General features: G+C 50.3%; 27 protein-coding genes across 27 annotated transcripts; 18 read left to right on the forward strand and 9 right to left on the reverse strand.

Annotated features, from left to right (window-relative positions):
- Nucleotides 1-2,126: 2,126 nt before the first annotated feature.
- ETH_00006820 (golgi SNARE protein, putative) lies at nucleotides 2,127-2,990 on the forward strand (the record flags this gene model as incomplete). Its single annotated transcript, XM_013377890.1, has 1 exon — nucleotides 2,127-2,990. One exon carries the CDS (start codon nucleotides 2,127-2,129, stop codon nucleotides 2,988-2,990), a length of 864 nt encoding a protein of 287 aa, XP_013233344.1.
- Nucleotides 2,991-4,659: 1,669 nt separating this feature from the next.
- Nucleotides 4,660-8,856, forward strand: ETH_00006825 (Whole genome shotgun assembly, reference scaffold old set, scaffold scaffold_12, related; the record flags this gene model as incomplete). Its single annotated transcript, XM_013377891.1, has 6 exons — nucleotides 4,660-6,064; nucleotides 6,198-6,358; nucleotides 6,513-6,862; nucleotides 7,022-7,326; nucleotides 7,548-8,027; nucleotides 8,255-8,856. 6 exons carry the CDS (start codon nucleotides 4,660-4,662, stop codon nucleotides 8,854-8,856), a joined length of 3,303 nt encoding a protein of 1,100 aa, XP_013233345.1.
- A 2,908-nt stretch (nucleotides 8,857-11,764) lies between these two features.
- ETH_00006830 (uncharacterized protein) lies at nucleotides 11,765-14,140 on the forward strand (the record flags this gene model as incomplete). The annotated part of the gene is made up of 5 exons (XM_013377892.1): nucleotides 11,765-11,815; nucleotides 11,972-12,075; nucleotides 12,222-12,656; nucleotides 12,799-13,141; nucleotides 13,250-14,140. 5 exons carry the CDS (start codon nucleotides 11,765-11,767, stop codon nucleotides 14,138-14,140), a joined length of 1,824 nt encoding a protein of 607 aa, XP_013233346.1.
- A 558-nt stretch (nucleotides 14,141-14,698) lies between these two features.
- Nucleotides 14,699-15,425, forward strand: ETH_00006835 (uncharacterized protein; the record flags this gene model as incomplete). Its single annotated transcript, XM_013377893.1, has 3 exons — nucleotides 14,699-14,803; nucleotides 15,014-15,307; nucleotides 15,381-15,425. The coding sequence occupies 3 exons, from the start codon at nucleotides 14,699-14,701 to the stop codon at nucleotides 15,423-15,425; spliced, it is 444 nt and encodes a 147-aa protein (XP_013233347.1).
- A 571-nt stretch (nucleotides 15,426-15,996) lies between these two features.
- Nucleotides 15,997-16,686, forward strand: ETH_00006840 (uncharacterized protein; the record flags this gene model as incomplete). Its single annotated transcript, XM_013377894.1, has 1 exon — nucleotides 15,997-16,686. One exon carries the CDS (start codon nucleotides 15,997-15,999, stop codon nucleotides 16,684-16,686), a length of 690 nt encoding a protein of 229 aa, XP_013233348.1.
- A 634-nt stretch (nucleotides 16,687-17,320) lies between these two features.
- ETH_00006845 (subtilisin-like protease, putative) lies at nucleotides 17,321-20,651 on the forward strand (the record flags this gene model as incomplete). Its single annotated transcript, XM_013377895.1, has 4 exons — nucleotides 17,321-18,241; nucleotides 18,463-19,149; nucleotides 19,287-19,862; nucleotides 19,998-20,651. The coding sequence occupies 4 exons, from the start codon at nucleotides 17,321-17,323 to the stop codon at nucleotides 20,649-20,651; spliced, it is 2,838 nt and encodes a 945-aa protein (XP_013233349.1).
- A 536-nt stretch (nucleotides 20,652-21,187) lies between these two features.
- On the forward strand, nucleotides 21,188-22,721 carry ETH_00006850 (uncharacterized protein; the record flags this gene model as incomplete). The annotated part of the gene is made up of 3 exons (XM_013377896.1): nucleotides 21,188-21,992; nucleotides 22,145-22,259; nucleotides 22,451-22,721. 3 exons carry the CDS (start codon nucleotides 21,188-21,190, stop codon nucleotides 22,719-22,721), a joined length of 1,191 nt encoding a protein of 396 aa, XP_013233350.1.
- An 8,395-nt stretch (nucleotides 22,722-31,116) lies between these two features.
- ETH_00006855 (SF-assemblin, putative) lies at nucleotides 31,117-35,238 on the forward strand (the record flags this gene model as incomplete). Its single annotated transcript, XM_013377897.1, has 7 exons — nucleotides 31,117-31,701; nucleotides 31,896-32,060; nucleotides 33,440-33,874; nucleotides 34,063-34,149; nucleotides 34,403-34,608; nucleotides 34,808-34,925; nucleotides 35,179-35,238. The coding sequence occupies 7 exons, from the start codon at nucleotides 31,117-31,119 to the stop codon at nucleotides 35,236-35,238; spliced, it is 1,656 nt and encodes a 551-aa protein (XP_013233351.1).
- Nucleotides 35,239-36,443: 1,205 nt separating this feature from the next.
- On the forward strand, nucleotides 36,444-37,254 carry ETH_00006860 (uncharacterized protein; the record flags this gene model as incomplete). Its single annotated transcript, XM_013377898.1, has 2 exons — nucleotides 36,444-36,519; nucleotides 36,821-37,254. 2 exons carry the CDS (start codon nucleotides 36,444-36,446, stop codon nucleotides 37,252-37,254), a joined length of 510 nt encoding a protein of 169 aa, XP_013233352.1.
- An 819-nt stretch (nucleotides 37,255-38,073) lies between these two features.
- ETH_00006865 (sedoheptulose-1,7 bisphosphatase, putative) lies at nucleotides 38,074-39,880 on the reverse strand (the record flags this gene model as incomplete). Its single annotated transcript, XM_013377899.1, has 6 exons — nucleotides 38,074-38,160; nucleotides 38,319-38,497; nucleotides 38,638-38,895; nucleotides 39,086-39,245; nucleotides 39,427-39,599; nucleotides 39,769-39,880. The coding sequence occupies 6 exons, from the start codon at nucleotides 39,878-39,880 to the stop codon at nucleotides 38,074-38,076; spliced, it is 969 nt and encodes a 322-aa protein (XP_013233353.1).
- A 524-nt stretch (nucleotides 39,881-40,404) lies between these two features.
- On the forward strand, nucleotides 40,405-44,144 carry ETH_00006870 (prolidase, putative; the record flags this gene model as incomplete). Its single annotated transcript, XM_013377900.1, has 12 exons — nucleotides 40,405-40,593; nucleotides 40,825-40,930; nucleotides 41,149-41,293; nucleotides 41,390-41,492; nucleotides 41,705-41,857; nucleotides 42,143-42,318; nucleotides 42,523-42,616; nucleotides 42,811-43,005; nucleotides 43,274-43,487; nucleotides 43,647-43,704; nucleotides 43,829-43,928; nucleotides 44,091-44,144. 12 exons carry the CDS (start codon nucleotides 40,405-40,407, stop codon nucleotides 44,142-44,144), a joined length of 1,587 nt encoding a protein of 528 aa, XP_013233354.1.
- A 567-nt stretch (nucleotides 44,145-44,711) lies between these two features.
- Nucleotides 44,712-45,659, reverse strand: ETH_00006875 (uncharacterized protein; the record flags this gene model as incomplete). The annotated part of the gene is made up of 4 exons (XM_013377901.1): nucleotides 44,712-44,798; nucleotides 44,896-44,931; nucleotides 45,201-45,334; nucleotides 45,506-45,659. The coding sequence occupies 4 exons, from the start codon at nucleotides 45,657-45,659 to the stop codon at nucleotides 44,712-44,714; spliced, it is 411 nt and encodes a 136-aa protein (XP_013233355.1).
- Nucleotides 45,660-45,689: 30 nt separating this feature from the next.
- On the reverse strand, nucleotides 45,690-46,478 carry ETH_00006880 (ankyrin repeat-containing protein, putative; the record flags this gene model as incomplete). The annotated part of the gene is made up of 3 exons (XM_013377902.1): nucleotides 45,690-45,879; nucleotides 46,065-46,134; nucleotides 46,442-46,478. The coding sequence occupies 3 exons, from the start codon at nucleotides 46,476-46,478 to the stop codon at nucleotides 45,690-45,692; spliced, it is 297 nt and encodes a 98-aa protein (XP_013233356.1).
- A 5,066-nt stretch (nucleotides 46,479-51,544) lies between these two features.
- On the forward strand, nucleotides 51,545-52,411 carry ETH_00006885 (uncharacterized protein; the record flags this gene model as incomplete). Its single annotated transcript, XM_013377903.1, has 1 exon — nucleotides 51,545-52,411. One exon carries the CDS (start codon nucleotides 51,545-51,547, stop codon nucleotides 52,409-52,411), a length of 867 nt encoding a protein of 288 aa, XP_013233357.1.
- A 6,417-nt stretch (nucleotides 52,412-58,828) lies between these two features.
- Nucleotides 58,829-60,962, forward strand: ETH_00006890 (uncharacterized protein; the record flags this gene model as incomplete). The annotated part of the gene is made up of 5 exons (XM_013377904.1): nucleotides 58,829-58,872; nucleotides 59,915-59,983; nucleotides 60,293-60,341; nucleotides 60,458-60,544; nucleotides 60,771-60,962. 5 exons carry the CDS (start codon nucleotides 58,829-58,831, stop codon nucleotides 60,960-60,962), a joined length of 441 nt encoding a protein of 146 aa, XP_013233358.1.
- A 337-nt stretch (nucleotides 60,963-61,299) lies between these two features.
- Nucleotides 61,300-62,688, forward strand: ETH_00006895 (uncharacterized protein; the record flags this gene model as incomplete). Its single annotated transcript, XM_013377905.1, has 1 exon — nucleotides 61,300-62,688. The coding sequence occupies one exon, from the start codon at nucleotides 61,300-61,302 to the stop codon at nucleotides 62,686-62,688; it is 1,389 nt and encodes a 462-aa protein (XP_013233359.1).
- A 377-nt stretch (nucleotides 62,689-63,065) lies between these two features.
- ETH_00006900 (ulp1 protease family, C-terminal catalytic domain-containing protein, putative) lies at nucleotides 63,066-64,878 on the reverse strand (the record flags this gene model as incomplete). Its single annotated transcript, XM_013377906.1, has 3 exons — nucleotides 63,066-63,186; nucleotides 63,301-64,166; nucleotides 64,366-64,878. The coding sequence occupies 3 exons, from the start codon at nucleotides 64,876-64,878 to the stop codon at nucleotides 63,066-63,068; spliced, it is 1,500 nt and encodes a 499-aa protein (XP_013233360.1).
- A 362-nt stretch (nucleotides 64,879-65,240) lies between these two features.
- On the reverse strand, nucleotides 65,241-69,995 carry ETH_00006905 (uncharacterized protein; the record flags this gene model as incomplete). Its single annotated transcript, XM_013377907.1, has 1 exon — nucleotides 65,241-69,995. The coding sequence occupies one exon, from the start codon at nucleotides 69,993-69,995 to the stop codon at nucleotides 65,241-65,243; it is 4,755 nt and encodes a 1,584-aa protein (XP_013233361.1).
- Nucleotides 69,996-72,831: 2,836 nt separating this feature from the next.
- On the reverse strand, nucleotides 72,832-79,380 carry ETH_00006910 (DNA repair protein, putative; the record flags this gene model as incomplete). The annotated part of the gene is made up of 10 exons (XM_013377908.1): nucleotides 72,832-72,895; nucleotides 73,609-74,864; nucleotides 75,081-75,323; nucleotides 75,471-75,640; nucleotides 75,731-75,861; nucleotides 75,979-77,562; nucleotides 77,734-77,858; nucleotides 77,989-78,408; nucleotides 78,583-78,755; nucleotides 78,924-79,380. 10 exons carry the CDS (start codon nucleotides 79,378-79,380, stop codon nucleotides 72,832-72,834), a joined length of 4,623 nt encoding a protein of 1,540 aa, XP_013233362.1.
- A 2,866-nt stretch (nucleotides 79,381-82,246) lies between these two features.
- On the forward strand, nucleotides 82,247-86,642 carry ETH_00006915 (SCY kinase (incomplete catalytic triad), putative; the record flags this gene model as incomplete). Its single annotated transcript, XM_013377909.1, has 10 exons — nucleotides 82,247-82,961; nucleotides 83,155-83,308; nucleotides 83,541-83,797; nucleotides 84,128-84,488; nucleotides 84,573-84,747; nucleotides 84,894-84,962; nucleotides 85,227-85,419; nucleotides 85,532-85,621; nucleotides 85,743-85,970; nucleotides 86,170-86,642. 10 exons carry the CDS (start codon nucleotides 82,247-82,249, stop codon nucleotides 86,640-86,642), a joined length of 2,715 nt encoding a protein of 904 aa, XP_013233363.1.
- A 444-nt stretch (nucleotides 86,643-87,086) lies between these two features.
- Nucleotides 87,087-87,488, reverse strand: ETH_00006920 (uncharacterized protein; the record flags this gene model as incomplete). Its single annotated transcript, XM_013377910.1, has 1 exon — nucleotides 87,087-87,488. One exon carries the CDS (start codon nucleotides 87,486-87,488, stop codon nucleotides 87,087-87,089), a length of 402 nt encoding a protein of 133 aa, XP_013233364.1.
- A 5,316-nt stretch (nucleotides 87,489-92,804) lies between these two features.
- Nucleotides 92,805-96,212, forward strand: ETH_00006925 (uncharacterized protein; the record flags this gene model as incomplete). Its single annotated transcript, XM_013377911.1, has 10 exons — nucleotides 92,805-93,593; nucleotides 93,860-93,929; nucleotides 94,085-94,201; nucleotides 94,366-94,493; nucleotides 94,616-94,741; nucleotides 94,839-94,915; nucleotides 95,061-95,175; nucleotides 95,333-95,641; nucleotides 95,868-95,995; nucleotides 96,122-96,212. 10 exons carry the CDS (start codon nucleotides 92,805-92,807, stop codon nucleotides 96,210-96,212), a joined length of 1,950 nt encoding a protein of 649 aa, XP_013233365.1.
- A 2,594-nt stretch (nucleotides 96,213-98,806) lies between these two features.
- ETH_00006930 (Microneme protein Etmic-2) lies at nucleotides 98,807-100,453 on the forward strand (the record flags this gene model as incomplete). Its single annotated transcript, XM_013377912.1, has 4 exons — nucleotides 98,807-98,888; nucleotides 99,272-99,337; nucleotides 99,449-99,944; nucleotides 100,069-100,453. 4 exons carry the CDS (start codon nucleotides 98,807-98,809, stop codon nucleotides 100,451-100,453), a joined length of 1,029 nt encoding a protein of 342 aa, XP_013233366.1.
- Nucleotides 100,454-103,249: 2,796 nt separating this feature from the next.
- ETH_00006935 (uncharacterized protein) lies at nucleotides 103,250-106,520 on the forward strand (the record flags this gene model as incomplete). The annotated part of the gene is made up of 2 exons (XM_013377913.1): nucleotides 103,250-103,822; nucleotides 103,938-106,520. The coding sequence occupies 2 exons, from the start codon at nucleotides 103,250-103,252 to the stop codon at nucleotides 106,518-106,520; spliced, it is 3,156 nt and encodes a 1,051-aa protein (XP_013233367.1).
- An 8,406-nt stretch (nucleotides 106,521-114,926) lies between these two features.
- Nucleotides 114,927-117,017, forward strand: ETH_00006940 (uncharacterized protein; the record flags this gene model as incomplete). The annotated part of the gene is made up of 1 exon (XM_013377914.1): nucleotides 114,927-117,017. One exon carries the CDS (start codon nucleotides 114,927-114,929, stop codon nucleotides 117,015-117,017), a length of 2,091 nt encoding a protein of 696 aa, XP_013233368.1.
- Nucleotides 117,018-117,296: 279 nt separating this feature from the next.
- On the reverse strand, nucleotides 117,297-118,596 carry ETH_00006945 (TBPIP domain-containing protein, putative; the record flags this gene model as incomplete). The annotated part of the gene is made up of 5 exons (XM_013377915.1): nucleotides 117,297-117,658; nucleotides 117,772-117,867; nucleotides 118,045-118,120; nucleotides 118,194-118,301; nucleotides 118,366-118,596. 5 exons carry the CDS (start codon nucleotides 118,594-118,596, stop codon nucleotides 117,297-117,299), a joined length of 873 nt encoding a protein of 290 aa, XP_013233369.1.
- Nucleotides 118,597-120,339: 1,743 nt separating this feature from the next.
- Nucleotides 120,340-121,483, reverse strand: ETH_00006950 (uncharacterized protein; the record flags this gene model as incomplete). The annotated part of the gene is made up of 2 exons (XM_013377916.1): nucleotides 120,340-120,579; nucleotides 120,956-121,483. 2 exons carry the CDS (start codon nucleotides 121,481-121,483, stop codon nucleotides 120,340-120,342), a joined length of 768 nt encoding a protein of 255 aa, XP_013233370.1.
- Nucleotides 121,484-122,963: the final 1,480 nt, after the last annotated feature.

Here is a 122,963-nt window from a genome sequence, read left to right on the forward strand (position 1 = left end):
GCGCCTTACCCACTTCTTTTGCATCCCAGTTTGTATGCAGCAGCAAGTCTTACGCATTTTAAATTCAAAATGTGAGCTTTGCACTTCGCCGGCGGAATTGCATCATCATCTTTGTTGTTATGTTTTACTTTGCTAGTTCCTATTTTACGCTACAGAGTGTGGCCGCCAATGGCACCAAACGATGCATAATTGAGAATTTATCAAGCCACTAAATTAAAAATTTTTGAGTTTTCGGAGCATTAGTAGAGGTTTGTTGGTGGCGCTCGCAGTTCATTTGCCAACTTCCCACCGTTGAACAGCTAGTAAGTGCCAGGCTTTGATCTTCGTATTCTTGCGGATAAGATGCTGAGCTTGAAAATCTAATTAAGATAATACTGCGTACAACGGTCTATGTTGAATTCAATACCGCAACCTGTACAAGTGCTGAAAATTTTTACATCGTGATACTTCTGTTGTGAGTGTGAAATTTCCGTAGGTGCAAGTGAGAGTTTACCACGGCTTCTCGCGGACGATGCCTTCCACCTTCAAAACTGGACCTATCAACATAAAAAATAAATGAACAAAAACCAAGGACTAGTATGTGAATGGGAGCGAACGCTTCTTGCAAGCCAACGCTCAAGCTAGTCAGTAGCCTGTATCGAACCAAACCTTGTTTGGCGTCGATGTATCACGAGATGCTCCTCCACGCTCCTAGAAGCTCCAGCTGTTCTCAAGGCTCATGAAGAAGACAAGTTGATGGAGGAAATGTGGATAGGCACATTTTATAGCGCGGAGCTTTGAAGTGACCTAAGGGCTACGGAAAGTTAACTGAAACCAAATGGCTCATAATAATGCCATGGTCTTTGAAGCCGTGATCTGACTGTACAGATACCAAGCAAGCTAGAAGAGCAGTAACTCGCTGTCCAACTTAAAGCAGCCAACTCTATGCAAGCTCAGGACAGGACTTCAGGTCTCTGTGAAGCCCAGAGAAGATACCTGGCGAGGTCCTTAAAGAAGCTGAAACGTGAAAAGACAAGGAAAATATCAGTGTGATTCACTACCTCTTTCAAACACGCTTGGGTAGCGGAGCAGAATGCGCCGAGTCCTCTCCGAGGCTATAGTGAGGCAGCGCCGGGTACCCACTACGTTACGCTGTATTCAGCTCAGTATGCCTCCAATTATGAAGCCCGTAGCTCACATCCTGCCAAGGCGAGCCGGTTCAGCCCTTGCAGGTGTGCACCTCGTTAGCCCTAGCCTAACTTTTGTTACCTTCTAATACTACGTTGGAGCAAGCCTTCGCGCACTGTCTAAAACTTCTTTAAAAGGTGTCGCCTCTCCTGATAGTAATATTTCGTGTTCATAGAGTCACACAGCATCCAACAGCCAGCCCACCCTCGTGGTGTCGGCCAGAGCGGCAGTAACCGACGACAGAGTATACATGCAGACAAGCAATACGTTATTTCCTGCACCCTCTACCTATTTGCCTATTTGCTTAATCACTTTTGATTGAAGATATCACTTGAGTAATTGATGTCTGGGTGAAGCACCCAGGGTTTTGCTGGGGTGGTGTTGCCTTGACCGAATGCGCATGCAGGAGCTCGCCGTGCTGCTGCTGCAACTGTGACACTCTTACAAGCACACATTTGCATACCTTCTTCCGTAGTGAAAAAATGGTCAGTGAGCTTATGAATCAGGCCACGGGGTTTGCTGAAGTTGAAGTTATGCGCCTTCTCCACAACTCAGGCAACACGTTCCGACGCAAGGAGAATGCTCTTAGGAATCATTCCATAGGGAGCAAAACTGCCCGTTTTCGATGCAAGAGTGTCCCGTGCTTTTGCTAGACCCCGCTAGTGAGCGCGGTCTCATAATTCGGGAAGCAGGACACCACCTCAAGCGCTGCATGCATGGGAAGGTTGGCATGACTGCAGATAGGGGGGCATATGTGCTCACTTTCGCAAGGGAGCAGCCAGTTGCTCGACTTGCACATCGGTTCATAGATCCAGCTCACGGAAGTGCCAGCGCTGGCTGGCACGCTGCAAGTGGGATGCGCCGAGTGGTGCTATTCAAAGCAATCCTTAAGCAGGTGCATGCTGGCCAGCGTGGCACTACTACTCGAGGTAGCCTGTGATTTTCTCAGAGCTAGGACAATGGCAGGCACACAACCAGGGGAAAATATCTCAGAGTTGTACCCCCAGTGTGTGTCTTTAAGAAAGGAACTAGACTCCCTTCTTCGTACGGTGTCAACTCCTGCGGTTCCGCATGGAATGACAGCTTCATCAGCTAAGGGCGTGGAATGTAGCAGCAGCGGAGTGTCGGCATCCTTTGTTGGATGGGATGGGCGGGGAAGCTGCTGTACTTCTGTGGCAAAGCTGCAACGGTTCTCAGCACTGACGCGGCAGTTCTGCATGCTCGTCATTCGACTTCAAGATGCACTTGAGAGAGCGAAGTCGACTCAGCTGTCGCGGAATATGTGCTCCATGTGGGAAAGAAGAGTTCAAGACATGGTTGCAGATGCAGAGAGCTTCAGCAGAGAAGCTGAAAGCCGTGTGAACTTTGAGCAGCAGCGAGTTCAAGACGCTATTCGTGACCGCAAGTTGCTACTGGGTGATGCTGAAAACAAGAAGAGATGGGGTGATGTGCGCAATGCGGAGCTAATGTATGCGAAGGAGAGAGACCGCCTACAAGATTCCCGCACAGTGCTAGATTCAGTACTTAGCCAAGGCTGGGGCATAGTGGGACAACTTGTCTCTCAAAACGCGTCACTCAAAAACGCAAGAAGAAAAGTGCTCGATATGGCTAGCAGTGCGGGTGTCGCCTCCACACTGTTGGGTGCAGTTGGCCGAAGGCAGCAGGGAGACAAATGGCTCGTATATGGTGGAATGGTTGTGACTCTCATCTTTTTTTTCGTAGTGTATAGGCTATTTCATCATGGCAGCATATTCGTTTTCTCCAGCAGTGTGGGCAAGGCAGAGGACGGTACAAGTTTCGATGACTTGGCTCAGGCTGAATAGGAACTGGTCCATTTTTTTATCCCGCCGAGCTACGTATTCGGTCTTTGGGTGGTGTGAAGCCAGCAGTCACGCGTGCAAACTTTCCGGGGAGAACTTGCAATTGCATCTCCCCAGTTTTGAATTTGTTGATTTTTTAGAATGGGTCTCTATTTGTGCACCAAGAGTTGTTCGATGAGCAGTCCTGGAAGTTTATGTTAAGTAGTCAAATCCAGACACAAAAGCGGGGGCTGCACCACGTACACGGTGCTTCAAGCCTTCAAGAGGGGCAAACTTCATACGTAGAGCAACGTAATCGCAGTTGTAACGTATTTCCTGGGACGTATCCTGGGACGAACGTAAATATTGTAGTATTCTGGTTGCTACAGGAGGGGATATGTGCGATGCTTGTTCTTCCCTTTTTACTCGGGCTTGTCAGCCAAGCAGAATGCTTCGACCCGTAGAAACAGAGCGTCCAATTGCCACAAAGTAAATGCAGAGATGGCTGCCCGTTCTACGTGCCCGAGAGTTAAGCCGAAGTACTGTACTGCCGAAGCTTAACCGCCGCCGAAAGGCACAGGCGACGCTGCCTTTCCACTTGGGAAAATGCGCTTTCAAGGAAAATGCAGGAAATGGCGTTGTCTGGATTGAACATGAAGTACAAAAGGCCCCAGTGGAAGGGAACATCCGCTGTCTTCACTCACTGCTGCTGTGCTTGACCACGACTCTCATCTCCACATTGGAGGAGCCAGATCTCCCGGTGGTCTACGCAGCATGCTTATTATGTCAGGAATATATGCTGTCAGTTCCTTGTGACTCCTTAGAGACGGCTGCACAGGAAGAAAACTTGTAGAGTGTTGGGCGGCTGACCCAACATTTGATGGCAGCCAGCGAGCGAGGTGGGGCATTTCCAAGAAGCCTTCGTCTGCGCCACGCCTCTAGAGTAACGTGATTGCTTTATAATACACAGGGTTTAGCACTCATTGCCAGGATTTGCTCAGAGAGCATACGGCATTCGAGCACGCGTAGACACTGGTATGTATGTACGTGTTTCCCCTCGCTAGCGGGAGTAATGCATATTAAAGCTGCCCTTCCCGAGGAAATGAAATGCAGGTGGCCTCGAACTGCAAGCACACAATCACCTAAAGCACATGGATGCATTTTTATCTTTTCAGTTGAAGGTGTAGCTGTATGGCTCTGCCGGGTGAAATCACCAGGTCTCTTCCTATGAGCCAGTTTCTCTGCCTATAGGGAGTAGAATACAGACAAATAAGTCGTTTTCCCTAGTAAGGTATTTTGGTCATGCTGATAACCTGATAATGAGGTGTTTCACAGAACTTCCGAATTGCTGTGTCTGGCGATCACCATCAGCGCCAAGGGGCCGTTGCGGCGCGGTGACCCCACAGTACGTAGTTGCTGAACATGCATGCGTTATTCAGTGTCTAATTGTTTTTAACGAGTTTTAACGGTACGGCTAATGAGTTTTTCGGAAGTGAGTTGCGACGAAATCTCCCTCATTTCTCCCCGAATTCTCATCGTAATCCCCCGTGGGTGGTCTTCCGGTTGAGTGAATGGGTAACATCAAAGTGACTCCCCACTCAGAGAATTTTCGCAGCACCTGCTGAGCGCTGAAGTGACTGTAGAGATGGTCATGGCTTGGATAATAAGTGGCCATAGCCGACAACTGCAACGAATGGCCCCTGGCATCTGGTCGCTGACTCTCTGCTTGGCTGTTCTTGGACGGCACATGCTTAGCACGGCCCTGCAAGATGACGCACGCATAACAGAATCATTTTCATTCCATAGATTTAGCAGCAAAGATTCTTCTGGCTCTAGGCATGGCAATACAGCTCCGTATTCTGATCACGACGACCTGACCAGAAGATCCAATGGCCCTCTTCAGGACATACTTGAGGAACCTGAGCATCCACCTGGCGTCATTGTCCGTCCTGACAACAGAAACAGACATATTATGACGTTGTCATCTTTTAAAGCACCAACAACATCTCCTGAAGGCCCGCCAGCCCGGCGGAGAAATCTCCGGTTTGGTGAGCATTCAGATTTGGTGACGGCGCGCACATTATCGCAAACTGAGACGGAAAAAGGCCAGATCGAGAGACCTTTTGCAGGCTTAAAGGCTAACCATGGAAAGGGTGAAAGAGAGAACCCCAACGTATCGGTGGCTTCTCTTCGGCAAGATAAAATGGATGATCGAACGACGGCGCCTTTAAGCAGCATTTACGAGAACGAGAGCGATTTTTACGGGCCAGATGACGCTGATGTGGACGAGAATGAGAAGGAACACGAAGAACTCACTGACGAAAGCGCGGAGACGCGGATAGCACGTGAAGAGACACGCACGATCAATGAAGTCGTTGGCAGTATATCCATACCTTCTCCCTTGGCTCATAGCCTATTGTATCGGACGAGAGATATTTCTAACCCCCTGAATTTCGCAAACTTCCTTGCAGAAGGCCAGGAGTGGCTCATTCCAGGTGCAGGAAGTCTTTGGGAAGGTCTTGGGCGTCACGTAGACTCACTTTTCTCCGGACTGTTCTTAAAAACTGCCAGTATTTTACCAAATTATCAACGCAATGTGATTATATGCTACAAGGAGTACAAGCCATCAATGTGGATAGAAATGCTAGGCCAGAGGAATCGATTTCTTCGCCAGCTCGCTTCTTTGTTTCAAGGTACGCATCGCATGCAGTCCGTCTATCTCCGCAACCTCGGCATGGAAATATTTGAAGTTCCCCCTTTGTGGCGTGTTCGTGAGTTTATCTCAACCGTGCTGAAGTTGAAGAATTACGTGAGCCACGTATACACTGACCACTTGGTCAGCGACTTTGACGACGAGACCCAAGTACCTCTACCAGGAGACGCCGGAGTAGGAGAAGTAGCTGCGGAGCCTCTGGATCTTCGTCGCCTTGATGCCATCAAAAGTGGGCAGCATCGCATGGCCAGTATAAACAGGGCCCCTAGTCGCCGGCTGGAGGTCATGACAAACGATCCCTTCACTTGGCAACAGTGGGCTATCGTAGACAGTGGCCCTACGAGGTGGGGTATTGAGGCCCCGAACGCATGGGAAGTCTGGACAGGTACACTGTTCCACTTACGAAAGGCAGTCTTAGTGGTGTTTATGTAAGGGCGGTTTTACGCCATATTACGGTCACCACAAGCGAAGAGTTTGGCAGTAGAGTGTACATTTTGGGCGTATGCGGATTTTATCAGGCCAGGGACAAAAGCCAAGATTTACAGTTGCCGTAATAGATAGCGGTGTTGATTATGAACACCCGGACTTAAAGAACCAGATATGGCGGAACCCTGATGAGATCTGTGGCAACGGCATAGATGATGACTTTAATGGATTCGTGGATGATTGCATAGGCTGGGTGGGCTGCAATTTTTCCGTAGTCATATGTTTTCTTCTGCACACCGAGGCTGTGAAATTGAGGCACCAAATCATGGAAAAGTGTTTCAAGGAATCTGTGTTTCAGGGAATCTGTGAAGTGTTTAACTGTACATTGTGCTTTTGTGCTGGTCCAGGACTTTGTAAAGGGGACAAACTTACCAATGGATGACAATGGCCACGGTACTGCTTCTGCTGGAATCATTGCAGCCGAGCCGAATAATGGAATAGGTCTTACTGGGGTCTGCTGGGGGTGTGATATCTTAATACTGAAGGCACTGAATGAGGATATAAAGGGGACCATAAGCGCCTTTGCGAGGTCTTTGGACTACGCTATTGGAAAAGGGATAATGCTGTCAAATAACAGCTACGGGGGTAGGGGTAGTGGTTTCAGAGGCCTTCAAGAAGCCGTTCAACGAGCGCGACAGGCAGGAATGATTGTCGTCGCCGCTGCAGGAAACTACAATGGAAATAATGACAACGACAAGTGAAGCGATATGCATTGAAGGCAACCCTATTTATCATGCGTTGAGTCTCAGCTGCTCCTTTTGTGGAGAACTGAAGAACTGTGAAGCACAACACGCACTTTCGGGCCCCGTCCCTTGTATGAACTTGTTTGGTGTTTAGTGCGCTGGTTCTTGTGCAGGCAACCTGTATTCCCAGCGTCCTATGATCTTGATAATGTCGTTTCCGTGGCAGCAATAAGCCGCAACGGCCAGCTTGCGCCATTCAGCAGTTATGGGAAGAAGCAAGTCGACGTCGCTGCACCGGGTGCCAACATCATGACAACATCGGCCCGAAGGAGCTACAGGTCTGTCAGCGGAACAAGCTTTGCTGTACCTATGGTGACAGGCACGCTTGCACTGCTGTGGACGCGTCTTCCGCAACTAAACTACCGCCAGGTCATTCAACGGATGCTACGAAGCGTGAAGAAGAACCCTCAGCTTGAAGGTATGCCCAAAATGACATATTTCTTACAAAATCGTAGCTTTTCGACAGAGGTTTTCAGATTTTAACTTAAATCATTCACAGACTTTAAATTGATGCGAAAGGAAAACAAGGCACTTGCGCAACAAATGGAGACAGCACTACTTTTCTGTTCGATGGTGGGCAAGCGTTGGCTGACCCCAGAGAGCTCAACCACTTGATTCTTTTCTTTTGTTTGACTGCAGGGTTGATCGCAACTGGAGGCACCGTTGACGCGTGGAGCACGCTAGTGAAAGAAGACTTAATAGACCCGTACGCCGCCCCTCCCGTTCTTCCCATGACATGTGCCTCAGCTTCTTGCAGCCAATACGCGACCTGCTCCGATGCGCAGGGAACAGCGAAGTGTGTATGCAATCGTGGGTTCGAAGGAGACGGAAAATTTTGCAAGGATATCGACGAATGTATTTTTAGTCCATGTGGGCCTGCCTCCGTGTGCGTTAACACAGTCGGCAGCTATCAGTGCAAGTGCCGAAAAGGATTCCAGCAGACGCGGGAAGCATGTATAGACATCGACGAATGCAGCCTCGGGATGCAAAGATTGATTCCACCTCCATGCCCGGCACAAGCCCGATGTCACAACTTCAGCGGGACGTTTGACTGCATTTGCCCAGGGGAAACAGCATGGAACAGTATTTCAGGATCTGCGGCTCAATGCCTCAGAATAAGTAAGGTGGTTGCAAAGTCGATTCTTTTGGAAATATAAGAGAAGCCAAATAGTTCCTTGACATGTTCCACCTATGCTGGCATTTCCACTGAGTTCAAACGGTTTTTGAAGAATTTCGCTCCCTGGCATCCTTCCTAAGCACAGCGAACAAACTGTGGGAAACACTCATGTGCACTTGGCTCTTCCCTAATTCTTGTCTCTGAGGGAGTTGTGGTGCTGGTTTCTCAGACTCCCCCAGCAGGGGACCCTGCGCAAATAATGGCGGATGCGGTGCTAATGCTCTATGCCAGGCACTTTTCACGCCAGAGCTAACGCGAAAGTGCAATTGTGTCAACGGGTTCAAGCCCCTCCGCTTGGGTAGTCGGGAGATTGCAGTCGCCATGGCTAAATCCAAAATGACTTCATTTGACAATACAGTATGCATCCGTGAAGACATTCTTCCAGAAGAACAGGCGTACTACATCATAACTATGCACCGAGAGCGGCTCAACCAGATGCGGGAGTCTCCGTTAAGACAGACCACCGCAGGATACACTGCACCGACAACATTTTCCGGGGCACCACGCATGGAGCATGCCAATGGCAACGCTTTTCCCCAGCGTGCTCCTTACATTCCATATCCACCTTCATCAGGACTGATGATGCGATCGCATGCTGTCTCCCCTACTGCTCCAGTGCAGGCTCTGCCCACGGAAACACAGCCTCGCATGCCTTATCAGGCTTCTCCTCCAGGAACACTTTTTTTGGCCGACTCTGTTGAACCCCCTTCCTTAGCAAAAGAGAGGCTGTTACCAAAGAGCTCTTGCTTGCTGGGCGTGTGCTTCCGGTAGTCGATTGACTCCTGCGGCTGGCAGCATACCCCCCATAACCATCATCGTCAGCGCTGAAGATATGAATAATGGATTCTTGATCAAGATTGCCCCAATTCAAAACTTCTTGCAGGCCACAGAGTTCAAATGGTGGCAGCTTCTGGTTAGTAGTCTCCATGCAGCCAAATGCGCGTGCGGAGTTCTTTCGACTGCGAAGTGCTGCGACCTTCCGCGGAAAGGAATGTGATGCATGTGAAGCCATATCTCATGGAGGCTGCGTTATTCCTAACCAGTATGCCGTGGTAGCTTAGAACATATCCTCTAACTTCTGACTGCGCTCTGAAACCACGTAACTGAAGTGAACCCATATCGCATGTTAGGATGCAACTGAAGTAGCTCAGCAGAAATTTAGCTCTTTTCCCCCTCAACTGACAAGATGACTTCCTCCGCTGGGTCTTTCGGGTTGTCCAGCTCCCTTGCTAGACTGCTCTATGAATGGACCACCGTGAATTTTTTATGCAGCTTCAAGCCCTGGACAAGGGTGTGCTGTTTTCTAGTCTACTCATTTCAAAGCGCTTTTGATCTTATGAAGGGGTTGAGGGGCTGTTGTTTTTATGGAGCGTGGGTCAAGTTCAGTTCCTCCAGTGTTAATTCTCACGAGCAACCGCTTCCTAAAAAGAAAAATGAGTTACCTATTCACGACTTACAGTTTCGTACTCAACTGCAGAAAATATTTTCATGAAGAGGGTAACCTTAATTTTGCTAGTGACTGGACGTAAATTGTTATGGTTTGTCCCCGGGCTCCTACTTGTGTAGATGACCGCCCTGCATCCACCCAAGGTTTTTGTACACGCCTATCACCTAAAGATTTGTGCATATTTTGTTTTCTTTAATAATGATACAAGACCAAATATTGGAGCCTTCGCTGAAAGGCTTGGGCCAATAAACTTTTTTTCACGAGACGCAATCGGAGGGTCACCTCGCGGATGGCTTGCTTCTTCAACAACACCCTCCGAAAGACGATAAACCCCTCACGTACCCTCGATACTGTGATGTTAAACAGTAGGCTGAGCGCAAACAATGCTTTTAGGGGCGCTCAGTGTGACCATTAAACGGCGGTACATCTCCACGAATCAGAGACCAGTGCCTAGTCGCCTAGTCAGCACGCTCGGGCGAGTGACACCTGGATTTCCACCATCTATTCAAAGGATGATCCAAATATAAATACAGAAAATTGAAGTTGCAAATATTTTCGCCTGTAATACTCGTTTTTAGGGGAGCAGGTGCTGAGTAGAATACAGGCTTCTTGAATGGGCGCTTGAACTATTCGCTACCGATACTACATTCTACTAGCAAATAAGAAGAAAAATGTTCACAAGTTAGCCCCTCTATCTCAGTTCTACAAAGAACGTGAAGGGAAGATGGCTGCAGTACGCCTACAGCGGCTTCTACGGCTCATTGAGGAGTCCCGTCCATTTCAGCATGGATCAAAGGGGCATTTTGCCTCACAAAAACTTGAAATCGCATACCGTGAAATTAACTTGCTGGCAGATACGTCACTCATGGACCTCACTGCAGGTAAAGGCTGAGCGAATAAGGAAAATTTCGCCTGGGATTTTGCCTCAGGTTACAGATAGTGTTTCTACTGTTGGTAGACCTTGAAATAGCGTCCGCACGTGTTAGAGGCTGAGTTTGCTTGTTACTTCTGAGCTTTCGTCTTGATCCGCTTTCTTTTTCACCAGATATGATCCTTGCTTTTTGCTTAAACGCCTGCGCTCACGGGGATGAGGACAAAGCGAGTCACGTTTTTCAGGTTGGTCACGCGAAAACCGTGTCCCCTTGTCGTATATAGCACAGCAATTGTTTTCATAATGAACTTGCCGATCTTACATGGAGCAACACGCTATCCGCAAACAGCGTGGAGCCCCACATCTGTGTTCTTGCGAACTCACAAAAGCTCTTCGACAAAGTTGGAGCTGCAAGCTCGCAAACAAGAGCAAATGGACTGCTTTTTCGGTGAGATTGTGTTGGATGCATTTCGTAAAGCGGTTCTGAAGAGTTGCAACAAAAATAACGGGCCTCCAGTGCTTCATTAACGCCATCACTGCTGCAGTCTTAGTGTCCCCGTTTACAACTGGACAGCGGGAGTAGGGCGCTTCTTTGTTCTGCAGGGCATTCCTGGAAGCTAAACAGCTGCAAAAGGCTGCTGTGAAGGGTATAGTGGTACTAGAACAACATGTGGAAGCGTTCCAATTCGTAGAAAAAGCTCTTCTAATCGCCGGTGAAGAGCCACAGTCAGCGCCGTATGACACTGACTGAAATGTACCTGCTCTGTAGTCCTGTCTTGTTATAAGGATACACAGGCTCTCTAATAAAGTGTCTGTCTGAACATTCACAGCACGGACCTGCGTGGGCTGAAGATAGTATTGGCAGGAACTGGACGTGCGACACTCTTATCATGAGCGCCTATCCTTCAGATATACTCCTTCCCTAATGCGGGCACATGTGTGAACTGCTTTACCGCAGAACGGGGAGGCTCAGGCACCACGCCATCAAAGTTTTGTTGGTTCTCCTGAGGCCATTTGCTAGACCAGTTTGGGCTCGCAGCTTCTGCAACAGTTTGGAGAGGATATTACCGCTTCTACAGTGAGATGAATGGGAATGCTACAAGCGCCACCAAAGCAACTAAGTGAGGCTGCAGAGTACAGTAGTCTGATTTGACGGGCCGCTCAGCCACTCTGGGTCTTTTGCTGCAGACTTCAAGAAGCGCCTACATCAAAGGGTCTTGGAAAAAATGCCAAAAGTCTACAGGTTACAGCATCTTCAGCTTCTGTAGGCCAAGGTCAAGGAACTGTTCATAAAGCTAATGATCCGGGCGAGTTCAAACTCGTCGTATCTTTTCTTCTTTACGCAGCATTTTGTTTTGAGGATGGAAGTCGACGCCAGAAAGCTCAAAAGGTCCGGCTCTAACATTGTTGCGGTGAACAGGCCACATGTAAATATGCTCACAGCAATAAGCAAACAGGAGAGTGGACATGCCAGTATGATCAGCTATACTTTTAAATGACTGATCCCCGGGGAAAACCGAACAACTGAAACTGCTCCATTAATCTCAGAACTGTGACGTTCATTTCAGGTTATTGAAGATGCCATGCAATTATGCGCTGAAGCCAACGCTCTCCATGGGCGTCTACCGCAGTGGCGTAAGTGCCTTTACCTTTTGGAGCGCAAGCTAGCAATGTAAGTGATGATCCAACCGCCAAAATTTTTCGAGCTGTACATGCTTCTATGTAAGATTTGAAAACCACAATACTCATGGATGATGTTAAAGTGGTTTCAAAGAAGTAGACTTCGGTAGACTATCCAATTTAGTGAGCCTGCTGCAGGATTCGTGGGGGATTAGGAACGTTGGGTGATGCCGTCGGCCCAATTCCAGCAAAAGTGGAAATTCCACACTGGTCAAACGCGATAGAAGCAGCGATATCCCTTTTGCGACTTCACGGGAAGGCAGCTCACATAGCTGGATCAAACACTCTACAAAATGATCACTTAGCGGGTCCTAGAGCAGAGACCCAGTGCAGTGAGCTTTTGAGAGCTTGGGCAATTTTGGAGCCGCAGTTGCCACAAATTGTCCGGGATGAGCTTATTATCAAAGGATCAGCTCAGGCTGTTAATGCCCAGCTGCAGCAACTTCAAAAGTCCATTGAGGCTCCTCGAAATGTGGGGGAGAATGAGCATTTTGCAGGCTACTTAGTAGCCAAGGCCGCGCTCACATACAAATTTTGGGCACTTGCTAGAATAATGACGAAGGTCTTGGGCAGGTAGCGCTGCAGCACGCTGTGCATTAATGGTAGCCTTGTTCCTTTTAGCAGCAGGTGCTTCTTAGAATGATTTTGCAAGAAAGGGCATGGTGAACGGAAGGTTCTTGCATATGTGGAAGTGTATGCGGTGTTCCTGGTACAGGTGGCAGGCTGGAACTGCAAACGCCGCGGTGCTTCAACGGATGCTGGACATAGAGACAGAGTTGCGCTTGCATGAATTTCTAACAGAACTTTACAGCCAGGAAAGTACTAGTCTCTCTCGTCCAGCCAGCCTTTCTTTACTCACCGCTTCTATCCATGAACCATGCCCAATAATAGAGCTCCGAGTGCAGGCTATCAGACGCTTAGACGAGTGTCTTACATCTGTAGCGCATGGAAGCGAAACTGGGGACCTTGTGGAGACCTGCGTCGCAACGATGTGGAATATCGCGAGACCGTGCCTTGGCCCCGAATTTCGGCGGCTGGTCTACAGAAACATGCAGAAGGTTGGCACAGCTCCACAATGCATGCAGGGACGAGTGATTTTAGCTACTGCGTATCGCCAAAGTCTACACGAGTGGTGTTTTGTGTCTGCAATGCGTTTTCCTACATAGGCCTGTAATGCACTGGATCGCTACCAGTCAAGCCAAATCTCACTTCGAGTGCATCTCTCTCATCAATTAGCTCAGTGCGAGATTGAAGAAGAGCTTTTCAAAGCAGCACAAACTACAATTGACAAGGCTCTCGAAATAGAATATAGTTACTGTTCTATGCCTTCCTACAAAACTGAGCCAGCTTCAGCAGTTCAGCCTGCGACGAGTGCTATGGAAAATCCCGTCATGACGTCTACTTGCACCCAGGAAACTGCTGCAAACCAAGCCGACCTTGCATATTCACAACCTCTGACTTGGTCCTTAAGGCGGTTGGGTGAAGTAGTTAGCTTACTATCGCTGACTGCAGGAAACTGCAGCCCTGCTGAGCAGCTCCAGCACATCGCCTTTCGTACCAGGCTCGCGCAGCCGATATCAACGCTTATTGATCTTGCTGAGGGTCTTCGCAAAAAAGCATTGCGTCTTTTAGCTGATGATGAAGCGAAAAATAGTAGCCGTCAGAGTCGCGTTGATAGGCATGGCACAAGCAGGCGAGGCATCGGCTCTCCACAAGCAGTGGCATCCACCGCTCGGAGGCAAGCACTTTCCTTGAGTGGTGAACGTACAGTAAAGTGTATTATAGCATCATTTGGCCATTTAGTCACCCGCGCACGTGATGCTGGCGACGTTAATGCCACAGCACGAGCTGCAATTGCTATTCTTTCTATGGTCCACGGGACTGAGAAATGTTTGAGTTCACCCGTCCAGAATCTTGAGTCCTTCGACGCGGTTTCCCCAGTTGATCTGCGCGTACGACTAAGGCCTCCGCTTGAAACTGAGCTGGCCGTGAACGTTATCGAGGCTGCATATGAGCTGGTTTGTTTTTTGACACGGAGAAAATTAGAGCTGTATTAGCCTTCGTACAGAAGACAACATTAACTTATCTAGCCGCTGCTGTTGCTCTTCATCATGCTGGCCCCCACAGGCTGTTTGCTGGAGCAAATCAAAAGATATTGGCGCCTGCGGGAATGCCGAAGCTTCTTTCTCGTGTCGCACTACTGACGGCAGCTTTCAACCCCCAGAGCAGCCTTCAAGGAAAGGAAGTCGGAACGGATCAATTGCAAAACCATTTGATGACGAAAGGGAGAACCAGCGAGTTCACAGCTTACTTTTGTTTGGGACTAGGCTCAGGTGCGTCCTGGAGCCTCGCCCGATGCATATATCTTAGCCAGAATTTGGCCCTAAGTAAGTATAATGTAAGTAATGTACTTGTGTGTGTTTTCCAACAATGTTACGTGATGCACTGTTGATAAATTGGTAGTATCAAACATGCTTGTATAAGAGCAGGTTGGCGCTCTCAGCGAAATTTTTGGGCAAACATGGCTTGTCTTCAACGGAGCAGTTCACACGTGGAACATATATGGAAGCTTCCTCTCGAACAGCCCGGCAAGAGTAGAGGAAATCAGCAGGCTGATGCCAGTTCTAAAAGAAGTCTTCCAGCGGCTTTTGGAACAGCCACAGAATACTTGCGACGTGGTGGTGCACACCTTTACCGAGTTTTGTTCCCGCGCTGCCCTGGTAAGGCAGCTTGGCTTCCCTGAAAGCCAGCCAACAACTCTTCTTGCATATTGGGGAGCGAGTATCTGCAACGTCGTGGCGCACACTTTTTCTGAACTTTGTTTCCTCTCTGCATTGTTCAAACAATATAGCTTCCCCACAAAACTTATAAAATAATAATGCTTTCGTGGAATTAATATTAGGCTCCACGCGTCAGTGCCCGCATATCAGGCTATTCAAGACTTTGGACTAGTTCAAGAATTTTGCTCCAAGGTTCCCCTCTGGCATATCTCTAGCAGACGGGCGATTCTCGGTGCGCTGCTTCAAGACATTATGCTAGGAGACATACCTCAGCCGATCCTCCCACGGTTGCTAAAGCCACCTCTCACTGCTACCTCAGAAACCGGCGGAGGATTGGACAAGACAAACAAGGGAAAACAACCCAAGGGACAGGCTCCTGGGCTGATGGAGAACGTTTCAGTGCCCAAATTGACTCCAGATATTTTGGTTCTCCTCCAAATTGAGGTAAGTACACCAGTGTGTGCATGGCCGATCAGCATACTAATGTTTCGGAAGAATTGCCTTTCTGTCACTTCAGGATCAGGAAGGATTGAGTGACAAATCAGCTGATTCCAAAGAATAGTGACGGTATGTCTTTTCATGACGGTCGAATTCGCACTATCTGCTCGTCTACTGCTCAGAAAGCAATACTGGAAAAAGACACTTCCACTCGCGAAAACTTATTGCTTCAATGCGGGGAGCTGCTCTGGTCTGCGACTAGTGCCATGGCGACATCTGCGTCCGTTGAATTGACAGAATCAGTTGAGCGTGTGAAGACTGAATTGTGGGCGCGCCTCGCCGCTGCATCGCTTTCTCTAAATTCTACAGCCCTTCCAGGCCTATCGGCGGCATACGCACTCCAGGCTCTTGGGGAAAGGTACTGTAAAGTACCGTATAAAGTTCCTCCCGTTACTGACCATCGATTGCACCTGTGGAGGGGAGTGGCACATGTTCTTTCGGGACTGGCGCTTCTAGCTACAGACCTCACCATGTGAGGAGCATTTGTGTGCAGCTGCAACCGAAGTACTGGTGCAGGGACACTTGCTTGCAGCTGCACCTGACGTTCTGCTGCAGTGACACTTACATCGGGGCAGTCTAAAATTACCATGCAGTTGAGGAGGGTGATTGGCGTGATTGTCTACAGGCATGGGAATATGTGGGCGATTCGCCATCTACTTCAGGCCTGTGAATACGGGAAAGACTCAGATTGCTTGCCACTTCTGCTCTTTGCAGCAAAGGCGCTGTGGAACGCTGCTGCTCCAGTTGTAAACGATGAGTATTACGGAGACCAGGCTTGTCTGGCTGTGAAATCAGCATTGTACATTATACCCACCAGTTGCCGGTCTACTGAGATAAGTTTGATAACCCGCATGTGTATGGGAATTCTTTTTTCCCTTTGTTGTTGCAAGAAGTGGGATGAGCTCTTCCGCATGGCTGAAAGCGCAATGCTACTAGTTCCTAAGATGCTGCATGCTCCCTTGATGAAGCTGCAGATTATTTCTCTGACCCGTTCTGGAACACCTAATCTTCTTCCTAGAATACTCAGCATTGCTAGAAGTGAGACATCGAGTGAGGCCAATTTGCTGTTGTGCTTTGCTCGGCTTGCCCAAAAAGATCCTAGCACTGCGCCAATGGCACTGGAAGCTTATGAAGGAGCTCTTAATCTTTTTGAAGCAGGCAAAGACCCCCATGGGATCATTGTCCATCTAGAAATTGCAGAGTGGCTCCTAAGCTTAGGGCGCTCATGGACAAAGGCCAGTTCACACATTCGTGCTGCCGTGGAACTTCTTAAAGAGCTCCAGTCTCAGCAGGCGGTGAGCGGCCAAGGGGATGCCTACAACTAATTACTCACACAGCATCGAATTTCTTTGTCATTCCACGTCATAAAAATACAGGTGCAATTAATAAAGCAACCAACTCTTCACTCTGTGTAGGTTTTCCTGACCGCCCACTCCATGTTGACAATCGTTGAGTTGCGTGCAGTCGAGGCCTACAGAAAATAACTCCGAGGTAGACGCTGGCTGCCATCCGGACTCAGCAGCGTGCTTAACAAGTTTTATGACCTTTAGTGGCACCTTGCTGAGGCTCGATCACTTGTTGCTCCTGCACATGCAAGCCATGAAGATTTTTTATTCTCCAGACCCGGCAGAGGCTGCAGATTCAGTGAGGCAAATGGTTAATTTATCATCACACATTCTCGAAAATCCCGAAGTTCACAGCTCGAACCAGGGATATGATAACGAGAACTTAGTAGGAGAAGGAAGTGACGGGGTTGAGCTTGGTTTGGAACAAAAAGAGGCAAGCCTTTGCCGTTAATTCAGAGCGCGTTGCATTACTCGCGGAATTGCCTAGAGCGCAGCGAGCATCAAGATGATAATAGTTGTTGCAGTGGCAGATTAGGAGAAGATGTGAAAGCCATTTTGGCGACAGGCGGATGCTGTGTGTCTATGGACGGTTACTTTACTGTACCAGGCAACTATGCAACTGAATCCATGGGCATCTGCTAGCCTTTGTGACCCAGTTCGTTTGGCAGCATCAGGGTCAAGGCGCAGTTCTTCATCAGCCACAGAAGAGACACCACTTTGCCACCTGCGTACGCGGGCTTGCGTTGACGAAGGCGGATTGATATCCCTTCTGAAATCATACACACACAAGGGCACCCTGGCAACACGGGACATTTTGCTATGGTCTACCAGCCTGATTATAGGGTTTCGCCTTTTAACCAAGGCAGAAGCCCATTTATTTGAGCTCGGGTTAGAAAGCTGGGCATTGCAGCTCACGCGGCTTCGGGCGAAAATCACAGAAGCCTTCCTCCAGCTTTCGCTCCAATCGCAGAGATCCACTTCTGTTGAGAACAGCTTTGGAAGCGTGCATCCAGCCGTGTCCCTACTAGAGGCATCGCTTAACATACAAATATTCAGGGGAGCCATGGCATGCGGGTTTTTAAATGAAGCTCAAGAGTTGTTGCCACTTTTCTCCCCGTCGGCCATTCGATCATGGACAGAAGCGCTAGGACAGGTGACTGAGGCTTGCGGAGGACTTTCAAAAACGCTGGGGAGACAAGCTTGTTGCTTATCTGTTGTGACATTGCAACGAACATGCTCGCTTATATCTATAGGCGAGCTGCTGATTACTCTCGGAGAGCAGTGCTTACTGATTGGGGAGGTCGGCCTTAGTTCCGTGCTGGGCTGTTCAGCCTCCTCCTACTTGCCAAGCCTGCAGGACTTCAAAGACTGCAACCCCAACCTTTTTACTCGGCAGGTGACATTGTTGGCCTCGTCTCGGTTTCGCCAGGGTGATGTGAATGGTTCACTGGAGCTACTTGACACGGTCACAAGCTTGCCAAATTTCGCCGAGCTTGAAGTTCCGGTGGCCCTTAACTTTGCTGAGGCTTTATGGGTAGGCTCCATGCCGCTCCAAATACACACACACATACAACAGACTGATAGGTCTGCTACTATATTGCCGCAAGAACACATATGAATATGAGCTGAGTTATCGTGCAACTTTCTTAGTTCGACCTGTGCCTCAGTGCCTCACATGCTGCACATTGAAACCGAATTTGTAAAAATTACCATGTGTTCCTGAACTTCAATTGACATTCTGCGTGATACGTGCAGAACTTACATGCTTCCAGGGGCACTCTTCTGAAAGCTATACCAGTGCTTAAGCTTATTGAGTTGACTTTAGTGGAGCTTGCTTCAAGCACTGCAGCGGGCTTCACCTTGGACAAAAGTGGTAACATCGTAGTCCGACCTCCCGCTTCACATCCAGGATCCCAGCAATTTTCTAGTTTTGCTTCTACTCGAGGCGAAAAGGCCAGCAAAACGGGTGCATGGTCAAGCCGATTTCACCAGTCTCGGTTTGGCAGAGGGGCTGCAACTGCAGAGGTTCCTCAATGGCCACTGAGTCTTTCCGTGTGGAAACACCGTCTAAAGGGGCTCGAAGTTGATTATATATTTTCTCTGTACTGCCTCGGATGGACGGCCGAAGGAGGCAGCCTGCATTTCCATTGGAAAGAGAAATTTCTCGAGGCCGTGAATATTTTATCAAACTTGCTGGACCGAACTGAAGAGCTTGCCGTCCCACTGAAACCGTTGAGGGTGTGCGCCACCAATTGTCTTCGAGCAGTTCGTTTTCTACAGGCAGCGATGCGGTTTCTGTGGACAGACCAAGAAAACTTTACAGCTTACCATTGGGAAAGGCGCAAAAGCTCCGCTGCGGGGTTGAGCTACTGTAGCAGCGATTCACTTGTAACGCCCGTTGACTTGAAAGAATGCAGTGAAGCTCTTCACAGAGTCCTAGCAGTGAGGCTCATTTGAACGTCAATAAAGAAGCTCTAGCGCTGTTGCAGAGGTCAGGTATCTTTGTTGCCTCCTAACACCATAGTTCAGTGGTGCTATTCATTGTTACTAGGCTACTGACTGGCTAATTTGCGTGCCAGGGACTCGACTTGGAGTCAAAAGCCACGTTAAACTTCATTACATCTGGCAGCGGACAGCGCTGGACTCATCAGTCTGCTCTGGCGTGGGCTGACATGGTTACCGTGGCTGGAGTTCACTTGGTCTGTTTCCGCCATCAGCTACAGCTAGTGACTTTAGAATTTTGGAGAGCAGACCTTCACCAAGTTATCGGTGGAACACAGAACATTCGTACAAGGGGCAACAGCAATATTCTCCCCTCGGATACTGCTCAGTGCACCCTTTCAAAAGTTTGTGCCGACGAGAAGCGACGTGCCCTGCAGCAATGGCTCTACGAAAGTCAATATGAAGATGCCTTTTCTCTTAATTCGATGAAAGCTGAGCAGCAACGCCTCGCAGAAGCTGCAGAGGATCTTGGAGCCGTTAGGACTGTAGGTTTGTGCCGACGTGAGACTGGTAAGGGTAATGTCTGCAGCGACGTCTCCGGCAAGTCCCTTCTCGATGTTCAGTGGGCATGCCAGTGCTCAGTTGTGAGGCATCAACAGTCGTTCTTACAAGCTCTCCACAGATTGATTGCACAAGAAAGAGGCCTACAGGAGGTAAGATAATGTTATTGCTACAAAACTAAATAGCAATTTCCACAACTTCCGCGCGAATTTCCGTCAGCGTGAAAGTATAAGGTGAATACGCAGGCTACAGGAGAGACGCTTCTTGGCTGGACGGCTTGCATGCAGCTGTGCCCATGGGCGCAAGATGAGACACAGGACCAGGCATCACGAGATCTCTGGATTGAAGATATTCGGAGTGCTGTTGCATTTGTAAGTAATTATACGGGGAGGCGGCGCATGATGCAACATTTCCCCCTGGTGTTTGTAGATTGCAAAACATCCTGGATGATTTTGCATGCGTCACATCTAAACCAAGATTATACGGACGGACGATGCCATCTGGTGCGAATGCATTGTGTCGTTCAGGCAGACAAGGGCGCGAAAGGCCAACAGAGGTGGTTGAACTATCTAGCTGCTGTTTTATATCGAGATCCACGAGGAAATCACAGTCAACCTATTGCTTCTACTGAGGTCGAGGAAACATTTTCAGCTTGCATTGCGAGTGGCCACCTCACTGAGGCAACATTCCTAGGCGAGGAGCTTCTCAGCAGTGTTTTCGGGAATAGGAATCTAGAGCATTTAGACCGCGCATTCGCCACAATCGTCACTCTGCAGGCTGCCAAGGTTGCCCAAATCGCAAAGCTGCTGCAGTTACAACTTATGGACCCACAAATGACAGAGAGCGTCGCCATAGAGGAAGCTCGGCGGTTAAAGGAGTCTTGGAGAGATGCTGGAGCCTTGCCTAGATTTCAAGCTGTCAACAAGTGGGCGCGTAGCTGAGGAAACGCCCCTTTGCGGTTCAGAATACTCCCGTTATCCTCCAGCCTGGATATGAACAGTGTAGCCAACCCTATCTTTCAGCCACGCGTACTTATACAGGAGTGTAGTTGCAAGCCAATCCTTGCGGTACTGTGGCTTTTTCCTTATGTCTCAGGCTGCTTGATTCCCGCTCGTGTTTCACGAGCATGACAAATCTTGCAGACCTAACGCCCTCAACAGTTCTTCATGCATGGTTACCTCGCAACTGTTGCGTTTCCTGTCTCCATTGCGCACGTGGCTTCATTTTTTTCGGCGCTGCCTACCCACATGTCCAGCCAGATGGCTCTTCTGGGGCATGGCGGTTTTTTGTGCAGCGCCGCGCGCTTCCAGAATGTCTTTTGACCAGGAATAAAAGGGCTATCCAAACAGAAGAGTCACGGAGCAACAAAGAGGCATTGCGTTCATCTCTGTATACGTATCCTGACCAGGTTTACGAAGTAGTGGAGGAATTATTTGAGGCATTGGGTGCACAAATTTTGCACTGGTCCCTATCAACAATGCTTGCCCAAGGTCAATTAGCGTCTGTCAGCGAATCAAGAAGCCATCTGCTGCTCCTCCCTGACATCCGGTTGTCCCATTTTCCCTTCGAAAGCTTGCCTGTGCTAAAACGACTATTTGGTTACCGCATATCGAGAGACTTCAGTCTGCACATGTTTGCGCGTCGGATGCAACATCACGATTCAATATCTCCTGCCAATCAGCCGAAAAGGACTCTTGCCGAAATGCATTGTGGCTTCTCTCGGGAGTCCTTGCTGTTGCTGCCAGAAGCTACAGATTGCCAAAATCTTCAGAATATGGCAAAGAGTGGGAAACAAACAACAGAAGAGGAGTCCCAAGTAGCTGGCTTGCCTGTCAATGATGGAACTGCAACGGCCAAAAGCGCAGATTGCCCGCCAGCCTTCTCAACTTTTCTGCCCCCACAAAGAGAGCCCAAAAGCGACTGGCGTCCCCCAGTAGTTGCAGATCTGCTGTCAGCGAAACAAACTTCTTCAATGGATGGAACTCCTGAGTCTCCACCGTGCAGCAGCTTTATCCCAGAGTTACTATGCACAAAAGCACCACAGGCCGCGTGGGCTCTGTCCCTTAACAAGATTGTACGGGACTCTGACGATATAAATTGTGCAATTGTTGGCATGAATTTAATGCATATTTCTCTTCTTGGCTTGCTACTGATGAGAGAGAAGCCATCACACTGCGAAGCTTATCTTCGTCAAGGCCAACAACTCAGGCCTACTACTTCATATTCCCAGACACTTGAAATTTCCAAGGGAGTACAAACTCTTCTAATGCTGAGCACCAGGGGTGAGACAACTGCCTTCTTCTTGCTATGTTTGGAACCAAATTGATTTGACAAAGACAAAGCAACACTTTGCTCGCCGCTACCTTTCTAATTGCATTCAACTCGCCAACATCTGGCACTGTAGCTCCGCGCTTACGATTTTGCTTGCCTGCAGGGGTGGGGACAATTATAGCTGTAGATGACGAGCTGACAGATCAACAAAAGGCAGATTTCACGACGAAGTTTTTGATCGAGATGGCTTGTACACAGTCACAAGTTTCATGTGCACTGTAAGCCAATACATAGTTCTTTTGATTTAAAAGTGATTTCTGCAGCACAAATACAGCTTCAGTCACTCCTATCAATTTCTTTGGGGCACATTCTTCAGAATGCATTCTCCCCGACAACACAGCACGTTGCGCGAGTTAATACTAGTACGAAAATTCACACTTCTGTGCATTCGTCTGCTTGCGTTCTACAGTGAGTCGCTCTCAACGGTTCCTGAAAAAGGCGGACGGCCGCGCCTCTCGACCAAACGGCACCTTCATCACAGAGTCGAAACATCAGTGCACGACAGCCCTCTAGAAACCACCTTATCTGAGTACAGATTAGAATATGAACGATCCGAAAAGGGAGATCCAGCTACAGGTGTACGGGTCTATGGCCTGCCGTGGATTGGCCGTCTGGGCGGTCAAAAGGGCTCGTCGAAGCCAGATTCCCAGAAGCCCCTTCAGCCGAAGAATAGGAAATGATCCACTCGCAGATCATCCAATGCATGGGGGAGCCAGCGTGCCAACTCATGAATCACACGATGCTAGAAGATATGTGCCGCTACTCTACACAGCCAATGGGGAAACGAGAGAAAGTGGTACTACACGCACACATATAAGCTTTAAAAGTCCAAACCTCTTGTTTTGATGAAGCTCTACTGAGCCGTACGCTTTTCGTTTTACCCTAGGGAGCGTGAATTGTCTACTTAGCAGCAGTCTTCTCTAAATGCGTACTACGCATAGTTCCACCTTCCATTAGGAGTAAGAAACATTCAGATTTTGTTTACTAACAGCTGCAGTGCTTCCACGATTTGCCAGTAGCACTGTAATATTATTGAACTCAGCAGATGTTTTCATTGGCCGCAAAGCCACTCCAGTTGCTCTTGCTGCAACAACGCTGCTCGTTGGCTCATTCGCCTCCAACAGACGCGTAGCGCGCTAGTATCTGTCCCCTGCGTAGGTGTATCGCCCTTGTTGCTATCAAACCAGTGGATGAGTTACCAGTGGTACCTTGCACGACAGCGTTTTACAGAGTTACAAGGAGGACCCAACACGAGCACACAGCGATTCAGATCCCGCTCTTAAGTGGCGCTTAAGTGGAGTTCGAGTGGCTCTTTCTAATCGGTGATAAGTGAGTTTTTTAATCTTTGCTAGGTTCGTTTCATAGTCACGCACCTTACTAAAAGGCGTCACTGACACAATTGGCCATCGTCCGTTTCTTGCCTCCAAAGACCGCGAACATGACTCCAGTCTTTAATTCTTCAGGCAGCCGTTCACTTCGAAAGCTGCGCAGAAGTGCGCAGAAGTGAGCCTAAGTGTCCATCATCACCGACCCTTTCTCATTCTGCAATGTCTGCTTTTGAGTGAGATCCGCAGCTCGTAGTGCCTGTGTTGCGCACAAACTGAGAGCTTAGATGTTTCCACGATCGATAGTATGCCTTAATATGCGCACACAAGCCCAACTGTGCAGTTATGGATCACCAATGTCAGCGAAGTACGCTATATCAAGTACTGAGGACGCACTTTGCGCACCGAGTAGTGTTGTCACGCATATCAACAGTACGGATAGCATCCATCGTGTTTGCGACCCTCACCCTCGAAGAACAGCTTCCACCTTCTGCACCAGGCGTTTGTTCGGTTGCACTGTATAGTACCCTGTGCAACCGCGTATCTAATATATTTGCTGACCAAAAGAGGCTTGCAATAAGTCCACTCTGAGATCATAAGAATCTTTTCGATGGGTTGCTGTTAGCTTTCCTTGCTCCTTACCACGCCTCTAGGGCGACGGTAGCAGACTTAAGTATCAATTCAAGGCTCCTCAGTCCACTATAATCTGGTGTCGGCAATTTACATGTGCATCACTGAGACGTTAGTGACATCGTTTACTGGTAGTCCACACCTTGAGTTGAAATGAGCATACAGAAGGCTATAGCTCGTCTGAGGAAGCCAGACCAGCTTCTCACAGCTGCGGAAGTTCACGATTAATCAATGGCCGAGCACTTGTGACGCGAAACTGAATCTACATGAAAAGGCTGTCTGAAGTAACTTTGAGAAAAGGTGAATTGAGGCACGTGTTACTGCCAATGTGGACACTCGCACAGGCCACCAAAGTAGTGCTGCACACAGTGGAGCACAAAAATGGCCTTGAGAGGCATGCGTATTGAGTTTTGGACCTCTAGGGAAAGAATTAAGTAAAAAGAGTACAAGTAAAAAGAGTAAAACTGTGGAGCTCCGGAAGGATTTCGGCTTTGAGAGCTCTACAGCAAGCACAACCTCGGGAATACGGCGGCACGCCGAATGCACGTTCTGTCGCTGTCTCCTTTTCTCAATGAAGCTTCCTACGCCGAAGCTGAAACGTTACACCGCGACCAAAAATGTGAGGTTGCTGCGACTTCAGCTAGGCAACTGTTCACAACGTGTAAACAGAGCACGAATTCGAGAAGCAAAAGAAAGTAACAAGGCTGCTCTTCGGTAAGATTAGTGTACCAGGCAACTTAAACTATGCACTGTAATGAAGAACCTACAAAGTGAGGCTGCTGCCAACTCAGCTAGTTGCAGCTCCAGCTAGATAATATTGCCCAATGAATAAATAGAACATCCATGTGAAAAAAAAAGATAGTTAAACGTACTGAAAATTGAAGGCAAACTCCGTCGCTTTGATGGAACGTAGCGGGGCCCACCGCGTCAAAAGTCTTTGGAGCCGGCTACAAAATAAGTACAACAAAGGCAGCGGGCGAGTAACACAGAGCTAGAGGACAGCAGGCGTGGAATACTGTCCGCCACATTGGTGCCATGAGAAGCCGTGCGAAGTCCTGGCGAGCCAGTGCCAGGGCAAGCCATGCAGTGTGCGAATGAGAGCTGCTACTCGATCTGAGGCACGGGACAGCCGTGAAGCTCTGTTAGTTAACGATCCGTCACGTAGCTTTATCAGCCCACGGTCTGGAGATCAAGTGCTGTTTAGGGTGAGGCGGCTTCCTAATGACTCTCCATTGTGGGCAAAAGCGAGCTGTTGGGTCTCGAACGCGTGGTGATTAAACTAAAAATTTGGTGCGGACGTGATTGTTCTTAGGGTGGCTTCCTTGATGTGGCTTTTCTGTGCGGTCTGCTTATGAAACTAGATTACCTCATGCGACATCTAGTGCACTCTCATCATCAGCATTAGGTGTTTCTGGTGCTTTAGTAAGTACTTTATAAGCTGAGAGCCTATAAGAGTCACCGATGGTGTGGTATACGCTTGAACATGATTCAAGATAGGGAAAAAAGGAAGACCTGTTGGGCCTGACACAATTCACAACACCCTCAGCGCAGGCCTGGGACCACCTGGAAAGATTGGGGCCGGGCTTCAGAGCAGAGAAATAAGCAACACCCCTACGTCTACGCCCAAAATGGTACAAGTCACACACGAAGAAAAGGTGAAAACCCAAGCTAAGGAACTGGTATGGAAGGCGTTCATGAGCTTGATTGATGCTCGTGGCCAGTTACGAAGTAAAAGAGCGTAATCTCGAAGTGACTACCGTCCAACAGTAGAGCCAGGGGTCGCTCCTGGGCACTGTAGTGAGTGGCGTAGGATTGTAAACAACCCATAAAACTCAGAGCGTAACGTCCTCCCTAATTGCCAACTGCTCTCTAGAAGACGAAAAGTCAATAGGACCCCACATCAAGAGATACCCAACACATTAATTATGCATTACGCTGCCTTCCCCGAAGAGCTATATCGTGTGCTAAAAGCATAGCCCCAACATGGCCACAGTATTCTACTGTTGTCTGAAAAACTCCTGGAAAATCCCGTAAGTTTGCCATCCATGGTGTCGCATCATCTCAGCCATGAAAAGGAGAAATGGCTACATTATCAGCGAACGGGTGGGCCAGCGACACATTCTTAGCCACAGGCTTCGCAAAAATTGTGTTTCGGAAGCACAAAAACGGCTCCGGAGTAGGAAGGATGCGAGCTGGTGTTGACTACCAAACGTGAAATGCCCTAACAACGTACCTGACTTCCCCATGCCTTCTATTCAAACTGTTCTAGTGATATTCATGTGAGATATAGCTCTAATGTAGATTTGGAACAAGGCTTTCATCGGATATTAATGGGTGAGAAATAGCTTCAAAAGATTGCTTCCTGCTAGGCCATGGGACTCTTCGAATAAGGTGTTCGGCTTGGGGCTCGTCACCTTCTAAGAGTTCCCATTAGCCATTCTACTAGGTTTGGGTGATCCTGCATGCCTTGGTGATGTGATTATATCCAGCTCTGAGATTGCCTTTGGCACTGACGTTCTATGGCAGGCACGCCTGCAGCGTAGTTCTCTTGGCACAGGTCCCGAGTAAGCGGAAGCAGGTGGCTGGTGCATTGGCAATGCACCGCTTCCCCAAATCCAGGCAGACTGCTTTGTATCGTTGACGCTTTCCCAAAACTTCAACCTTCGCTCGAATAAGCACTTACAGACGCTCGACGCCCGGAACTCTAGCGACACCATATGCACGTCTAAGGTATGCGTATGCAGGCGCCTCTCTCACACACTAGTGCAGACGCCCCCCAGCGTATTCTCAGAAGAACCAAAATGCGACGACAGTCCTCTTCGAGAGACATTCCTTCCCGATACCAGACCCACGTAGTTCAAGCATATCACTGCCAAATAACGCATTTGAAGCATACCACCCGGATGCTCCGCAAGCTTCGATTTCAGAAGTTTTGAAGCATTCGGTGCTCCAGGAGTCTTGATCTGCTGCAGACAAGCCGGTGAAATCGTCCGACTGGTATTTTGTAGCCTGCAACTTGCCTACAACTTTGAATTCTCATGGTATCCTTGCATGTGGAACAACTGTCTCCAACAAATTCCTGAGCTTTTTGTGTCCGTGATTTGCGTCCATCACGGGCACGTCACCGTGGGCAACTGGGCCAAACTATGAATTTCTCTGCCATTTTTGCCATGCACTGCTTTGCTTGCCTGCACTGCAGCACATGGTGAGTCTCGCTTGCAATTTTTCGAACTACTGAGGCACATAAGAACCCTGCAGGTCTCCACTAGCTGCTAACCATTTGTAGATGCTGGATGATCAATTTTTTTCCGACAAAGAAAACAAGCACCGCAGCAGGCACTATCGAGGTACCTGCTGACCCCACTGTTAGCTATCACACGTGATGCAGTGGTTTCTATCCGAGGCCATCGCTTCTTGTCAAGTCCCTGCCGACATCTCTCAAAATTTTGAGCGGTCGATGCCTCCTTTCTGTCCCAACTAGACTGGCTGATAAACCGAACATGTCAACCGTAATCTGGCGCATGTTCTCCACAGTTTAATTCAGTTGGAAGGGCTGGGGCCGCGGTACATACGCCGTGCCTTCAAACTAGCATACAAAATCACTCGCTATTTCACCGACCTCACCCTTTGCCGTGATGACCAAGCAGAACCACCTCACGGTAGCGGATCTTGGTGTTTTCGCCCGTGCTGCCACAATACCCATGACCAAGCGGATCGAATAGCTCTGCGGTCAAGCTAAATGGCAACAAATGCATAGATAAACTCCACACAATGTGACGGCGATCTCTCTGCTGTGGACAAAGTATGATTCAGAAGCTACCACAACAACTGTCAGCAATTACCCCGAGCTCAAATCATTCTATAGGTGCTAATTTGCAGGAACAAAACGCATGAGCAAACCTGCGTAACGTTTGGCATACCCGTAGACTGGCTTTTGCCATGGATCTTCCGGCTTCTCCCAGTACGTTCCACGCCGCCCTGGCTCACCCTCCCTTTGACGGCAAGGAAGGTGCCGTTAGCTGGCTTCCCGTTCTGGATGCGGTTGGCAGATGGACAGACCAGTATAAGATCCACAATGTCCTGGAATGGGAGAATATCAGGAAGGGTGTTCAGTACCTGGTTAAGAGGCGAGACCTACACGAGGAATGGACCATGCCGCAGATAGCAAATAACCACAGCGGGTGATGTGCGCTCCTGCGGGCTAGGAACCGCTGGGTACGCAGCTGTTGGCGGGCCTTACCCACGCGCTCGAATCGTTTTGCGCTACCTCTGCTACCTACTATGCTCATATTTCCCACTTTCTTCGAATGTCTTTCTGCTCCATTTTCGAACTTCTGCAGCTTCCCTTTTCCCTCCTCGCTACACGTACTACTAGAGTTGCATTCAGGTGTTCGCTCTGTTTCGCGCATATTAGCGGCTCTGCAGCAAGACCAGCGAATGCCAACAAAAGAGGGAGTGTGACCGCGCATTTGCACCTCCACATGCATGCAGATCTAACAAGCAGCTATCGCTGCTACGTAGTCAATACAGCAAGCACTTATGCACATACAACTGCACAGACCAATGAAGTCAGGAACGAGATAAGAAGAAAACCCCGTAGGAATAGTGGTCAAACCAGACAAACACAAAACAAAGATTGTCTGATGGGAGGAAAACCATTAGTAGCAAATACTTCCAGTCACAGGATAAAAATATGGATTCGGACGAAAAGAGCGAACATAACATTTTAAAATAAATAATACATTCAAATAAAGTGGAACAGGCTTGCACGAAGTCATGAGTACTAAGCTATTTATGCTAGGGAGGAATTATTACACGCATACATGAATTGTGCCTGGGTGGAGCCAAATTTACGGTTCTGGACTTGGTCTTCTTAAATAGAGATGGCTGCAAGCTATTGTAGTGTGAGCAGCAGTAAGTAGTAGAAGCGGTTGCAATTAGCAGAATAGCTTAGTAATGAGCCCTAAACAGACTGGCTCACAAAGATAGGCAGTGTGGACACGTATGCACTCACCTAAGGAGGAAGCGCCCTAACAACACCAGAAGAGGAACAGCAGATGCACAAGGTAGAGCGTAGCAGCTGCGGCAACAGCGGAAATCGCGCCTTCCAGCGCAATAGTAAGAGCAAAAGCAGGAACAACAGCAAGAGCAACAGTGCAGCTGCTGCATCGGAAACGGAAGCAGCTACAACAAAAACAGCAAGCGCAGCTTCAGCTGCCAAAGCAAAAACCAGGGCCACAATAGCTACAGCAGAAAGACGAACAGTCACAGCACCAGCAACCGCAGGAGCCACAGCGGCAACAACAAAGGGAATGGCAAGTGCATCAGCAAGCAACAAACCGGCCACAGCTGTGTATGCACTATCACCGAACAGAAGCAGCACAGAAGCAGAACGGGTGGTATTTGAAGTCGCAGTCGCGATCGCAATTGCAACGTCAATCACAGGTACTAAGGCAGCACGTGCAACAGCAACAACTGCAGCCAAAATAGCGGTAGCTACGCCTCCCGGCCCACCAACAGCAATCACAGCGCGAAGCTAGATGTAGCCCTCAGTCCAATAGCGCGCAGCCATCCATAGGAAACCAAATCCAGGGCAATGGACGGAGCTTCAGAGGGGACGGTTTGCGAGTCATTTGCAGAAGGTATGGAGGAAAACGTTTACCGTGGAAGATTTAAAACGTACACAGACAGACTATATTATGAAAGGCTGAGCAAACGCGCGCCTGGCTCCAGTAGACGACATATGCTAGCGCGGCGACTGCAGCGTTAAGCAGTACTGGGACTGCGGCTGCGAGACAACAGGCCGAGACCTATCAACATGGAAGGAAGTTGAAGCTTTCTTGCAGCTGCTAAGGGCTTGGGAGGTGCCTAAGATCACGCTGGAAGGTTAGCCACGAAACAGCCGAAGCAGCCTAGCTTATTAAGGCTACTGATCCCAACGCTATTTTGCCGGCTTCAAGAAGGGAGGACGAGGTTTTTTAGCTGCAGTCACTGCTAGGAGGTGAGCCCTACAAGAGGTAGAGCAAAGCTCCGGCTCCGATAACGCCTTTATGGAATCTGTAACTGCGAACACTAATCCTATTTAGAGTGGCAATTGTAGACCCATCAATAAACAAAGTTTTTCGTTAGAAAATTATACTTTCGATAAAACAGAACGGAATCACCCATCGCAACAGTGAGGCCATAAAAGCACTACTGGCATGCCCCGTCGCAGCAGGGCAATCAGACTCTATCATGGCCTACAGTGGCCTTGAATATTAAGTAACTAGTTAAATTTCTCACGCTGTCGAATCTTGATAGGCAACAGAATGCTAAGTAAAGAACGTAGCATCAGCATTATTGCTGGTGCGGGCTGTTTTCTACTCCTTGCACAAAAAAGCCATATTATGAGTTCAATTAATTTATACAGAGATAATGATGAAGGAAGTTAACAAAAGAAAAGAATATGGTGGTCCAAAAAAGACATCTGGTTGTGGCCCTGAAGAGGCATTGCGCAGGCGGCAAGAGAATGCCGTCGATGGGATAGTCCTGAAATTATTACAAACTATAAAGGGGTCTGTTGACAACCCCGTGTTGTTCCCAGCTCCATTTTACTTACATCGGCTTGATGTGATGTAGACCAGGCGTCTACCAAAGGCCCCCCACAGACCCAACAGTGACTCTACACACTTGGTTACAAGTCCCGGAGCTAAGAGCACAATAATAATGCCAGTTAGTTGCGCGAATGCATAATTTGAGCTTATTGTTTCAGAGAATGAGCAGAGGTACTAAATGTTGAGCCCTAGTAATCCTCACGTAGGCCCAGCATCTCGAGCGGACACAAGCCACAACCCCTACTGCACCAGGACATCATTCCTATATGACGTTTTCCTTCTCTAGAACCATGATTTCTTCCTGCATTGCACTCTGAAGGCTTCGAGAGCTGAAGTTTTGGAGGACAAAAGGTCAAAATGGTTCGCTCGGCTCTCTAGATACGCTTAAGGGGGCCCCGTCCAGGGGTCCCTTGCAATGGTCTCTGTCTGAACCGTTACCTCTGCCTGCGGCTACTGCCCCATGAGCAACGCACTAGGTTGCACAGGCATCTTAGCACCAAGGTCTTGGCGGGCATGTGTTGTTCCAGATGGGGCAGCTTCTCAGGAAATGCGCTCCGCGTCAATCGCAGCAGCAAAATCTGAAGAGGCAGGAGCAGTTTATGCTGCTGCTGGTTGTCCTGTCGCCGTGCTACATCGGCGTCTCATCAGCAGTGCCAATATTTCTTCGTAATGGGATCGATGCACAGACCGCATGTGGCATCTACGCTTGCACGGGTCATGGCTTTCCGGCCGCCTTTCTGCTTACCACATTTTCATTGCCTAGTAGGATCAGTGCCAACGGAAGTTTCAGAAATTTCGTAGGTGTGCCACTGCATAATAGCCACCGTAGATCCGGGGGACGGGACGTCCAACCTTTTTCTTCCCTGACCACAGACGACCAGAGGCTTGTCAAGACCCACTGCACGCCATGGGGCAACCTGAGCTCACGGGCTCATCTAAAAGGCCGCAGAGGTACAACGACATTGCCAATGTGGGAAGATCTGCGTATAGAGGCAGTAGCCCATGGCTCTGCCATGTGTCTAGTCATGAGGGCGCACACCCATCGGTCCCGCAGCAGACTGGGAAGGCCCCAATCACATAGAAAGGCTCTTTTAAGGAACCTTGCTACTCAGGCAAGCTTATATGGAATTCATTTTTGCCCTCGTCACGGTAGCTTGTTGGTTCTCATCGCTGTAGATGTAGGCTTAGTTCCATCGTTGGTTCTTCGCGTTGCCACTGGCCAGCAGTGCATTTGTACTTTGCCTTATATTGCGTGTACATCATGGTGACGCAATGGTGATAAGTGACACGTCTGTATTACTCGCAGCTGTTAAGGCATGGTAGCATTACAACGACTGCGGCCAAGGGTCAAGAGCTGTGTCGTGTAATGGACGCGAAGCTAATTCTAGCGAAAAAAGGGGGACTTCACAATTACCGTCAGGCTCTCGGATTCTTCTACGACAAGAAACTGACGAGAGCGCTGTTCAAGCAAGTAAGCAGCTCCGTTTAAATGGAAAACTGCCACGGCCCCAGCCAACAATTATAGACACAACCGTATCACGTACATACACCGTAAAACATATTGACGCATTAGAACCTGTGCGTGTCAAGTTTGATGAATTGAATTATGGCTGGCGAACGTCCCGCACTTCAGCTTCTTTCGTCAGCAATGTGCAACATTCTTGACACAGGCCCGAGAACGCTTCGCACGTAGGAACAGCGGATTCTGTAGACGCACGCGGCTGCCGTTTCCCCGTCTGGGTGATGCTTCCAAAATTTGCAAAGTCGAACTCTTGGATTGATCCATAGCTCGTCACTATAGTGTCTTTTTCCCGTTATTTTATCTATTGGGAGGCTGATCCTGAGGGGCAAGACCCGTGGACCTGTTGGTACTCAGTCTAGATGGCTTGAAAGCGTCCGGAAATGAGGGTGACAAAGGTTTCTATAGCGTCCTCAGATGAGCAGGTTTGGTTGTGGGGTTCCTTCATGATTACTGCGTAGCGTGGAGCCTGTAGTCCACAGGTGGCCTTCCAGTACTTTCATGAGCATTCAGTTAGAGTGTCTCTTGAGATTGTGTGTATGCTGTTTCTTTCAAAAAAAACTCAGAACTGCTGTTCTAGTGTGCAGAAGCGTGCAGGTAACACTGCAGGTGGTGCGCTCACAGGGTTGCACCGGGACAGGCCTACGAGGGTTTCAGTTGCCCAGTATAGCATAGTTACAAAAGTTTTTGAGCATAGACGCAGCTGAAGGGATTTTACGCAGCTGGGCTCAGAGTCAGTGGAAAAGCCACTGGCTCATGGGGCTGTCCGTCGGCGGCGGCCTCATGGCAGCCCAGTGTCTTGCCACTGCGGCAAAGTAAACTCGGCAGTAGTCTTTTTAAAAATATTTCGCGTTCAAGTGTGCAGCATTTCACTTACTTTAAAAGCTGTACACAGATCGTTTCTTGGTCTTTCACGTGTCAGTCAACTCTAGGCGGAGCCACACTGGTTGCGGTCGCTGAGGTCTGCATATCTTCCCCGTGAAGCAACTGCAACGAAGCTCCACCCCGTGAAAAAGAATTATATTTTGGTTAAAAAGCTATTCCGAGCGTTCAAAATTGTGGAATATCGCCTAGCAGGCGCGGCGACCTGGCGCCCGTGAGTTTCCCAGGGCGATCCGTGGACATCTACGGTCGGGGAGTTGGATTGCCGTATTCTCGTAGCGTAAAATCGTGCAGCCGTGTGCTCATCAGTTTTACATTACAATATATTGAGGGGTTATCGGTGCGCCAAGCCTTCTGCAGCGTTCAAGATCTATTTGTCAGCCGCTCGACCTTTCACCGAAGATCGCTTCCCGACAGTACTGAGCCGGACTAGGGTTGCCTCGCTGTAGGTCATTAAGGGAGAGCAAATGGCGGTCCTTCCTGAGCTGAAGACTGATAGGCTACGCATGCAGCTAAGTACCGTAGGCGAAAGATTTGCAGGCTTCAAAACATCCATTGCAGATGATTCGCGCAAGAGGAAACAGGTAGACGAACAGAGATACCAGGCAAGTCCGCTAGCTAGAACCTCTGGATTGCGAGACACTGCAGTGCGACAACATGGAGATTTTATCCAGTTGAATGGCTTCCAGTACTCACCGTCTGCCCGTGATTTGTATGAGCAGGAAATTAGGGACTCAATAGTGGCCGTTGAGAAAACCCTGAATCAAGAGATAAAAAGAAGGGTCGATGCTAACAAGGCGCTGCAACAGATATCTGAGCAGATGGCAAACGAAATGCTGGACAGGCTGCAGCTGCGAATAGTAAAATACATAGAAAGCCTTACGGTGAGCCTAACTTTGAAGCTGCTGCGCTTCCAGTACGTAAATAGTGCTATACGCTCCAACAGTACCAACTACATTGCAGTATTCTGAAAATTTGTTTGTAAGGGCGTTCAGCATATTGATCAAGGCGTGGACTTCACTGTGGATGCGTTCTGGCTTTGCGAATGTAATGTGATTGCGTAAAAACTCAGGTTTCGATGGACATGCTGATAACACGATGCGAAAGCCTGGAAAAGGGGCTTGCACAGATGAAGGGAGAGCTGCCCAGCAAGCTTGCGGTAAGCAAGGTGACAGTGCCACTGTTTCTCAACGGTTGTACATGAGCTACAGTTATCTCACTTTCCCTGATGCGCCCGCTAAGCGAGAATATATCTGATGTATTGCATGGCACGCGCATGGGCACGCACCTCTATTCAAGCTGCTTAAGGTAGGGCTTGGGGCCACTCTCAACTGTAGAGCGCACGTATTCAGACTCATGTCCGCAGGCTTCAACAAGAATGAGGTTATACTGTGTACATTTTGCGTCCTCAGCAAGATTTCGCATCTCTCCAGCGTGAAGCAGCGGCACTTCGTCAAGCATTTACGACAGAGACAAGGAGCAAAAATGAGCGTGAAAGTATTGTGTGTAAAAAGTTTGGGGAAATGCAGCTTCTTGTCGACTCTAAATTTGAGGCTGAGATTGCTGTCCGACAGGAACAGCTCAATCTCATAAAGAGAGAAGTCGAGAAGCTTGTCAAGTAGGTGTATACTTCACCTCTGCTTCATCAGGTCTACACTCCCGATTTGTATTCTCTTTTGTCGAACTCGCGCTGTCGATGCATTGAAAAGTGAATTGCCATATGCAGGGGTGCTATCCCGCAGTCATCTCGGTTGAGAGCCCCGCTGCGTCGCGCTGAGGAGACGAGTAAACCGTTGTGACTTTCTTTGTCTGATTAGGGGGGACGAGGCACATGAGCAGTTTCACGCCTTTATCATGGAAGAGTTGATGGCCCTTAAGAACGGATTGGCCCTCGCCACGCAGGCAAGGGAACAGTCGGACGACGAGATCATACAGGTACGGAAACAAATCATGGTTGTCAGTATACACTTAGCAGTGTGTAGTAAAGTAGCACGTAGAATATAGTACCGAAATATGCTGTGTAGCACTTAGCCCCTGTTTGATGAAGGAATCTTCTCAGCGCATAAAACTCTGCTGATGTAGATAGGGTTCCCCATGGCACGCTACCGTGGCGAAAATTCGTCCGTTTTGGTGCCAGCCGTCACTGAATTGTTGGTTTTGTTTCACTGAAGTGTATATGTGTATTCAGGCGATCAATCAGTACACCACAGCACTCCAGAAAGGTCTACGAACCATTAATGCATTGTAGTATTCACCTGTACAGTGCAGCATCCTGTTCAGTGAAACGAGCATTCACACAAGAGCATATTTGCGCATGAATGCTTTTGCTTCGATGTGGAAGATGCTCTTGTTTACGTGATGCCTACTGAGCCTTGAGGCAGGTGCGAAATTCTGTTTGCTACCCGCTTATTGGTCCGTTTGCTATTTTTCTGTGCACTGTCAAAAGCAGCCGCGTATGACCTTGCGCTTTGCCTTCATGTAGTTGCCCGAGACGCTGCTAGGCGGGCGACGGAGTTACTGTATACGTAGTAAATCGCCGTGTATCTGGCTATACATTGTACGGCATACGTCATAAAACGCAGTGAAGGAGCTCGAGATAGCTCGTTAAATTCAGGTTCAAGATGTCGCTCGCACTGCTGGTCGTAGAGGCATTCCGAAGAGCCCTAGGCAAGGGGGCGAGTCTCGGGTCTCCGAGCTGTTGCGTGAGGGTAGATTTTGCTCATGGTTGGAGCCTTGAAGCCTATGCGTAGTCATTTAAACATGCAATATAGGTTTAATGCACAGCACTTGTAGAATACCTGATATGACAGGTTATGGATGATGAATGGTGAGTCGAGTGGTCCACGTCACGGCAGCCAGGCGCCGGTAGGATCGATATATAATGATCAGGCAAGTCTAACTTGCTGATAAATTCTGTTGAAAAGATCCCCTAGACATAAAAAGGAAGTTTAAAGCTACTGGGATCCACAAGAACTCTTGCAGCCTGCACGGGAGTACGTACGAGTAGGCGCCGCCGCCACGCGAGCCTGAATACGCGCTGGAAAGCGCTTCCCATGTTAACCAAATCTCCAGTATCCTACAAAGTTCGCGATGTCAAAATACCACTAGTATCTCCCTTCTGCAAATATTTCGCCGGATACTAAGTTTCAACAGGACAGCGTACGAGAAGAAGGGATGAAGTGGTGGTTGGTTCGTGGTTCTGCAGGGCGCGGCTGTGTGGCTCGCAGTACTGCAACGGTCTCTGGGTTTGCAAGTGTTACTCTGCCACTTGCAGCTTTACCTGATTTCAAGCCCAATTTTTCGAAAGTGAGAGGACACAGAGTAATACTTTCTAGTCCAAAGCTGGATATTCCGCCTGCACCCATTCCATCTGCCTTGTCACAACCAAGCCTGAAGCAGCTACACTCTCGAGTGGAGTGGACCAACACTGACCGGAAATCCAGACTAGATAGGATGGAGAAATCCACATATCCTTCGCCTTTCCCGGCTTACACCGAGACGTATCTGACTCCCGATGGCTACGTCCAAGGTGAGTCCTGTCGTCAGCTACTCATTCCTCCTTCGGAACAGCTGCGAAGGCGTCTGTGGGCCGGTTTTAGATGCCTTCCTGCGGTATTCTACGCCTCTTCTTTCTAAATCGCGTTCACTCAGAAGTATTCGATTGTCATATGGCCATGCACGCACTTTCAGGCTTAGTGCACCATCACTGGTTCCAGAGAGGTGGCAGTTAGGCCTTCAGTCTGCAGCTTCGCCGCTTAGGAAACCCAGTCGAGCCGAACTATGAATAAACAGAGCGGACTGTTTTGCTGCCTTTTTCCTTTGACACTCAGGTAACAGCAATGTGAACAACATGGCATACTACGCAGGCGGCCCGGATCCGACGCAGACTTGCGCCCCTTCAGCAACTCAGCACATCTTCCATAGCGACGACATCGAAGTCCATCAATTCGATCCTATGCCAGCGTACGATTATGTGCCCACTACTTCACCCCCGCTCTACCAACCCGCTGTTGGAAACTTGGGCTTCCCTTACCAGGACCCAAACATGCAGACATTCTGCCACGCATTTGGCAGTGATTTCTCGTTTTACAATACAGCTGGGGGTAGTGGAATGCCACAAGGCTACCACATCGCGATGCAAGGGTTTCCAGAGGCAGCTGAAGCTCGCAAAGCCATAAAGAAGGAAATACCGACGCCGCCTGCTATGGTGGAAAATGCACAATCTAAAAAGACCCAGAAGAGGAAGTCGATTGCATGCTGCTGAAGAACCATCATAGACACCGAAATTCCTCACACCAGGCCTGCAATTCCTACTTTTTACATGGTAATAAGGGGCTTAAGGTTAAGGCGTTGCTGCCCCCCGAAGTGCTCTCCAGTGCATTTCACCAGAAGGCACTGCCCTACTGTATAGACGCTTTTTTCTTGTTCCAAGCCCCCAGGACAACTCGTCTCGGGGATCCGTTTGGACAATAGTTGCTGCAAGCAACACACGGCTACTGGGAAACAGTAGAAACGGAATTTGGGAGTTTTTGCCAAGCGGTGTTTGCGGTCAGCTGCACAGGCCCGTGTTCCTGAATTCTCGCGATAATTTCGAGAGGCCCTTTGAACACAGATAAGTCCACTGTGTAACATTTGTTTCAACCGACGGCCACTTTGTGGGGTGCGTTCGGCCTCCATGGGTGCTTCGCTCCCAGCAAGACCCATTGTGGCTAAGAAAATGCTTATACTCCATACGTCTGCCTACTACCAAAATTTGTACACAAAAGAAACACAGCTATGCTTCTGTCATCGGCAACGTGGAGGCTGGCGGCAATAACGCCGCCTCTCGTGGCCAGTAACAGCTTTGCCGATGGCTGACGCACAGCTTCCATTCACAGAAGGCGTGACAGGAAGCCGTACACAGGAAAGCCAATTCTACTGGGAGCCAGTTCCGAGTTGCCGTGCGAAGCTCGCACGGAGTCAGGAGCACCGTGGGTACGCTCTGCTGCCTATCTCTATGCATGCGGAGCATTATATTTACTTGAATAAAAACAAGTGACAGTGTGCTACACGGAAATTTACTTTTCACCTGTATGACGAATCTTCAGGAACGCAGAGATGCCTCGAAATTTATGACTTCTTCCTCCGTCCCGCAGCAGAACGCTGTGCGGTGGTCCATTGTTTCAAGCGCCTGAAAGCAGCACGCCAAGAAACACAGCGAATAGGAGATGCCACTTGTCAACGCCTGGCAGTGCATCTCCGTTCGATTCGACTTGACACAGGCTTCCAGGCTCATTCCGCCGAAGAATACCGCAGACTGGTAATGAACCGACGTGAACACGACCCTACCACATCAAGCGCTGAGCGCTTGCCGTTGCTTGAACGCCCCCCTGCAGCCTCAACAATAAATGCAATGGGCGCTACTTCGAATGCAAGGCGAAGCTTTGCTGGAGCTTCGTCGCTTGCCGGGTTGCAGAACACTCCGTGTCCCTTTACAAACAGTTGATAAACGTCCGGGCCGAGGCCACCTGGCAGCAAAGAGCAAAGACAACATGTGAGAGTCCGCCCTCTCACAAGTGCATGCAAGTGAGCAAATCTAATTGAACACTGTTCTTCACTATCCTCCTCCTGAAATCTTTACCTGAGAAACACGGTAAGCATTACACACCTGTGTATCTGAGTGTGTACTTTTTCTCCATCCACTGTTGCACCATTTTCTGATAGGCCGGCAGATCCTGCGCAGCCCTAAGGTTTGCAGGAGAGAATATTTTCGCTCCGTTCTTCTTAATGCAACAAGGGCCCCTCAAAATAACAGGTGCTCCACCTTCTGCATCTAGTTGAAGGTCAACAGTGACGCCGCATACAGACAGCAGGGCAGTTGTTCGTGGCCCGTATATAACCAGCACCGCAGCGACCTGCTGACGGCCTGCATCAGGCAACACACGCCTGGGTGGACGCTTGCCGCTTAATTCAATATGTTGCCGCGGCAGTCTTCACAGCAATACGCTGCGCATAGAATTCAACAATTGTCTAGCGCTGGCAGGGGCCAGCACACAGAGTTGGCACGCAAAAACAATGACTGTTGTACTCCAGCACTGACAGAGGAAGACCCCCACCAGTGGAGTTGATGAGTGTATCTGGTCCGTTCCACTGCAGTCCGTTTTCTCCGATTCGCCATATGCCAAAGATCGATGCGACGCTCCAGTTGCAGTCAATTATGCTGCTACCGTCCAACGGGTCCCAACAGACGACAAGCGACCCATTAGCATTAACTTCCTGAATACAAGGAAAGAGCTTTGAAGAGGCAGGTAAAAAATATCTGATGGCGTTTCGCGCAACGCCCGTTTCGTTCGTAATCAACAATGTATCCAAATCAGGGGTTCCGGTCGCGAGCACGACAGCAAAACAAGCATAAAGGCAAGTGGGGAGAGAACAACCTAGGGAAAGAGTTGCTGACCTGTAACGCTGTTTCCTCTTCACTGCTAATGGCTTTAACGACCGAGCACCGCTTTGCCCAATCCCTTAGCTGACGCTCTGCCAAAAGGTCAACGGAGAGTTGTTCCTCTCCAAAGCTGTTGCTGGTGCCCGACTTAGTAACCTTCGTGGAACGCAGTGCCTTGCTTATACATCCTTTGATTTCCCCGGTACACGGACGATGAACGGATACAAGCACAATGGCACAAACGGAAAAATAATCCAGAAGGCATCGTCTGCGCCCGCATATTTTCCCATTCCCTCACTCCCGCCCAGGGCACAAATCAGGCGCACAATCTGGCGTGCTCAGGGGACATGAGCGTACCGCAAGCTTCGAACAGCGTTGGAAGCGCAGATCGTAGATCTGTGTGTAAGGACAATCGGTCCAGGAGTTCCTGTAATGTCATCCCAGCAAAGTCCGCCTCTTTTCCCGTCATTTTTGCGTTATGATTCGAGGAGAACGACTGAATCAGGTACCCTCCTGCGAAGTACGCCCACCCGCGGTCCTGGGTTGGGTGGGACGACAAGTGCAAAAGCAGTGATGTTGCTCTAGTATGTGGTCAGTGAAGGGTTTGGTGTAAGCAGCATTCGATGCTTCCATGACATTTTCTACATTAAACTGTGAAATAAACGTTCATCATGGCAGTTTGGATGCTCTCAGGGCTCTGCATTGTAAATGCAGGGCCCCGCCGCTAAACCAGAAGACGAGTAGCTGTCTTACGCGCTCGGCCTTTTCTGTCCACGCACCTAATACTATTAGTTAGGGGAAATAGTAACTTGACAAGGCAACGTACAGTGTTCGTCAGGTGGGATTTATTTAGAGTCCTGTCTACTTCTTCCAGGGTGGTTCTCGGCGTTTCATGAGGGTCGTCTTGGCTCATTCCGCACTCCTTGGTTTGCCCACTAGATTGTAAACGGAATCTTGAGTACTGGGATGAATTCAACAGCAAATGTGGGCCCAATGGCCTCCGAATCCCCTCCTACGGACCTGCATGGCAGGCTGAACGAACTACTGGAAAAGAATCATAACAAAAACAAGCCGTGGCTTGGGTGGCCCACTACATGGGAGGAACTAAGGTTATCTCATGACCAAAGTATTCTAAGGGAGTATTTAACAAGCCCAGATATTCACAGGGAAAAGCTTGAAGAAGTACGTCCCACAGCGTTAGCGCTCGAGCGTGTTTCAGTGGCTATTATTCAACCAGAAGCAAGCGGATGCGAAAACGACGAAGGAACTGCAGCGCCTTTTGGACCACTGTGTTCAAGTTGCCATGGCGTAGGGGAAAATTTTACGCAGGGCGAGATTATGGCGTTTGCATCTGCCTGAACTTTGTGGCGAGCTGCTTTTCTCCGTTCGAAGGTTTTGAGCATTTTTCTTCAGGTCAGACGGCAGTTTCTGAGGGTTGTAAGCGAGAATGGTCTTGCAAAGCCGGGGGCGGCAGTTTTCCTTGAAGGAGGAACAACGGATGAGTGGATGCTGTACTCTTGTCAGTATTTCTTCTTCTCCAGTAGCGGCTTCTGTTGTCTCACAGCCATGCGTGATCACCGTTCCTAGCATTTTTTACTGTCTATCAGTTTTGGGGTTACTAGTGAGAACGCACGTTGTATTGGCCCGCGGCAGCAGGCAGAGACAGTCTGGCCTGCGGTTGCAGGCGCTGCTAATGTCACATCGCATCAGCAACACGCATGTGTTAGTCTGCCTCAGCTGATTGCAACAAGGCGGCCTTCAGGCAGGAAGCATTCTTTCAGCATTTAGTCGGAGTAAATGAGCCTGACATCTATGCGGCATTTGTTTTAAACTCACACGAGCTCCTGCTCTTTATACCAAAGATTCCGGCAGATGCCCTCAGGTGCCTTTCTTCACGTTGGTGACCAGATCCGCCTTTCGCATGTATTTGGTATGCACCAGAGTGAAAAAAAGTGTAACAGCCCCATTTTGTTTACAGGTTCATGGGTCCTTCGAAAGATGCGGACTTTTACCGCAGCCGCTATGCAGTAACAGATGCTATTGCGGTGGAAGCGATCAGCGACGTGGAGGCAGAGCTGCAGGTCAGAAGCGCAGTCGACTCTCCTGACGATTGTTCATGCGGACGTTTGTCGGCACCACTGTTTCTTCGAGTGCACTCCATGGTGCAGCGTTGCTGGCTGCGTCTGAGGCAGAGCACAAGCCATTGACAGAAGAGGAAGCAGCACGAGCGCAAGGCTGCGAATATGTGTCGTCCTTCCAACGGGACGTCTCTTTTGCGCTGTGATTTTCGCAGAGACGAGGTGTAAGAACGGTCCACGTGTTGAAAGGGGTCAACTCTGACAGCGGAAGGCCTGTGGCACCTCCGAAGGCTCTCAATAGTTTCTCATCTTTCACAGTTGACTGCTCGGCTCTTTATGATATTCTTGTGGAGTGCAGACTCCGCAAGGTAGCCTTTATTTCCTAGTTATGGCAGCACAGCTCCCACTTCAAGACTCGCCTCTAGCTTTGCTTATCAGTGATTTATCGTCTGGCTAAGGTCGTTTGCAGTATCCGAATAAGGACCCTTTGTAGAATGTTCAGAAACTGAAGCTTCCTCCACACCTGCAGCGTGAAGTGATCCTCTGATATTTGGGTTCGCGTGATGGTTTGCCTTGATTCTGGAATTAAAGCTTCTCAGCTGAACTCAGCTGAACTGAGTGCTACACGGCAAGCTTCTGTGTTCAACTTGCAGACGCCTCTCGAGGCTGAGTACTTGGCCGCTGCCTGCCTATGCTCATCCCAAGCCCATTGTTTTGTTGCACGGAATATTCGGTCCGGAATGGTAGAGGGACAAGCAGAAGCAATATTTAAGGCCTACGTTGGTTTTGTAGGGGGCGCCCGACACGTCGCTTATGATTGTATTTGCTGGTGAGCTTCCGCTGTCTGCAAAATCTCTGAATGCTAGACATTGCCATCTATCTGTGAGCAGACATACCATCTTTGGAACAAATTTAGAAAGTAATGTGTTGGTACAAGCATGGGCCCGTTTGCTTGTCACGCCTTCTTTTAGTGTTGGTGTGTCCTGCAGTAGCTGTGCTTATTGATTTGCATTATGGCTGTGCATCTGCTAAGTGCTGGAGAGAACGCATCCATCCTCCATTACGGTCATGCTGGCCGTCCGAACGACGGATCTATTAAAGACAACGATTTGCTGCTATTTGATATGGTGGGCAGTTCCTTTGTCGAGCTACCGTGCGTATAAGTGGATGGGGAGACACAGGTTTTAATGAATATAAGGACACATAAAGCAGGGTCTGCGGAGCAGTACGGCTTGTTCCTAGTTGCACAAGGCTGCTCACTGCTCACTGTGCTGACTGTAGACATAGAACGCGTATGTGGCATTGTCTGGTACACTTCTAGGGTGGAGATTACAACGGCTACGCCACGGACATTACGTTCACGTATCCTTCCAACGGAATTTTCACAGAAACTCAAAAGGCGATATATGATGCAGTACTAGATGCACAGAAGAGCGTGATTGAGCGCATGCGTCCTGGCGTGGAGTGGACGGAGCTTCATAGATTAGCAGAGCTTGTTATTCTTAAACATCTCAAGGTCAGAAACGACACGTTGTGGTAGTGAAATGCGCTTCCGAGCAGTACCGTGGATTCAGGTCAGTGCGCCTTCGCAGCGTCTTGCAGCGTCCTGCCCCGGCCTGCACAGCTCCGGGAAATTGTTTAGAGCAAAGTGAAGCACTAGTCCTTCTAGTTTTTGTGCACATCATGCGCGTCGTTTTGGGTCGATTCAAAGGGAGGAGTACAGGGCAATGACGCATTCTAGCGAAGTTTTGCTGTGATTTTCTCCCTGACTGCACACTTTTCAGTCACTAAGAATCCTCGCTGGGTCTATAGAGGACTGTGTAGCCGCCAATTTGGGGTCTATCTTCATGCCGCATGGTCTGGGTCATTTTATGGGTATGGACACTCATGATGTAGGAGGCTTTACTCCATCTTCTCCCCCTAGTGATCTCCCCGGTCTCCGATACCTTCGCACCACCAGGACCTTGGAGGAAGGCATGTGTATTACTGTTGAACCAGGTAAGGTTAAGGCTAGCATGGATTTCCGATAGCTCAGCTTCTGCAGGACTACTGCTCTCGCTGCCACATATCTGTTAGTTTGGCTGGACGAATGAACAGAAACGAATGTTGGGGAAGGAAAGTTCAGTTCCTCCCGTTCCGTATTCGGTCTCCACTCAGGATGCTACTTTGTGGACCACTTATTGAAGCAAGCTGCCAAGAATGCTTCCCAAGCGCAGTGAGCGCCTCGCAGGAAAGCATGTGGTAACTACTGCAGAACTTCTACACTCACGCATTAGTTGCATGTACAGTGTTTCCTAACTGTTTATCACTAGATGTGTTTCCCTCGGCTTCGATTTCAGTTTATTGGATTTCGCGGTCATTGAGAAATACAAATTCGTAGGAGGTGTGCGGCTCGAAGACGATGTGTTAATCACCAGAAATGGCGTCCGCAACTTGACGGTCAGCCCCTACCGTTACGCCCAAAACGTTTCATAGATCTACTCCAGTTTGTCTCGACGGCACCTACGCCAGGGTACATGGACAGATCCTTTCTTGTGGGCGTGGACTGGGGTAAAAGGTGATGCCCATGCCTTGTGTGAAAGGTGATGTCCATGCTTTCAGGTTGTGCCTCGGTCAGTGAGCGAAGTTGAAGAGCTCCTGCGTCTGCGTGTCTAGACTGATGGGCATTGTGCGTAGCAGCTGCGATTTACACGGAATCCCGAACGTAGCCTCTCGTTAGCTTTGTTATGCTTGGCTGGGTGACCCCAAGATTTACCCATCCACTGCCAACCTTCCCAGGAAGCTCTGTATATTTGGAAAATCCCGCCAAATTTTGTCTGCGTTAGTAAAAATGTACAGAGGATAGAGATGGGTAAAGAAAAAACACTTTCGTGGATAACTGGCCTCTCCGTGTACCAGAAAAATGGCCTCCCCGTGTACCGCACGGCGGACGACGAATGGCACAGCCGCATCTCCGCACTACGCCAAAAGAAATGGACTCCAAGGGTTACCTTTGAAACACAGCCGCAGGGAATATGCTGGGTCTACGTTCGTCGTGCCATGGACCCCTAAACTGCAAATTCATCAAGTCCTCGAAGTGGCGCCTCTAAAAAGAGATGCCGCGCCGACTTGGAACATTCTACAGGGAACGGAACTGAAGTCTTGGCAAGACAGTCAAAGTGCCAGACCGCGCTCCGTGCCGCATGTGATTTACCAACGAATAGCAGCAACAAGCGCTAGCTGCTAGGCCTTGAAAACAGGCACTGCCTCAGTCTTATGTGTGCGACCACCACAGCCACACATAGAGCCCCAGAAACCGGGGTGTTGTTCCTGGAAAAAAAGCAAGCACATAGGCGACGTCTTGGGTATATTCGGCCCACTACGGGCACAGCAAAACCTGGTCAGATGCACCTGACAAACCACTCACCAAGCCAGGGACGTCGTCGGCCATTACTATTTCCGGCTGCTCACACACAGGCATATGACACTACTGATATTGCAGTTAGACGTTATTGATCCCACCAGTGGCCACTAAAGAGTCAGCTTGACTATCTACCGCCAGGCTGCACCTGGATATGCCACTTTACTGACATTCTTTAGACTTACGGGGACCGTATATCCGTGGCCATCTGTTCTCCCTCTACCCATGACGTCCCTTCATCTACAGTATATAAGGGAAGCTACCTCCCGTTTTGAGCTAGGGGTGAACTAACGGCACTGGTGGAAGCGCACCGTCTGTTTCGTTGCTTCCGAATCTGTGCTCGCTGGTGGGTTGCTTGCAGCAACCGTAACCTCAGGCTCTGGGGGAGGTGTTGGTAGCTTCTCAGGGCGCGGTTTTGCTCCGTATTTAAGCAACAACAAGTACACTGAAGCGCAGTTGAAGCAGCAAGTGATGGAGCCCAAAGAGGCAACGAATACTCTGTGGCACACTACTACGTTCACGGATAGCCAAAGGCAGTACTCGCCCGAGAAGCAGTGCACGAGATCACAACCCACATACGTAAGGCATAAACGAAAACTGCAGATCTAGGACCTACGTGGAGATCCTTTCTCGCAACGGTCCAGAGCAGTGCGGCCTTCATTGTCTTCGTCATTGATGCTTTTGTTGGCTCCTCTCTCTAGCATCGCCTGGACCCAGTCCTCGGGGACCTGAAACGCCGCATGCAGTAAACCGGAGACTATGGCACGCATTATTTATGGGTATTTATATGAGTCACACGTTCAAAGCAGGCCACATGAAATGGAGCTGTTGGCCCTTGCCTGTTGGTCGCATGCAGTCATCAAAGCTGTGGTGCCATCTGTGGCCTTTGTGTTCAGGTCAAGATCTTGTTGTGGGAGGAGGTATTCGACAACTTTTTTCTTTTGTAGCATCAGCGCCATCTGCAGCAGCGTATATTTTGACGCGTTCGAGCTGAAGAGCACAACACAGCAAAAAAAGCATGGAGAGAAACACTGCATATATCAGGCACTCCCGTCAATAAATTGATTATACAGAAAGAGGGCGAAGTGCGAATAGCATGTCGGGTTTAGCTAATCTGGGAATTATATGATATGCGACTGGTGCTCCTAAATATTCGGCGTAGCAGCTGATCTTACTCATCGTTCATGTCGGACACCGGCTGATTCCAGTAACGTTTCATAGCCTTCACAGTCCCCAAGGAGCCGTCTGTGAAATATGCAAACAAGAAGCAGTCAAAGTGCTCGATGAAGAAACTTAGCGAGTCAGAGTCGCACTAACAGCCTACTACGTACTAGGGAGTGCTTTCGTTGAACATCAATCGATCTCAGGGGCCTTTCTTCCTCCAAAATGTTGCCATTAGATGTGCGAGGCATTTAAAATGAACAATGTTACATTCCTTCTCACAGAGGTCTGGCTGCACTTCATGGGTCTAAAGAGGCGCCTCCCCATCCACCGGCAGCTGCGGGTGTTCGAATGAGGTGGTCCAAATAGCGTCATGGGCTGCACAGCTTACTGGCTATGACTGACTTCTCTATGTGAAAGGTCGCCATCTTCACACTCGCCGCAGACGCAGCCGCCCAGGGGGTTGTCTGAAATCGCAAATGGCGTTGGAGAGGTACTATCTTCGCGCAGGGGTTGGGCTGAAAATGGCCTACGAAGAATCTATTGGCAAAGCCCAAGTCTATATCCAGGCACCGAGAGAAGGCAGCAATAGTTAAGGCCCCTGAAAGGCTCTGATGAGCTGTTACTCCTGCGATGATATACGGGGTGCCGGATCTTGTTCTAACTGTCCCGCGCTTTTGGTGGATGAGGCAGGTTCTGGCTCCAGCTGGTGTGGGCGTACGTTGGTGTGCCGGGAGAATAGTGTCCTCGCCGCTTGTGTTGTCGGATGGCTTCGATTATTGGAAGCAGTCTGCTGCCACCCTGTCGATCCAGTCCACTGTTCCCTGAGCTCTTGCTTATTCGCTTTTGCTTAAAGACTATATACTTCACAGGTTTAACATTCAGTTTGCCTAGAAAGCGACTATGCTCAAGTGGTTGAAGACTCTGCTGACAGTGGCTGCGGTGGTCGACGGGGAGCCCGCAACTGTGAGCCAACGCTGCAGGTCGAACCACTGGACCCAGATGCAGCACTTGGCAGTAGAAAGATGGTTAATTTGCAGTTGTTGTCTATTTGTTGCTTACCCTACATAAGTTTGTAAGTAAATCTTCCTTAATGTGTGGCATGCTCCACGTACGGTGAGCCAGAAAGCGGAACCCGTGAGGAAGTTGGAACTGCTGCGCTAGCAGCATCATGGAGTCAGATAAGGTAAAAAAACACACGGAAACAATCCATTTTGTCTTCTTTACTCACTAGTCATACTAGTAACAAGGACTGTATGCAGCTTAGTGTGGAGTGGGGTGGCAGTGGCCTGCGTCAGTCAGCCTCATGTGTATTGGGGTCTGGTCACTTTTTGCCAATTTTGCCTCCTCCAAGAGAACGATGACGGCTTGTTCATGAATGAAGAACACTATGGTCTCGAGAAAGGCTACTAAGCTCGATTTCTGTGGTGCTAGGGTCACGTGCACAAGCTTCTGTCTCCTCAAGTGTGGTGCGGTAGTCTTCAGCGTCATCGGAGGTTCGTTCCTTTCCATGTTCCACATATAAGTTCCTTAATGGGCTCAGTCTTACTAGCTTGCAACAGTAAGAAGAGCTTAAAACGTAGATGACAGGGAACATGGGTGTGGAACAGCGCTTTATGAAGGCGCAGCATGAAGGCGTCGCCGAATGGCTACGGTTTCTACCGTTTCTCGACTCAGAAGGTGAAAGTCAGTTTTGGAGTTAGATGCATTTAGGTTGAAGTGGGCAGCTATAGAAGTGAAAATATTCACGCTGCGCTTACCAGGCACATTAGGATAAAAAGTTGCCTCTTCAGGTGACACGCCGGCGCCGCACGAGTGCGTTGCAGCTGCTCGGATAAGTAACGGCCTAGTATAACTGCCCTTCTGTTTTGGACTCCGCACCTTACCGGTACACTGTAATATTCATCTCAGCGTTGCTGCGAAATAAAGTTCCTGCTTCGCAACGATGACGCTTTGCAAAACAAGCACGAGCAGCTGCAGGTAAACGCAGGAACCACAGCAGCGATATAAGGGAGTGGGCATCAAACCTACTGAGGGATTTGAAGAAATAAGCTAAAACGGAGAAACTTGCTTCATTCCTTGATGGCAGAGCAAGCAAGATTCTGGCTGGAACTGCAACACCCTTTTCTGGTTAGTGTCACTTTACCGGCAACTGAAGGGCATATCCGGCCGCGAATAGCAGCCACACATGCCACACATGACAGGTACGTCTCCAATGGAGATTAAACATTCAGCAGAATTTTTTGCATTGCTTCTCACGAATCTAAGAAAACTCCCAACGAACGAAGCCAAAAGGAGAGCAAGAAACATTCTCGGGTTAAACGATTTAGAAGGGAAAACGGAAGTCGAAGTGGCAGACAGTAATACAGCACATTGAACGGGAAGGCTGAACTTCTGTTTCCGAAATTTTGTAACGCGTTTATCACATTTCATTTATACTCTCTGGGGACGGCGCTTTGGTCTTACGTACGATTCCTGTTGGATAAGGCGTCCTCCTTACCGTCACTGAAGCGACAGTCTAATTCCAACTGGTTGATTTGCTTACGGGATAGTCTCCAGCCTGCCGTTTGTATCCAGTTGTGTGCGCTCCTCTGTGAACACAACAATTATTGACGGCCCCTCAAGCATGTGACTCCATCTGTCTTCTCTCTGGAGCTACAACATTATTGGGGAGGGCTGGCTTTCTCCTCTAGCCCTGGTGACCAGACTTGGCCTTAGGTCAGCTGTTGAAATGGTGAGGTGGCCGTTGCCGCATAACACCACTATGGGGTACACGAGACTTCTTCAAGTGACAATTTTTGTGAAAACGCGTTCTTAGTATCATGTTTCTTTTAGCAATACTTTTTACTTTCAAAATTTTGAGTCGCGAAGCTCTTGAGGTAGGCTTTCGATGCCTTGTAGAGCGGAAGAGACATATAGGCCTTCTCCTCTGCTGAAATGCGCTGTCCATATTATTTCGTATGCTACAGTGACTTCTCAGCCATGATGGACCATAGACGGATTGCTTGCCCAAAGCCACGCAGCCGAATGGAATACGCCAGAGCCAAGTGATCATTGTCGCATTCGAGTGAAGAAACGGAGACTGTGGGAGTGTGAACTGTCGCACTCTTGTTGGGTCTTAAATCTTCACGCATACCAGTTGTTTTTTTCTCGTTTTTGTTTTGGCAGTGCAGTGTACTTTTGCCACTTTTCGTATGATGGCTTAAGCTATTGGTCCATCCCGTTGAAAGGTATCGGAGTGTTAAGAGCTTACGGCTAAAACCAACGAATTAAACCTCGCTCATTTCTATACGCAAGGATGCCTCTTCCTGACGTAGTGATTCATCCATACCCTTCTTGTTTTGGTGAGGGCCTGCTTTATCTCCTGCGTGCCCAGTGTGTCCCCAGCTGCTTGGAATAGCGAATTGAATGCATTTCGGCGATCCTCCACACCTTCATGGCAAAAAACGTGAGACACTTAATGTTTTTGCATAACGTAAAGCAGTTTATTTCCTTCAGCAGTTAACATGCGCGAAGCCGGTGCCCTGCAGCAGCGAGCGACAAAGTTGCTGGCCTGTCTGGTGCTTCTGTACAGGTGACGATCAAGAGGTAACGCTGAAACATTTAAGCCAGACTTCACTCCTTTGTGAAGTATTTCTACGTTCTGTTTACTTCTTTTTCAAGATTAGTGTGCAGCAGAGCCACTGGACGGGCACCACTGTCGGCGACGGTCATGGCAGCAACTAACTCGATTGCCCATCGTGATATCCCCCTGCCTAAAACACTTCTTGAGTGTTACCACTGTGCACTTGTCAGCAGTACACACCCTTTTCATTTTGGGAACATAATCGTGCTTTTAAAGTTTTTATTTTTTCTGTTATATGGGCAACGCCGCAGATTAAGATCCTTTCCTTGCATGCCCATCGAGATTTGTCTAAGCAGGCCGCCGTGAGCAGATTACGTGGGTACTGCCCTTCTCAATTATCCCTCATTTACTGCAGCTCCCTGAACGTTTTCTTGAAGATGGATAACTTCTCGGTGAGGCTGAGCACTCCCCAGCTTGACACTATACCTGAATCAGTGCTTTGGTTCGCATTTTACGGCGCTCTGGGTAGAGTGTTGCGCATCTTCACCATTTGAGTGAGCTCACTATGCTCAGTAGGGACCAAGCAGTGCAAATACTTTCATTATAGGGGGATTTCAGAAGACATAGTCCAAGGGGTCCGTCTTTGTCAGTTTTCCCTTCTCAGAACCCCCGTACGAAGCATCTATACGTCAGCCCGTGCTCACCGTACCGTCATTTCGTTGAAGAACAGCCTAACAGGCAGCAGTTGTACGACACAGTAACACGTGAGTGAGCCTTGACATCTAGAAGACCTCTAGCACTACTCCACTATACTTTTGAGAGGCTATGACGCATGTGACGCAAGGGCTCTGGTAGCTTTGCCGGCATGAATGGGACCGAACCTGAGAGGCAGAGGCATTCATTCATATAATTTCCATTATAACGCTCTGAATGTGTAACGCGCAGAAGGAGACCTGGAGAGTTTGCGTAATTATCGCGCCTTTTGGAACATCCCCATCTGTACCTACAAACAGCCGTAAGCTGTTCAGTTATCCGGAGATAATTCTTCATTGGCTGCAAAAGTATCCCGCATCTGCAGACATTTCTGGCTTTTCAGCAGCTTAGCGACCAGTTGTCGAACTCCAAATTATTGGCTGTTGTGGCTTTCCGTGAGACTACGGGTGCTTATCATCCGGCCACTCCCTTTCCCGTTTCTTTGTCCTTGCATCAGGGGCTATGGAGAGATCTTCACAACCCCTCAGCTGTGTCTACTTCACCAGCAAGAACGGCTTGTAAATTATCTCCTGGCAGACCCAGGCACTGACGTGGAAGCAAGGTCGTACCCTAGTGCCTGGACGCTGCTGATGATCGCGTGCGCTACAGATGTAAATCTACTCCTCATTGCTTCGTCCTTCTGCTTTTTTGAGAATTCCACAGCTTCCAAACAACGCTCAGTGCAGTATCACATCAACCGACAGTATGTAGAGCGTCCTATGCTGGTAACAACCTCTCCAAAACAGTTTCCGCATAAAGGCTGTTGATTTTCTGACGCATTGTTTCAGGCTTGTCTGGGCATTATTAGCCTTATTATACAACGCCGCAGTAGCAGAGAGTATATTAACGCCATCAGTGCTTCTGGTAACACCGCATTGGATTGTACCTGTCCGGGCAGCAGTGGTAAGGAGCATGTGACTCCGAGTGAAAAGCCTAGGGTAGCTTGTAGCTCATCTTAGCTGTACAGTGGCCAAGTATTAGTTGACCCGAAATCCGAATGCATGATGTAGATGTCTTGAGCGGCGCTTTTTGGTTTCCTGCTCAGTTTACCTATTCCTTCTTGACCATGGGGCTCTTTTAGCAGAAGATATAATTGGGCATTCAAGCCCTGGGGCCGCTGAAGCGGTTTGCAACGATATCGGCATGAAAGCAAGCGTGGCAAAGACACACGCTGATATGATGCCAGAAGTGTCTCAAACGAAAGGAAGCAGCGTAGGTCAGGCACTGTTGCAGCAAGGATACCCGGATGGAAATAGTTTTGAAGCGGCTTCAGCTTCTGAGAAATGGAAAACTCCCAAAGACTGTCGAAAACAGGCTTCGAAAACCTCTGTTAGCAGCGGCACACTGGTACATGCACAGACGGGCACTCCCCAAAGCGCAGTATCAACTACATACCTTCCGGAAGCACCCATTTTCACAAAGACCGGATCACCAGCACCTTCGGAACGGCGTGCTGAGAAGAAGAAAAGGAGCAAGACGTCAGCCGGCAACATGAGAGGATGTGCAAAACCTTCTGCTCTAGGACGCGTCCATAGCGAGCCAGTGAAAGCAAAAAACAAGAACAGTGCCGAATCTGCTGAAACTATTTCACCCTCAAATGCACCTGGCAGGACACCAGGAGGCTTGCTGCATACTAAAACGACAGGTACTTTGATGGAAGCAGCTGCTAAGAAATTTGCAGTTGACGAAACTGACTCCATGATCCTCGGAACCTCATCTTTGGGCAGTGCTTCTGCGCCTGTCGTGCAAAGCGTAAACATTCAAAGTGACGATTTCTCTGCATCGTTGGATCCAAACACAACTTCGATAATAGGCACGAAGAGGTCTCTGCCAGTGTCAACTTCAGTGCAAGTGGATGGACTCGCTTTGACAGGATCTAAGGCAGGCCCTTTGACAGAATCTAAGGGGCATGGGACTTCACCAAAACAGCTCTTTAGCCTTGCATCGAGGGACAAATTAAGCCAGCAATCAAAGAACATTGCCAACGTCCGGGCTACCCAGGACAGCGAGCCGGAGTATTCACTTTCGGACCATCATAAGTAAACGAATAACCGATCTTCCTCCGAAAGAGAGCTCATGCTTGCCATTAGACGTGAAAGGACAAGCCTCTCAGCCTGAAGCTCGATCGAGACAGCAAAGTGCGAAGACAGAGGACAGCTCGGCCGTTTCAGCCAAAACTCCTGCAGAAGTTTGTGGAGGAGGCGATGTGCAGAGCTTGACAACGGGAAGCTCAAAAAAGGCGTCTCTTGGTGCTAAGGAGGGAAATCCACACTTGTTGAGAAAAGCACCTAGAGTCAAAGCTGCAAAGTCGTCTGTGGCAGCTCCTGTTTTACACGAAGGAGTGCGGCAGTTCAGTGAGAATTTGGGGGTTTCATCTGCATCGGGCTTGTGTAAGACATACTCTTTGGCATCCCAGAAAAATCGAACCAGAAGTCTGGATACTCTGGGGAAGAAGCCTGTGAGTACAACGTTAGGCAATCAGCTGTACGAAGCAGCAACAAACAAGCCACAAGCATCAGCGCAAGCCGTAAGTCCACCAAGCACCCATTCGATACGGGGCAAAGACTGAGCAGTGGGCCCGAGCTTACGCCGTGCGATACTGAGCATGCTGCGGCAGTTGTGACGAATGTGGACACGCTTGTACACAAGCCTATCCCAGCTAGATCCAGGGTCTCTTCCCGGCTGCTGACGATGCCAACACCCTCCCAACAGTCTGGAGTCAATCCACTAGCCAGATTGTGACAGACCCACATGGCCGTTGTTTCTCGTCTCTTTGGCACGGGCGTCACGCCAACAATTGTCTGTGTAATTGCAAGCAAAGCACCAGGTAAGGCAGGCAACTGCCACGAGAAAACTCAGGGTGCGTGCTTATGGCATGAATGCAGCGACATGAGGGCGTTGTGCAACCAATTGAAGCACCGTCTCTGATAGAAGCGTAAGCGGAACAAGATGAAAACCTGCTCCAACCTTAGCCTCGAATTCAAGGGTCGTGCTTCTCTGGACGCTCGGAGATGCAGAGGACGACTAGTTTGCCTGACGCAATGTTGAGCTGTTGAATACCAGCTGGTGCGGAGACAAGCTCCATAATACTAGGACAAAGAATGTTCTCCCCACACACGACGCTCCCACGTAGGCCAGAGCTTGGCTTCAGCGTGGCTCCGCTCCACTGTATGGTTTTACTCCCTCAGGGCCTCGCTTCATGGTATGGGCAATGCAGAGAACTGCAGCAACTCCACAACTGGAGAATTACGAGGTACTTGGCAAAAGGAAAAACTGATGACTTGTGGTAAAGAAAATGCAGTCGTAAACACGAAATCCTCCTTGAAACGTTGCCGGGGCGGGTAATGCGCGCCGGAATCCTGGTCAGGTTGACTGGCTGAACAATTCTAGTGCGGAGCAGATGTATGCGACTTCAACAGCTCAATGGTCCTTCAAAAAGATGAACCACTTGACGGGCGTGAGGCCGGCAACCCCAGCATGCTAGGCAGGCTTCAATTGCCTACAAAAGCCTGAATCCAAATCCTTAGTTCCCCTTGACGATCCGCAAATCCAGCTACTTTGTCACTCCTGCAGCTTCACCTTTGCTCGGTATCTCCAAGTACGGCCACGCTGCGTTGTGCACGAATTCCCTCTGTCTTCACTTTCCTCTCAGCTACTGCATAGTTACCTTCTTCTTTCCAGCCTTCGTCCGGAAGTTCCACGCTGTCTGTGCAAAGGAATGACTCCAGTTTCAGTAATCCCGAAAGCGAACAGAAGAGAGAAGCCGGCACTGGCTCAACAATGGACCCACCAGCTGACAAGGGCAAACTTGATGGAGCGGTTTGATCCCTTGAGTAAACAGAAGTCTCTCCAGCAAAGGGTGTAGCCACAAGAGACTGGTGGTTACATCTCGCGCGCAACATTACAGTTGCCGCTGCGGCCTCAATAGCTTGCGAATTCCACAGCCGTGGAGAGCGTCTTCGCTTCAGCCAAGAAAGGGGAACAGTTACGCTGGTGTCGGCACCACCCGCGGAGCTAAAATTTTGTTGAAGCAGGTGCACATGAAGGCGGTTTGCTGAGCTGTATGGGTTCAGCGTCCAACGTGGCCGCTTCCTTGGGACACTAAGCAGCTGTATTGATCCTGTGCTTTTCATTTTAGTGAGGCAAGAGGCACTTAAATATGAGCATGCAAACCATTTATTGCACGCTCATACGAGACAGTAATCTGCACAGTGTGGCACCTGCGTCCAGCGAATTACAGCTAAATCTCAGACGCCATGGGTAGAAGCAGTGGAGTGGAAGAGCCGGGAACCCCACTTTTCGTGTTTTTTCTTGTCTACGCTTGGGATAGTAAATGTTAAGCGACGATGTTTAAGCCCCGACCAACACACGACACCGCATTCACTAGTTACGGCAGCGAATTCAGCGTCGCACTTGCTCTTTCTTGCGCGCCATGCAAAAACAAGCAAACATGTCTCATAACAAAGACTCAGAAATGCAATTCATGTAGTTTTCCAGTGCAGTAACGAACGCCAGTGTCACTTCACAGAAAGGCTGGACGGCAGAGCTCGACAATGCAGGGTGAGAGTCACTATAACTTCGTCTCTTGTTGTTTCTCATGGACTCTAAGCCAATAATATGTCAATGCGGAAAGCTGGGAGATGCATCCTTCAAACGATTTGAGTGCGCTATACAACTCTGTCTCTCAGCCCCTAAGGCGGTGAACGATCACCTTCTCTTAAACTGCGCCTCCATTCATCCAGTCCCTCCCTACACAAATACTTCATGACTAGATCTGGGGCACATCATCGCTTCTATCGCTGTAACACGGAAGCAAGGCCTGTTCTAGTAGTCTTTCATAGGCTAACTACCCGCCTATCGATGACCATGCCCAAGTCGCCTTGCCAGTAACATTTAGGCTGTCACACCAAGCTGTACCCTCGGTATTTCCACCCGAATTTTCCCCTTTATGCTCCAAAAAGACACTTAATTAGCTCAAAAGGCAACACCGAATCCTTTTTTTGCCGGAGTTCCAGATTAATGCGCCACTGTCTTGGCAGTTTGAGGAGGCGGAGGCGATGGAAGCAGACCTAGGTCGGCAGAGCCCTTGAGTCACTGGCCGTTTTCATTCGAGAATCTTTCGCGTTCAGCGTCCCTTATAAATCTTTGAACAGCGTCTCTACGGCCGTGCCGTTTGAATCAGCGGACCTCGCCGGACTGATCAAATTTCCACGGACACCAAATGGAGAATAGCCGAGAGGATGTTCTACAAGCCAGAGGCTTAAAGGAGAGACCAGCAGCCACGCTGCAATTATGCCAAGCAGATGAAAGGGGGTTGATGATGTCAATACCTGTCCCAGTCAAGCGAATTACGACAACAGTATGTCTACGCAGATGAGTAGCGCCTTTTCTTACTCGTACAGTTAACTGCGTAATGCTGTCTATGAAGTGGTCCCTGTGAGCTGGTTGACAGTCACCGTTGTCCAGAAAGCTTCCTAGGTATCACTTTTAGATTGTGAATTGTTCTGACAATCGTCCGCAGGTTTTCGCCGCTCCATGTCTTTCGCCAACGTATGTTGATGTCCCTGTACCCATTTATGTGCCGCGTTATGTTGAGGTCCCAGTTCCTGTGGCCAAGCTCGACACGCATATTACGCAGCCGCCACTGCAGTAGCGGCGCCGCATGTTGCTCGCAGTAAGCAGCCTATACAGGAAGCTTCTCGGTAGGGAGGCAACGGGATATTCACTTGATGCGTATGATGACTAAACCAGACATACGCGCAGCCGACAAGTTGAGTGACTGATGTGCAGACGTTGCCGCACCAGGGCATTAAAACTGTGCACTACGCAAGTAGGGTGGGAGCCATCTGGCCCAATAATTCCATGGATTTGAGGGGAAATGGATTTAGGAAGAATGAAAAGCTATCCTGATAAATCCTCCATACGCAAGTTTTGCTTCTTTTTGCTGGAGCAGGCCAAGCTTAACACCGTTAAACCGAATGGATTGTGACTGCATCTCTCGTTCTCATTTCTGTTCACTTACTTGTTCACAGAGCACGATTAGCTTTCATTAGACTGCGTATAAACCTTTTAGCGTCAAAGTTGTGCAGGTAAAGAGTCTGCCTCCTTTGCGTTGGCACTTTGTGTGGCAGCAGTTATCACGGCGCAACCCATGCAGAAACAACAAATTTAACTTAAAGGCTTTCCATGAGGCTGTCCTATAATGCATGTGGGATGAAGCGCAGAACAAATTTCGATCAGCTTCCTGTATATTGTGCCCTAATGGACGGGTAGGAAGCTTGAGGCTTACCAGAACTGTTCAATCACAGCTCATTGTGGAGGGTGGCGCTGTGTGTACAACGCCCAGCGGCGCGTTGTAGAGTCCCACGCCAGGCTTCTCAGCCATGAAGAAGCTACCAGCAGAATTCGCTCGTGGGGAGTGACCCCGTTGGTTATCCGGGAGCTGTTGGAAGTGGGTCACGACATGATCACGGAGTAACTGCTGGACAGTGAAAATCTAAGACTCCACAATAGATAAATGTTCTCAACCTGCCTGAAAGGTGCTGAGCTTAAGTTCTTCGTCTGGTGCAGCCACTAGTATTAGTTGGGGGTGTCACAGTGACCTGGAGTGGTAGTCAGTTAATAGAATAGAAGTTCAGCCTTGCAACAAGCGATTCAATTTTGTTGCATAGGAGGTTGCTTTTGTTTTATTGGCCTGGAGCTGTCCTTGGTTGCAGTTTAGAGAGGTGACCCTACTGGAAATCGTGATTAAGAGGCTGACCAGACGCACCCGATGCCCCGGGCATCTAATTCCGTAGTATTTACATGAAGCGGGGAGGAAGCCAGTGTACATCTGCCTTTATAATGCTGTAGAATGGTCTTCCTCTACTGAATTGAGGGGCGTTTTCAGTTACTTCGTACAGCGGGTCATCAGTCCCAGACGCGATCAAGTGAGCGACAGGTCACTGCACAGGGGTCACTGGCAGGAATACTACTGCCTTCATTTACCCTTTTTTGCTTTTCCTGTTGCTTTTCTTACATTAGAGGCCTCAAAATCTGAAGGGCTACGGTGGGCCACATCTCACAGGTCTCGCTATATAAAGCCGTGGGGTGCGTTGAAACCAGATAGGGCCTTCTAGCAAGAAATCCGGAGCTGCGTGGGGTGTCGGAATTAATGAACCTCAAAAGGCAGGTATCATAGTCCATGAAAATAAAACTCTCTCTAGTATAAATCTAGGGTGCGGAAGCTGTCTGCTGGTGATGTTTCCGGTCGTTAGTGGCGTTGCTGAGTGCATTGTGAGCTGTTTCCTCGTCAGTTTACCTCATGCTGGTTGGTTTCAGGCGGTGTGCATCGAATCCTTTCCGCATGTGACGACAGAGCACGAAGATGACATATGAAGAGCCGTCGTCACGTGTCAAGGTTTTTGTCCGGCTGAGGCCGTTATCCGCTGAAGAAGTCTGAGCCAGTCCCTACTAGCATTCAGCACACACAAAATACCGTTTTTACTCGTGTGGTGTAGCTACTGAATACAAATTTCGGAGTACTTTTCCATGCTGTTGGCGACTAGCAGAGCGATGAGCAATGCCAGTGCTACATAGAAAAAGAACCCAAGTTCATATTGTATTGCATTTCCTCCATTCGAGCCACTGTGTATCCAAACTGTGCTAAGGAAGCTCGTGGGATACAGTGCGCTTGGGCAGTGTCTCCAAATAAGAAGGAGCTGTTCCTGAGGCCGTGGCCTGAAGGGCAAGAGTCTTCCAGGTTGCGATGCATGCCCAGGCTGTCCTTCAGCGGCTGTTTCGATTCCCACGGTCCGTCAAGTCAAAAGAGCTGCGAAGGCCCTAGTACTGCATAGAAAAACCAAACACTTTTGTGGAAACGCTAGCAACTGGGACTTCTGGTCCCTTGCTCGGAACCTGTCTCTCGGTAAAAGCTGGCAAGGTGTTCACCACAAAAAGTAGCATACTGCTGTGTGGATACTTTTCCAGATGACACTGGAGTTGTATACAAGCAGGCAGCTCTCCCTTTGGTGCAGAAGGTGCTTGAAGGCAAGAGAAATGACCTGTTTTGGCAACCCACTTAATCCCCACGGCGTTTCCCTCAGAAGGGAATCTGCTAATATTTCGTAGCCCTGCAGTCTACAAGTTTCTGCTTTCTAGTAACTACTTGAAATGCTATTTGCCTTAAATAATCTTTATTTTGCCTAAGAAGACCGAACATACACTGTGTTGAGAAAGTACTGGCGTGGTGGTGCGTCTTTAGGAACTGATTGCTGCTTACTAGCGTACGGCCAAACAGGAAGCGGGAAATCATACAGCGTTTTCGGGGATGCGTGCGATGAAGGAATTCTCATGCGTTCCATGAGAGGTGGGACAACGCACATGCTGGATACTCTCCTCTTGCAACTTGAGAATAGGTTTGAGGATGGCTTGTCTAGAACACCGATTACTTTTCAGACATCTTCAGATTCATTGAAAAGCATGAGAAGCAAGATTTTCATAGTGCAGAAGGTGTCTCAACCCTGGTGAGCCTTCCAACCCCTTTTGATGCCCTCGTGGGCTCTATTTTTAGCCTGCTGGACTACTGCATTAGCATTCCGCAAACTATTGCTGTGGCAAGCGGAATTCCTCCTCGTTAACAGTCCCCACCTAGATGTTTATAGATTTTTTAATTTGTGTTGTATACTTTCTTGTGTGCACTTCTGTTATGACTCTCTTTAACTCAGCATTATGAAGTCCGCGTATCTATTGTAGAGGTCTATTTGGAAAAGGTACATGATTTGCTGCGGCAAGAAGACTCAAGCAACGGAATGAAACCCCCCAAGATGCGTGTGTGTAAGACACAGTCGTTACTTTTAGGATTGAAACAATGAAGCACTGCTATGATTTTGTATGAATATAAGAAACACATGCAGCGCCGCAACCGTCAAGTGCAACTGCACAAAATTTCCACCTGCGCCTTCGTGAGTCAGGCCAAAACTTGTTGCTGGGGTTTCGGGGATCCTTAGGTGAAAGAAACGCCCCACACCGGAGTATTTCATGTGGAAAATCTCTGCGAAGTGACTGTGATGAGCTGTGAAGAACTGACTGAGATCCTGCGACAGTGAGCGACTGGGCAAGGTGGTCCTTGGACGACTAGGCGTTAGATCGCACCATTGTCACTTTTCTCGAAGTGAACCAGACTGATAGCAGCCTTAACAAAAAAAAACTGCAGAACAAGGATGTGTTCTCTGTACCTGGGCCCACAGGTGTGAGAAAAGACGAAAGGTGGCCTCTACAGACCACAATAGCAATTCATCTAGGTTCGACTTACGTTCGCCCGACTCCTGCACCGCTTGTTGCGTAGTAGCTTTGAGTATATAGCCACACATCAGTGAGCACTCAGTGTATCAGAAAAGCAGTAATTTCTCATCTTTTTTTGGCGCAATCCACTGACGGTGCTGCAGATCGCACGTTGCAGTTTTTACGCGGCTTGTTGTACGGTCGGATTTGTGGTGCATGGGACAGCTGAGTCGAGTTGAGCTTGGTAGCAGCTCCCTCACCCTTGTGGATCTTGCTGGAGCAGAGCGAATGTCTCGCTGCCCTGCGGCGCTGCTCCGTCAGCCAGAAGATGCAACTGACATCAGGACGAAGAAGGTGAGCCCTCCATCCTCATGGTTGCAATTTAAAAATGGGCTGGTCTCGCAGCTTACTAATGTTGGAAGCGAATGGGCTGCAAAGGGTTGCTTCATGAACAGCAGATGCGCATGGCGGAACATTCAGTTGTGACGGGATCAAATGTGCTTCGTTTTAGCTTCGGTGCGCTGAGAGTACAATAATCAACAAGTCCTTATTCTTCCTCAGGTATGATGTCTGAAATGATGCGTAGGCTTGTATAGTGTAACTGTCGTTCGATCCCCTGCTTATTCTACATCTTGGATCATTTGTTGTTCCGATAATCTACAGCCTCTGCTTTGGGTCACTCGTTAAGCAAGAGGAACGAAGACGTGGGGAGGTACGAGTGTGGTGAGAATGCCGCTTGTCAGCTAGTGCACAATAAGTCTCCTAGTGACGATACCTATATAAGCCAACAAGCAGCTGATGGCTACCTGCTCCCTCTGCAATCTGCAGGGCACAGCCAACACAAACGGCATGGGCGTGGCGGGTGCAGACGTCCCAATTCCCTACCGTTATTCAAATCTCACTCGCATTCTTGCGGTATGTGGAAAAGCTTGCTCATGGTGCCGCCATCCGACAGGAGTGGAAGTTGCGCTTTTTCCTAACTTACCTCAGAACTGCTTTTATCTTTCTGCAACAGCTGCATTTAGTCAAAAGTATTTGGACGGATGCCCACTAATTTGAAGCTCTGAACACTTGTACGCAACTAGAGTTAAATGGTCTTCCGCCTGCAACGACACATTTAATGGTTGTGACATTTTTTCAGGGGAGCCTTCACAGCGATGCAAGCATTGTGCTGTTGGTGACAATCAACCCCGCAAGCACAGCTACTCAACTGTCGCTACATGCAATCGACTTTGCCCAGAGAGCTTCTTGTCTCCGAGAGAGGCCAATCAAGATAGGCACCACCACAACGAAGCAGTTTCTATTGAAACAGCATGAACTTTTAAAGGAGTGAGACATATACGCTTGCTGGACACACTTCAGACCGTTGGTCACCGTGATAGACAGCGTCGAGAACGTTAACATCACGGCAGCGGCTGCTGGCACTGCGTTCTGGGCATGCAAATTCAGGCTGAAGAGAGCTGCAGAAGGCCTGAAGATGGTGGTGGGTACTTCCAATTGACCACCGACGTAGTGTACTAAGCGTCTGAAAAAATCAGAAGAGCACATTCTTCAGTTTTGCTTCAAGCATGTGCCGAAATGCGTGAGTGCAGCAGCTGCCCAGAGCTTCGTGTCACAGTCCCGAAGAGCTTCGGGAGGCCCTCCACTTACGGAGAGAGCTGCAACATCAAATGGAAAGATTAGACGCCATTCTATCTCGGAAAACGGGGCTATGCCGCACTATGCTCCCTACGGAAACGCTGGCCGTTGAGAAACTCGAACACCTAGTTGTGAAGGAGACACAATCGGGAGAAAAAAGTATCTGTTCTGCATGCACATCGACATGCCGAGGACCGCTTTATACTCACCCAAGGCACGCTCGTCACGCCAATGGGATTGAAAAGCTAGTATACACAGAAGCAGCACCTCCCACTCAAAATTGGCGTGCTTTGCAGAGCTCATGCTGTCGAGGCGAAGTAGCCCCCAGCTGGTTGTATTTCCGTGAAGGCACAGAAACTCAGCGGCAAGGATTTAAAGCCACGCGTTCCTCAGAACTTCCCGACAAAAACAGAAAAGGACACAGGGAAAAGGGACTTTCGAGTAGCAAGTGTATTGAGCTAAAGTCTCGCATTAAAACATATTCTACACGACTTCCTTCCCCGCAACAGCAAGAGCAGGCTGCCCTTGGGATGTTGCAAAGCACCGCCAGCATACCGTCGGTAGGACTCAATCCCTCTGAAGAGGCTTCGTCGTCGCTTGAGAAAATGGAATTTAGCGGGACTCAGGTACAAACGAAGTTGCAGCAGCCAGAATGTAAGATTTTCCAAATGAGCTGTTTATCTAAACTTTGCTCGGAGCCTAGGCAAGAAAGGCTAGATGGAGAGTCCGACTCCTCTTTTCTTGACACAACAGAAGGTAAAATCCCAGTTGCGGAAATAGTTACGTCGGGATCTTCAACTCATAGCACTGAGGCATCGGCATGTACTGCCTCCTACCAGCCTGGGGAGGGCGTTCTCGAGTACTCTTGTGCATCAGCCACAGCTTCGACATGCGGTGCAGTGAACCAACGCAATTTCGGAGGCAGTAGAGCATGGCAGTGGAGACCTGCCACAACCACTCTGCAGGCCCAATGCTCAAGTTTGCACGGTGCTCCTCTTCGAAAGCGACATAGCCCGGTTGGATACAGCAACCAACAGAGCCCAGTGCAAATCATCTTTGTAGATGGGCAACTGCCTCAACAGCAAGTACCCCAACAGTGGGCCACACAGTGGCAACAATGGCCCCAGCGATGCCATTCGCCCCAATACTTACCTTTTCAAGCGCTCGCAGTGAAGCACGTTCAAATGCAGCGACAGGCAGCGGGAATAGGATGCGTAGGCTACCCTCATATTGTCTGCATGCTTCCTCAATATATGCCTAAATCATGGGTCTCAGTTGTCGTTCCCACGCCGCATTTCTGGAGTCGTTGGGAAGGTGAAGGTCAATTCGAAGAGCTTTTTGCTGGACAAACAGGGGCCCTTCTTCCTACCGTTAAAAAGTCCGTTCATGACGAATGCACGCGACATCCTTTTTACCCCTAATCCGTTCCTGGGACGAGATAACACTTCATGAGGCAAGAAACCTCACAAAATTCTAATTGTTTTGAGATTTCACTGTTTTCATGAAACAATAGTGAGGCTTCACTGTTCGGCAGCAAAGTCTCTACTGCCTCTGGGCTTGCATGTGGATGTATCCAACAAACAGGTTTTAAAATATTGCCATGTTCCCACACTCTCCATTTAGGAATTTCTGAAAGACATTTTTACTAGCCGCCTCACGAAACTGTGTTGCTAGTAGAGAATGCATACACGAAAGAGCTGCCGCTAAAGCAGGGTCCTGGAAGCTACTAGGTAGAGAAGCTGTTTCAAAAAGAAATCAAAACAGATGCTTTTAAACTAGATTTGCGCGAAACTGGCACTTAGTGGCAAGGCCGCTCAATATCCAGAAATAGAGACTTTAGGTGGGCAACAAGCTTTGGATCCTCCTGCCAGAGCACGTTTTGCCGCATGAATAGGAGCATTTTGTGTAGCTGGGATCGCCTGCGACACTCAGAATCTCGCAAATCAAGACAAATATTCCGCCCTCTGCAAGCTTATGCCTTACAGTAATGTCCCTATCGACTCCAAGTAGCTGCTCAAGCTATCCAATCTCACCTTTCAGTAACACGGTCCTGTGAAAACCATTTGGTATGTGCAGACCGCCGTTTGCTGACGGAAGGGGCTAGCGGACCCCAAAGAGGGCCCTGTAATGCCAAAGCCGCCTTCCAGTGCCTCATTGATTCTGGTTGAGCTGAACTCAGCTTTGATGTGGTGGACTCATCCTTTGCCCTCCAGAAATCTCCTACCAAACCGTTTTGATCGTGAAGCTGGGGCGCATCAGGGGGGATCATGGAACGACAAACCAGTTCTACTGGCGGGGGGGTGAGAGTTCGAGTAACAAAGGAAGCACCTGCCAGAGAAGTGTTCAGTGGTGATTGAGGGGTACCTGCCTGCTGTCGCAATTCCTGTTGCCTGGATACATCAGCCGCTGCAGAACCGTGCATCGCTGTATTCATCTGCCCAAATTCCGCTGAATGCACATTTAAACTGGAAGCCAGCCCTAAAGCTGAGCTGACGACCCTGGGCATTTCCTTTGGGATCCCCACGTCCATGCAGTGGCAGTAGAAACCTAGAGTAGCCTCAAGCAATTTGCCGTGGTTCACAGCCTCTACTCTGGTACCAGGATGGACAAACCAGTTATGAGGGACAAAGGAAGCAGTAGAGTCGGGGGTCTGATCCCGAGAACTGCGCTGCTGAGGCTGAAAATCGCGCGACGGTCCTAACAGGAGCGTCTCGATCGCGTTGAGGTTCCGTGTCAGGAAATAAACATACTCAACAACAAACACGCCGCAATCATATCCATTCTGCTGGCGTGGAGTGTGCAAGGTGCAGCTAACGCCATCGTGCCAACAACAGCTCTCTGTGCATAATTCCACCTCCTGCCCACAGTTCATCTCGCCCCCACAGCGATGCTCGAATTCCTACAGGGCACTCAACACATAAAGAGCACAGCTTGAGTGTCACCTCATCCCAATCTTTGGGTAGCAAAGCCTACAGAAAACTCAGCAGTTTTCACTACTTAACAAAATGAATCTGAATGGTGATGCAACTAAGTGCACGCTCCTACATATTCATCCCGCAAGAATGTTGTCGTCAGTATCTTAGGCTGTCTCTTCTTACGTGTCGTAAAAACCTCTTCAATCGGCCTCGACTGCGATCGAACACGCTGCGTAGGCCCATGGAGTCAACGTAAAACAGTCGAGCCTTCGCGCGGCATCCTCTGTGTGTGTGAGGGCCCTGAGTCTTTAACGGGGTAGGTAACTCGACCGCTTGGTGCTGTACAATGGGCGATGGTGCAACCTTTTCTGCTAGGGCACTGCTGACGGGCCTCTCTACGCCAGCCTGCTGCGCATGCATGCCCGGCGAGAAAGATAGCTGGAAATCTCTTACAGACCTGTTAGCTTCAGGCTTACACTTTACGTTTACAGCAGCTGACCTAACAGCCTTCTCTCCTCCGCTTTTTTGCGTTGGATTGAGAGCCCGCCAGGGGCAAACGACGACCGCCAAGCTCCAGTGCTGGTGCTTGTGATGAACGGGAATAAAAATGAAGTCCTTCCGCGGAAGGGGAGTGACTTCTTTCTTGAGCCACCTAGTCAGACGGCTGTGCGCCTCGATTTCACATCTCTGCCCCATGAGCGCGGAGAGAAAGAAAGTGTTGCAAATGTGGACACGAACCCTCTCCTGAGGCGTCAAGATCTGCAACCGTACACAACAGGAGGAAAGTAACAACTGTGTGCGTAACAAGGAAGAGCACACGACAAATGGTTGGGCACAGATATAGTGAAGCTGCGGAAAGCAGGAGGGCAAAAAGTAAAGTGCCTGCTCATACGCCCCAAAAGGACAGCCAAGTTCAAAACTTCGACATGAGAGCGGGTAGGGGCACACAACAGGTGGCAGTGGATGCCAGCGCACCAGGCGACCAACTTTAACATTTAACAAAACATCTGTACATGGCAATCGGCTTCCTTGGCCACCTTAATTCTACCCAGAATATGTTACGGTCTGCTTCGGAAGAAGAAAAAGTGCAAGCATACATGGTTAACGATGAATCCAAGGCAAAAGTCAATTATGGTATCGTCCAGGAACTCCTTATCACTAAGGCGCCGCAAAGTCTTGTCATCCAGAAGTAAGTCAAAGGCTGGTGAGGTGACAGCTGTTGCTAGTCGTTTGCCTGCTCGTCCTGTGAAAACTTGCACCGTAGTATTTGCCTTGCAAGACGCAGATCTACTGGCTTCCAAGCTTGCAGCAGACCCAGAATGTAAATGTCTCCTGTCTACCCGCTCTCCCCGCTCCGAAAAATGTCCAGTCATCCGAAACTCCCTAGCTCTCCACGAGGACACCAGAGCCTCTAAAGATAGGCTGTAGATAGCGCTTTTGCTCCTATGCATAGCTTTCCACGGCCCAATACTCCTCAAGACGAACTCATGCAACACCTTTGAGATGCGAAGGACAAGTTCTGTTACTGTCTGGGCACGATTCCCTTTGAAATGCGCGTCGTCTTCATGATCGTGAGAACCGGATTGTTTTGTAATGCAGTTCGCAAAGAACATGGAAAGATTTTCGACGTCCACGGGATCGCCAGCTGACTCTAGACCTCCAAGATTATATAGTGGAGGAGCTGCCACGTCTGAGGGAAGGATAACCTTACACAGCGACTCCAAATCACCCCTGCAGCCACTAGCATATTCGCTTTCAAGTAATTTTATATCTGTGCTGCTGCCGTGGGCCCCGCTTCCTGCAGGATATGACACTGTCATGTCACTCTGCGCTGAATGTGGCTCAATAGGGGCGCCTTTTCTGCCCTCATAGGTTGAACTTGAGCTTTCTTTTGCGGGGGCAGCTTGCAGTGATGGGCCTACACATATGAGCAACCAAGGGCCCTTTCTTTGTGGAAGCTGCTCGATTGGCTTTCTTGACAAATCTCCAGTCGTCTGTTTTTCGATGGAGTACCCCTCTGCCTTCAGCAAGGACCCTTTGCTGGTCTCTAGAATAGCGGCTCCCAAAGTGGTGGCGCGGGCAGGTCTAAGCTTCACACTGGCTTTGTTTTGGTTGGTATCTTTGGCAACAGTGGAAGTGCCAAGAAGCGACTTCGTTGTGGAATTACTGCAGCTGCCGGTTGTGCAGCAATCGAGGCAGATGCTACACGCAAGCACGGATTGGTCCGCTGAGCAACTCAAAAGCTTTTCGAATGTCTCATCCACTACTGCTTCAGATGTTGGTGAGTGCCCACGCCGTCGTCTCTTCTGGCTGCTGCTGCACTTGTGGCTGCGCCGTGAGCTGCTATTGCACTCCCGCTTCGTTCTGGATAATCCGGAGCTGTGCTTGACACCGCTGGATGCCTGGTGCCAGCTATCAGCCTCACAGTCCTTTACCTCGTGAAGCTTTCTCGATGACCGACGATGGTGGCTGTCCTCTTTGTTGCAATCGACGGCATACGCAGTGGTGGCTCTGCAGGTGGAGCTGCTAGCACTGCTGCTAATGCTGCTCGTTTCCCCACTCTTGCTGCTGGTGCTACTCCCAACTATTCCACCGTCCGCGTGAGGACTCCAACACCTAGTGCCGGTGCTGTGGGCCGTGGGCAACACAGCAGGGACGCCGGCAGTGCATGTCACTGCGTGCGCACCTTCTGCGCTAGGTTGCTCTTTTTCGACAGACGACGCAACACAAGAGGCCTGTCCACTGTCGAGCTCCAATGCCCTCTGCAGTATTTCATTGCAGTACAGACTTCGTGTACCAGAACTGCAAAGTTCTAAATAGAGAACGGGAACGTGAGGGATGGCTCCAGAGGAGATGCAACGGGCGCATGCCTTGTGGCATTTCCTGCAGTCGAATACGTGGCCGCAATAACACTTTGATTTGGAAGCCGAAGTTCCCGCGCCGGGCAATTCTTTGCTTGGTTGATGCTCTTTTGGGGCTTTTTTTCCCGTTGTGTGAGACTCTTTACATTCGTTGATGGCAAGGGAACAAGAGCCGCCGGATTTGACAGGCCCGCTGCTCGAATGCTGCCGCCGTTTCTTGCTATTACTCTTACAGGTGGCACTAGTGACGCGCAAGTTGGCACTACTACTGTTGCGACTGTCTTTGTCTCCCTTCATCTTGCCGGAGTCCACCTCAGCATCGTCTTGTGTCGGCTTGTGCGTCTCCAAGCGTGTCAGCTCGGCGTCTCCTGTAGTGAGCTCCGCTCCTAGAAAAGGCTTCCCATCCGTCACAATGAGAGCATTGCGCGGAGTGACGAAATGCCCATCTTTCTTTTTTTCCTCAGCTGATACTTTTTGGCTGGAGAGGGGAAGCTGCGATTTAGTCTTGGCAGTCGCTTCACCCCTAGGTGATCTTGATCTTCTAGAGTGCCCTTCTCTTCTAGAGCTTCCACGATCCCTTCTGCTCTTCCGGTTCTCTTTACTATCGTTAGCTGATTTCGTTCGCTTGTCGCTGGTTCTGTTCTTGGTTTGTCGTCTGTGCTCCTCACTAGCAGTTCCACTACTGATTGCCTTTCCCGTGACTTCCCGATCATTACAGCTTCCGTAACTAACTTCACTGCTCGTTTTGGATCCTCTATATTCTGTGGATTCCATTCCGGCAGCAGTCCTAGCGGTTCTGGTGGCATCCGGACAGCGTCTGGTAGCAGATGCATCTCCAGCTGCTAATTGAGCAGGCTGCATCGTGTTAGTAAGTGATTCACCGGGAAACGCAGAAACAGCACCATCCCGAGCGGGTGAACTAAACGTATCTGGCGCAAGAACATTCGTCGCGTCCGCGTCATCAGTGAGGACAAACTGCTTGCGGCTTCTGGGAAAAGCCTCGCCGAAATGTTTCTCCTGAGGGTTTTCTTCCGTTGTGCATTTTCTTGCATGTCTCCTGTCTTTTTCTTTCGCATCGTGGCTTGCGCTAGACTTACTACTGCTTTTGTTAAGGCAGAGACGAATCTTCCTACTGCTACAGACGCATCTGCACGAGCCTTCTTGCTTGTCCCGCTGTCCAATGTTTGGGAAGCTTGGGCAGGAAGCCCCAGCGTAGAGTTTCAGACATTTTAAAAAGGAGATAGACTGCTGGGGAAAGTTAAGAAGCCTCTCCAGTCTGTCTTGGACAGGCAGTGCAACTGTCTCGCCATACGAGTGGCTGCAATCGTTCTTCTGCTCATTTGCCGAGGGCGAATAGGGCTCAGGCAGAGGCCTCCACAGATCGAGCGAAACGACGGCCTCTTCACGGCGTACTTGCAGTACCAGGAGGCAGTTTGTGGGGCCGCCGTCTCCCTGGAGTGCATGCTCTGTTCTGTTGTTCTCCTTCGTTGGTGTTGCTGACGCATTTTTACCAATACAAGGCTGCTGCTGGTGTTGCTGCACAACTGCATGCTCCACTGCAGCCCTGCGTAGGGTTTCAGGATTAAGCAAACAGCAATGCCCATCCTCTCCAACCAGGGCAGCTGCCAATAAAATGAAAGCAGTCGTTCCCTGCGAAGCGTCAGCGCGAACCCCTTCCTGCAGTCCAGATGGAGAATAGTTGACACTATTCTCCATCTCACCATTTGTAGTTTGGGGAATTCGTCTGCAGTTTTCCAGTTCCCCCTCTGGAGAACCGTTCGGGTTTTCGGACGGATTTATCAAGGAAGAAGGCCCCTCCTCGTCAGAGGAGTCTTCGATTCGCACCACTTCTGCAAGCGCTGCAGCGGAAGCCTGCCTGCGAGTTACCCTTGGCGACCTAGTAATTCCAACTGGCCGCAGAAAAGGTCTCTTTGACGGCCCATTGCCTGCCGAAACTGCTGCTATTGCTGTTGGTGATGACTTTGGACCTGGTGGTCTTGCAGATGGAACAGACTGCGCAGATGGCCAAAACGATCGAGCTGCGCATATAGCTGCTTCTGTTGAAAGCGGTGATGCTGGCGTTGGCGCTTCTGCACCTGTTCTAGTGCCACCTGTGGATATCGCTGATGGCCTTTGAGCATCCTGCACTGCTGCTGAAGAGATGGTGCCGACAGATCCAACCCCGTGCGCCGCTGCGAGGGAATGACCGACAGAAGCAGCAGGGAGAGGCGAACAGGAATCACGTCCTCCAGCCATGCTGCCACACGGAAATCGGCTTGGCCCATCTGAGCACCTTACCACGACCGAGTTGCGCTGTGGCTTAGCGGGGGACTTTTCTACTTTGCTGGGGCTGAAGTTGGCACTGCAGTACTGTGCCGAAGGCGCCCCCACTGGTGCTCGTTCTGCTGTTCTTGGGTCTGCCCTGAGGCTACAGTGGGTCAGTTTTGACCTGTTAACTTCCTGAAAACCTGAGTTTCCGTGCCCTGAAGTGTTTTGGCATGTTGGCATGCTGCTCTCATCCCCATGATCAGTACAGTCTTTTGTAGACTGCTGGGGCCCTCCAAAGAAAGCTTTCCCTAGATTATGGCTTTCAGATGTGCAGCACTGCGGTGGCTTCAGTGCCCTATTTTTCAGTGTGGAGTGGAAGCAGTTCAGCGGCCTAGCACGCACGGGGGCTCTTTCCACGCCAGAGAATACCCCTGAAGTGCATTTCCCGTCGGAACGTATCTGCTGCGTAAGTGGGGTCTTTCTCGGAACGTGCAGTTCCTGAAACGGTTCTGGATTCTTCTGTGCCTCCGTACAATACTTTTTTTCATCATCGCACTGCGGGGCAGCCCTGTTGAGACCAGCAACCAAACCTGAGTGTCGGCTGCGGCGAAGTATATCCTCTCGTGGAACCTCTCCAGAGTAATCCTTCAGGGAATTCAGGGGGACTAGCTGGTTCGATTCCATAGCTTATTTGTTTTCCAGCTGGAATATCGAATAGGGCAGCTGCAGCGGTAGAGAATCCCCGGCAGAAGCAGTGGTCGCCCCATGTCTTCCCCTTTGGAGGTGGGGAATACGCTGACTTCGTTTTTCCCCTTCCACTGCTATGCACAGCTGTCCCCCCCTTTGTCGGCGAAAAGTATGAGCCGTCCCATTTAAGTCAGATTCTTAAACGTGGCGACCCCAGAAGCCGCCGGCGCCGCCGTTGCAGAGGGCACTTCGGAATGTCGAGGTTCGACAGAAGCGATAGACACATTTAAGAAGCTCCAGTTTCTCCCATGTAAAGCTCTGTTTCGTGATATTTTCGCCCGTTGGATATCGGTCATTTGCAGGTCCTGCCCGAGTAGGCACCAAAGATAGAGGCCCCTAAAGCCAGTGGCACATACAATACAATAAGGGGAATGTGCACACTTCAAAATACAAACTGAAGTGTATTGAACTTCAAGGGATGCCCGTTAGAGGCAGCGGCTTGCAGGCTCGAAGCCCGAAGAGTGGCTGTGGGCTGGGGCCTCAACAGTGGCCCCAGGAAGCCTGCAAATGGTTCCATATCAACAAGAAAAGTATATGCAGCATACTAAGCTAACTCATTGACATTTAAAAAAAATGGAGCAAATTATGGCTGAATAACCCCGTAATTAATTTCCAAGATTGCACACACGCAACACATAGATTCAGGAATAACGCCGTAAGTAAGCTACCCAGCAGAGGATACCACATTAGTTATTGTAGCCCTCTCTAAAGGTTCCGCTCGTTCTAGAATTTGTGCGTGACCAGTTTCAACCCGCCTCAGTAGCCAATCAAGTGGATATGCACTGCACTGGGACAGCAGTCACCCTGCCCGGAGTACGGTATGTCTCTCGCGTTTTCTGGTGGCTGTAGATCGCAGTTGCTGTTAATTAAGAAAATTCCTGTTCCAGAATGCCGACTCTCCAAAGTTTTGGAGGGAAAATTTGGTAGACTGTTTGCGGCCTGTCGCACCAGGTACGAACTTGGGGAGCGTAAGAAAGCCTTCTGTGGCTTGAATATGTAAGCAGCTGCTCAGTGTGCGGTACAGTAATTCCATCGTTCCACAGACAAAGTCTTTAATCGTAAACTGAAATAGTCAGCTGTAAGCAGGGGTCACTTGTGTGCAGGTAGAACTAGCGAGTAACGCCCAATGGCCTCACCGTGATGTAGCCGCATCCCCATAACACACCGCTAGTATGAGGAAGATGAGATGAAGCGATAGAGGGAGAAGCTAACGAGTGTTTGCCCACGAAGAGCTATCATGAGGAATGACAAGTACCCACTCACTATTGAACAGTAAATAATATTCTTCATTCCCCCTATTGCCGTTCGCCATTGATAAAATTGTCCTTGGCAGATGCTTTCGTAGTTGCTCTTGCTTGGCTATTTAAGAATTTCAAATGTGACAGTTAAAAACGGCTGCATCCAACCATCGGTCAGTGCCTTGGCCGTACAAACCGACGAAGTGGAACCGAAGACATAACTACTTATTCTTTGCCGCAGTATTCAGGGAGACAGTGCCGCTTGAACCTTTCCATTTTTCGCAACATAAGAGTTTGGGGACAGTATCACATGGAGTTAAGCGCCGACGGCTTCTGGAATTAAGCCGAAGGCAAATCAGGTGCCCATTCGTACGAGTGGTGGCGGATGAGTAGGGTAAAAGTCAAACTGCGACATTGTTTCACTACAACGAATCTAATACACTCTACAGGAGCCGCAATTACTGCAGCTTTTGCCACCCGACTTCCAGTCGAACTGCTACTCAGGAAGTGTCCCTCCTTTCCACTATTCCAGTTACAAAGCATAAAGTGCCCCGTATTGTTATCTCTCGCCAATACCTCGAAGGTGTCTCCATGAGGTAATTTGCTCTTCTGCTGTCTTCCTTAGATGTGGCAGCCGTTTCCCACGCATCCTCACCGCAGTTTACCGCTGCTTCGCCGTTACCCGCAAGGTCAATACGTTACCGTCGATAGCTGATAGGCCAGAAACCAGTAACCTGGGCGATCCATCACGGGTCACTAGTGAACCAACTGTGATCCGCCTGACCGATATAATGACCAAGACCCTACAGAAGCTGGCTAGTTTTGTTTTTAATAAGCAGAGCCCCTCCAAAGGATAGCCTTGAGGACGTCTTAGCCATACAACTATCAGAGCCTTTCGCATGTATTAACCAAACAATTATCATGGTTATCTCTGTAAAAAGGAACCATTGAATACACTGTAGCTCTTATGAATGGGCCATTGGCAGCTTCACCGTAAAAAAGGTTTTGCTTAGAAATGCACGGCGCAATTGTCAAGCGAAGCGTATGGGTACTGGTAGGATCAACCAGTTTCCTAATGTCGCCATCTCACTCCCAACGACTCCATACAATGTCCATGAGGACCATCGTTACATGAACACTGCCTGTACTCGTACCCAATGAAGTGTGAACGCATTGCATTCCCCCGTAGCCTAAACTTCTTTAGGATGAACTTGCCTTCGTCTCACACAGCGGCGTTGTTCGACTGCCCTTGTATATCCAAATTGGTAGCTTGTTGACCCTATTCTACAATGACGTAGTGGCGCCTCATTTGCTACAGTCAACTGAACTCTTGACGGAAATTTACTGTTAGAGTTTCTTCTAGCACGAAATTTCGAGAAGATGCTCCTGTGTATCAGCAGCAGTACACAAAGCACGAAGTAGAGTAGCCCTTGCCAAAGTATCTCCCCCAAGCGCCAAAGCAATTTACGCTCTCGCCAGAGCTCGTTGCTGGTTAAAGAATCGGCTTCGATCGTTGCTTGCGTGAGGACAGCATTTTAAACAGCGAATTCATGTGCAGTAGGAGGTCTGTCCAGTACAGGAGACAAGTCGTGGGCGGTTCTGCACAATAGCCAAACACTTAAAATCAAGCAAGTACTGGACTACACAATAAATAGCTCGCTAGCTTGTGACACATTTGCTAAGGTGAAGTACGACATAGTTGCCGGAATGCTAACTGTGAAGCATCCGAATGCTCAGAGAGAAGTATTCACTCCTTGACGGACCTAAAAGTATGCTAAAAACAACTGGTTGGAGAGCAAAAACCCCAGAGGTACGCATCTGTACAGGAGTTTGCCGTATGTGCGGACGACAAAACGTTAACAGCAGGAGGCTTCGGGAGCAGCCAAATCTGCATCCCAACCTTCAAAAAGCTTTTTAAGATCCTGTAGCGATAGTCTTCCTCTTCGCTTGTTATCTTCATCTCCGCTTTCTATATCTGCCGAGCACTCCACATCACCAGAGCGGAGCGTGCTACGTGAAAGGCGACCTTTCCACTCGATCAGTTCTTCCATTCGTTCCTCCACCGTCCGGGCACAGACAAAACGAAACACTGAAACAGGTTGATCCTGCCAACGCAAGAGCTTGTACCAAAAGACAGCATATTAAGAGGATGGCGCACACCGATACTGTGGAAGACAAGCTCGTAGTTCGCATCTCCAAGCTAGACGCAGACAATATGACGAACTAATTGGTGCGTAGAATCAAACTCTTCAAGCAAGACGATTTGCAGGCTAAAAGGGCTAAATGTGAGAAAGCAGCTTGCCTGTCCATACCGCCAGAGGCGCCGCATTGCCTGTTTTTCCACTTGAGGATTCCACCAGCCATCGACAATGTAGCAGCGAGTTGCCTTGACAAGGTTAAGTCCTACGTTTCCTGTCTTTAAAGACAACAAGAGTATCTTTCCGTGTCCTGGAGGGGAAGAAGAATCAGTCTGGTGTCCCAAGGCTGTCTCAGTGCCATGTCGGGATGACGCAGGGATGGCTACACGACGTGAAGCCTCAGCTAAGTCGTTCATGCAGCTGAAGGGCTTCAGACTGCATTGACCCATAAACGGTCCCTCTTCAGTCTCGGTTAAGTCTGCAGTAGACGTGTCTTCTGTAGTCCCCAGAGGTGACTCACCACCTAAGAACCACTTGACTGCGCGCTGTCTTGCCTCCAGGCCTAGTGTTCCATCAATTCGACGGTAGTTGTACAACCGGTTGGCTGAAACATTTCGTCTAGCTTCAGGCTTGCATCCCAAACGTGCGCCTTCTTTCTTAGTGTGGAGGCCGCCAACTTTGGTTTTTGCTGGCCCTGTCCTCGTGAAGGTGACACCCATCTCAATAACATCATCATCCGCATCCATCTCTGTTGTAGTGTTCGACAAATGAGTCTGCGAAATGCCGCGAACGGCCTCCGCATGTGCAAATGCCATTTCCAGGAGGTCAAGCATTGACGTCCACTGAGAAAAAATGACGCAGGACCTTCCCGCCGCAACATCAGCCTCGAGCAGCGCTAGAAGCAGCCGTATTTTTGTGCTAAAGAAAAAGGCATCGTCAGGGACATCCTGAAGAAGCTCTTCAGGTTTTCCAAGAAGTGCCTTTGAATCCGTCTCCAGGCTTTCCACAGGGAACGCTCCAGACGCAGTACATGCTAAACACATTCCCCGTTTCAGAAGTGACCCGTCTGATGATGGAACTTCCGTCCCACCGCCTTTAGGTACCTTTCTAGCTTCAGCAGCCGCGATCAACTCACGATGCTTCCTTAGGACGACCTGCTTCCACCTCTGTACAGTGGCGTTTGACCCTGCTGGCAGCAGCCGGATGTTCTGATTAAGAAACTTCTTGTTGCATGTTGGGCACGCAGCTGGTGTGCCGTCGCTACTGTTCTCCAGCAGTGACACACAGCTGACACATAGCGAATGCCAGCATGTTGTTAGTACCACTGCGTCGCGTGGCGGCTCATGGCAGACCGGACAATTTTCCAGTTTGCCGTCCAACGCATCTTGAATGTACCTTCTTAAAACCGGATCAGAACAAGAATAGGAGGACTGTGACGTATCAAGGCAAGACCAAATCAGCGCAAAAACAGAAAAATTGCCCTTTGAAGCGTGGCAGCTAGCGCTTTGAAAGCAAATCCAAGGACGTGCAAAAAATGTGGCTGCTTCAGCGAACACTCAAAATAACAAGTGCCTTTCGTTGTACATTGTCATGCCTATACGGTGATTATGATCAGCGCATGACAACTGGAACGTGTTCAGTCTCACCGAAGGTATGTGATGCTGCCCAGTTAAAGTGTCCTTGCTGCGGTATGCCGAAATTTCTTGAACGGGTCGTACCGCGTCAATAAACTGCTGGCGTCGTTGTTCTTCACGATAAGATGGAAGTAACGGATGATTGCATGCCTGGCGCAGCCTTAGGAGGAATTGGAGGACATGTGTGTAATGCTGCAGGACTTGCCCACTCTGTACAAGCTGATCAAACTTCGCCTTGGTGTGTTCGAAAACAGTCTGGCCACACAGGCACGCCCAATAATTCAGCGTCGGCGCTCTGAAGTCCCGTAGCAAGAATGAAGTCATCATTACGAATGGCATGCACGGCCTTCGATTGCAAAAACTAGAAGTGCGATGAAGCTGGCACTAAGAAGGCCCGCCGACCTGGTAAAAGAGACGCTCCTCATAGGTAAGTTGCAGTTTAAATGTATGAACCGTAAGCGGAGGGAGCGGCAAAATTGGTTTTCCGTCTTCTCCTGCCTGATCTCCTTGCCGTCGGAGCATCAAAGGAACTAAGATGCTGCGCACTATATCAATTGCCGCTCGCACCATCCCTGCAGCAAAGTATACACCACCTACCAACTTCAGTATAACGTATGACGGGCCATTCGCTGTATCCAAGTCTGCCAGACGCATCGTCTCACCTTTTTCCATTGGTTGAGTCACTTTCGCCTCCCACCAACGCCGATCGCCCATAGGGGAAACACGGAGGAACTGAACGAGGGCAAAAGCGTCCCCAAGATCATTTTGCAGTGGTGTCCCGGTAAGTATCCAACTGAAAAACACCAAAGGGCCTCACAATCGGAAGAACCGCATGCGGCGTTGCTAAGGATTTGTCTTTGAGTTGGTGCGAACTAGCCGACACATTGCAGGGGCAACTGTGGTGCGTTACCGTGAATCCGCCTTGACAGCATTGCATGCACGGTTAACCAGTGAAGCCGTGTTCTTTATGGCGTGACCCTCGTCCAGAATCACCCGCCGAAAACGGATGCTTGCTATGGGGCTCGCTGCAACGCATCCTGAATCCGATTTCAAAGCTGAGTGTGGACCACCATCCCTATCTGCCACCTCTACAAACGCGCGTTTCGCTAGGTGACGAAAGTCCGAAGCCAATGTCTGGTAGCTGGTCAGAACAATTGTGTGTGCAGCAAGCACTTTAGGATCGCGTGGACGAGCTGGGCCGTAGTACTGCAGCACTGTCGCCACTCCTCTTGCCAGGTGCCTCTCCACCTCTGAATGCCACTGTCCAATAAGCGACAAAGGCACGACTATGAGCGTTCCTCCCTGCAGCAGTTTTTCTTTATCTCGCCGCAGCGTGCGCTGCAAAACTAGAGGATTCGGGGCCAGCAAACCGTTTCGCTTCAACTTTGTAGCAGGCTCATCTGTACTCTTGCCTCCAATGTCTCCATCAGAACTTATAGAGACCGGTGATGGAGGGACCAATGAGTCGTTGCGTACTAAAGGCGGCGACGCTGGAGATATATCTGCTCCCGCAGTTTGAACTTCTGAGGGCTCGTTTGGGCTTCTCACGGACTTTGCATGACGTGATTTCGAAGACGCCCTTTCCTCTTCACGCGCATTGCTTGTTGATGTTGCTAACCATGCAGCAGCACCCCTAGGGTCTCTCTCTTGAAACAAGCTGACGGCAATGAGGGCAAGGACCTGCACAGTCTTTCCTAGGCCCATGCAATCAGCCAGAATACCACCTTTCACTCGACCCGTCGTGTTGGGTTTCTCTATTGAAACAAGGCCTGAGCTTGTGTTCACGTAAAGATACCGCGGAACAAACACAGCCGCAGTTTTTGAGAGCCGTGTAGTTACCATGGGCAACAGGTGATCACATTGTGCTGAGTCACAGGGAAACTGATGGGCGGTACGGAAAGGAAGGATGTACTTCCTCCACAGAGGGTCAAGCTGTTCCTGTGAGTCTTCCAGGTCGATGCTTTGCTCAGATTCGCACCGCAGCATCCACCAAACGCCCTGGGCTTGATATGGGCGAAGACGGGAAACAAAAACACTCGCTGGAGGGTACAGAGCACCCAGACGGGGTATACACTTTCGCTCACGGTGCTTGTGATCTTCCACGGCCCCCTCTCCCAAAACCAACTGGCAGAGGACACTGCTTTTCTCCGCAGCTTCATCGTCATCACTGTCATGCATGATGCCCTGATGGCTCTGCTCACATCCCTCTTTCGCCTGCGCAGCTGCACAGCGGGTATTTTCCATACAGCTTTCTGTTGCTTCTTCTGTGTCGCTTTCGCCTTGGCAAAACTCTCGGGTTCTCTTGCGCGCTCTGATATCTCCCAGAATCGCGCTGAGCTTCATGTCTTCACTAGGACCAACTGTTGCCTTTGTTTCATTTTCTCGAGGAGTTGAAGAGGGACCTACAGGCTGCAAGTCCACAAGTCGTATGAGTGCCGAAAGTGCCTGACCCATAAGAGCTTGGAAGAGAACTTGATTCAGGCATGAATCCCCTCTGCGCCAAGAAAACAGAAACGTGACAAAGCCATCTCATTCCTCCACTGAAGACAAAGCGATGATCTTGACTGAAAATGTATACACGAGAGGCAGGAGCCTCTCGTGTACACTACGAAGTGCAATGGCAGGCCTCCATAGCCAGGAAGATGGAATCTACAGCCATTAGTACCTTTGCATAAGCGCACTCAGACGTAGTGCCTGCACGGTCATCTGCACAGTCATTCGAACAGCAATACTGCTGTTAACCGCGAGGCGGCGGGGAGGAAGTCTGTCTGGCAGCCAGCACACATTGACCTGAAGGGTCCCACAAACACAGGTCAACAGTTAACCAGTGTCACCTGCCCCCAAATTTACTGATGATAAACGGGATGTACAGAAGAAATAACAGCACACGCCAGCATATGCGGTAGCATCACAGCCTTACTTTTACGGCCCCCACTAGTAACAAAGCGGCCAAGGAGCTGGCCACTTCTCGGTCAAAACGTGCAGCCTCCCGCCCGTCGATCAGAAGGCGCAGGAAAGTCGTCTGCTCAGATATACTGGACAACAGATTATGAAAGTCTAGCCCCACAAGCGGGCTACATACCCTAGAGCCCAATCCTCCTATAAGGCCCTGCAATGCATCTGATGGAAGGGCTCCTGTGTGTGCGTGCAGCCCGAGGTCTCGATCGCGAAGTCCCCGCTGTACCAGATGTTTCTGGTGTTCCAAGAGGACCGGATCGTCAAGGTGTATATAGACAATTCTGTACCCTCTATTTGATGCTTTGACCTTGCGGAAGGCTTGTTGCGCCCCCACTTTTTGTGTATGCGGCAGTCGTATCTCCACCATCAAACTCAAGGGATCCTGACACAAAAGTGCATAGACATGCTGCTTGTCTTGTTCAGCCCAAATAATAATCGCGTGGAACTGTTCTTGGTCTCTTTAGTTTGCTGCCATCACTGCGAGGAGTGAAGAGAAACTTCTGCTTCAATATGCATGTGTGGGAAGGAAAATCTTTTGAACGATCCAGGGGCTCACTGTGAGGCTCAGCTTGCTGATTGTGCCACTCGTGACTGTTCCGCTCGCCACACATTCCCCCACAAAGAAAGAGAAATCGCTAGGAAGACTGTTAACATCACGGGCTAGAGGCTCATTGAAGGAAACAGACGGTGGTAACTTAGCAATGTCGTAGTTTTTCCTCTTCGACTTGCCTGAGCAGGGAGAACATCAACAAATTGGGCACTTTAGGAGCATCGGGCAGAAAATACCTACCAATAGTCTCAGGCATATCATTAACACTGGGTCAGCGAACAGCAAATGTATTTTATTCCTATTCCTTTCCATTTCCCATTGCATCTCGCTCAAAAAAAGTACCTCACCGGGTGAGGTGCTCGGACTGCGTCTGAGAGGTTCATCAGCTGCTGTTGCTTCCTCATCTTCCGTTTCATCGGCTAGATCTATCACAACTACTTGGCTTCGAGTAGCTGCTTCAGGACTTGTTGCAGCTCCGCTTATCAAAGCCGAGTTCATATTTCTCTTACTAAAGGCTTCAGCTTTCGCTGTCCTGGCCTTTAATTGATTCTGGGTGATTTCTTCACCTCTTCGCGACGCAAACTCTGCGAGGCCTTCTGGATGAGGTGAGTCTGAAGATGCCTTCTGTCGCTTCAAAGATCTCTGTCGGGTGAGATATTCATCCAAAGCTGCTTCCATGGAGCCGCAGCTGCGAGAGAGCCATTGTTCTGCCTCCTCGACACTACATCGTACAAGAGCGGAGAAATGCGCCGCCTTCTCATTCTGCACTGGCAATTGCCCTCCATGTATGTGCGGGTGTCGCATTGCAGATGGCACCTTGTGACACAACTCGGTCTAGCAGAGGAAAATGCACTGTGCAAGTATCGCGTCGTCATTCCATGGGCGACTCTCGACTTTCAACAATTTCAATTTTCGCCTTACATCGAATCCCACTATGTGTAAGTTCAGAAAGCCATCCATTGTATGCCGACGCGTAGGTCATTTCAAGGCAAGGAGGCAGGGACGTGATGATTCTGCCGTTACTTGGGAGCGCAGTGCATAACAAATTCGCAGAAGCATCTGCACAATAGAAATATATTTCCGGAATTTCCTTTGCACATCGTTTCGAGGAATATCGCTGGTAGCAGCTCTGGCAGGAGACCCACTCCTGGTGGGGTTGTTCAAGACTAGTGGCCCATTGAAGGGGGGCCCTTAGCAAAATGATGCACGCATGTGCAAATTCTAATCCTCACAGCGTGAAAAAAATGTGGAGAAGGAAGAATCCTGGTTGAATGCCACAAGGATTTATCCTCCAAAATCACGCAAGTTGTTGCCTAATGTGGGGTGGTCGTTGCCTACTTGACTAATTTTGGTAAATCGAACTTCCGTAATGACGGATCGAAACAATAACACCGCTTCCTTCAGATGTTTCGTGTACATTATATTAGTTGACAGTGGCGCCTGCTTCTACCGATTCTGGAGCACGGAAATGGCTGCACCGCATCTTCATGACTCGTTAATCTTACTGTTCCATAGTCCCACATGCAGAGCTTGATTCCATCACCATAGCGTTAGCGTTCTTTTGACCCGCATGGCGCTGATTTGGAGCTGCAGCAGCTTTGGAGACTATAGACTAGCCTTCCAGAGAACCGAAGCGCTGTCCTAAACAGCAAAAATTAGTTGCCTTTTCCGGCCATGTCAGGTCAGATCTCCAGAGGTGACTGAGGAGGGTTCACATTGGCAGACGTCTCGGCGGGCTTCTGCGTGTATAGGCTAACAAAAAAAGATTGGGCCTTCGGCACGTATGCCTCAGTACGCTGTTTAATGTGAAAGCTGACACAAATTTTACCAATGAAAGCTGATGTAGCGTGATGGAAAGTCTACAATGCACTGTTGTAACTGGAAAAGTTCGTGGTTGGTGCATTTGTCTGACTGATGGGGCACAACAGACCCCGCCCTACACACGAGGTAAGGACAGAGGAAGCCACATTGGACGACTGAAAAGACTGCGAGGGGCGCCCAAAAAAGATCTAGTAAAACAATTAATTTTGTGCATGCAGCATCTGAGGCTGAAGGAGTAGTGTATTCGCCTAAATTATCACATGGAGAAACCCGTTAGGAGGTTCCCCCCTTACGTAAGGATGGCGGCTGCAGTCGCAACCTTCCTGCTTGATCGTCTTAGCGCATTTAGCGCGACGTATTATCTAGAAAAATGCGGCCGGCCGGACGAGCAGCGTCCGCACAGTCAGGACCCATGATCATGCGGAAGCTGCCCATAGTAAGGGGAAACTGTTGTAAACGTGTGTGCTTAGGCAGCGGCGCTAGCTACGCCACAATAACGACAGGCTTTATAACCTCAGAGCTGATTATGTAGCCGAGGTGAGCTTCTGTTGAGCAAAGATGAGCTTGCAAGGCTTGAGATATAGTCGATGTTTGACAAAGATGCTAGGCACCTTCTTCAGAAGTTTAACATATAAGGGAAGACCTGAGCTGGACGTCAGGGTGTCGTCAAGGTGGGCAGTGATAGCCTAGCCACGCAAAGGTTGTAGATACGTGTAAGTACTAGCTTCAAAGGCCGCAGGGGAACCCCTGAAGCTGCACAACCTTGTACTCGGGAAGCCCGAAGACTGGGCAAAGTGCAGTGTTACACGGCGTTCCGTCAGCCGTGCGAATTCGGTGAAAGCCCACCTCATGATCAAGCGCAGAGAATTCCGTGGCCCCCCATGGCGTCACTGGATTAGTTTGGATACACGGGAGGCAGTTGTCGCAAGCAATAGTAACGGTGTCTAATCCCTGGTAGTTGACAACGTTGCGCATGTTTCTGACACGTGAACGTGCAACACGCTCCTCAGTCATGATAGTGAGAGCACACATTTGGGAACAAATCGGGCCCGCCCATCCATCAGCTAATAAAGAGGCTCTTTCTTGCTTCATGCTAGCTTGTCCAATTGCATCCTGTGCAGGGGGCTTCGGTTTGGGCTTTACGTGGCGACAGTAGCTGGACAACCAACCGCTGCGAGAGATCTTAAATGCCCATTGCTTCCGATTTGTTTACAAGTTCCTAATTTGTTTAGGCAGTTTATAGTTCCGTCATCAGTGTATCACGCAATGTAATCCGAAAGGCGGGAGCCTCCGCCGAGCTCGGTGACATTTTTGTCAAAAATCGTACCACACAACTAAACGCCTTCGTTGATGCCACAAAAGATAAAGGAGGTGATTGCTTGTGCGTCACAGAGAGAGTCTTCGTAACATATATAAGCCATGTTGCTCCTACGTAGCTTGTTTGAGAATAGTAAGCCTCTCCAGTCAGTCGAATGGCTCCTCGTCGTTTTCAGGGATGTTTGGGACCAAAATCAAATGATGAAATACCAAACTTTCCCCGCTTGCGTCAATTATTAACCTGGATTTCCTCTTTTTGTGGAAATTTTGCCTTAACATGAGTGCTGCCTGTCAACTCCGGGCCCCTGGCTACCGAGGGGGCCCCTGGGGGCCCCTCAGCAGCAGTATCATTGTGTATGATTCACTAGGCAGACAGTGAGCCTGTTCGAATGTCGCATCGTGCGGCGTGCAGATCGATGGAGATACATGATATTTTGTTTGCGTTCACCATAGGATCGCGGCAGGAAGGCTGCTCCACGGAGCTGGAGGCCGTCCCATTGAAGCGGGCGCTCCATCACCTGCAGCAGGGGAGATGCTGCAGTCTCTGTGGAAAAGCATCTCGTCGTGGGGGGATCTGCCCGCTAACTTCCCCTATACACTGGGATCTGCGGTACCTTATAGCTTTGAGCTTCCTGGTGGATTTGTACAGCTTTCTGCGACGAGCACAAAGCTTGCCCCCAATAGTGCTGTAGATGGCGCCAGTGGACAGCGCCCAATTTTGGATGCCTTGCTTAATCCTGGTAGCGCGGCTCAGGTTTCTGTATTTGCGCTGAAACGTGACAAACAGCAGTCGCCCCCTTCCAGAGGCAGCGGATCAGTGTCCCAGCGCGCATTCGACCGGGCGAGAAACCATCTCGCGAAATGCAAGACACTGCTCCACCCCAACCTACTCAAAGTGCTCGGCACTTATGAAACAAACAATGCCCTTTACATAGTGACGGAATGCTGTTTTTCCCTCGTCCACGTTGCACATCTGATCCAGCTGCAAAAGCAGCAGCAAGACTTAGCTGCTAAACGCCCATCATCACTGCCTCATCAACAAACAAGTGACCCTCCCAGTGGTGTCAATGGTACACTGTCAGACTCTACACGTAAGGCAGAGGCTGCAGCTGCCGCTGCAGCTGAGTTGGCAGGGAAATCATGCTGGAACCTTCTCGAGTTAGCAGAAGGCCTCTCCTTCCTGAACGACCAGTGCAGGCTTGCCCATGGAGAAGTTTCCCCTTTTTCTGTATTCGTCACGCCGCATGGTAAGGCTTGAAAATAACAAAGGAACCCATTAAGCGCCGACAAGGTACAATCCTGTGTTCCATTGGCCCGAAAAGCTCCAGAATAGGGTCAATGTCTCATCAGTGTCTAGAAGTTTCTTATTTGTGTAGTGGCAGAACTGGACGTTGATGCTGGACTAAGTACTGAATAGGTACGCTTTTGTTTGATCTTTAGGGAAGTGGAAGCTAAGCTCGTTTGTACTGACACGCCCTTTGGAGGAGGTAAGTTGGCCAAGCTTCTACACGGAAGTTCTTTCCAGCGCCAGCGCATCTCAGGGATGGGAACCACCAAGGCCTTCATCAGGATCTCGCCCCGACATTCTTGACAGGTTAGGATTGAAAAGTTGCATCACCGTGTGAGGAAGCATTGGTGCATGACATCTAACAGAGCGTTGCTGGAGCACTGATGTTATGCACGTTTGCGTCTTCGTGGCTGTTGGTACTGTTGAGAGACATATGCCAAAGTAAGCCTTCGCTGAACAGCGACTATGCTGCACTCTCGATCAAGCACATTCAACAGATGGCGTTGCTGTGTATGCTGTCCTGTATTCCGTTCCTTAGGTGGGGGCTTTGCTCATTGTTTGCCTGGTGGCAAGACATTCGCCGGGATCCCTATAATTCAGCTCGCCTTCTGCGGCGTAGTGGCACTGGTGGAAATTCATGCGGCGTTTCTCTGGGCATTAATGATACATCTTTCCGTAAAGCAGTGCATGGACTGGAGCCTCCTTTACAACAGCTGATGCAGAAGATACTTGACTCACGGGGCGGCGCAACGCCACTCTCCAAACTGATTGATGGAGGAGACGCATGTTTCGCAGGCACGCGCTCCGTGATTTCACATTTCTGGCTATTTGCGAGTTTGTCCCAATGTATACGGTTGCTGTCAAGTAGTAAGACAAATGACAGCAATTTTGGTCGCTTTTTCATAAGATCTCGATATTTTGCGCACCTGTTAGCACCAGTTTCATGAGGCGTGCCGTTTATGAAAGTAGCTGCTGCACTGCCGAACGAAACAATGGTTTTGAAATTCTTTGTTTATCTGCAGAATGATGTTTGTACTGGTGACACGTTCTTGCTGGTTTGTTTTCTGGCACAGAATGGTGTTGGAGGCAAGTCGCCCGTTCCGATGCCTGAGTGCTGTGTCCTAGGCGATGCTTGTTGCCAGTTTCTAACATTTATCCGGACTTTTCCCGTCAAGACCCATGTGGACAAGGAAGCTTTTTTTGAGCAGCAGTTGCCCGCAGCCCTTCATCAGCAGCAGATATCTTCTGGCTTGGCCTTGCACTTGCTGCTTCCTGAATTGGCGCTGTTGCTCATGAACAGCAGCGCATCAGCATATCACTGCAGCATTCTTAAGTGCATCATGTCTATGGTTACACCTCTTTCGACTTTAGGATGCTTGCAAACCTGCAAAAGCAGCAGCTCCACGGATGACGATGCCGCATTACCATTACAGCTCTTCTCAGAAGTTCTGGCGCATGCATTCGACAGCTCAGACAGAGCTATTCGGTCAGTCTGCATGTTCATTGTGGCTTTTGAAGGGCCAGTTTGCCTTATCAGTCGCTCAGAGCCTGTGCCTTTGTGTTGCATCAGATTCACTCTGCTATCACAGCTACCTGCAGTGCAGAGTTTGCTACCGGACTCTTTTTTTGGGCGGACTTGGGAGCCCCTAATTGTTGGCCTTGAAGATTCCGCTCCTCCTATAAGGGCATTCACTGCACGGATATTGTCTCTCTATGTATCGCGCTTGCCGCGTGATGCTTCGCAGGTAGGTGGCTTACTGAGACTTACCGACAAGAAGAAAAACAAACCAGCGCAGTAGACCAGCTAATGCTTGCTAGTTGCTCCCGGGACAAAAGCATCTATGCGCCGCCAAGGCGACGGCTTGCCTTTTTGGATTTTCCGGTGCTGCAGACCTCCTCTGTATTTGTTCTGCTTGAACAACGCCTGCGAGACGCTGCAGGGGGAGTTCGGCTTGAGGCTGTCGGCGCTGCGGCTGCGGCTGCAACCAATATGCATGACCGCGGGGCGCGTGGTCATCCTAGTTTGCTAGTGGATATCCTTTCTACATCTCTTCGAGATCCCGAAGATAGTGTTCGACTCGCTGGGTTGGAGGCAAGAACCGCTTTTTCCTAAGCATCAGAGCCACACACATAGTCGGCAGGTTGCACTTTGGCGAAGTCGCCGAGGAGTGGACCACTGCTGAGACTCTTTTTTTTTCTTATTCTTCTGTGACTTTTCTTGCAGGCATGTGTTTACTGCGCCCAATTTCTACCCTTAGCAGGTTTGGTGACTTTGCTTGCTGTCGCGCCTGCGTGTTTCTTGTCGCCCTCGCCGGCTGTTGTAGCCGCAGCTCCGGTTTGTATCCATGCCCTCACGGATGCAGCAAAAGCGAGGGCGGAAGAGAAGCAGCAACTATCGGCACACTTAACGCAAGCGGGTAAGCACCGGCTGGTTTTCTCGTTGCTCACCTAATTGTTTGGCTGCGTTGGATTTGTTTGCTGCGGCATACCAGAAATGTCATGGCGTGTGGGCAAGTGGCGATTGTTCAGAGGCAGAGCAGCCATTTCGGCACGACAGAGATAATTGCAAATCTGCGGACGGTTGGCTAACGACAGTTAAGAGCCTTGGGGTCGTACTAGGTATGCAGATGGGGCATGGGCAGTCTAGAGCTTAACGACGCGACCTTAATTCTACCCGGTAGAAACTAACGGTCGTGCATAGTGGCTGGTATAAGCTTCAGTTGCTCGTGCTCTTTTGCAGGATTCAGCAAACGTGGGGACGATTCGACAAAGGGTGCCCTCCACAAGAACAGGGACAGCGGCGGCCCCCGCCAGAACAGCGCAGGCAACGTGCCTACAGAAGCTGGCAGTAACCCCCTTCGTACTTCTGCACATGCTCCTCAGGCACCTGAAGCTCCGTACTCCAGTGCTCCTCCCAGCCGGTCAACTGATGAGTTTAAAGATGCACGCGAGCCCATCAACTCATGGGGTGCGGACAGTTATTGTCGTCACTTAGTCACCAAGCCAGGAATCCCTGCCGTTTCTGAGCTTTTTAACTTGCTGACCCCTGGAAAGGTGCAACTTCTTATGTCCATTCATTTGCTCTCTTCTGAGTTATTTCACGAACATTAGCTAACGTGGCTGGTTACCGATATTGCTGTTAAAAGAAGTTGTGGCCCACGCCTCAGGTGACGACACAGATATTCCTGCAGATATATGGGAGACCACACCAGATTTCGAAACACCGAGTTTTTCTCGAAGTTCTGGCGGAAGTGACGGCACCAGGGGCGTCGTTTCCAGACTTGAGAGTCACGCAGTGGTCCAGAAAGTCCAGGGCAGCTCAACCGAGAGCAGGGCGTCTCGTGTGCATCCCGGAGCATCTGTGAATCCAAGTAACACCGGCGAGCTATTCAGATCCTTTCCTAACTTGCCAAACAATTCACACCGTAGTAAATGCTCTAAAGCCGGTATGCGTCTCCAGGGAGGAGCCGCACCACCGGAATTGGCAGGGAGTGAGGGCACAGGTGCAACGGGCTCAGAGGCAAAGAGGAAGCCCCGTAATTCAGCCACCGCTACGAAAGCAGGCGATGCGGGAGATTGCTTCTCAGCAGACGATTTCTTTGCTTCTGTGGAAAGAGAGGCAGCCCAGCGGGGTTTTTGACCATGGGAGCTCTGCCTGCTGTTCGTTCTCGAACTCTAGCATAGATGGACGTATGGTGGCGCTCTCCGCGGCACAACAGCAGTGAGCCACTCAAAATTTGCGTCGGTTTGAGAGGGTCCTGAAGATGTTGTGCTTGTTCTTGATTATACACCAGCAACAAGGCAGGCTAGTGTACGTGCTTCAGGAAGAATCCCTCCAAACTGCGCATGCCGCCGAGACAGTCAACGCTTTACGCGCCTTTGAGCATGACAAGGAGCACATCGAGAGGCAATTAGCGTGATAGATATTTCAGGTCCCAAGTCTCAATCAATTTAGCTCAATCCGAAGCCATAAGCTCAGGATGCGCAGCTGCCTGGAGGCTCTTGATAATTGTTGACATGCATCTCTAGGGTGGGATGGACGGCTTCTAGCGGAAGGGCTACAGCGTTGTGGCCAAATATATTGTTATTCCGAGTTGCAGAGCGTAACAGATATTATTTGCCACTGTAGAGCCGAGGAGGCCCGAAGGTGTTCCCTCTCTGCCCCATGTAGTGCTGACACGTCGTAACTCTGGCTTATTAGCCATTCTTCAACACAACAGCAGGACAACAGGCCGCACTCTGCATAGTCAGATAGGTCTGTTCCCCTTTTTTTGGGTGCGTGGAACTGCGGTGGTTTGGACCCGTAAGTGTCCATGAAGCAACCGTGGGCGCCACCTGGGTCACGGCTGCGCGAAGGGGAGTCGGCAAGAGTTGCGCAGGTGGGCGAGGCCGTAAGAACGCAGTCGCAGTTGCTTGTTGCCAGGGTGTGGTGGGCGGCCTCGGTGTTGTGCTGCGATGCACCCGGAGGCAGCTTTTGCAACAGCATGTGCTAGGTTGCCTGTGCGTCCCTGGATGGGTTTCTCCTCGGTATTTCAAAAGGTGCACCTGTTGATTGAGGGCTGGTAGCCTTTCCTACCAAACGCGGAGTGCTCGCCGGGGACGACTTAAGGACGGGCGGAAAGAAATCCATCGAGAGGGGCCTGGTGCAAAGGACCGCCCGAAATCCGCTAAGTCTAATGACCATATCCTTATATTTCCCTTCCGTGCTACCAAAATCAAGGATAGTCTCTCCTTCTAGAGTTTCTCATGTGGTGGTTGGCGCGCTATCTCGTTGTCCAACTTACCGAATTGGTGATCCGGCTCAAGAGAACAAACCAGCCGCAGGGATAAGAGCACTTTCCCAAGGGAATAAAACCCAGGATGTATGGACTAAACTGTATAGCGTATCTCATGATGCAAACGAGCAAGAAGGCGCGTTCGGTAGACTTTACGTGTTGTGCAAAGTGCACTACAGCGTTGTCTGCAAACAGCCTTTATGAGATAGTACACATTGAATTAATACAGACAAGGGCGCAAAGTATGTTTGCTCTGTACAAGGAAATTCAATTTCAAAGGGTTGGATTTGAATGCTCTGCAGCACACTATGGATCAGAGTGTGGGGCTGACAACGCCACTATTGCATTCATCACACCCGGGGAGAATGGAAAGCGTTCCCTTCTTCAGTAGTTAAATCTCAATAAGAACAATGTTATACGTTTTTAGTGAAGAATTTAGAGCCTCCTTCGTATCAAAACGAGAACAAACCCCTATACATGTATCGGAGCTTGACTTGCTCTCAAGGTCCGCCTAGCCCTGTTGAGAGGGCGTTGAACCAGACAGACAACGGCAAAACCGTTCTACGGGGACTGACTCCTCACGGATAATACCGTGAAATATGCCACGGCATTCTGCAAATGTTCTGAAACATCTGCAGTCTGTCCAACGTCCAAACTGCGCCCTGCCGCCGGTTCTGTTCTGCTACTATGGGATCCTGCGTGCCTTCCTGACAGAATATGCTCCGCCTCTCCGTAGGTACTTTCATCCTCTTTGTGAAGGTTTACTGGCGGCGCTGGTGTATTGTCCAGCCCCGCAAGCATTCTAAGGCATGCGTCAAAGTTGGTTGCCGCTGCGCAGCGCGTTGCCGTGCCTCTCAACCAGTTCAGGCTATTCTCTCCCAGTGGCAACGCACTAGTCGGCGCCATGTAGTGCTCTCCATTAGCAGTCATGACAACACGCGAAAATGCGGTAGCCAGAGACTAGGTCATCGAAGGCCAATCTGCTGCCAAGCACGTCCGTTGAGTTACACTAAACGAAATGCAGCATAAAAAGCAGAGCAAGTCTTCCCCACTCTCTCAGTACCCGCACGCCGATGCATTCATCTGACCGGTGAAATCCCAGTGTTAGCAGATGGCATCCACGACTGTGGCCCCAGGATGAGGCGAACTGCGAAAGTCTTACTCTGCGAAGACAGACCGGATCTTCTCGCGTCAAAGAGCGCTACGCCGTGTTTCGCCTAATTCCCAAAGCTTGTACCTCTCAGAGACAAAAGGCTACGAAATCTATTCGGAATCAGCGCGTTTTTTTCTAACGAGAGACAAAGGCCGTGTGACAGTAATGGCGGAGAAGTCATGCAACAATACATGCAGGAGTTGGTGAGAGTGGAAACAGGCTCACGTGCCGAGAATGGCAAGCTAGTCCTGCCTACATGCACAATAAAGGAAGCTGGCTTGCAGATGCAGTAACACTGACCAGTTTGCAAAACAATTTCAAACTAAACGGTATCCCTTAGCTGCCAGGGATCGATGAGGTTGAGCGAGGATAGGCGCTTAATATAACCTCAAAAGCATTATTAAGGCTACCTAGAGGAGAGAAATCGTGCGTAGACACAAATAGTACTGCCACATCTTTCCTGGCCAGTTGTCTGATAGTCGACACAAAGGGGCTCCTTAAGACTCTTCCTCATCGAAGCAACACAGTGCCGAGGTTACAGCAACGCTACGGATGTAGCACCATAAAAGGCGATATTTTGAATACTCCTACCACATGTGCACGGTGTTGGCGATGCGCACGAGGACACAGTAAATCCGCCTCTCCGCACATACTATCGAGCGATGGCAAGAAGAGACTGTGGCGCTGCAGCCCACGCTTGCAACTTTGCGTGGCGATAAAATCATCCACGTCTTGGACAGCTATTTCACACATTCAGCAGGACCCTTTGCCTAGGAAACAGCGAAGACGCCGCGCTTTTGAACAGGTAGGAGATGCCCACTCTTGGGATACTAGTAGCATTGCTGTCAGGGAACGGTCCAGTTTGCAGCAAGTTTGTCCTTTCAGTTTCAAGAAAATTTGTTTATACGGACGACTAAGAGTGCACTAAGTCACAAGCTACAACAGGACGAAGCAAAGCAGTCATTTGACTTCGTATCTACCAATGCAATCTACCTGTACGAACCCACGGGTGGTCTTTGAAAGCTTCGTAAACGGGGGTACGTACATAGTCCAGAATCTAGCGTTCGCAGGACAAAAAGCAGTGATTTATGACTAGCTTATACTTTAGTGCTGCAAGATAAAATGTGCTGAAAACAGCAGACGGAGACCCCAATCTGGACTAAATTCCTTAACACCAGCGACGGTGGTCCCCCGGTAGATTTCAAATAGCGCATCCCAGTCGTTGAATGCCGGGCACAAGGCCATGGATGATAGAGCCCATCTCTGTTTAAAACTGCCAGTTCTCCTGCTCAGTGCCCCGACACATGCGTGTTGCTAAGAGGGAGGGACCTGAGGGCCTCTACAGGGTGATGCCTCACTTGTTTCGGGTATAGTGATACACAGGAACGCGGGCGGGACTAAAGGCAAACACTTCTTGCTTTGCAAGCAGCAGGAAGGCTTTTGTTAACTACTGGCACAAGGAACTAAGGCATAGATTGCCATGTCGGTTTGGCCCACAAAGACAGAGGCCTCAGTGATCCTTTTCTCTCGCAGAATGTCAGCAAGCCTAGCTTGTGTAGGTAAGGTGGTGTGTAGTTTGCATCGCGTACATTGCATTGCAGAGACTAAAGGACCCATGACTTGACACCAAAATTCATGGGAGTCTAAGGTCTTGCCTACCCTGCCTTTCATACACGAAGGGTAGTATGGGGAGCAGCTCTGTGTCATTGAAGAGACTTTTGTATTATGTTAAATAACCTCTCCGCAGTTCATCTGTTTTAGAGTTGCTTCTCTTGTTCGAAAATTGGTGCGAGGTGCCGTAACCTGTGCACTCAGAGATGGAACTCTTTTGAAACATTTGCGTTTTGCCCCGTTAGGAACTGTCGAAGCTTCAATCAAGTCCCTGCATACCCAGCTGAGCGGCAACAGTTCTCATGCTTGCACACAAGGTGCACTCACTGTTTCGGAGAACACGCTTGGCTGGCATCGGTGCTTAGGCTCACGACAGAGCCCCTAAGTCTAACTTGTGGCACTAGCCTTCTGGTCTCATTGCTTTTCCTTTTGTCGTTCCTCTCTAGGGCACCATTGGCTTTGGCGCCAGCTGTCTGCCTTTGTGATTGAGCTCTTCATACTTTTCCTCTGTTTGCTGAATGTCGCGGTACCTAGGACCTCGTTGTTGTGTTAGCATCGAACGTGCACAAGCTGCTCTGCTAAGGTGGTAGCAGAGAAGACGCTGTATGTCGTTGGGGAATCTGCCCACCAACTCCTCTTATACACTGGGATCACGCTATACCTTTGAGTTTCGTGGTCTCTTCTCGCTGATTTCTGCGGTACAACGCCAGTAGCAGATCCTTGACCTGGGGGCTGACGCGAACTGAAGCAATTAGCACCACACTACGCGTAAAACTTGCAAAGGAAGGGAATACTGCACTGTATGCATACTAATTCCATTATAATAGTGCGAAATCCTATGTGTTTCGGGGGGTTGTGGCAATGCTGCTGTGGCGGTGGCAATGTTTGGGGCTGGCGGAGACTCGGTACCTGGGGCTGCTAAGCCCTTTGAGGTATTGTCTACCTATCATGAGGGCTGTCGTATCCAATAAAACCTTCCCATCTTAACTAATCAGCTGATGGTTTTGTGTAGGGAAGTGGTGTTAAGGGGTTACTGAGCATGAGGCAGCGCAATCGGCATTACATTGTGCCCCTGTGGAGCCAACTTTTACGCAACTTCCTGATGATCCGTTAGTGCCGGATTAGACGTATTTGTTCATATACACCCTGTTACTTACGTGTACATTTACACAGCGGGCGTGTTACCTTAGGACGGGACGACCAACTTTGTATCGCGAGACTGCCGAGATCAACAGTGCGATTGCAAAGCATTATTATACAACCACGTGCACATCGTGGTCAAGAGGGGCAGCTCTGAGTCGACGCAACGCGTTTCTCCGTGTGCTACTATTTGCGGGATTTCTGTCGTTGTTTGAGTTATACATGGGAGAGCTGCATTGCGCTTTTCGCGGGGTACTGCGACGGGCAAGATCATTCAAGCACTTGCTGGACCGCTTATTCTGCATTGTTTCCCTGTTTGCACCAGCAAACGGCAGAATCGTACCACTGTTTTCAGGAGAAGGCGGGCAAATGTGCTCACGAAGCCATGGATTTCTTCTGGGTGTTCCTCGGTTTTGTTATGTGCTTATGGGGAGCAGATGGCGTGCAAATAGTACAGCACGTGAGTCTATTTACGCTACTTCAGACGCAAACGTTTGAACGCCGCTTGGAAATAGCCTCTGTTAATCGACAAACTGTCAGTGCGCCACTTGTGCTTTCTACGTAGGATCCTCCTTCTCCGCCTCCCTTAGCCGCACTGCCGTACTGTGAGGTGCGCAAAATGCGAGTTCCCTTCTGCGGACGGTTGCATCTCCCTTTAGTTGGCGCCGATCCACTTTACGGAACAGGCTACCCCCTAGGAATACGCTAAACGTTTTCTTCGCAGGCACTGAGAAGCATAGGGGCTGATGGGAGCGCTAAAATTTTCGGAAATGCCAGAAGTTTGTTGCAGAACGTATTACGGACTACGAGAGCACCGTATACGAACAAGAACCGGGAAGTCCCCGCTCCTTTCGTGATAGCTCTCAGTAGCCCTCTCCAGCGTCCCGCCATACGGACGCTGCTGGGTTGTGCACTGAGGCATTTCGGAGGCACAGAAAAAAAGGATGATGTTGCTCTTGATTCAGGTGAGCAGAGGAGTTGTGAGCAGGCACTTGAAGGGCCTTGGGACCCTTTTTGGTGCCAGCTGTGCATTGCCTCAAATAGATTTTGTGCCCGAGCTCCACTAGATCTAAGTCTTGACTGCGTAGTAGTCACAGTACTGCAGGTGTTTGCAGCAAGACGCATGCTCGCTGATCCAAAATTTACCGTCATAAAGATACGCTGCTTTACCCTAATTTCAGGCGTCGGACTCGACAGGCTCCCAGCTGGCGCCGTGCTTCTGACTCTTGAAGTGCCATCAAATATTGGTAGTGGGCAGTGGAATCACGCCAAAAAGGAAGGAAAGAAGGAAGAGGATCCTTACACCAGTCAGAAAAACAAGGCAGGAGCTCTATTCCACGGACTGTCTGCCACTGAGGGTCCGAGCGGTAATAGCTCCACAGAAGACCTTCCCCTTGCAACTGCTGCAAAAAAGATTTCTGATGGCACTGAGGTCTCAAGGGTATCTTCAAAGAACATGGATGTTTTGACAGGAGGGAACTTCACTCAAGCTGTTGCGCTGGCGGCCATAGAGGCTGCAGATGTCTTGTTAATATCTCTTTTACACGAGGGGCGGCTTTTCAAGCCATGGTCACATGACACTCAGGGGGTTCGACCTTTAGGGGAATTCTTGTGTCTCGGGGATACAGCAGTCGCGGGTGAGGATGCAGATATGACTGCGGTCCCCCGTCAAACTTCGCATAGCATTCGACCATCGTCTGCGAATGAAACTGAGCCCGCGAATCGCCAGGCTTGTCTCCCAGAGCACATTTCAAAACTCCTGTATACAATGCGGCAGCTACTAGAGGAGAACAGAGTTCGCCGAAATGGTGAAAGCGGACAGTTCTCCACCCACCCTCGTGACAGTTCGCACCAACTGGCTCTTGAGACAGGCCGCCCCCAGCGGTTGCCTCGTGTTGTCATTCTCACCGAAGTGAGAGCCTAGAGCGCTTCTCGTTAAGCTTGTTAGAGCGAAGCACTGGGGAACGGATGTGACTGTTGAATGGCGTACTGAGTTTCTTGAGTACCAGTAACTCTCTGAATTCGTGCCATTCACGAGCAACTTTTCGCCATCGCAAGCTTTTAAGTTTAATTCCCAGCTAGCGCTGCGAAATTTGGGCGGAACCAATGTCTTCTTTTTTATTTTAAGCAGGGAAGCGCGTGAAAACATCATTCCATGTGCTGGATTATGCATTGCAGATGCCGGTATCTCCATCATGCGAAGATGCAATTGCCGCCGAAGTTCGGCGTCACCTTGGAACCGCTGATGGTAAGCATGGACGGAATAGTGATACGAGGCGCAGCCCTCTTCTTTACTGACCTGTAGCTCTGAAGTGGCCCACAGTGTGATTGTACTGATACCTTCGAGTACTGCAGACAGTGCTCCGTACGGGGCATGCTGCGGGTTCGTTGTCGGTCCTGCAGTCAAAGTAAGTGTAATAGGCTTGCAACTGCATGGAGGTGGAGAGGCTACTCGAGACGTCTTGGATTCCGTGTTGCGAGGAATTGTGCCCCGGAATACCTCACAGACACAAATTGCAGGTACAGGCCCAGAGCTTGGTTTTTCCGTTGAACGCGATTAGGTTCTTTTTTCCTCCATATTTAGGGCTGCGGAAAGCTTATGCTTGTAGCGACGGCATTAGAGAAAGCGATTTGCATTGCTGCTTGTGTCATTGAATCCTTGGTGCTGATCTAAATTTCTGCAGACGCAATAGAGAATTTACTGACTAGACAACCCGATTCTGCTCCTCCGAGCTCCACGGAATTTGCTGGGTGTGCACTCGCCTGTACTACAAGCGCAGCGGCTTTTAGGCGATCATTGGCATTCGTCAAGGTGCGCTCTCGCCGCCCAGCGAATAGAACTTGCCCTGAATAATGAAGAAAAAGAAGGTACCCCATGTGCCCTTGGGTGAACAAACGCCTTGATTTGCAGTTTTTACCCTTGTCGCTGTTCAGGGACGATTGTGTGAGCTTCGATACCAGGCGGAACAGGATATAGCATCCAAATCGTTTGGCGCTACAGTTCAAAACATTCTTTCAGAAGCACTGGCGCTATACGACTACCAAACCCGGCGATGCCAGGTAGGAAGGAGCCTCGGTGAACCGCACTCGTGATGGATATAGCAGAGGCCACAACAGTTTCCATGCCAGCTGATCCAGTAGTATGTGTTGTTTTCAGCTTTCCCCGGAGCGGGAGACACAGCGCAACGAGCTGCTGCGTTCGTTGGAAAAGGAGCTTCGTATTCTGTACCTCAGGTGCGGTCTCATACGCTTTATGAAACTGCTCGTCGCAGTTTCGTAAAGTATATGAATTAGAGTCTGCGTTTTGCCGCTACTTTTATTGATGTGAATCTGCGGAAATTGGTACGAACGTAGGCACTGCTTGGCTTGTGCAATTCAGGAAAGCTCTGCACATAGAGAACAGCGCGCGATTGAGGCTCCGGGCAGAGCTAGTAGCTGCATTACAGAAAGATGCACGTGCCTTCGGATCACACACTCCAGGCATCGTTAAAAAGGTCTTTCATGCATTTGTTTTCATAGCTAATACAATATGCAGAGCATTCATGAAGCGCTGCTGGCTAACTCTCAGCTTGCGGGGCAAGCCTTAATCTGAAGTCTATACACATGGAGCTCATTAACTATTCGCACACTGTGAATGCCTTGGCTTCTCAGGTGCTAACTGCAATGGACGAACAGTTGACAGAATTACTACCCCCTGTCGCCGTAAAAATGGCTAAGAAGTTCAAAAATGCAGTTTCTGAGAGTCAGGCAGTGCCTGGTAACTCGCTGTGGCAGCCAAGTCTCTCAGATATCTCTGAGGCATCGGTTAGGTCTGGTCGGGATGCCTGGCTTTGCCACAGCCTCTGCACTTCCTTGTTTGATATTCATATGCTCCTCCTTCAAAAAGCTGCTAGGGACTTCTCGGCTATAACGCTGGGCTTTTCCAGGTCAACGCTTGCTTCGTTGCTCCGTCAGCAGCAGGTATGTTTCAAAAGAATATTACAGTGTTTCGTGGAGTGGAAGTTTTGTCACACAGGTCCCATCGGCTCTGTTCAACAAACGAAACTTCCTGTTCGCTGACGTATTTGTCAACGTATTGTCAACTTATTGTAACTGTCCGCATACACTTGAATATGTTTTTCAATAGATGACTGCTTTACAAATCTAAATTAAAAGTATCACCCGCCAGCGACGTGTGCGCTTGCAGAGCCGTACATGGCTGGGCATCTCACTTCGGCCGTCTCTGTCCATAGCCAGTTTACTACGCTTGCGTGGAAGCGGCAACCTTCAGGGTTATTCGCGCTATAACGCCGGACCGATTCAGCTGATCTTCGGGTGAGGCCATTAGCACACTGGACTTAGCGTTGCTTAGTAAAGCTTGTGCTCTGAAGGCTGCGGAAACACTCCCCCAGTTGACGGCCTCCGACTCGTGTAAACGTATTTTATGTCTGTGGTAATCAGTTTTACGAACGACGGTGAAGGATTGGAGCGGGAACGTCAAGCAGCTTTCCGTTTGCAGCCAAAAATACACTTTGACGTCGAAGTCGACTAAAGGCCACACGGCTGTGTGGCCGTAGCCGCTGTCATCCGTATCGTCCTCATGCCTCTGGAAAATGGTTACGAAAAACGCCGTGAGATTATTGCCTGCCGAATGCATGAAAGGTGCGAGAAGGGCAGATTTAAGGAATCTTGTTTCAGGACTGCAGTGGGGCGTGACCTCCACAACGGGCTCTTCGGGATAGTTGATCCTGACAGTTTCAAGCAGGAAAGTGCGCTTGCCCGCACTGCCACTTTTGTCAACAGTGAAAACAAAAAGCATTCATTACTCCGACGCGTCTGTCTACAACGTGGTGTGCATTGAGAGTCTGCATAACAGTTATGTTGTGAGCCCGCGTGTGCTCAGCTGTAAACGTGCATTGAGTACTCGTCTAAAGTAGTAGAGGCACTCAGCGAACATGAACTAGTGAGCAGAAGGCCTGCCGCTAGACAATGCTAGAAGGCTGGGAAAAGCGACATCACTATCCTGTGGAAGCTACAACGCGCCCTTCGGTTAATGCTCGAATGCGCCGCGCATGTATCGTGCAACGCACTTCATGGGCCCAAAATATCCGAAAGCTTGCCATCCCCACTAATGATAAAAGTAGTGAGGGCAGCTACGAAGTGAACTGATCCAGTGCACCAAAATGAAGGGAATTATCAAACAAGGGCCGCGGCGGAGTAGCCTTTCATACTACTCTGCCTAGGCCCGATGCGTTATGCGACAAATAGTCAGAGCAACTCGTTTTGCTAGTAGCGGTTCAAGGATGGCAAGAATATCAGAGCTCACGGCGACCCGATGGTGAGCGCAATAAAGTCACGTGGAATACGAGAGCAGCGACAAACTCCGGAATCGATTGTCCTACTAATGAAAAGTTTTATTGTTTGCCTATGGAGTGAACTGGACATTGGGTTAAATTCTTCAGTGAATATGTGAAGGGAAGCCTCCGCTCGAAAAGCGCGACTGGGAAAGAGGATTTTGACCCCTCGCTCCTATATCGGCTCGAAAGACGCAGCATATCGAGGCTTCAACCTTAGTATGTAGCCACGTGGATTGCGTATTGTTCACGGAATGTGGTTCGTGTGGAAGCACCGTGGCACTTGCAGAATCACAGGTGCAGTCGCAGACCATGGAAGATCGCAGTGTGTCTGGAACCGCTATATGTGAGGGAAGCTGAATCAATTAGACCCATTTTGGTTACCTGCAAAAGAAGGTTTTGTTGTGGCGCACACAGCAACGAGGCCTCTAGCCCTCTAGCCAGCATCCCTCAGCAGTTTGCCTGCCCCAAAATTCCCCGGAAGAATCTAAGAGGAGCAGGATTCAGAGTTTCTTGCGGCAGCTGCCCTAAAACAAATGCTTCCCTTTTTTTCAAGTACTATTGTATTTTTGTTTGACACGAAGTGCAGTCACACGTTAGTGGTAGCAGACTATGAGCAGCTTGGCGAACGGCCGCCGTTTTGTGGTGGTTACGCTCATTGCAGTTCCTAGCTAGCTTGTTACTTCACCACCAAAATGACACTTATGTTTTAAAAGGAGGCTGTGTCGCTCTCTTGATGGAACTGGCAGTGAGGCTAGTGCCAACGAGCGAACGTGCCCTTCCATTGGTCGTGTGTTCGACAATCCCTGCAGTTGCTCCCGGTCCAGCGTCTAGCGGTCTGACAGCTATGCGCAATATTCATGCAGTTATTATACCCATCTGAATCCTTTGCACGTGCTTTAGCGTTTATAATTCAGAGTATTTGCTTCTGGCGCACATTTGTCTCATCCCAGTCGTGTGCCGACATCAATGCCACAGCGGCCGCTCAATGCAGCATTTGTATCAGGCTATTATTAAGTGAAGCACCCCCTGAATTTTTCTTATGCGCATCATGTAAAGCAGGATGGAGCCCCGCACTATAAATAGCCTTTCTTTCTCGGCACGGCGATCATTTTATCAAGTGCTTCGGAATGTTACATGGCTGCCACTAGAAATAATTAACAGCAAACGAATGCGGTTAATGACTGTTAAATAAGTGATGATAGTGCTTTTTCTGCTTTGTGCCACAGGAAGACGGTTAAGTACAGCTGCTCCAGCGGCCCAACGTGTGTGTCTTGGAGCCAACCAGGAGCCAATCAGCACGTAGAATAAAAAGCGCAACGAATTCTCGTATGCTTACCAACATTTCATAATAGTCTCTTGCTTACTGTGAGCTTTTATACCAGGAACTGCTTAGAGTTGGCTTGCAAGCCCGTACGTTCAGTGAAGCTGCTGTTGCCATCGTGGTCAGATGGGGTCTCCGGTGCGCGCCTCCCAGAAAAGCAAGAAAGGCTCCCCAAAAAATTAATGGCTTCATACTGGCTCGACAATGTACAATACATTATAGTCATATTACAGAATGCTAAAAGGAGAAATAAAAACGCGTGATTCCTTAGTGCAATTGTGCTAGCCACTGACTGTGCCTCTAGCGGACCGCAAACCTGCACAACCCTGTGTGCTTTCCAACTCAAGGTCCCATCATTTGCAGCAACGAAGATTACTCCTTGCTTTTTGGCAATTGTTTGGCTTTTAAAAAGTATTTTTTCCTTTGTTGCATTGCATAACCTCATTTCTCTTTGTATTCACATTCAAAATGGCTCGAGCGTTGTCGCTGGTCGCTTTGGGCTTGCTTTTTTCCCTTCCTCCAAGCTCAGCCGTTAGGACGAGAGTCCCAGGTAAAACAGATGCTTAGATACATATTTGAGTAGCTTACCTGGTGCCAGTTCTCGGGGCTAGTGTACAGAACGGCGAGGGGCACCTGCCACGGCGCCGCTGGTTGAGGTAGTTCTTGAGCCTCCATACGTTATGGTACCTGTGATGAGGGGGTCGTCATTACTGGGGAATCAAAGGCTTTGAGCAAAACTATGATCTATATGACTATCTGCTGTGCGCCGCGGGACTCTATAGTTCGCGAGTTCGCTAGATGGGCACCCAATTGGCTCGATTCCTAAGGGTCATTTTTGTTCTTGAGGGAAACATGGTCCAGTTATGGGGTCAAGAAGTATCTTAAGCCTGCTGCTACCTCGCGTACCATGTTTCTGCGCTCTTGTTAATTCAGGCGAAGATAGCTTCTCTCCTGAATCTGGCGTTCTCAGTGGGACAGATGCGCCGGAACGACGTCCCAGTAAGCCTACTCAAATTTGTTGCATCAGCTGTAATATGTAGTAGAGTTTCTTGCCCCTTTCTTTTGAAGATGCCATGAGGACCTGCGTGACGACTTTTTGTGTCCGCGCAGTCGTGCCTGGACTAGTTGAAGGTAACTGCGGCAGGCTGACGGTTCGTAACGGCCTGAGCGTGGATGAGACCATCAAAGTGACCAGCGCTGGATGGACGAAGAGCGAACGGGACTTCATTGTCTCCCTTGTTGCCGACGAAACGCGCAAAGTTGTTCAGCTGAGAGAATCAGAAGGTGCATCCGGCGCCAGTGGCCCTGGACCCGCGCCAGCTGAAAAGCCTCCAAGTGGCCAAGGAAGCGCTGAGGAGGCTCCTAAAGGGGAAGGTGGACAGGAGAAGCCGTCTGTACCCTTGATTGCTGTTCGCATCCATGGATCTGGCGGCGACAAAGGGGAGAGCGCTCCGCAGTCGGCTGTTCTGCTTTACGGAAATGATGAAAGCGAGCCTACGGAGGTTCCCCTAGAAACAGCAGCTGGACCGACCACGCCACTCATGGTACTCATTACGCAGCAGAACCCAAAGGAAGTGGAAGTCCGTGTTCTTGCTTGGATATCTACGTAAGTTCACCCCCTTTGAGTTGCAGCGTCGTTCTGGTGTATATTCGTTGGCAAGTGAATATTTGTGTAGCCGGAGAGGCGTTTCGCGGATCTTCAAGTATAGTGACTTCTGTTCTCTCTGCAGGGACGCTACAACTGGAAAGGGCTCTTGGAAAGAAAATTCCGTGGTCGTTGGCAGCTCCTTGAGCGGGCGCGACCTTACCGTGAACTTGAGCGACTGTGGACCAAGCTCCCTCAGGGTTTATGGCTCGGCATCAGCTGACCTTGTAACTGTCAAGGAGGGCATGTGTGAGGCAGACGACCCAGAGTTGATCGCGCTGACTCGGCCTCATACATCGGCAGCTTCTCCGCTGCCTGCAGAGGAAGGAGACGTAGCGCAGGACGCCCAGCAGAGCGCAGGAGCCCAGCAGGAAGCAGAAGCCCAGGAGGTTGGAGAACCCCAGCAGGAAGCAGCTGCTGCAGAGCAAGGAAGCAGCGCTGCAGAGAGTGACACTCAACAGTCATCCTGAAGGACTGCTTAAAAATGTGCAGTGTTGATCTGGAAGAGGTTCAAGCAGAGTGACGCAAAGACGTGTCGCTTGCTTTGATGTTGGCTTCCGGAGACGAATGCATGCATTATTTTGGCATTTTCCCATTCGCGGAGCAGCGGCTTACAGGAGGATGACACGGCTTTCATTGTGCTTCATGACGCCCACTGTTACACACCTTCGCCATTGCTCTTTTTGGAATTTGGGTGTCCGGCATTTTTTTGGCCACACAAACGCACTTCCTCACATCCACCCAGCCACATGTACACATGTACACAAACACATGCAAACACAACGTGCATTCACTGTGAAGTTGCCGTGTGGCAGCGCTCACGGGGGGAAGGTAGCGGGGGAAAGGCAGGTCCCCCGCAGCGGTAGATGCAGGTTTATTCTACGGCAGGTAGAGGTTGCAGCGAATGGGGGATTCGTTTGCTGAGTAAATTTCATGCAGGTCAGTGCCTTACTAGAACATGAATATGGTCCCACAGAGAGCTTGTTGTAAGCTATGGATGCTTACCTTGCAACAACCATATTTGGTGCCGGGTTGCGCATTTTTACTTCGTCTTGCCAATGTTGCTTCCACATGGGTAACCTGGTTTGATGGGCATTTGAGTGGAATTGTTGCTACGCGTCGGTTCTTGTAGATGGCGCAGTTGCGTCTCGCAAGCAGACTATACTTTAGGCTGCTGACCAGTTCGTGCAGTCCTGTAGATTTGTAGCTGTCAATAGTTCTTGAATCATGTAGCTTTGAACATCCCGCTCAGCCTCTTGCAAGAGGGATAAGGGTTTGGCTGACTTGTGAGGTGGCCTTTGTTGAGGTTAGCCGGCCACACGTACTGTAGTTGGAGCGATTGGCGGCAGATGGCTAGCAGTGCAAGGTCTACTTGGTGGTACGTCACGGCAAATGTGGCACTGTGCGTGTGAGGGTGCAATACCGGCAGCTGCAGCTTCCTTACCATCTAGTACAGGGTAGTCGCTCACACGTTGCACAGTGCCTGTATACGCTCTGGTTTTCGGTTGCTGACCGTTGTTTTTTTTTCGCGTAGGTATGTTGAGAGTTTTCGAGAGACTAACCAGTGGGCTGACAGCACTGGGGATCCACAACACCCCAAGCGTCATTGCAGTGCTTCCCCAAAGTCACTAACAGTGAGCGGCTGGATCTAGAAAGTGAACTAAGTTTGAAAAATTACAAGTTCATTCTGCTTCTCCAGTGGCACGACCAGAGTGGTAGGATCGACCTACAAGCCCAGTTGGCTCCAGGCGCGGTGAGGTCGTCCCGCCCCTGATGGCTCTGGGAGAAAGTACTTAGGTACCTTGCAGGAACTTCCACGCGGGAGAGGGATACGGCTAATTAGTGACTGAAGTATTGTGTCAACTGTTAACTACAATGGTGCACCGTATATCACCAGGATGGACGAGAAGTTCAGTGACCCCTTGCATTACAGGGCTGACTCTTCGTAGTTACTAAAAGTTGCTATTTTACATTCTTTCGTGCGGTAAAAAGTCAAGGAAACTCCTTCCCCAAGAATCTGCAAAGCAGGTGCCATCTCACGGAAGATTCACGCCGCATCGATGCGTCCCCAGATCGCGTTGCTCACGCTGAAGCGTAGCTAGAGCTTTTGGAGAAGATGTTTTGTTAATTTTAGCATAACTTTAAATGTGCTCAATGTAAGGAATTTTGGGTGGAGCACTCTACGGCGTAAGATGGCTGTGTCCACTAGGTCAACGACCTTCCCCCACTTGCACACCAGAGATGCATCGCTGTTGGGTAGCCTCTCCAAGACAGAGTAGCTGCACTCGACCCCTGATGCAACTTCCGCTTACTTCTCTGGCCCCTCAGTCGTTTTTTTTGTGTTTTTATATGGCACACAATGGTGTGTGCCTCGTCCCAAAGAGTGGTTAGCGTGGCGTTGCTGCAGTGGAATTGGAGTTAGGCGTCACCTCGGCGGTCCCTAGACCTGTGGCAGGCTGTGCCCTGCTTTCCAGGACATTTCGCACTATCCACAAGCATATCGCTGCTACTGATATGCTGTGTTGGCATGTGTGCTCAGTTATTAAGTTGTTTCACGGCCTGAGCTGGACCGGAGCAGTGGAGTTGTCTTGTGTCCCAGCTCCGACTTCTCTGGGGGCGCATCGGTGTGTAGCGACTTTGCGCGAATCCTTTGCGGGACTTTTTGGCTCAGTCCGGACATATTGAAGTTTGTGTGTATGCAGCTTTTTTTTCTTCCTCAAGACAGGGACGTTGTGGACTACTTCGCAGCACCGCATCTCACGTCCTCCTCCCCTCCCTCGGCGTCACGTTGCGGCCATGCGTGCAGGCTTTTGAAGGCTATCATCTCTCTTTAGGGTGGTAAACAGCGTGATAGCTGTGTGTTAATCTATAATTATATTGTTGCATCGACTTTTCTAATGGACGGGTGGAGTGGCAGGAAATTCGCCCGTTTTGTGGTCTGGTCCAGCCGGCCATCCGTGGTCTCTCCGCCGATCTCGGGTGTGCTGATTGGGTTCTAGTCTAGTTACACAGCGTGGCCTTGATCAGAAGGGCCTGGCAGTTAGCTTGAGTCTAGAGCTATATTGGTCGTCGGTTGCTGTGCAGCATCATAGAGCTGCGGCCCAGGCAACCACATCTCTCATCGACGGTAGGCGAAGAGTCGCGGCGACTCGCAGTTGGTGGATAGTAACGAACTCATCCAAAAGAAGGTTTTTTTTGGTATTCATACGGTGGACAGCTGTCCTTTTCGGGGTGGTGCTCTTCGGCGTGACACTGTGTAGCTGAGGATGGTCGTCTCACCCCCACAGAGGCGTCGTAACGGCCATAGAGCGGTAGCGGTGAAGATGGTCAGTGGGGCCAAGGGAGCAAGCAGACTGCAGCAGCTGGGTTGGGAGCGTGCAGCAACTAGGCACGACATGTCTACTTTGAAGACGGCGAATGCCTCCCAAGGAAGTCCCCGGAGTACGGACGGGGATTTATGCGATCCTGGCTTTTTATTTTCCGGTAGAACCCTTCTGGGACTACCCGTTTTCGGTGGGCCAAGTTTAATTGAATCGCAAACTCCCAGACAGCTGTACGGGACGGGCGTCCTACAGGACGCGGGACACTTCGTGGAGGAGGCGGCTGGTGGGGCAGGTGGTGATCCGAAGACATTATCTCTTCAGACCATTCTGCAACAAATGCATGCAAAATGGGATGCGGTGTATGGTGGTGGGGCTGTGAAAGGCGGGGAGGAGGCCAGTGGGTTTGGCTGTGAAGCGCAGGGGACTTGCGGAAGTTACAGAGTTGGCTTTATAGGCAGTGCAACAAACGGAACAAACGTAGTGGGGGGTTCAGTGGGCGAGAGGTCTCATCTGCGGGTAAGTAGGAACTATAGCAGCTTGCTTGTTCATCTCCATGCTCTTTTGGTGCCTGACCTAACATGGAGCGGTTGCTAATTGTATTCGGTCTTGTGTTTGGGTGGCGACGTTGCAGGGGAAGGAGGTTGCTGGAAAGCAAGAGATGGGGATCTTTCAGTGCAGCGGGGATGAACCGTCTCACGAAACTGAGGGACGCAAGGCGCGGGGACTGACAGTGGAGACGTGGAGACCTGTGGTGGAGAGCTCGGAATGTGGCGTTGCTGCAAAGCATGCAACAGTCGATGCTTCGTCGGCTTCACACCAAAGGCCTCAAACGAGGATTGGTGAGGTGCACAGGCGGGTGGGTCAACCCACTCCAGACGCTAAGTACTTGCGCTATGCAACAGCGTGCTGCCAGGATAGAGGCAAATTGGTGCGGATGCAGGACCAAGCAAAAGCAAAGGGAAGCCACGATGCCAGTGACGCGTTAACGGGAAGCATGCTGCCAGTGAGGGAGACATTGGCGCGGCCATCACTCCCATTAGCTCGACATGAGTCCGTAGCCTTGCAGATGAAGAGTTCTATTGAAAGTTTGTATGATGACACTGTTGCTACAATAAGCTCCTCGGAGATGTGCCACACTGACGGTGGTGAGAGCAACTGTAGAAGTAGTAGCCCGAGCGGTGGGCCAAGCAAGAGTGAAACTGGAGCTGACGGGTTCGTTTGCACCGCTCATGTGACAACCAATGCCTGTCGCTCTACTGAGAAGTCGAAGACTTGTTTATCCCTCCCTAGAGAATCATGTGGTAGGGGTGCTGGGGAAGACCATTTTTTCACTATTCCGTCAGCCCATGGAGATACTGAGGGAGAATGGAAGCAAGTGCATCGCATTATTGAAGATTGCCGACGGGAATTGGGTGGTACTGTGCGAGGTGAGAGACTAATGCAGAAGAGACCGTTCGACGAGACGAACAGTACCGCGTTGAAAGGGAGCGAACAGTCAAGAGGCGTTGTGTTCGTTGTGCGGGAAAACTGGGAGGCACTCACTCTTTACTATTGCTCGAGTAGTGGAGAAGTGCGTGCAGTTGCTTCGGAACTAAGTCGTGTCAGCACGCTGAGTAGTCCGCCAGATCTGTGCAAGGAACTACCAACCATGACAATCGGTGGCTCGGGCTGTAAGCAGTGTCATGCGCGGCTAGGCCGTGCCTGCAACGGCTGGTGGAGGTCGCGGTATGTTTTGTCGCGCGTGACGGTTACACTTGCGAATCAGCCTTCCACTGGGTTTAAGCCGCAGGAACACGCAGCTCTTGGTGGCTATGGACGTTATGTTGCTGCTGTTAATGATTGGTCTGGAGACTGGTCTGAGTCGAAGACTAACATGGAGCGGCGGCGAGGAATGCAGTCACCTCTTTCCTCCGAGCCGCCTCCAGCTGCCTCGAACGGTTTGGAGGCATGTGAATACACAGACCAGACGTCTCTACAGAAGGGTGCTGAGGCATTTGCAGCACCAACAGAGGTACTGGGGGATAACGAGACAGCTGTGCACGCGCCGAATCAGTTTGTAAATCCACCGCAGAAGTGCCCACCGAATGGAGAGCACAGAGACATGTCTACGTACAAACTCAAGGAAAACAGTGACCTCGACGTAAAGGAGGTCGCGACGTTGGAGCCCAAGGGTGTGAGCGAATCTAAGGAAACGAGCGTTTTGTCAAACTGTACCGGCGGCAAGCCTTTTGAGACTACAGAGTTCGGAAGAGACCCCTTGGCGTTTCCGGGCGGAGCGAAGGATCCGTCTTTGCGAACAGAAGATAACGCGTTTGTCGGAGAGCAGGAGAGCGGTTATGCAATGAAGGAAGGCAGTTTGTCGCCAGAAGTTGTCTTGTCAGACTTCTTTAGCGACGAGCTTTCCATTGGAGTGCGCGCAAGGAAGGCGCCTGAGACTACAGAGAACAGCTCAGGCGACGTGCGGAAGCCACTGCAATTGCAAGAACCAAACACTTGCGACTTTAAAGATGAATATGGGAACGACACGTGGGCGATTAATGACAGACGGAGCAGACTCGCTTCTCTGCTTTCGGCGCCCTGTGACAGCTTTGAGGGGTTCCATTCAGGCGAATGGAGGGACGAGCCGACCAGTGAGAAAAATTCACTGGATGAACCGTCGTCCAATGCATTGGTCTTTTTAGACAGCCGGGGGTCAAAGTCACAGGAAATGCCACATGAAGGCAGTTCCTTTCGAGTGGCCAGGCAGCGGCAGCGCTATGGTACGGGGGAGCCGATGTGCAAAAGCCGAGCCCACCGTTACGCGGGACCCTACGGAGGCAGAAGGAAGAAGATGAGGAGACCTTCAAAGTCCCAGGCGAGTTCGCGGGAGTCAGCAGAAGGGGCTTGGAAGACACTAGCACAGTGTTATGCTGCATGTGCTCAAACCATCGGCCTGAAAACAGTGGCTGATGCGCAGAGCAGCAGCCTAGGGATGTGTGGGGAGGAACGCGAACTGGCGGAAGAGTTCCTAGATTTCGTTTCCCATGTAGCTCCGGGCGTACTGAAGGCATTAGGTGACACCCATATAACGCGCCTCAGGCAGCGGAAGCCTCATGCCACGGATTACATGCGCGACGACCAACTCCCACTTCTGTCCCATCAGCAAAGCAAGCACAAGCAGGTGAAGCTAACGCCGCAAGCCGTGAGTGGAACAAAGCGGCACATGCAGTGTTAATCCGTGTCAAGTACGTCCCTAAGAGCGTCGTATACTCAGTGTGCTGCTGTGTTGTGCGTAGCGGTTGCAGGCATAGCGCATGGAGGCCCAGGTTGTTTCTCCACGCTGGTTCCTCGTGTCCACAGAATTGCCCAGAGGACCGAAACTTGTGGAGATTGTTTACCAGCCGACCAGGGGATCGGTGACTGGAGGGTTTGATGTAGTACCTCCGTTGATCACATGCCGTGTCACCTACCCTACGGGCGGCTGACCGCAAGTGCGGCGGAGCTTGTGGGTGATAGCCCAGGTTTCAAGAGCTAGAAGGAAGCGTTTGTCCTAACGTGACAAGGCAGTCCCAAAGAGGAGTTCCTGCCAATTGTGGAGATCTGCTATTTGCCAATTCCAGCTGCGCGTATCGGAGGGGTGCCGCCAGCCTATACGTGTATGCAAGAACGGTTCCTAGAGAGGAGTCGTCGCTCTTGTGTTCTACAAGGGTAGGACTGTCTGGAAAATGCACTATGTCTTTGGTACGGAGAGTGCTCGGCGATGGCTCGCTGTTCGTTCCCGAAGTGGAGCTGTACTCCCATCAATAGACACAGTGACGCTCGCAGAATAGAGATGTTCCGCTTGAGCCCAGAGCAAGAGTCACGCTGCACGATGCAGCACGTATTTTAAGGTTGACGACAGACGGGGTCGAGCTAAGGTCACACGGACCGGACGTGAATTTGATCCTAAGCATTGCTCATTGGCAAAGGAAGCGCATCGACAGTTTGGCGGGGATGCAGGAACTGGCGTCAAAAGTTCCTGCGGAGCTATTTTACCCCGTAGATGTTTTGGTACAGTCTGGACCCACGTGTTGCACGTGGGCACAAGTATATAGAGGGACGTCGGCTTTTTCACCTCTGATGTATACTGAAGTACTCTGCGTGTTGGTTGGGGGTGCTCAGCACCAGAACATATTTAAGACACTGTGTAGAGCGGCGGTTTGTGCGCTGCTTCAGTGCAAGTAACCGCAAGCGTTGTTTGTGGGCAATGGGATGGTGTGTTCGTTGGATGCAGTCAAGGTATGTGGAAGTGATTACGTAACGGGCCCGACAAGGACTCGGACGTGATCCAGATCTTCGATTTGTCGTGAGGTAAAGTTCTCCAGCGGCATATTTTTGTTTTTTCGTGCAGGCATCTGCGCCTGAGGGCCTTCGTTCAGCGGAGGCGCTTACGTGACACGTGGTAGCCAGTGTCCATGGTGTTTCGTTTGATGTGATGTGATTCCTGTTTGTGTTCTGGGCGGTGTAGTTGTGGCGTTTTTTAAAAGTGCTAGCTCAGGGGACTAAACTGGAACGACAGCTTCACAGTGGAGTCGCTATGCTGGCGAACAGAGCTGTTGACTGTTCACTGTTCACGAGCGCAGCAGGAGCGGCCAGAAGTATGATGAAAACAAGTTTGGGTTTTCAGCGGTCCAGAGTCGTCTAGTGGGACGGCTGTCACCGCACTAAAGCTCCCGCAGAAAGAAGGGAGCAGCCTGTTTTTCATGAGCAGGCGGAGCTGTTTGCTTCGACAGCGTTGTGAGGTCCCGTTTGTTAAGGGAAGCATTATCCTGGTGCTCAACTGCGCGAACTACGCCGACTGGTTTGTCGGCGAGCGACCAGCACAGCACAGTGTTACTGGCCATGTTTTTGTTTCAGTACATGGGTGCTTTTGTTGCATTTTGAAGCGTGCTTAGAGAGAAGATGAGTTCCTCCAGGCCTACGTTGTGTTCAGCTGTGCTGATTTGGCGCAAATGGCTGCGAAGTAGAGATGATGCAACCTGGAATCTCCAGCAGTTGCCGCTTAGGCGGCATTTTGAGCTGGACCGGGTTGTCAGGAGTCCGGTTGTCAGGGGCCAAGGGGTTGAGGACAGTGCGTTGCTTGGGTCAAGTTAAGATAAATCCAGTAACGCAGTGGCACGATAAACGACAGACGCAGCCACTTTAGCATTAATAAGCGTCGAGACTCCACTTTTGGTCGGTTGTGCGGATTTTACAGGGCAGCTTGACAGCAACAAATTGACGATATGCAGAGTCTGCAGCGTGAGCTAACTAGTACGTAGCAGTGAATATGGAATGACCTGCACCACTGTTCACGAATCCAGCAGTTGCGTTACTCTGCAGAGAATAGAAAGAAAGATGGTAGTCTGCGTCTCCAGAAGTGAAGGCTAGGGTACCGACGTGGCTGTGGGGCTGCAACCGGTAGATTTGGTGTCCGCACAGCTGCAAGTACCAGGCGTCCTTATAGAAGTCATTTGCGGCTGCAGTGGGCTTCGGAGAAGTTGAGAAGCTCACTGACACCGTGGGGACGGCACTAAGCAGGAGTGGTGGAACAGTGCAGGTGACTCATGTGTTCTCAGCAACAGATATTTTTGCAGTAGGTTATCGTCATCGTCGCTTAAGGGCAACAAGGTATCCTTCTCTTGGAGCAGCGGCGTGAGTATGCTGGTGGGTTCAGTGTGTTCCATCAAGGCGAGGCTTCACAAGGCAGCAGGGGACGCCGAGGAAACGCAGAAGCTGAGCTTGGCTCTGAAGTCTTGCTTATCGACGCCTGAAGGATTGCGAATCCTGCACAGTCAGGGAATGGTGTGCTACTTTAAGTGAGAAGTACTTCAACGGTGTAGGTGGGAGATGCGTCTGAGCTCGGTGCACGGATTACTCGGCATTGTCACCTTGCATATAATGCGAAGGTCACTGTGGGGTAAACGCTTTTTCGAGGTAGGACATTACAAGTGGTTCAGCGTCTGAAAAGGCAGTCCCTCCCCAGATGATGCGCATGGTAGAGTTTCATCGGCCAGCATTGTTGGCATATCCTTGCTTCACCGGATCTGTAGAACGGCAAGGCAGGAGTGGAAGTAACGTGGGCAAGCGTCATGTGAATAACGCCCAAGAAAAGCCGTTCCAAACCACTCTCAGAACAAGTTGGAAAGGGATGTCCGCTCGTGGAGGAGTTTCCGACGGTGGATGGGGGATATCCGTAACAACTCGAGTCAGCTTCAGAACTGTCAAGTTGTAAGAGCTCCCGCAGCATGCGAAACACATTTTCCACCGAGCCTTTGAAACGTCTCTTTCTGGATAGACGGAACTGTCAAAGCACGGCAGAAGTGCACAGAGCAACCTATATATGAAGTATGGGAAAGCGGCAGCAGGTTCTAGGTGCCTGACGTCACTCTTCTGGTAAGGCCGCCGCATATTACTGCTGTCTGGTATTTTCTGTTGTGAGTGAAGTTCGCAGCATCATTCTTTCCGTCGGGAAATACTGAAGGTATGTGTTGTGTATGCAACTGTAAGTAGCAGGTGCAGTGGCGGCGGAATGTATTGTGTTTCCCTAAGTGGGTGCTTTTTCCGTCTAACGGATTGCTGCCGTGCTGCCTCGTTTCTGACGTCCATTCCGGTGAAGCCCATTCGGTACATTGCATTTCATTGCATGATCACAGCGCTGTTGTACATTCGGTTCGTTCGTGGGAACGCACGCGTTCGTAGTGAGAACATCTCAGATCCACCACAAAGGGAACTTCCAGTGTACTTTGTTTTGTTTGTTCGTTTGTGGATACGCGTTCCTGATCAACGTGAGAGAAAGCTAGCTGCCAAGGAACTTTATTGCTCTATTTGTAAGTCGCCAGTTGCATGTTTTGCATTGCAGCGAGTGATTTTAGCCGGCTTCTTCTGCCAAGGTACTTCACTGTTCTGTTTGTGAGTCGCCAATTGCATGTTTTGCATTGTTGCGTGATTTTAGCCTGCTTCTGTCTTTGTGTACGACGAGCTTCAACGCATTCGGTAGCTACGGCGAATGGGTTGCAAGGCGCGGTACTGAAATGCATTGCATGTTAAAACTTAATGAGCCGGCAGGAATCGGCTGCAAATAGAAGAGCTATTTAGAGCTCTGATTGTGAACTGGAGCATGGAGGCCGTTTTGATTCTCGATGCCGTCATAGAATTGCGGCGAACAGCTCACTGGGAACGAGACCGTTTGCGGATCGTTGAAACGGGGGGCAAATTGGAATATCCCTTTTAACATCGAAACGCATTGGCTGTTTTCGAGCCAGATTTTGCCGATTATGTTGAGGTAAGGGTAGGGCGGTTAACTCAGACGAGCCAAGCGGAAGTGTAGTGAGCGTTTAGAAGGGTTATCTTTTTCAGTGGAACTTTTGACATAAGTAGCACGAGAGCAATCGAACGTTAGGAAACCACATGTTCAGAGGATATTCGCAGGAGAAATCGAGCTCAGTACAGATGTTTTGACAAGAGGAGTACGGCAGTAGATGCTCCAGGGGTTTCCTCGCTGTGTATTCGAGTAATAAATCTGGTGAAAATACATTTCAGACGAGGAAGATGAGTAAAAGATGCCTGATCTGCCTGACTGCAAGGTAGCACGCCACTGCAGTTAGCTTAGCACGTCAGGAAACCCTAGACAACTGTGAAAGACGAAGAAGACGAGCAGTTGCGTTGGGGTAGAATTTATGTTGTTGCTGAGAGACAAACAAGACGAGCAGTTGCGTTGGGGTGGAATTTATGTTGTCGCTCTAAGGAGGAAAGTGCAGGAACTTGGGCGGTTCGAGATGCAGTGCAGATGCTGGTTGGCCTCTTCTGACGAGGCACCGGACGGCTGTGTGGATCAGGTTATTCTGGCTGGTGGGGATGGAAGTTTGGATGAATTCGTCGACACAACGAAAGAGAAGGGAGAGGCACTCGGCTGCGCAGCCCCGCATGACACTGGGGGAGAAGGCGCACTGGTAGTCGTGAGAAGGCGCACTGGTAGGTGACGCCTGAAAAGTTGAAAAGGATTGAGAAAAGTAGAGTGAGGTTGCATAGTAGGAATCAAGAGAGTGTAGGCAGATGGTTCAGAAAGAGGTGTGTTAGCTCGCCAAATGGTTAAATTGTTTGCAAACGGCTCCGCACTGTTGCCCGATGCAACTTGATGCTGTTCGGGCAATTTTGAACAAGGAGGTTAGGTAGGTACCTAGGGTTTTGGGATTAGCATGAAAGATACCATGCAAGGAATGGACGAGCTGAGAGTCAAGTCTCTGGGTGCACTGAAAGCACAAATAGTGAGTGGTCTAAAGATCTACGCTGCACAAACAGCTCAGGAAATCTGGCAAAAGGAGCAGTGTGGGTGCCTTCAGCAAGAAATATGGAAAGGCTCGGGTCCCGGTAGTATTTGAATATGTTCACCTGCAACGGGATTCGGTAGCGAAAAGTGAAGTGAGATGGTTATATTTTGCATTATCTTTCAGTAATCTGCATTAAGGGTGAGTGCTGGATCCTCAGTGGATCTGCTCATGTGGGATTCGATGAATCAGCAAGTGGCAGTCATGTTGCGGAGAATGCAGTTGAATGGGGTGCCTCTCAAAACTGCTACCATGATCTACAGTAGAGGGGAAACATGCATGCATGGCTATAGTTCTCACTGAGATGCGGCAGGAGTTCAGTTGGGGTTCAGTTCAGTACAAAGCATTAACTGCTGCTACAGCAACGGCGGCTGTGCAGGGTGTGAGCCCTCAACAGGCACCGTGAAACACACATTTTTACTGCGCAGATGGCTGAATTGGGTACGGTTGCTGGTGCGTTTGGCGATAAGAAATAGAGTTTCGTCGTTTAGTACGCCGCAGTTGAAACAATGATAAAGTGAAGGGTAATTTGAACTGCATGTATACTGCAGGTCTGGTTTCATGAAAGATGCAGACTGTGCATGCTAGCAGAGCTAGCTTTACAGTAGGATGTTTTGGCCCACATCCTGCATTTTTCTGCATCGGGAACTATGCGCCGAACAAATATTTTTCGGGTAGCCGCTTAGCAAGTGCAATTCCAAAGCTACAATTATGCAGAGATACGCAGCTGACAGAACAGGCGAACTTGAAGTGAAGCAGATCCCGCTAATCACTTTTTTCTGGCTGTCCAATAGGTTTCAGCAAGTTTTCAGTTTCTGTTTCTTCGAAACTTGCGAAGACACATTCCAGAGACCTCGGACTGCCAAGTGATGCTGTTCTCGGTGTCGGCATGAAGCAGAGGGCAAGTATGGTAGGTTTTGATATAAGTTGCCTTTTGTCGAAGATACACTGTTTCAAAAGGACAGGACTCCCGTAATAATCATGAGGTACTATCGTGGAGCCCACCCGAAAGCTTCAGTAAACGGAAAGGTGGATGAGGGAAACGCCGGGAGTGCCAGGAAGCAATAGATGTGGATCAATTCTTAAATGTTGGAGAATTTTGCGCGGGTGCATGAGTGAGGTACGAGTCAATCATGATCCCCCTAGTTTTATGCCTTTCGAAAGTTTCACAGTTCCTGTGCTTTTTTTCTTTAGATCCGCTTGCCATCTGAGGAGAAAGCTGCAGTGCCTCTACTGTGGTTCCCTCAATTTTAAAATGCCTTCACGAATACATGCGTGCGAAATCTATCACAAGATGAATTCCAGAGGAGAAAAGCAAACTCAGGCTACAACACGTAGCAAAGGCCCGGCAGGAACAGGAGGTGCTTGCTATGTACTTGCAAAGGTTGAGCAGAAGGAGCAAAAGAAAGCTGCCATAGCGTTGCCTAGTTTCCCCGGCGATCATGAAGCAGAATTTGTGATGGCCCCGAGGATGTTTCTATGAAAAGTGCGAAGTAAATTGTATGCTTGTGTCTTTTTTGCATTCGCGGGATTTGTCTGAGTGAAGAATTCAGAACTTGTCGCATTGTAAAGAAAACGAACATTTATCTGTTATAAGTTTTGCGTGAATAGAGAGAAAATGGGAATGGAGTGTTTCGCGGGGAATTATCAACAGACTGAAGAGAGTGAGTGCCAGTTAGCCACCGCCACCGGAGGAACCTTCGAAATCATCATCGTTGACTGCTGTTGGGCTACAATAAGACGTTTCTGAATCTTTTATTCAGTGTATTTTGGCCTTTAAACATATTATAAGAGTTTACTACAGGGATTCTGAGCTGAAATGGGGCCATCGGGTGCTGCGAGGGAACTGAGATCCTGTCAGCTTCCGTGCGGCTCGTCGCTGCTACTGGGTTGCATTATGGAAAATCTCATGAAGATGCGCCTGACTTGGTTTAGTTGTGACATTAGGAAGCCAATAACGCCAATATTTTGTTTTTCTCGCCGTTCATTGGATGTCATGCTCAGTCAGTAGGGGCATCTCACACTACTTTGTTCATCGGTTGCTTTTGCCTCTTAATGGCGTTAAGAGTAACGGAACAAAATTCGAATGATCTCGTTCTATTATAGGAAGTAGCTACAGAGATGCAAAAGCAATCAAATATTCTCTATCTAGCGAAGCATGTGCTGTGTTGAAACAGGACTGGGAGCCTTAGTTGTTCCGCAAGTTTCGAACTAGAATGTCCAGAAAGATTCCCTTCAGTATGTGGCTCTTCTTGACCACGTTTGACACACTACTTTAAAGGGAAGAAGTCTTTTTCTGGTCAACCAAAGCACAGTTCCTGAACTGTCACTCACAGTGGGTGCCCGGGGAGGACTCAGTGACACTTCCTTTCAACAAACAGGGAAGAAATACCTTTTTAAATGCCTTTATCACCCTCACTGCGACTCAAAAACTGCCTCTAGCGCCCTTAGAACGAAGCTGTGTCTACGGTTGTACGGGTAAGACACGTGAATGTGACTACGGATGAGAGCGTCGTGAGCCAGCAAGGATCTACGAAGGTTATTGCTTTTAGGGAAGAAGCTAAATAAATTAAAGAGCAGAGTGCAGGGAGAAAGAGCTGGAATGGCTTTTTCCTCTTTCGCTGCCTGTCAAGACGTGGCTGACTGCTGAAACTCGCCGACGCTCTGGGAAGAGGAGAGGAAGAGCTCTGAGGACTTCGCGCTTTTTGCATTTAATTGTATTTCTTTTTGGGATCAACAAAACAAGTTTTAGGAGTCGCATGCGGGTGTTTTCGAGAGAAGGAAGAGCTGATCATCAGCGCTCGAATGCAGTACCTGGCACTGCTGGCTTGAAGACCGCCACCGATGCTCCTGCTGCAGCTCTGCAGACGATTTGGGGCCTCTCACAGCTAACAATCTTTCAAGTTTATGTCTTTTAATTTATTTTAAAAGTGGTTGATTAATGTGTAGGGCTGAAGACGTCTTTCCGCGGGCGGCGTCCACTGGTCCTTCTTGCGTCGTGCACAGAAGACTCGGTCTGACACTCCGCAGGCGAAACTGTCGGAGTCTTTTTCTGTGCAAAGACGAATTTTGAAGACTTCTTCTATTTGAATTTAATTTGAAGTGCCTTTGCTGAGGTTTTTCTGCGGTGTCAGAAGCGTGGCTGCAGCACCGGCCAGCTGCGGCGACCGCCTGCACCTGTCGAGCCTCTCTTCTAGCCGAACGAAGTCGAGGATTTATCGGAATTTCTCTCAGCTTCACAAACAATACTTTCTTTAAAAGTATTTAAGTGTTTTGCAGCGCAAATAAACTGCAGAATGTCCCGCTGCGGCCGCCGGGGTCGGTGCTCGGCGCTGCCGGCTGGCCTCCCTGCGCTGCTGGTCTTTGCGCTGCTGCTGCTGGGCGTCTGCGAAGGGAGCGAGCGGCCAGGCGAGGATATCTTCAACTCGCGAGCAGCAGAAACACACAGCAACAGCAGCAGCAGCAGCAGCAGCAGCGCGCACCCCTGGGGCGCCACCTGCGCAGCCTACAAGTCCATAAACGTAGACTTTCCGCTGCTGCAGGCCAGGGCCTCCTACAACTTGGGGCCCCTGGTGCAGGGGGCCCCCCCGATGGGTTGGGTTTGCAAAGCAGCAGAGCCTTTGTTTGAACTAGAGGAGTACCCGCCCTTCTTCCGGTCCGTCCTATCCCTCTTGGTCGGCAGCAGCAGCAGCAGCAGCAGCAGCAGCAGCAGCAGCCACAAGCTCCACAGACACAAAGACAAACATGTCTTCTTCACCTTCAACCCCTGCAAGCTGCTGCCCCACACTTGCCACGGCTCCCGCGGCCGTCTTTACAAGTTTGCTGCCAAACTCAAAAAGCCCCACGACCCCCACGAGGAGATCAATCGCCTCCTCGCAGACTTCCTCAAGGGGCCCCCGGGGGCCCCCCCGGGGGGCCCCCAGGGGGGGGGCCCCCAGGGGGGCCCCCAGGGGGGCCCCCAGGGGGGCCCCCAGGGGGGCCCCCAGGGGGGCCCCGGGGAAGGCGAGGAGGAAGCAGACACGACGGAGTGTCTGCAGAACGTGCTTGCTGCGAACTCGACTGCGGTGTACGGACACCGGGAGGAGCTGCTGCAGCAGCACCCGGAGAGCAACGGAGTGGGGGGGTTGTGGGGCGATCCCGAAGTGAGCGACGATCCCACTCCCTGGGATCCACTGGACCCCACAGATCCCTTTGGGGGCCTCCAGGCGAGCTTCCGCCACGCCCACGTGTTTTGTCCGGAAGCTGCGCTGCACATCAACGTGCTGCTCAAGTGTCCCGCCGCTGCTGCTGCCAGCAGCAGCAGCAGCAGCGGCAGCAGCAGCAGCAGCGGCAGCAGCAGCAACTTCGAGCTCTGCGAACACTCCGACCCCTGCACCTTCCGCATGGTCATGTCTTCTACTGCGGCTTGCCCCACAGCCGTCGACTACGGCAGCGCCCCAGCAGCAGCAGCAGCAGCAGCAGCAGCGCCAGCAGCAGCAGCAGCAGCGGGGGGGCCTCCGCTCCCTGCACCCAAACACCAACCCAAGACGCAGCCAGACGGGGGGCCCCACAAAAAGGCTAGGGGGCCCTTTGAGGCAGTTGGGGCCTCAGCCATTCAGCAGGACTTGCGCAGCAGCGGGCCCCACACGCACAGCGCTTCCCCAGCAGCAGCAGCAGCAGCAGCAGCAGAGGGGGGGGAGAGCCTATGGGGCAGGCTGCCCTTCCTGCTGCTTTTGCTGCTGCGGGTTGGGCTGTGTCTGCTGATCTTTGCCTGGATAATTCACACAATTCGGGACTGGACAGAAACAAAAATGCAATATGTTCCATTTTCCGAAGACAAAGCAGCAGAAGCAGCAGCAGCAGCAGCAGCAAATGTGAATTCGTACGACAGCTGCGTGGAGGCGCTGAGGGGGCTCTCGAGCCCCCCAGCAGCAGAAGCAGCAGCAGCAGCAGCAAACGACTCCGACGGCTTCCAGCTGGCCGTGAAGTACCCAGAGGGCCCCGCCGCCAGCCGCCCAGCAGCAGCAACAGCAGCAGCAGCAGCAACAGCAGCAGCGGCAGCAGCAGCAGCAGCAAGGCCTCCGCGCCGCGCGCTGCGGGGCCTCTACTCAACCCCCGGGCGGCGGCTGCTGAGTGTCTGGCTGCCGCAAACAATGGAAGCAGCAGCGCAGCAGCTGCATGCGTTTTCGGAAGGAGCAGTGAAGGTCTGCAGCAAAGCTGCTGCTGCAGTTTCGCGCAGCAGCAGGGGCCCCGCGGGGGAGTTCACTGCTGCTGCTGCTGCTGCTGCTGGGCCCCAGTGGGAATGGACTGACGCTCTCGACCTCAGCAGCACAGAAGCTGCTGCTGCAGCAGCAGATTCTTTTCGCCAGCCCTCCCAGGGCCTCAGGGACTACGAAACCATTAACTAGCAAAAAGAAACAAAATTGTTTTGCTGCTGTTGCTGCTGCTGCTGCTTTTGCACAGCTGCAGCGCAGCACGCCTGTCTGCACACTGCAGGGCTGCAGCCGCGAAGCTCAAGTTCTTATTCAAACCTGACGCTGCAGCAGCAACTGCTGCAGCAGCAACTGCTGCAGCAGCGCCAGCGCTTGCTGAAGCAGTTGCTGCTGCAGCGCAGCAAAAGCAGCTTGCGGCAAGTGCTGCCCGGTGTCTGTACAGCAGCCGATCAGCAGCACAGGGCATTTTGGGTTTTAGCACTTCTTTGAGCGCAGACAGGGAGGCTGTTCTCTTGCTGCTGCTGCTGCAGCAGCAGCAGCAGCTGCTGCTGCTGCTGCTGGTGTCGTGTGTCGGGCGTAATTTGAATAGGCCTCTGCAGGGATGAAGTCCTCGTCTCTTTCGAGGCCGAGCTGCTGCTGCAGCTGCTGCTGGTCTGTCTGCGCCCTCTCAGCCAGCAGCTGCAGCAGCAGCAAACAGCGGCGCTTTTGTGTCGCCCAGGCGGCGTGGAGTTGCGCATGCAGCAGCTCAGCAGCAGAGGCTTCTGCTGCTGTCACTGCAGCAGGAGCCCCGCGCTGCTGCTGCGCCTGCTGCAGCCTTGCGGCGCGCTCGGCCTCAGCTGCAGCAGCAAGAACAGCAAGTGACGCATGGAGAGGCGTGAAACGGCAGGTGCTGCTGCTGCTGCTGCTGCTGCAGCAGCAGCAGCAGCAGCCAGGCAAGGATGAGACGCACCTGCAGCAACTTTGGCCTTCAAACTCTCCAGCTGCGCTCCGCGGCTCCGCGCATCTTGGAGGCGCTGCTGCAGCGCAGTTTGCTTCCTGAGTTGTTCTGCAACAGCAGCAGCAGCAGCAGCAGCAGAAGCAGCAGAAGTTGAACTGGATGGGTTTTCGCGCATTTGCTGCTGCAGTCTTACGCTCGAGCTCCTTGACCTCTTCCCGCAGTGCTGCAGCAAAAGACAGAGTTGAAGCAGCAGCTGCTGCTGCCAGAAAAGAACAACAGCATCACCTGAAAGCTCTGCTGCCATTTCGCTGCTGCTGCCAGCTGCTGCAGCGCCGAAGTGGCTCTGGGCGTACATGAAGACCTGCAGCAAGTGCAGCACGAGCAGCATCAAGTGCAGCAGCAGCAGGAGGAAGGCAGCAGGAAAAAGATCTCACGCGAGTCTTTCCTAGATCTTTTGAAATCAGAAAACCTTCCTCTACTAGCTGCTCCAGCAGCTTCTCAAGTTCAGCTTTCTTCACAGCCCGCCGCAAATTGTCGAAAATCTGAAAGCAGCAGCGCAGCAGCTGCAGCAGCGGAGCAATTTGCTTCGGGTCTGCAGCGCCTCACCAGCTGCAGGTTGTAGGGCCGATTTTGCTGCCGCATGTACCCCAGCACCAGTTCTCGCGCGGGCGTTGCAGCTGCTGCATCTCCTGCTGCTCCTGCTGCTGCAGCAGCAGCAGCAGCAGGCTCTGCCTTAGCCTTTTTCCGCCGCGGCGGCTTCTCAGCCGACGCCCGCTTGCTGCTTGCCGTCGCCGCCGGCAGCGCCGCTCCCGCAGGCTCAGCAGCTGCGGAATCCATGATTATTTAAAGGAATTTGGAGCTCTATTTGAAGATAAATACTATTAAAGTGACGCAGCAGAAGCTGACACGAAAAGTCTTACGCGCGGAGCCGCTTCCGCGATCCCGACTGGCCCGCGCGCTTCAGGTGTATGTACACCTCGCGCGGAAAGCGCTGCCGCGCCGTCCAACTTGAACGACGCGGAAAGCTGAATTAATTCGACGAATTTCATTTTATAAATACTATTTAGAGAGTCTAGACTTGCAATCCTGCTGCTGCTGAGCTGCGCACAAGAATCTGAACTACTGCAGCCACTTTACTTCGCACGCAGCACCTGTGCAACTCTCAGCAGCAGCAGCTTCGCCCAAATGCTGCAGCTTTTTGCAGCAGATAGCGCCTCCTTAAGTTCCGTTTTAAATGCTTACAGCGCTGCTGCTGCTGTTGCTGCTGCTGCTGCAGCGCAGCAGCAGCGCTGCGAGAAGTTGAACGAACTGTACAAGGGCCTCCCCAGCATGCCGCAGCCGCCCTGGTGCTTCGCATTGCTGCTGCTGCTGCTGCTGCTGCTGCATTGCAGCAGCAGCGCAGCAATAACTTGAAATGAATGGCGGCCTCCCCAGCAAGCCGAGCAGCCGAGGGCCTCAGCAGCAGAAAGTAAAGAATTTAATTGCAGTGCAGCAGCAGCTGCTGCTGCTGCTGAGAATATCTTGAAGGCGCAGCAAACATAGCTCTAAATCCTGCTAGACTATTTAGCAGCAGCAAATCAATAGGCAGCAAACAGCACTCCAGGGAAAATCCTTAAACTAAAATAAACCAACGCCCTACAGTTGCTGCAACATCTTGCTGCAGTAGCTTGCTGTAGCATCTTGCTGCAGCATCTTGCTGCAGTAGCTTGCTGCAGCATCTTGCTGCAGCATCTTGCTGCAGTAGCTTGCTGCAGCATCTTACTGCAGCATCTTGCTGCAGTAGCTTGCTGCAGCATCTTGCTGCAGCATCTTGCTGCAGTAGCTTGCTGCAGCATCTTGCTGCAGCATCTTGCTGCAGTAACTTGCTGCAGCATCTTGCTGCAGCATCTTGCTGCAGTAGCTTGCTGCAGCATCTTGCGCTGCAGCATCTTGCGCTGCAACATCTTGCTGCAGTAGCTTGCTGCAGCATCTTGCGCTGCAGCATCTTGCTGCAGTAGCTCGTTGCAGCATCTCGCTGCAGCATCTTGCTACAGTAGCTTGCTGCAGCATCTTGCTGCAGCATCTTGCTGCAGCAGCTTGCTGCAGTGTCTATATACCCGCTTCAGGGGCGCCGCAGAGGCTGCAGCAGCAAGCCGACGCTGCAGCAGTAGCAACCAAAGCAGCATCTGCGGAGTGGTGCTGCTGCTGCACTATTTGCAGTTGCTGCGCCTGCTGCAGCTAGTGAGGTTGCTGCACCTAGTGATGTTTGTGCGGCTGCCGCAGCAACTTCAGCTGCAGCGGTCTGCAGCTGCTGCTGCTGCTGCAGTGTGCCGCTGCTGCTGCTGCTGCAGTTTGCTGCTGCTGCTGCTGCTGCTGCGGTGTCTGCAGAGTGAGCAGCGGCAGTGTCTTGTCTGGCCATCAGTGCCTTTAGCACATTCGAATTTAAATTTCAGATGTTTAATTTTCCTTTCTCCACAATTAAAAATTGCTTCCCAATTCCGAACAGACTGCTGCGCCCCCGCAGCAGCAGCAGCAGCAGCAGCAGCAGCGCGTGTCTTCACTTCTGCAGCTGCCCCCCTGCGCAAAGACCCCGCCGCCTCCTCAAGCCTCCCTCCCCCCCTGCCGCCCCTCCCCCTCCCCCTCCCCCTCCCCCCGCTGCTGCTGCTGCTGCTGCTGCTGCTGCTGCTGCTGCTGCTGCTGCTGCTGCAGGCGGCGCTTGAGCGCAGCAAGCCTGCGGCGCTCCGCCTCCACCCACTCGAAGTCGTCCGGGCGCATCAAAAAGGCCGTCAGCCAAGTGAGGCCGAGGCCGAAGCAGGCGAGGCCCAGGCCCAGCGTCGTGGCCTTCGCGCAAACCCTAAACCCTAAACCCTAAACCCTAAACCCTAAACCCTAAACCCTAAACCCTGAACCCTAAACCCTCGGCCCGGGGCCCGCGGCCCCGGGATCGCTGGGCAAAAAGAAGCAGCGACGCTCCCCCGAAAACGCCACGCAAAGCACACACGCCCACCACACTCCAACCCTAAACCCTAAACCCTAAACCCTAAACCCTAAACCCTAAACCCTAAGGAGTGCCAGTTGGACCCTAGGGCTCTCCAGAGGCGCGGAAGCGGGCCCAGAGGGAACCCATGCAACACCGCACACCTCTCAAACCCCAACCCCAAACCCCAAACTCCAAACCCCAAACCCTAAACCCTAAACCCTAAACCCTAAACCCTACTTTGAGCTCTTTGGAGAAGCGCTGGGGGCGGCCCCACATGAACTGGTGGAACTTCTCGCGGGGAATGTCGAAAGGGTCGGGGGCCCCCAGGGGCCTCTTATAAGACCCGTCATAAGGGTTTGGGGCCAGGGGCCTCTGGGCCTCGATTTCGTCCCCCGGGTGCTGCTGCTGCTGCTGCTGCTGCTGCTGCTGCTGCGGGGCCCCGCGCAGCTGCAGCAGCGAACGCAGGCTCGCCACGCGGCGAAGCCCAGGTGTACAGACACCCCAACTCCAGACACACCCTGAAGGGCGAATTGACACTTCTGCAGAAGACCTGCAGATAAGATCTGCAGAAAGGGGAAATCTGCTGCTGCTGCTGCTGCTGCTGCTGCTGCGGCTGGTGCTGCTGCGGCTGGTGACGCTGCGGCTGGTGCTGGTGCTGGTACGGCTGCTGCTGCTGCTGATGCTGCTGATGCTGCTGCTGCTGCTGCTGCTGCTGCTGGTGAGGGAAAGGGCGCAGCGGCGACTCGCGGCGGCCAGCGGCCCCATGGCTGCAGCAGCTTTCGAAAAAGAAAATAAAAATTTAAATAAATAAAAAAGAAAAGACTTTCAGTTAAAACAAAAATAACAAATTAAATTAAAATAATTAACACAAAAGCCCAGGAGGGACCCCTAAATGCTCCCAGAAGGACAACAGCAGCAACGCATTTCAACACCGGCTGCTGCTGCTGCTATTGCTGTTGCTGCTGCTGCTGCAGCTGTCTTCCGTGTTGCTGCTGCGGTTGCCGCTGTTACTACATGCGGTGGTGGTGGTGGCGCTGCTGCTGCTGCTTTTCGCCTCTTGTTGCGGTGTTGTTGCTGCTGCTGCTGCTGGTGTTGCCGCAGCTGCTGCTGCTGCTGCTGTTGCTGCTGCTGCTGCCCCTGAAACAGCGCTTCGTCGCAGCAAGGAAACAGAAGCGCCAGGGCCTTTCACACACTTTCTGCTGCAGCTGGCGTTGGGAAGCTGTGCAGGGGAAAACCCTAGGTTTTAGGGCTTAGGGTTTAGGGTTTAGGGTTTAGGGTTTCTGAGGGTTAAAAGTATAGCGGCGGGCTGGCTGCTGCGTCTGTGCTAGGGCGCGCTGTAGCGGGACTGCGCTGGGGCTGCATGCGGCGATCAGAGGATAGAAAGGCACTTTTATTGTTCTTTTTTCCTTTTAAACGTTGAAATTTAATTAAATCGATATTTTAATTTAATTTAATTTCAATTTAAACGAGAATCTTCGCCATTTCCGCTGGTCTGCGTCCCAGGGCGCCCCGGCGCCGCCACGCCGCGGCTTGCAGCCGCGCCAGCCGAATTCTTTTTTTTGTTTTTCTTCTTTTTAATTTATTATTTAATTAAATTTAAAATAGTTATTTATTCCTGGTTGTCAGCTGCTGCTGCTGCTGCTGTTTCTGCTCCGCCGACAGCAGCGTTTGTTGCTGCCAGCTACCTCACGCGCATGAGGTGTACGTACACCTCAGCGCCCACTCTCTCCGCGGCCTAGCCCTCTCCGTGTTGGTCATTTAATTCAGTTTGCTGCTGCTGCGCTGCAGAAGCTGTCAGCAGCAGCAGCAGCAGTAGCAGCAAATGCAGGGGCTCGAGCTGCAGCTTGGGTGTGCTGCCTTCAGGGGCCCCGCAGCAGCACGGGGGGCCCCTTGAGCTGCAGCAGCAAAAGTCTCGAAATTGGGTTTATTTTTTTTGTTTCCCCCCCCTTTTTTCCGCTTTTTGGATCTTATTTGCTGCTGCATCTCTCTCTGCTATTCCCTTAGCTGCTGCTAGCAGCTCTTGCGCCAGTTTCTCCTCTTTTTTCCATTTGCTGCTGCAAAATGCTGCCACCGGGAGACCCCGAAGACGCAGACAACTCCATCTTAAGGCGCAAAAGGCGGGCCCCTGCTTCTCCGCTGCAGCAAGCAGCGCAGCAGCAGCAGCAGCAAAGCGAAGATGCTGCAGCACTTGAAGACAGTTTGATGGCGCTGCTGCTGCCAGAGGGGGCCTCAGCAGCAGCAGAAG

The sequence above is a fragment of the Eimeria tenella genome, genomic scaffold (genome assembly GCF_000499545.2).
Source record: "Eimeria tenella Houghton genomic scaffold, Eth_scaff66, whole genome shotgun sequence".
NCBI classification, from domain to species: domain Eukaryota; phylum Apicomplexa; class Conoidasida; order Eucoccidiorida; family Eimeriidae; genus Eimeria; species Eimeria tenella.